This window comes from Equus asinus, chromosome 9 (genome assembly GCF_041296235.1).
Source record: "Equus asinus isolate D_3611 breed Donkey chromosome 9, EquAss-T2T_v2, whole genome shotgun sequence".
NCBI lineage: Eukaryota > Metazoa > Chordata > Mammalia > Perissodactyla > Equidae > Equus > Equus asinus.
Genome location: NC_091798.1, coordinates 28,389,558 through 28,533,736, shown reverse-complemented (window position 1 = coordinate 28,533,736; position 144,179 = coordinate 28,389,558). Strand labels below are relative to the sequence as shown.

Genomic DNA, 144,179 nt, shown 5'->3' with positions numbered 1-144,179 from the left:
TATTTCCTGTGGGAACAATCTGTACCCTAAAGAAAGATGGAGAGATCAATCTTGTCGAGGAACCCTTCTACCGGCGCACAGGAGAGTAGGGTTTACAGTTCTTGCCAACTTCTAGTTACAGATGGTGATGGGAGGGCGATCTCAAAGTGATATGAAGGACACAGCTCATTCCACAAGGTCAGAGACATACCGAATTTCATGGATATTAAAGCATTTAGTCAAATCTCCCGTTCAAGTGCTACGCTGCTCTAGGTAGTGTTTTTAATTTTACTTGCTATTTGACCTTGAGCAACTGATTTATCCTCTCTGAGCGTTTGTTTCCTCCTTTCCTCTTTTGTTCCAGAAGAATGTCCAATTCCTTAATAACATAATAAGCATTGTGAGCAAGACTGATCATTGTATCATGAAGGTTCCACTGTGCTTCATGGGCAACCTGTGCCTCAACGAGGCTACAGCAACCCTGTGCATCTTATTATTGTCCCACTTTCTAGATGAGGAAACTGAGGATGAAGAGAAGCTTTAAAGCCAGCTCTCTCTGTCTCCAGAGCCCGCACTCTTGCCCACCATTCCAGATGTCACTATTTCTCAACACACGACACAATACCCTGGGTCACTGTTGGTTGTTCATCTTTTTGTTTCATCTGCTAGACTGTGAACAACTTGGACAATCCCTGCACCTGCTCCCGGACTCCACGGGCTGTGTCATATGCATTGCACTGTTCTCAAGCCACTATGCCTTAATCTGAAGGAATAAAGAGCAAATGGTAGAATTTTACACACAGGACCAAACAGGGCAGCAGGAGGGCAAGTGAAGAGCCCAAATAAGTCAGAAATGTCAGTCTGTCCAAGCAGCAAGTGACTAAAAGCTGTTCATAGATTTATAAATTAGGATTAAGTGGAAACTGAGAAATCATTTTTTGAATGCCTTGGATTTTGAAGTAAGAAGGCACAGAGAGGTTAAGTACTTCTTTATACTCACACAGTGTGTGGGTAGCAAACCAGGGTTGAGACTGGGCTCTGGTTCCCAGTCTAGTTTCCTGCCATTATCAGTGGGATGCTGTGTAGGGTGATGGATCAGAATGCAGCTTCGGGAGACACGTCACCTGGGCTGTGAACTGAGATCAGAGCAAAGATGCTTCACCTCTGTGACACTCCTTTTCCTTATCTGCAAATGGGAATCACAATACTTCTTGTCTCAAGAGGTTATTGTGACGATTAAATGAGATAAAGTGCAAAAAGCCCATAGCACCATGCCTGTCACATAGTAAGCACTCAATAAATGTTAGCAATTATTATTATCTTTAAAGACTTTTAAGACATTTCTAGTTTTGATGCAAAATAGCCAATAACCATTCTATAGGTCAGAGAGATGAGGTGAGTTTTACTTGAGCCAGGGTGAGGATTATAACCTGGGAAGGCAGTTTGCGCAAAGAAAGAAAGCGTTTGGGAGAAGCGTGGCTTTCAATACAGTCTTATACCTTTTTAGAACAAAAAACATATATTAGACATACCCTGGATACATAGTCATCAAAGTTTCAACGAGGTGTTCAGTTGCAAATTAGCAGGTCAACATGACCCTGATGTTGATAAAAGGACTAACACAGGCATTGCTCAATAGGGCGTTACCCATAGGGCATAGGAGGGGAAGTATGCATTCTTATCTTAAGAGAGTGCATTCCTTAATGGGTAAGCAGATGTACACTGTATGTTTGATAGGCCCCTAAGTCAGGCTTCTTTAGTTCAAGCTGAATCAGTTTTGAACCCGAATAGTTACCCCATATACCTCAATATGTGAAAATCTCTTGTCACTAGCCATATGCTTTTGTGGTTTTTCTTAGAATGCAACATATATTTACCTTTAAAATCTATACACGGGGCCGGCCCAGTGGCGTAGCAGTTAAGTTCACACATTCTGCTTCGGTGGCATGGGCTTCGCTGGTTTGGATCCTGGGTGTGGACCTATGCACCGCTTGTCAAGCCATGCTGTGGCAGGTGTCCCACATATAAAATAGAGGAAGATGGGCATGGATGTTAGCTCAGGGCCAGTCTTCCTCAGCAAAAAGAGGAGGACTGGCAGCAGATGTTAGCTCAGGGCTAATCTTCCTCAAAAAAAAAAATAAAATATACACACAATAAATTTTACTCTCTTTTACATATAGTTCCTTGAGTTTTGGCAAATTCATACAGTTGTGCAACCACCATCACAATAAAGACACAAAACAGTTCCATCACACCAAGAAATTCCTAACTTTTTCCATTTCTAGTCAACCCCTGCACCTACTCCCAGACCTGGCAACCACTGATCTGTTCTCTATTCCTATAATTTTGTCTTTTTTAGAATGTCATTTAAACAGAGCCAAATAGTATGTAGTCTTTGAGGCTATCTTCTTTCTCTTAGCATAATTCATGAGATTCATCCATGTTGTGTTTCATACATATATGTGTATACACACACACACACACACACACACACACACACACTAGTGTTTCTTTTCCTTTTGTTGCCAGATGGTATTCCATTGTATAGATATACCACAGTTTGTTTAAGCATTCACCAGCTGAAGGACATTTGTGTTGTTTGCACTGTGTGTGGAGTAATTACGAATGAAGATGCTATAAATGTTTGTGTACAAGAATTCAGGTAAATATAAGTTATCATTTCTTTTGGGTAAATACCTAGGAGTGTGATTGCTGGGTCATATGATAAGTGTATGTTTATAAGAGACTGTCAAACTGTTTTCCAAAGTGACTACAACGTTTCCCATTCCTATCTGCAATACATGAGGATTGCAGTTTCTCCACGTCCTCCCCAGTGCTTGGTGTGGTCAGTCTTTTAAATTTTAGCAGTTTAAATATCTGTGTTATGTTACCTCGTTGTAGTTTTCATTTGAATTTCCCCAACGACTGATGTTTAGCATCTTTTCCTGTGCTTATTTGCCATTGGTTATCTTTGATAGAGTATCTTTCAAATATTTTGCTTATTTTTATTTATTGTGCAATTTATTTACTGAGTACCAAGTTTTGAGAATTCTTTATCTATTTGGAATAAAGTCCTTTGTCAGATACGTGTTTTGCTAATATTTTCTCCCAGTCATGGTTTATCTTTTCATTCTCTGAACAGAGTCTTTCATAAAGTAGAAGTTTTCATTTTCATGATGTCTAACTCATCAATTATTTTTTATAGATCAAGCTGTAGGTGTTGTGTCTAAGAAGTCTTTGCCTCACTTAAAATCACAGAGATTTTCTCCTATGTTTTCTTCCGGAAGTTTTATAGTTTTAAATTTAACATTTAGGTCTGTGATCCATTTTGAGTATATTTTTATATGAAACGTAAGGTATGAGTTGAAAGGGTTTTTTTGTATTGAGTATCTATTAATTTCATCATGCTAGTCACATGTAAACAGTGGATGTTGCTGCTGTGGCTGATATATCGCTCATCAGTATCCTAGGAATATTGATAAGTTCTACTACCATGATTATGGTTATAATTATGATTATCCATCTGTTTGGCCATAGTCCTTCCTTCAGCCAATGAGTATCTGCTATGAAACAGTCACTGTACTAGATAAAGAATTGTCAGCATTATTGACCATGATCTCAAACAACCCACGTTCATTAAGAAGGGCAATTATGGAGTTGCACAAATTTATAATGATGATAAACCAGAAGGAATGTCTATTTGTCAGTCTGATGAGGAGTTAACTTCTTGGGTCTGAGAAGGAAGGAAATGTGAAACCTGACAAAGTCAATTCTCCTAACTTCATAGCTCACTTCAGATCCTAGGGACAAAATACCGAGGTTTTAATTGAGACAAAACCAGCTTGCAGGGACTTTGAAAATGTCTTGTAAACGTTTTTACTAGTGGACCAAGTGCCCAGAGGCAGAGAGTTCTAGGAAGAAATTCTTTGCCCATCTCGCTTTTTCTTCCTTATTAGCAATGCACTGTCTTGTCTGTTTGAATATCTATAAACAGAACTTTCCCACACGTAATTTAGAAAGTGTACTTGAAATCTTCAGGCCTGTGTCACATCAATTTCTTTCCGTGTATGGAATAGCAGAAAGCACATGGGAATGCATCCATGGTCCATCTCTCAGTAGACAAAAGATATCATGCATGATTTTATTTCTCTTTACCACAATTCTCTTATCTGTAAAAATAAAATATTGTGCTAACCTTTCAGGGTTTACTGCCTTTCAAGGTTATCGTCATTGGACAGTGAAGAAATTAAGATGATGACGACTCTTTCTAAAGTATAATGTTGCAAATATGGTGGGTGGGATACTTCCCAAGGCGTTACTTCATGCAACAGCACGGCATATGCAGTGATTAATTTCTATATGCCAGGCACTCTACTAGGCTTTAGAGATACAGTGGTGAGTTCAAAACAAATATAATCCTTGCCCATATGGAGCTTGTGGTTTAGTGGGGAGAATGAAACTAAAGCAGTTAATCACAAATATAAATGTACAGTTCAAACAATAAGTATTAAGTCCTAGGAAGTTGTATGATAAATTGTCTATGCTGAAATGAGGCCCCGATCATCTGACATATCCCCAATAAATTTTATGGGTTGTCACTTTTCTAAATAATTCTGTGTTCTCTAGGAAAGGGTTATTTCTCAACCAGGAATGAAGAAGGCTCTCATCTAGTCTCAAAAGAGTGGGGAAATACAATAAAGTAGCCTCTGTGGACAGTCTTGGGTATAACATGAAAAGTCAGTGATGTTTTATTACCCAAATCATTAATTTAATATTGTAGAAATCAAACATAATTTTTGTTTTCATTGCCATATTGACTTAAAGAGCAGGAGTTACTTTGTGTTAAAAAAATTGCTCGTTCTCTCTTTAGAATTGATTCTCAAGCAGTGGCGACTCAGAGTCATCATCATGAGCGTTAATCTTTGCTCTGTGGGACTCATTCGGTGGGAGGGACGGCATGCCTCTACTCGGAATGTCCCCTGGCTGTAATTTTCTGATTCTTATATCTGCTTTTCTAATCTTTCTATTTTTTCCATTGTCGTTGGCTGTCAACCTTCCTGTTCTCAGGATGTTTGTTTACAGTGGTTCCTCCAGCCCATTTCATTTGTATTTCTAATTTGCTATGGTTTGGGGAACACAATAACCCTGTTCATTAGAACTGTTGTGAAATAAGCACGGGATCTGTGGAAGATCACAAATCCCCTTCCTTCAGCAGAGTGCGTCATCTGCACTCTGCTAAAGCATCAGCTTTATGCATGAAGGATTTCGTAGGTCTGAACGTCAGTTTTGGGAAGTATTAATAGTTCAGTTCACTGCAAAAGTGTCTTTAAATAAATGAAATGATCAAACCAGAGTTAATAGTAGGCAATTCAAATCTTTTATATTTGCACGGAGCTTTTCGCTTTTTAAAGTGCTTTGTTTTACCTTCCAGCTTGCTTCATTCTCGCTAAACCAGAGTGGGGAGAGATAAGGCGGATATTTTAAGGAAACATGCACAGAGATATGAAATAATTTATCTCAAGTCACTCAGCGAATTGTTGACATAATTGTGACCAGAACACAGGTCACTTGACTCTCAGGCTGAAAATTTTAGAAGGACAGAAAAAGGAAAGAGAATAGAGGTCAAGAAGCAGACATTTTACATTAAGCCATACTGGTGAATTTTACTGGAGGAGATCTCAAGTGTTTGCAGGATAAACTTAAGTTCATTTTGGGAAAATATGAGTTTCTAGACATGCTTGAATCCCCCATAAATGCACAGTGCTGGCTGTCTGGGCTCCTTGGATATTTTAAAGTCTTATTCCCTGTCAGAGCCAATTTATCAGTGACTACCACGTGGGGAAGTTGGTAAAATGTCAAAGAGAGGATGATGCGTATGAAAATGGGAGCTTCAAAATTAGGTTGCCATATCTGATAAAGAGAAATGCAACATGTCATGGTTTTGGCATGAATTTTTTTCCTTTCATTTATTTTTTATTTCTTCAACAGATTCTTATTTGATGACAGGTACTATGCTACGCCCTGAAGGTCTAAAGACCAACAAAACATGCCACCTCCCTAAGGTGATTACATGCTAGGAAGAAGGGTGATAGAATGTTCTAAAGTTAGATTATGGGGATTGTTCCATGACTCTGTAAAAATACTAAAATTCATTAAATTGTAAACTTAGAATGGGTGAATTTTATATTCTATAAATTATATCTCAATAAAGCTGTTTATAAAGAACTACTTAAAGCACAGGGTGATCAGTGCCCTGACAGGGATAAATTCAGGTTGTTACGGAAACTCTTAGGAGGCACCCAAATTCAGAGAGACGGGAAAGTCCTCTAGAAGAAGTGCTGTCTAGCAGAGACCTAAAGAATGAATAAGGGACATTTGGGAAAGGAGTGGAAAAAGATTGAAATGAGTTACAAAAAGAACACGAGCAAACATCTGAAGGTGAGTGAGAGCGTGCATGGTCTATACACTGTAAGAGGTAGCGTGGTTTAGCTTTGCTAGAGCTCCGCTTATGAGGGAGAATCACAAGGATTAAGGGTGGAGAGGTAAGCAGGAATTAAGCATTATGACCTTCTCTATCATGAAGAGGAATTTGGAATTTATTCTAAAGGCAATATGGAGTCATTACAAGTTTCAAGGCAAGGGAATGTTGTGAAGAAATTTCTCCTTTGGAAGATCAGTCTGGCTGTAGCGAGGACACCTGTTTAGGAGGAGAGAGCTGAGAGGTAAGGAGACCAGCAATCAGCTGATTCTATAAACTCAGTGAATGGATTTGAGCTAAGTAGGTGAATTTAAGAATAAGGTAGAATGAGAAGGACTTCATGACAAATTAAAGGTAGGAGGTGAGGAAGTTGAAGCTGTCGAGGAAGATTCTAGTTTGCATTTGGGTGACTACCTAGTTGAAAGTGCTGTTCACCAAGGAACGAACGCTGGATGCAGATCAAACTTAGAAAAAGGAGAAGGTAGTGAATTCAGCTTTGAACATTTTTAAATTTAGATGTTTGTAGGACATTTAAAAGATAAATAGATCAGGAGCGAGCAAACGAGAGATATCCAGGCTGGGGGTACAGATTTTGGTGGTCAGCAACACATACGTGATAATCGAAGTCAAGTGATTGGAGAAGTTTCTTAGAAAGAGGAGAGAATATGTAGCAAGAAGAGATGAAGCCAAGGGTAAAATCCTAATGGACATAAAAATTCACTTTGTGGGCAGAGGAAGAGGAGACTTGGAGGAGATTTAGGAGAAATAGCTGGATGGATGTGAGGAAAACAAGCGGATTATAGTGCCACAGAACTAAAAAGAAAAGCCATTTCAAGGATGATCAAGTGTTCAGTGTTGCACAGATATTAAGGACTGATCTTTGAAATGGACTGAAACTTGACCCTGGGATTTAGTGATAAAGGCCGTTGGTGCCCTTGGCAAGAGTAATTTTGATGAAGTATTAGGGAGAAAACCATATTACACTAGGATGAAGAGTGGATGGGAGAATGGGAGGTGAAACAGTAGAAATATCTAGTGTAGAAACATCCTTCAGGGAGCTCGGCTCTGAAGGAGAAGGAGAAGTAAGATGTTGCCTGGTATGTGAGGGTAGGATTTTTATTTGTTTTAAAATAGGATTGGAGAGACTTTTATATGTCTAAACGCTGCTGGAATGGATTCAGGAGACAGGCAGGGATTGATAATCCTGGAGAAAGAAGGGTTAATCAATAGGAGTGCAGAAGAGGAAGGAATCCAGGGGTTTGCATCGTCTCTGTGATAGGTGATACAGTTATCTACTTTGAGTGAGAGTCAGAAGTGATAGAGTAGGTGGTTTGGGAGGTCAAGGAAGGTTCAGAACATCCCCTCTGTTAAATGGGAGAGAACACTGACCAGGGAACCATAGGAGAATTTCCAGGCAGCACTAGAGACAGTGGCTTTGCAGTGATGCTCAACTCAAATTTCTCCTGAAAGGCAGAGCTGCCCTGATATAGGAGTAAAGAAGGCCAACTGTTAGATTAACTCAGGGTTGAGGCTTTGGACGAGCAAAGATAATTCAGAAGCTTGACTAAAAATCAAGGTTTAAGTGATGAATCATCAAGTCTCAGTTAAATATATATGGAAGAGTATAGGAAGAGACTGACAAAGGGGATTCTAGGGGCCAGGCGTTTCAAGGTGGAAGAACAGGTATTGCTGGAACCATGGGGAACTAAAAGGATGAAGGGATCTAGGCAGTGAGGGTTGTTTGAATTTAATATCACAAGTGAAGTAGTTATAGGGGATGGTGGTGGCAAGGCCAGGAGTACACGACTGAAGGCGTGGAGATGAAAGTTACTGGAGTTGAGGAGGTAAACACATTAAGAGGCCAGGGTTTGGGATTACAGTCCAAGCTCTTCCCTTTTCTAGCCATGTTATCTAAATCAAGGCAGTCAATCAACAAACATGTCTTGTTTTGTCTACTCTGTGCCAGCACTGTGGACACAGCAGTGAACAGGATAGTCAGAGACTTGTCTTCAAAGAGCTTATGTGCCAGTGAGAAGAGATTTAAAAATGTAAACAAATGAATAAGATACTTTACGTACCATTATGTGCTTCAAAGAAAATAAATCAGTAAATAATATGGAGAGGGGCTGCTTTATCTAAGATGGTCAGGGATGGCCTAACGGAAGATGATGTTGAGCCTGAATGATGGGAAGGTGGCAGTCAAGCAAAGAACTGGGAGAAAGTGTGGCAAGCAGAAGAGCAGCAAGTGTGAAAGACCTCAGGGGTGAGCTCAGTGCAGTTAAGAGATACAAAGAAGATCATGGTTGAACTGCAGTAAATGGCAGGGAGAGTGTTGGGAATTGATGTCAGAGACGGGCAGATTGGATCATTTAGGGCCTTAAACTACCATTCAAGAGACTTTAAAGTTTGTTCTAAGCGTGATAGAAAGCCACAGGCAGGTTCTAATGGGGGATATGTGAACTGATTTATGCTGCTATGTGAAGGTAAACTATGAGGGGCAGGGAGTGGAGAGCTCGACACCACTAAGGAGGCACTTGCAATTTCCAAGGCAAGAGACGATGGTGACTTGGGCCAGGTTGTTAGCAGGGGAGACGGTAAGAAATGTTGGGATTCAAGATATACATATTCTGGAGGTACAGCTGATGAAACTTGCTAATGGATAGGATCAGGTGAATGAAAATGAGAGAGGAATGAAGGATGACTCCTAGGTTATTGACCTGAGAAATGCGTGGATAGTAATATGGGGGGCAAAATCCACAGTTCTATTTTAGCCATGTTAAATTTGAGATGTCTGTGACTTCTTCATGTGAATTTACAGTAGGTTGTTAGAGATTTAAGTCTGGATCACAAGGGAATAGTCAAACTAGCTTCTTAGATTTGGGCATGTCGGAATATCAGATAGTGCTTCAAGTCATGGTACTGAATGAGATCACGTCACGAGTGGGAATAGGGAGAAATGAAAAGAGGCCTGAGGACTGAATCCTGGAGCACTGCAACATTTAGAAACGTGGAAGAGAAGGAAGATTCAGCAGAGGAGACTTAGAAAGAACGGCAAATGAGTCTGGAAGAAAACAGAGAGCATGTGGTATTCTAGACGCCAAGGGAAGATGTTTCGAGACTACAAATCAGATTAACTGTTTCTCCTCCCTGGCTGGGACTAGAGACACAGCTTGAACAGAGAGTCAGGGAGAGGGGATTTGGGCTTTCTCCCTTATATCCTTCCTCTTTTCCTTCTCTGTGAACCTATTGAGCTTAATAGCCAACGCTGTTAAGACTAAGCCACCTCTGTGGCCCTTATCTTTGAGGAAGGAGATCAACATAGCTCAAGAGAGTCTTGTATAGACAGAAACAGAAAGAATTCAAAATAAAAAATAATGTTTCATTAAGAGCTTCAGACAAAGCGTCTTGAGGATTTTCACATTGTCTTTCTGATAGGGAAATTAGGGAAGTCTTCATGGAGGAGGTTATGCTCATGTTAAAGTACACACACTCACACACACACACTCACACTCACACTCACGCAAAAGCAGGGACTTGAGCATATGGAAATAGGCAGGACGGGTATCTTAACCAGAGGCTCTAGCTTAAGCAGGGCACAGAGGAAGAAACGTGCAGCCTGTGTGTGGAGGACTCCAGTCAGTTCACTATGGCTCACAAATGGGTTGGTTGATTGATTCCGTTCTCCAACATGAGCACACGCAAGAGACACTCAGTGCACTGGTTCTTTGCCACAGATGAAAACGTAGGTAGAGCCAGAGACTCAAAAGATTAGCTTTGGGTTTCTAGATGCCTCCACTGGCATTGTTGCCTCTCCAACCTTTAATCCAAGTTTGTGAAAATCCTTGAAACTTCCCTGGTCTCCAAAAAGGAAGGGTAGCAACGAGATTCTATTGAAGTCCTAAATCCCCAATGGCCCAGCTTAATCGAATGGACATATTTCATTAAACAAATGCCTTTGCCATCTGCTAGACTCCAATTAGGAATGCATGAGGAACATGTTTCTCAATTATGTTGGAGAAGATGTCTGGGCTCAGAGGCCCTGGCGAACAGCCTTTCCTCAGGCAGTGCTCAACGGGGAGACTGCCGCCAGCTTGTGGTGGCCCTCATGTTTTTTCATGTCTTCTCTCAACTCCACCATTAACTTTGTATTACTGCCGTTTCCCTCTGAGTTAGAACTGATCTGATCCAGCACTCCAAACAAATGCTACACGCTGCTTTGAAATCATTGTACTTATTATTGTAACTAACATTTATTGAAATCTTGGTTATGGCCAGGTGCTTTGCTAAGCATTTTGTGTGGAATATTTTATCTGAACCTTAAAGCTTCTCTATTAAGTAAGTAGGATCCCCATTCTGTGGATGAGGAAACTGAGGCTTAACTCTCTTAAATAATTTAGCTGAGGTCCCACAGATTGTGAATGATGGAGCTGGGGTTTGAACATAAGCAGCCAGGCACTACAGTGCATGTTCTTACCCGCTGTGCATTACTAGAAGTATCATATACTGACAATGTGCAGAGGGTGATATGGGTGCCATCTGACTTCCAGGGACCTTGCAGTCTGGTGTGGAAGAGACAAGGAAATTAATCAGGATGGGTGGAGCAAAGAAGTACTGAGCATACATTGGAAATGAAAGATTTACCCCCCAGGATTCCAAGTCAAAACATTGATAGAGTGTACTTGGAGTGTAGTATCCTATCCTAGAAATGTGGACTGCAGAACAACCTACTACATGTCTACCCATCTATGGCCTCAACTCCTAAACCTCTTTGTTATTCAACCAGTCAGCTGTGCCAACCCTTAGGCCTGGCTCACAGCATTGTGATTTTCTAATTCGACAAATTTATGGGCACCCATCTCAGATGCCTACCTCACACTGTGCAATGATCCTTCTACCTGTCCCTAGTCTCTCATTGCTCAGGAAAGTTTTTACCAATCTTCCTCACTGTCTCCAAGCCTCCAATCTCACCAGCTGGTCTTCCCTGTTGAAAGGTAGCTTTGCCATCTACTTCACAGGGAAAATAGAGGCCATCAGATGGTGGCTCCTCTCGCTACCTGCTCGTCTCACTAGTTTCTACCCCTGACTCATTCCGTGCCATTGCAGGAGAATAGTAACAAAACTGCCTACTGACATTTATTTAGCACATTTCATAAACCAGACACTGCTAAATGTCTGCCTGTATTAACTCACTCAATCCTCACAACCAGCTTATGAGAGGAAAACTGTTTTTAATCCTTATTTTACAGATATGAAAAATGAGGTTAAGAAAGGTTACACAGTTCTTCCTCAGGACTATGAAGACTTTTGCCTTCTCGTTATATATATATTGTCCCTATGAAGCTGCATCTTCTATGATGTCACTCACCATCTATACACTCATGGCCAAATCTATATTTCCAGCTAGAATTCTCCTTAAACTCCTGTTTATTCAGGTGCCCAATAGATTTCCACTGGCATCTCAAAATTAAACTTAGCCTCTATGCCCATCATCACCATCCCCAGAATTAGCCATTTTGCTACATTTCCTATCTCTATGGAGGGCACCAGTATTAGAAGTCATGGTGAGATTAAGATAATGATGTGATGGTGTTTGGTTAAGTGGGAAAAGAAGAATCTTGTCCTCAGCTGGCCACTAGTCCCTACAGGATCCTTAAGGGAGATTTGTACAAAGCAGAGGGAATAATCTGATTGTTAGCTGTGGTTTTGGACCCCACACCTGATATAGAACTGGAAGTGAATCAAGCTGGACTTGTGGGGGATTCATTTCTTTATTCCTGGCTGAATTTGAGTATTCTTGAAACAAGGCAGATTGAAAGATCTGTTCTCTTTCCAACCAATGCCCAAACTGGAATCCTCGCTCTCATATGACAAGCCATAGACAGGGGAGCACAGAGAGACAGTGTGTGTAAAAATTTGTAGTCCCTTGCCCTAGGCTTTTACAGGCTAGAAAATAGATGCCCTAGAGACAGAGAAAGAGAAAAGCATGGCTGGACTTTTTTCCAGAAGAACAGTCTGTATTAGACATTCCTTTCTGGAGGCTCCTGGGAAAGAGGATTAGTTAGATTCTGGGTGTGGAATGAGATAGAAGGGTAAAGAGCCCATTTGTTTATATTGCAGCCTATCCTTTTGAAAGCTCCACTCACTGACACTGGAGCACCATACAAGGTCCTGGAATTTAGCTGTACACATCAGCATTCCTCCTCTTTGGTGCTGGCATATCTTGTCCTTGATCTCAACCCTAGGGAGGAGAAAGGAAGAGGCTTATGTGAGGAATAGTGAGAGACTTTGAATTCCTTCTTTTACAAGTCCTTCTTTTATTAGCTGTGTGGCCTTTTTGTTTTTTAACCTCTCCAAGCCTCAGTTTATTCATCTGTACAATGGAGATAATGACTCTACCAGGTACATAATAAGCCATCAGTAACACGCTGTGTGGTGGGTGGAGGAGCGGGATTGAGAAGGTTGAGGCACTGGTAGCAGAGTGTCAGGTGTGGTCACGGTGTTGGTAGAGGAGGTGGAAGTGGTCATAGTGGTGACAGTGGTGGTCCTTGTGGTGGGTAATAATCACCTACTGTTCATCAGAATAGAGAACTCTCTGATTTTTACTCCTCCTTCTTGCTGAACACATTTATTTCATCAACAGCTATCGATTTTATTTCATTAATTCATTTCAGGTCTCATATCACCATCCTTGTTAGAACCCGTGTCATCATTTCTTTTGGCCCAAGAGATGACATGACTTTCCAAGGAGTACACAATGAAGATCCAGTGCTGGTCTAGGTCCTCTTATTTCATGTGCTTTTCCCTCTACCTGGGGTACTAAGGCAGACTAGCTAAGAGCCAGGATGCCTGGGTTCAGTCGTGGCTCCCATACGTACTAACTCTACCTGGGCAAGTTACTCACCCTCTTTTACCCACCAACAAAGTGGGCAGTAATAGTAATACCTACCACATGGCTTATTATGAGGATTAAATATGGTAATGGGTTTAAAGTAAATATTAGTTTCCTAGGGCTACTGTAACAAAGTGCTGCAAACTAGGTGTCTTAAAACAACAGAAATTTATTGTCTCACATTTCTGGAGGCTGGAAGTCCAAAATCAGGGTGTTGGCAGGGCCATGCTCCTTCTGACGACTGTAGGGGAGAATGTTTTCTTGCCTCTTCCAGCTTCTGGTGTTGCCAGCAGTCCTTGGTGTTCCTTGGCTTGTAGATGCATCGCTCCAGTCACATAGCTGTCTTCCCGTTGTCTTCCCTTTGTGTGTGTCTGACTCTGTGTCTGAATTCCCATTTTTAAGAGGACACCAGTTATACTGTATTAGGGCTCACCCTAATTATGTTGTTATAACTTGATTACCTCTGTAAAGACCCTATTTCCAAATAAGGTCACATTGTGAGATACTGGGAGTTAGGACTTCAATATATCTTTTTTTGGGGTGGACACAATTCAACCTGTACCAAAGTGCTTTGCCCAGTCTTGGATATAGAGTAAATGTCAATAAATATTCTCCTTCTTACCAAGGAGCTTCTTCTATCAGAGGAGGGCTCGGCAACGAGGAACAAGACTGACAGCTTTGGCTTAGCAATTGCTCACGTTACACAATTACACATTCAGCTCTGGAGGCAGGCGGCCTCTGTGTTCTCAGGGAACATCATCAATGTTGTGACTCTCGGACATGTGTCAGCCACAGGGCTCTCCAGGGCTCCTTCTCTGGGGATTCTTGTGAAGGTGGAAAATTAGCCTCCAATCCTGGGCAGTCTGAGTGATGGCTTTCCCAGAGGCAGGAGGGTGAGAGGATCAGAGTGTCAGAGCTGTCAGAGACCTCAGATTCCAGCTCACCCAATTCCCTCATCTTAGAGATGAGGAAACTGAAGCCAGCGAGGGAGAGCCACTTTCCTCAGCTCACCCAGGAAGTGTGAGGTGGAGACAAGGTCAGAGTCCTTGCTTCTTAGTTCCTACTCAATGCTGCTTCAGCCTCATCCATCTCCCACTGCCAGGATTGTTATTGTTTTTGTTTTCTTGTTTACTTTGTACAAAGATTCTCTCTTTGAATTTCTCCACCTGTACAGTGGTAGAGTTGCTCTAGGCCAGCACTGTCTAATAGAAATATGTAAGCCTCACAGGTAATTTTAAATTTTCTTTCTTTTCCTTAAATAAACTGGTGAAATTAATTTTTAATACTTTGTTTAACCTAGTATATCCAAAATATTATTTCAACATGCAATCGCTGTATGATTGTTAATGAGATATTTCATGTCGTTTCTTATTGAATCTTTGTGATCTCATGTGTATTTTACAGCACATCTTAATTTCAGCTCACCACAGTCCGAGTGCTCAACAGCCACACGTGACCAGAGGCTGCAGTGTTGGACAGCGGAGCTCTCGGGCAATGGTTTCCAGTGCAAGTCTGCCAGCCTATGATGAAAAGGTGGGTGTAAATGGATAGTTTCTACTTTCTGAGAAAAGACTACCCTTCATTCAAGTTTATGTCCTTTCTCTCCTGAAATTTTTGGTCAAATGTCTCCGTCTCCTTAAATTAAATGATGGTGATGCATAGTTGGAAATTTTTCTGATTTTGTTTTTAAAATGTTTTTATTTGACAAAATAAGGAGCTGGGAACACTAGACCAGTTCTGCATTAAGAAAAAAAAATATACATATATGTATATGTGTGTTTGTATGTATATGTATAAATGTTTGCATGTATATATGTATATACGTATGTGTAAAATGCTGGTAAGCCCTGAGGGGGAAGACACTCACTTGCTCAAAGCTATTTGCCTGGTACCTAACACTATACTTGATTCAATAGACACTCAGTAAATAGAGGTTGAACAACAACAGGAATGTTCTGCATGCCTACAACATTTCATTTCGGGTAGTTTTTTCACATACCAGGCAAAGAACAAGTCAAGTTTATTTGATCCTTTTTTACCTGGACGTTGGCTCCCACTGGGGCAATACTGGGTTCTGTGGCATGTGAGTCTTTTGGTATTTGTAAGCTCTGGAAGATTCTGTGCACTTTCTTCTGGGCATACCTAGCAAAGAAGCTGTCAGGTGAGTCTGCCATTGGCGTTGCACTGGGAACCACGAGGTGCATCCTGGTCATATCCCCTCTGCTCATTAGCTAAGCGATCTTGGGAAAGCCACTTACTTTTTTTTTCTTTTCATTTATTTGTTTATTTTCGGATGTACATCATAATGTATTTCGAATTCTGTGTAGATTACACCATGTTCACCACCTGAAAACTAGTTACAGTCCATCCCCTCACAGGTGAGCTTAATCTCCCCTTCTGCCCCCCCCTCCTCCCCCCTCCCCCATGGTAACCACCAGTCCAATCTGCAGTGCTATGTGTTTGTTTGTCGTCGTTTTTATCGCCACTTACATTTTAACTCAGTAGACTTATTAGTCCTAGGTTGAATTTCCAGTTGGTGGCTTCAGACTGAAATAGGTTTGTCAAAACTGTCAAATGCTAGCCGGGCTGGGTCCATGATCTCTGGAGGGCTCGTACAGCCTTTGGGCAATGGGGAAATCTTGTCAGAAACTGTGTTGCTTGTGACTCTGGATTCTGAGAAATATAAACTTGTTAGAGGAATAAAGGTTACCTTGTTTTTGTCCAAGGTCACCAGTGAGTCACTGGCTGTGCCTAGAATAGAAATTGGCTCAGGAAAACAACGATGACTGTTTTTGAACATCACCCAGATATTTGTTAGACAATGAATATTTTTTAATGGATATGGTCTATGGGTCCCGAGGAAACAGACCCAAATAATTATGGAAGAAGAGTCCAAACAAATTGAGGCCTTGCCCCAGGAGCAAACACCTGGGTCTCTGGTCCCTCAGCCTGGGGGAAATGTTCTGGAAGGGAGGGAGCACCAGACTGGGAGCCAGTAGCCAATGTATGATGAGAGCTCTCCAGGCTCAGTCATTCCCTGTGAAGAGCAAGTCATTCACCTCCGGGGGCTCAACTTTCCTATCTGTGAAATGGGACAAGCAAGTCTGTCTCTACAGGCTCAGCGAGTTGCTGTGAAGATGAAATAAGCAAAGTGATGTCAAAAAGCTGAAAGGTGTCAAACTTTTCTCCCCTTGCTTTGTCTTCCTTCTTTCCTTCTAGCTCTCCTTCTCTTATATCATCTTTACTGGGCATCTGCTATGTTTCAGGTATGGTATTAGCTATGAAGGACACATATGTAAGACACTTGGCCCATGTCATGCTTTCAAGGGATATTAGAATTTACTTGGAGAGATAGCCATAGAAATACATGAATGTAATCCAATGCTTTCTAACAACATTCCTTCAACACTTGCTGTGTGCACAGCACTATTCTGAGCACTTACATTAACTCATTTAATCCTTATACTAACGTGAGAGTACCAAGGGTATTAGTATTTCCTCTAGTTTTGAAGAGGAGGAAACCAAAGCCCAGAGAAGTTAGGTAACTTGCCCAAGGGTACAGAGCGATTGATTCTGGGTGGTCTGGCTCTGGAGCCAGTTTCCTTAGCCATCCAGCACCACGTGTATACAGTATAGTAGAAGCAAGAAAGAAGGGGGTCATTAGTTGTCCCCAGACGCCCCAGGCTGCTCTTGCTTTGGGCCTTTTGTGTTTGTTCTTCCTTCTCCCAGGACTCTTTCCCCAGTTCTCTGCATGGCTGCTTCCCTGACTCAGATGTCACCTCCACAGAGGCCTCCCCTGGCAACCCCATCAATTATAATTGCCTCCCCTCCCTCGGCTGGTAACTCACTCTTCTACTTCCCATACTTTTTCTCCTAACATGGAGCACCACCTGAAATGATATATTTATTAGTTCACTTTATTTTTGCCTGCCTTTCCTGACTTGATTATGATGTCTACGAGGGCGGGAATCTTGTCTGTCTTGTTCACTGCGGTGTCTTCAGCCCTTAGAACAGCGCCTGGCATGAGGTGACAGCTCAGAGAGTATACTTGCAGAATAAATAAGGGTGGGGTGGGAGGGGGCGCTGGTGAGATGAGGCTGTTCCAGTGGGGAGGACCCTGTAATGAAGATCTTGAAAGGACTGTAGGCCATTCTTATAACCACCTTCCTAACAGGGTTCTCCGCTGGGGCAATACCGCCCCTCCCCTAGGGGGCACCTGGAATCGACAGGGCCGTTTGGTTGGTCACAGTGGAGAGTGGCACTGTTGCCATTTAGTGGACAGGAGGTTAGGGATGCCATTTTTCCTGTGATATATAGAACAGCCCAAAAAAGGCCCCATCCAAAATGACAATATCACTCCCAAATCCCCTTAAGCAGCACATGAGTGTTTAATAAGAATGGCCTTCAGGGGACTGGGCCAGAGCGCTACTCCACTCTTAGCCTTTTAGCAAAAAGAAGGACTTAAAATGGAGTTTGGGTTTATTCACCTGTAAAGTATAGGTCTTTGCACTGGGTTACCTGTGCTAATGGAGGAGAAAAGCCTGCAACTGCAGGGTGCTTTGCTTTTTAGTTAGGGTCTCATATTAGGCACCTCTTCCCACATGTAAAACTTATTATTATTGCTATTTTCATGAAAAACATCTTAGCCATGATTTCATTTGCCTCTGATAATTCCCCCTGTGAAGTAATGGGGCAATAAACTAAAAAAATATTATGTATCTATCTGTCTGTCTCCTTTCCTTCTTTTCCTTCCTTTTTCCCTCCCTCCCTCCCTTCTTTCCTCCCTAACTTAGCTGTGAATTTGAAGATAGGGACAGAATCTCTGTATTCCTGAGCCTCAGCTCAGTTCTGTCTATAGGAGGTCCTCAGTGTGCCTATTTGGTGAATGAATGAATGAGTGATCAAAGGAGTGAGCCAGCACGTACGTCTCCGTTGGTGTCAGTTGCTTGTGTTGAAAAGGAGCAGATATGCCCAGCTCCCTGAAGCCAGCTGGTGTGCCCCAGTCCTACAACAGCTCCACCCCCCAACCAAGACCAAGTGTGCGTCTCTGTGACCTGCCTTGTCCCAGGGTAGGCAGAGGTAAATTCTGCCGAGGGTTAAAGCTGGATTAACAGCCCATGAACATTTTATTTCTCTCCTGGCTGAGCACAGTAAATATCGATGGTAATATAATGTTCTTTCTCACTGAGGAGAGAGTGAGGGAAACAAGAGAGGAGGAATTGACCTTTTAGCTTTGAAAGAAAAGAATATTGAAGAGACAGTGTCCCGTGAAAATACACACATGTACACACTTACACATATGTGCATACACACGCACATGCAGGTGGTAACATTTCTGGGATGATCTTCTCTTGGTACAGCAGATATTTTTAACCCTTTCTAGATTATGAGATCCTTAGAAGAATCTAGGTGAGAACTCTGGACCTCTCCCCAGGAAAACACATATGTGCACATGCGTGTTAAGTTTGTCATATGATGTCATGGAACTCAGAGACCCACTGAGGAGTGTCTCTGGACTCAGTAAGGAAGAGATGCAGTCATTCACATTTTGAATTTTATCTGCAGGTATATCTTTCTTGGCTTAAGGGTGATTTAAAATTTTATTAAATTAGTTGCCAAGAACTAAAATCAGAGAGTTCCACAGGCATTCCAGGGATCAAAATGTCTGGCACTCTTGGGCTCGCATGGCGGCCATCAGATGGGTTGAATTGTGCTGTTTTTTTTTAAACATAGAAAAGGCTCCTTATTTGTTGACAACCCTTCCTTCCTCTACCCCTCGCTATTAGGCCTTGAGTTTTGTCCCCAAACCTAGGAGGGGTTAAGGTCAAGAACCCATGCCCCTTAATGTTTCTTCTGTTGGGTTCCAGAAAGAGAGGTCTCCAGGAAACCGTGAGGTCAAGTATCCTTGGAATCTGCTCTTGAAGCAAATCCCACATGGAGCCCAGTATATAACACTGATAAAGGAGAAGGTGCTCTGTTTAAATGGGGGGCAGTGGGCCCAATATCCCTGCCAGTTAGTTTGGCCTGCCCTAGCCCTGCTTTAGCGGCCCCTAAGCCCCACTGGGGAACCTCCAGGACTCTACAGGGCAGGTTCGAAAACTTCTGTGTATCATTCAGAGTGCTTCAGTTGCACATGACGGAAACCCGACTTGAACTAACTTTAGCTGAAAAGATAATTTATGGGTTTAGGTGATTCTGGGTATGTGTCCTCAGAGAGGGCTGGATCCAAGAGCACAGAGGATGTTATTGGGAATCTCCATTGCTCTTTGCTTTCCTCCAAGTTGCTTTCATTCTCAGGAAGCCTCTTCCTAGGTGGGAGACAGATGACCCCCAGCAAGGCTCTAGGTGTGTATCATCTCTACAGCTAGCAATCCTGTTGGGAAAATAGCTTCTCCTTCCTAATAGTTCCAACAGAACCTGGGATATGGTTTCCTTGGACCGTTTTGGGTGAGTGCCCATGCCTGAGTCAATCACTATGACCAGGAAAATGGAACCAGCATTGGCCAGGCCTAGATCATCTGTTCCAGGGATCCTGGAGCTCCTGGGAATGGGGTCAGCACCACATGAACCTCATGGATGAGGACTAGGATGGGGCTGGTTCCCCAGAGGAGTGCTGAGGAGTCATTACAGAAAAAGGAGGCATGGATACCAGAGAAGCATAAATAGCAAAGGTCTGCTGTACATCAACTTAGCCCAACTTTTCTTTTTACTGGTGAAGATGTGGAGACTCAGAAAGGGGAAGGAACTTGCCTGAGGCTACAAACCTAGGGAGTGGCAAAGCTGAAGGACAAACCTACAACCTGTGCTTCTAATCCTAGCGTTCCTTCCATTTAGGCACTGGTCCTTCTTTATCATCTGTTTTTCTGTGATCTTGACTGATATGTTGGAGGGTGACAGTAATCATCTATGACAATAAGTCAATCCCTGAACCATAGAATTTTAGTAATAAAAGGGGCCTAAGTGGGTTTATCATTTAAATGAGAAAACAGGCCAGGAGAGGCTGACTTGTAAGGTCAACTGAGAATTTATATAAGACTATCAAAGTGCCCTCACATCTCTTATCTCATTTGACAGTAAGAATAATCCTATGACACATGGAACTTGGGTGATTTTTTTTGAAGCGTTTTCACATCAATGAGGTCATTTTAACCCCACAACTCTATAAAATAGGAGAGGATAATAATTATTCACCTGGGTTTATAGATGAAGGCGCAGGGTCAGAGAGGGTAAGATACTTGCCTAAGGTCCCACAGCATCTAAGGGGCAGAACCAGTTCTAGAATGTATCTGCCTGGCTCTGGGTACTTTTTCTGTGTCATACTTGAGTCAAATAGTGAATTTATACTCAAGGACCTTCTACTTAAGTAATAATCTAAAGCAATTTGATAGACTGATCACTATTAAGGTTTTCAAATCTTCCCATTGTAAGTTACATGTTATATTTGTCCTATACCAAGGATGAATACAGGGCCAACAGAACTTTAATTCGCAGGAATACAATTTAAATGATAGAATTTTGGGAAAATAATTTAAACAAATAAGACGAGATTAAATTTAGAGAATTTTAGATCTGGAAGTTATTTTAAAATAAAAGGAAAAATAATACTCTTCTTAATGAGTAAGGAAATTGAGGTTCAGAAGGTTGATATAATTTGCCTCAGATCCTATAGCTGGTTGGTGGTAGAGACCAAAACAAGAATATGGGTCTCTCAACTTTTGTCACTCTAAGGACTTTCATCACGGTGATTGAGAGGCAATGTTCCATGGGGTAAGACACTGGATGACCTTTGAAGAGATTCTGTAGTCCTTCTGAGAGTGTGAGGAACAGCAGCCATTGGTGATACTCAAGGGGAATTTTGGTATCACCCAACATGGAATTAGATAACATTGATTCAAGCTCTGAGAAAGTAATTCTCTTTGATTTTTTTTCCAATTCTTTTGATTGCCTTACAGGGACAGTCTCTGTTGGATTCTAATCTGACACTGACACCTCTCTAGCACTTGCTATTTCCTTTTTTTGGAGAGCAAATAGGCCTCAGCTGAGAGCATTTGGTAGGTAAGAGTGCCTGGCTGGAATATGATGACTTTGTTCTTTTTCATTGTATATATTTTGCACGTATGATAAACGATAGTCATTTTCAACTCATGAAATAATTTAAGATTTCTTTAAAACTTTACTCAGTTCTATTCAAAATTTATTTAAATAAAAATCAGTTGATTTATAAAAGCATCTTATGCACACAATCGTGAAGATTATGGTAATAGTACATAGATATGGCAAAAATCAAGATGCCGATGAATAAATGAAGTTGGAGAATTACTGCCACAAGAACTAGGTCCAAGGCTGTTGTCTGGGGCACGTTGAAGAGTGCACCGTTTTGACCCCAGAGGAATACAGGTTTGACTCCTAGTCCCACCACCAAAATTAGCTGTGTGACCCTGGGCTAGATACTTCATGTCTCTGAGTCTGAGAGAGTCAAAAGTAAATAATAATACCTCCTTTGCAAGGCTGGTATGAGGATTCAGAAATACATATGACAAGTACAAAGCACATTGCCCAGCTCTTAGTAGGTGCCAAAGAAAGGGTGGGTCTGAGGAGAGCTGAGCTTTAGATAGTTATGACTGAAAGCAATGAAAGGAGGGGGGAGAGCAATAGAGCACCCAGTGCAGCCTTGATTCCAATCTCCCGTCTCCTCTTTTCTTTCTCCTGAACTGGCCAGGTGAGATCACAGCGGGCTAAGTACATCTGTGCTCCAGGACGTCCGTTTGTCACTTTCTGAAAAGGCAAACTAGAATCCTTGAAGCTGCTTTGTCGTTAGAAGCCTGACTGCAGGCTTGCTTGATGGAAAAGCAGCCTTTAGGGCGTGCTGGCAGGTGCATTCATTTGTTATTCGTGCGTAGGAGGACTTAGCTTCTGGGTTGTTAAAGAACAAACAAAAATATCCCTTAAAAAAATAGGCAAGGGTTTGGTGAAGCTTGAAATGTAATCCTCTGGTTCAGCCCTAAGAGAAAATCTTCATGAAGCTTGTTGAGTTTGCTTGGTAGGCTGCAGTTTGTCCTGTGGGCTGTAGTTTGTTGATCTGATTTCTTAAAGTAGTGCATTAAAATAGTATTTATCTTGATTACTGAATTTTTTGGCTCCTCCCTAAATTTTGCACCTGAGGGAACTGCCTCACCTCCTCACCCTGGTCCTGGCCATGTTCCCTGTTCCACCGTGACCAGTGGCAGCCCTGCCGTGGGGAGGAGGAATTGTAATTGCACTGGAGGTCCTCTCGTAGGCCTAAAGGTAAACGTTAGAGAAAGGGATTTTTTGCTCCACATAAGCTGGCCAACAGTGAAATTGTTTGCCTTTGAGATGATGGTTGTCCTGATATTGTGAGAGTACAACCCAGATTAGGTGACTTCATACCAGGAGGCTGAGGGGGTGGGGATTGATGCATCGAGTGGGAGGTTCGGATGGAAGACCTTCACTTATGATTTGGACATTGCATGAATTGAATCCATTCATTCAACAAATATCATTTTCAGTATCAGCACTATGCTAGACACTGATTGTGAATACAAATGTACAGAGATCATGTGGCTGTCCTCACCAGTTCACATTTCTCAGTTCTAAGTGTGGCAGGGGTGGACTTAACTGACTCCAGTAAAGGAGGTAGCATAAATTGAATGCTAACTATGTCCAAGGCACTGTGGCTGGGTGCTCGACGTGCATTATTATATATTTGTTATTGAAATAAAATGTACCTAGAGGGAAATCTCCAAATCTTATGTGTACAATTTGATGTTTTAATAAATGCATGTATATATATATATACATGTAATCATACTTCCAATCAAGATATAGATAGAGAACATTTCCATTGCCCGTGTAAGTTCCTGTGTGCCCCATACCAGCCAGTCTCCATTCCCTCAGAGGCAACCTCTGCCTTGCTCTCTAAAACTGTATATTAGTTTTGCACGTTCAAAAATGAAATATATGTGAAATCATACAGTGTGTTAGAATTTGAGTCTGGCTTCCTTAACTCAGCATAGCGTGTTTTTAAAATTCATCCATATTATCGTTGGTTTTATTAGCTTGTTTCTTATTGCCGAGTAGTGTTCCGTTGTATGAATATACCACAACTTTTTATCCATTCACCTGCTGTAGATAACTGTTTCCTGTTTGGAGATCTTACAAATGAAGTTGGTTTGAACATTTTTTGTATAAGTATTTTGGTTGATATGGGTTTTCTTTTCTGCTGGGTCACGACGTAGGTCTATATTAACCATTTTAAGAAACTGCCAAATAGTTTTCCAAAGTGGTTGGAGCATTTTATATTCCCACCAACAATACATGAGCTTTCCAGTTGGTCCACATCCTGGCCAATATTTGGTGGTGGTGGTTTTTTTAATTTAAGCCATTCTAGTGGGTGTGTGGTGGTAGCTAAATGCGTTTTTTCTTTTCTTTAAATTTTTTAAAATTTATGCATAGTAAAGTTGGCTTTTTACTGGTGTATATATAGTTCTATGTGTTTTAACTATGTATAGATTTGTGTAACGTCTCCCGCCCCCACAATGAGGATACGGAACAGTTCCATCAGCTGAAAAAACCTCCTTGTGCTGTGCTATCATAGCCAAACCCTCCTCTCACTTGAACCCTGGCAGCCACTGATGTGTTCTCTTTCCTTATAGTTTTGCTTTTTCCAGAATGTCATATAAATGGAATTATATATTTAACTTTTGAGACTACCTTCCCTCACTTAGCATAATAGCTTTGAGACTCATCCATGTTGTTGCCTTTATCAAGAGTTTATCTTGTAACGAATGAAGCTACTATAAGCATTTTTGTAGAGGCTTTGTGTGTACATAAATTTTCATTTCTCTTGGATAAATATCTAAGAGTGGGATTGCTAGAAACATATGGTAAGTGTATGTGTATGGTAAATGTATGTTTAACTTTATAAGAAAGTGCCAAATTCTGCTGCAAAATGGTTGTACCACTTTGCATTCCTAATGGTACTCCATGAGAGTCGTAGTTGTTCTGTGTTGTGGATTTCATTGTGTCTCCCCAAAATATAAGTTGACATCCTAACCCTGGTGTTCTTGAATGTGACCCTATTTGGAAAGAGGGTCTTTGCAGATATAATCAAGTTAGGATGAGGTCATACTGGTATAGAGTGGGCCCTAAATCCAACGACTGGTGTCCTTGTAAAGAGAGAGAGATTTGAAGAAATACAAATAGAGGAAGACAGCCATGTGAAGATGGAGGTAGAAATTGCAGTGATGCAACTACAAGCCAAGGAACGTTAAGAATTGCCAGCAATGACCAGAAATTAGGAAGAGGCAGGGAAGGATTCTTCCTGTGAGACTTCAAAGGGGTCATGTCCCTCCTGACACCTTGATTTTGACATCTCAGCCTCCAGGCTGTGAGAGAACAGATTTCTGTGTTTTAAAACACTGAGTTTGTGGTAATTTGTTAGGCAATCCCAGGAAACTACTACACTCCACATCCTCTCCAGCACCTGTGTCTTTTTCTTTTTCCATTTTTTTGGGAGGAAGGATTTCATTCTAATAGATGTGTAGTAGAATCTTATTTTAGTATTAATTTGGATTTTCCTAATGGCTAATGATGTGTTGAACCTCTTTTCCTATGCTTACTTGCCATCCATATGTCTTCTTTTTTCAAAATGTCTTTTCAAATCTTTTGCTCAATTAAAGAAAATTGGCTCCTTTACTTTTATTGCGGTGTGAAAGTTCTTCATATGTTCTGGATAAAAGTCCTCTGCCAGATATGTGTTTTGCAAATATTTCCCACAGTGTATGGTTTGTCTTTTCCTTCTCTTAACAGTGTCTTTTGCAGAGCAGAAGTTTTGAATTTTGATGAAGTCCAATTTATCAACTTTTTTTTTTTATAAATTGTACTTTTCATGTGGTTTTGTTGTTGTTGTTGTTGTTTTGGTGAGGAAGATTGACCCTGAGCTAATATCTGTACAAATCTTCCTCTATTTTGTATGTGGGATGCCACCACAGCATGGCTTGATGGGCAGTGTCTAGGTCCATGCCTGTGATCCAAACTCATGAACACCAGGCTGCCAAAGTGGAGAATGTGAATTTAACCACTACACCACTGAGCCAGCTCCTAAATTGTACTTTTCACGTTGTATCTAAGAAACTTTTGCCTAGCTCAAGTCACAAAGATTTTTTCCTAAATTGTAGTTTAAAATTTAAATCTATGATTCATTTATTATCTTTTAGAGACATGAGAAGAAGATAAAAATCTAGCTTTCAGTTTTTTCTTTTTAAGGAAGATTAGCCCTGAGCTAACATCTGCTGCCAATCCTTATTTTTGCTGAGGAAGACTGGCCCTGAGCTAAGATCTGTGCCCATATTCCTCTGCTTTATATGTGGGATGCCGCCACAGCATGGCTTGCCAAGCAGTGCCATGTCTGCACCTGGGATCCGAACCTGCGAACCCAGGCCGGTGAAGCGGAACATGCGAATTTAACCACTGCGCCACCGGGCCGGCCCCCTAGCTTTCATTTTGACCCACATATTTACCATTTCTGGTGTTCAGTATTTTTATAAATCTAAGATTTCATTCAGTGTCATCTGTCTTCAGCCTGAAAAACTTCCTTTGCCACTTGCATGTGCAGGTCTGCTGGCAATTAATTCTCCTAACTTTTATTTGTCTGAATAATGTTTTTTATTTTACCTTTAATTTTGAAAAAAATATTTTCACTGGCTATAGTTTATAGATTGACAATTTTATTTTCCTCATAACTTTAAAGATATCATTCCATAGGCTTCTGGTGCATCTATTCTCTCTGATGAGAAATCAGCCATCATAATATTTTTATCCTCTGTATGTAATGCACCTTTTGTCTCTAGGTTTTAAGATTTTTCTCTTTCTCTTTCACTTTCAACAGTTTGACTCTAATATGTGGTTTTCTTTATATTGATCCTGCTTGGAGTTTGCTGTGATTTTTTATCTCTAATTTGATCTATTTTACGATTTTGGGGGAATTTTTTGGCCCTTATATCTTCATATGTTTTATTCATTTTTCTTTCTCATCTCCTCGTAAGACTGATTACATACATCTTAGACTGCTTGATGTTTTTCTATAGGTCTTTGAGGCTCTGTTCATATTTTTCCCAATACTTTTTTCTCTATTCTTCAAACTGGATAAATTCTATTGATCTCCTTTCCAGTTTGCTCACTCCTTTGCCTGTAATTTCCGTTCTGTTAGTCCCATTCAATGAATAGTTCATACCTAATCTTGCATGTGTCCGTGCTGGAATTATCTCTTGGTTCTTTTCTATAACTTAAATTTCTCCTTTGACACTCCTCCCTCTTCATTCATTATGACTACTTTTTTCCTTTGAGTTTTTGAACACATTTCTAATATTTGCATTAAAGTCCTTGTCTGATAATTACATCTGGTACATTCTGGGGATCTGTTTCTATTACTTGCCTTTTCTCTTGACTGTGGGTTGCATTTTTCTTTTTCTTCTCAGATAAAGTAATATTGGATATTGTGGATACTCTATATATTAAAATTTTTCTTCTATCAGGATTTGTTCTAGCAGGCAATTAAGTTACTGAATGATCATGTTGAACTTGTGAAGGATTGGTTTTATATGTTTTTAGGGTATGTATGTTTGTTTTGTTTTTAGTCCTAGGGAGAATATCTTAATCTTGAGAAATAGTCTTTACCATATGTTATAGCCTTTCTGGAGCACTAGTGGAAAGCCCAAGGCATTTATCAAGCATTTCTAACTAGGCGTGGTTAAACCCCCAAGCACCACCTCCTCTGAAGTGGGCAGTAGCTGAAATCTCACTTCAGGCCCATTGCCTTCACTGTTGATTTCTCCTGGTTCCTTCAGTCTTCTCCCACATGCCCTATTCTGGAGTTGGCCAAAGATTTGAGAGGTGTTTACACTCAGATTTTGGTGCTTCCCCCTCTACAGCTTCCCTCTTTTCTAGATTTTCTCCATCAATTTTCAGCTACTCTGGTAGCATCGAAATACTCTTACACCTTTAGCCAATAAGACTGCAGCTTTCTGCTTGACTACTACTCAATCTGCACCATGTGGACTGGAGGATGCCCTCAGGGCAAAAGCTAAATAAACATGGCTCTTACCCCATGTAATTTCCTTCTTTCATGGATAGAGTACACTCCAATTTCTACCTGCTTTTGTTTATGCTTAGTACCTTAAAATAGTTATATTTTTAAAAAATATTTCAGGGGCCAGCCCCGTGGCTGAGTGGTTAAGTTTGCACACTCCGCTCTGGAGACCCAGGGTTTCGCTGGTTCAGATCTTGGGTGCAGATATGGCACCGCTCATCAGGCCATGCTGAGGCAGCGTCTCACGTAGCACAACCAGGAGGACGACAACTAGAATACACAACTATGTACTGAGGGGCTTTGGGGAGAAGAGGAAACAAAAAAAGAGACCACTGAAGATTGGCAACAGATGTTAGCTCAGGTGCCAATCTTTAGAAACAAACAAACAAACAAAAATTTCATTCATGGTTTGTTATTATCATCTATAGCTGAGTTGGTCCAATATAAACTACTCTATTATTACTATAATTAGAACTTCTCTCTATTCTATGAATTATTATATTTTTCCTAGTAATAGAAGAATAATTAACAGTTATTGTTACCACTGTTTTCCTGATGAGCAAAATAAGGGTAAGAGAGATTAATTTACTTCCTCAAAATTATCCAGCTTGCAAGTGGTACAGAGTCTGAGTTTGAGCCCTGTGACTTAAGCTACCAATCGACAGTATTGGGCATTACAGTACTTCAGGGTAGAGAATGGAAAAATCACATAACCTCAGGGGAAAACTCAGAATGTTGGTGGTAGGCACATCCTGTGTTTATTTAGTCTGTACAATAGCCAAAGAGGGAAGTTATTACAATGACCAGGTATTTCACTCATGTTGGTGATGATAAAACATATGCACAGCTTGCGGGCCTGGTGTCTTCCTGACTTCACCTGCTGGGCTATGTTAAGTCATTGGTCCTTCTATCAGAGTTAGGACTGCTTACTAGGCAGATGAAGCAGCATTAGGTGACCCATAGGTGTAGTCATCTAACAGAAAAATAAGTTCTGGAAGAAAGGAAAAGACCTTGAAGATAGTCTAGTTAATATATTAGTCAGCATGAGCTGCCATAACAAAATGCCATAGACTGGTTGGCTTATACAAGAGAAATTTATTTTCTCACAGTTCTGGAGACTAGAAGTCCAGGATCAAGGTTCTGGCCAACTTGGTTTCTGATGAGATCTTGCTTCCTGGCTTGCAGATGATTGCCATCTTGCTATGTCCTCATCTGGCCTTTCCTTAGTGCACATTGAGAGAGGGCTCCCGTGTCTCTTGCTCTTTTATAAGGTCACCAATCTCAGAGGACCAGGGTCCCACCCTCATGACCTCGTCTAACGCTAATTTACTTTCAAAGTCCCCAACCTTAAAAACCATCACATTGGGGGTTAGGGCTTCAACATGTGAGTTTTAGGGAAGACGCAATTCAGTCCATAACAGCTAACACTTGTCTCCCTGTAATATCTGAAATGCCTGAAGTCACACGATGAGAGGCGGATCTGAGAGTTTCTCAGGCATGCTACCTTGTCCAGTGTTTTCCACTGGAGGGTAGTCCTTTGGCTGAGTCTGCCAAGGAGGGCTCTTCTTTTCTTTACCTGTTAGGTAGTTGGCAGACTTGCGTAAGAATTGTCCTTGCTTATGAGCAAATCAAGCAATTTCCAACTCAAAATAATTTGTCATGCCCAAAATACCCTGAAATATCCCTGACTGTGTTGTCTGAATCTTCTACCATGAAAGAAATTCCACTGGATAAATGCATGGCCTTTAATAGCATAGATAGCTTAATTAGAAGTAAGTCATTTAACATTTTAGTGTGAATTAGTTGATATAATGCTTTCTGATAGGAAAGCGTCTATGGATAAACACCAATGGGAAACCTCTCACCATATGTGTTCCCTTCATCAAGTCATTAACTTGAATCTCAGTTTTCTCATCTGTCAAATGGGGATAGTGATAGCATGAATTTCTTAGTTGCTATAAAGATAAATTGGGAGGGTATATCTAAAGTTCTTACTTTATATACATTGTAAGCTCACAATAAGAGACAGCAGCTGATAATTAATCATGATGACGCTGATGATCATGAAAGAGAATAGTATCTGAACTATGGGGCACTGATGGCATTAGGAAGACTATTTGGGGCCTCTTGGGTATTCAGGGGCCAACATGAATACATTGAAAACATGGGATCTGTGAGGGGGACAAGAGAGCATATAGAAAGAAGAGGAAGATAGGAGTAGCAAAAAATAGATTGGAAAGACAACCAACGGAAGGAGAGGAATTCTTTGCAAGTCATGTATCTGATAAAGGGTTAACATTAAGAATATATAAAGAACTCCTACAACTCAACAACAAAAAAATTACTCAATTAAAAAGTTGGACAAAGGATTTAAATAGACATTTCTCCAAAGAAGATATACAAATGGCCAGCAAGCACAGGAAAAGATGCTCAACATCACTAATTATTAGGGAAATAAAAATCAAAACCACAATGAGATAGCACCTCACACCCATTAGGATGTCTGTTATCAAAAAAAACAAAATAAAAACCCAGAAACTAACACGTGTTGGAGAGGATGTGGAGAAATTAGAACCCTCGTGCATTGCTGGTGAGAATGTAAAATGGTTCAGCTGCTGTGGAAAGCAGTTTAGAGGTTCCTCAAAAGTTAAACATAGAATTGTCATATGATCCAGCCATTTCACTCCTATGCGTATACCCAGAAGGATGAAAATCAAGGACTTGAACATATTGTTGTACATCCGTGTTCATTGCAGCATGATTCACAATAGCCAAAAAGGAGAAACAACCCAAATCTCCATCAACAGATAGATGGATCAACAAAATGTGGTACATACATGCAATGGAATATTATTCAGCAGTGAAAAGGAATGAAATTCTGACACATGCCACAACATGGAGTTTCAATTCCCCAAACTCATGAACCTTGAAAACATTATGCTAAGTGAAATAGTCTGATACAAAGAACCGATATTTTAAGATTCTACTTATTTGACGTACCTAGAATAGCGAAATTCATAGAGAAAGAAAATAGATTTGAAGTTATCAGGGCCTGGGGGGAGAGGAGAACGAGGAGTTATTGTTTAATGGGTGCAAAGTTTCTGTTTGGGATCATGAAATATTCTGGAATTGAATAGTGGTGATGCTTGCATAACATTGTGTGTATATTTAATGCCACTGAACTGTGCACTTAAAGATGATTAAGATGAGGGGCTGGCCCTGTGGCTGAGTGGTAAAGTTCGTGCACTCTGCTTCGGCAGCCCAGGTTTGAATCCTGTGTGTGGACCTAGCTGCCACTCATCAAGCCATGCTGATGTGGCATCCCACATAGCAGTGCCAGAAGGAGCCACACCTAGAACATACAGCTATGTACTGGGGGGCTTTGGAGAGAAGAAGAAGAAGAAGAAGAAGAAAAAAAAGATTGGCAACAGATGTTAGCTCAGGTGCCAATCTTTAGGAAAAAAAAAAAAGATGATTAAGATGGTAAATTTTGTCTTATATACATTTACCAGAATCACAAATGTTTAAGAACATAGGTTGGAAATATTAGAGTTGAATTTCTCCGAGTTTATCCTAGGAGTGGTATAGAATTATTCAAAATTTGGATTCCTATTTACAAGATGAAATTATAAGAGGTCCCAGATAGCAATGCAGAATATCAGGGTAACCTCACAGAAAAGGGGGAGGCCAGTACTCAAAGTCCGTGTCATTACTATATACATTGAGTCTTGGTATCTAAGAGGTTGGTGTTATCCATAAACCAATAAAGCAGATATCTTTTGACCTTCTACTCTGTCCAGCTCTGTCCTAAGTACTTCTGGGGATTCTCTGCAGAAATCTCAAACACAGTTCCTAATCTCAAGGATTTTACAATCTGGTTAGGAACAACAGTTTAATCACACATAAAACGGCTTTTGAGAAATGCAAGATTAAAAATGTAAGAGCTGGTTTGTGTGCTTTAAAACTATGTAGTAGGTGAGATTCAGCAAGGGCCAGTGATGTCTGGGAAGGCTCTGGCTTTGAGCGAGGTCTTGGTTTGGGCTAACGTGTTGATAAGCCTGACAAGCGCCAGATCTGCTGCATTATTGATGAATCTCCTCATGAATGCTGAGCTCTTCAGGGACCTGTGGTTCTAGCAAGAGGCTAAAGGATTTATCAAAGCTCCGCATGAAAGCTGTGCTAACTGGATTAGCTGCTAACGTGGTTGGAGGCTTTGAGTGGGATTAACCCCAATTGTAGTGAATTAGTTTCTCTTCTTATCCTCTTCCTTCCTTTTCCTGTAACTTGACTCTTTGGCAGAGCCAGGTGGGACAGTGGGTACGATACTCAGGTTTAGTTTCTTGGACTTAAAAGGATCTGGGGGAAAAGTTTATTAAGTGACCTTTCCCTGGTTTTTATACCCTGTGGGATTCAATTCAGTGATAAGGAAACCTTACCGCTCAAGGTTTTGTCATGAGTTTCTCTAACCTCTAACCTCCTAGTCTCAACTATTGCTTTAGTACCCTTGAATACTTAGGAGGGACTGGAGGCCAAAAAAAAAACAACTCCGGATAGTCCCAATGTGGAGGCTACAGAATTGCTCTTTATGAGGCTAGTTCAAGGTCGTTTAATCAATGAGATCCATTTCTAGAGAGTTTTCCAAGTTCTTGATGGTACAATCCCGGCTTCATTGTTGGAGAATTGTCAGTGGAACCTTCTGATCTTCTCTTGCCTTTTTCTCTTCGTTTACTCTCTCTTGTTCTTGTCCCTTCCATGTTAGTTGGGTATTGCTAAAAGATTAAAGCTGAGTCCTGGGTATACAAGAATGAATAAAAAGCTCATAGCTGAATCTTAATAAATGTTTTCCAAACTGAACTGAATATATAAACATATTCTCTTGCTGTTGGGCGCCCCTGCCTGGCATTTAAGTCTGGCCATAAAATGACCCCACTTACTCTTCCATACTATATCTGCCCCTACCCTATCCTCCTAAGGTGTCCATCTCATCTCTTAAACACAGCACGAGCATTCCACACTCCAGGTTTAACACACTGATCTCTCTATGTGGAATCCATTTTCTCTGTCCCTATTTCTTAACCCTTCAAATTCCGTCACCTTCCCAGAAAGTTTTTCAAGTATTACTCTAGAACCTTTAGTTCTTTCCACCCTCTGCCTCCATCTCGTCCTCTGTACTTTGTTAGTGATTAATGTGCACACAGCAGACTTTATCCCCCACTCCTGGCCATTGCTACTAAACTAGAGTGTGTTTCCATGTGTGTTTGTCTCTTTGTTTCAGTATCACAGGGGAGCTTTATTGGCTTTTCTCCACATCACCACACATGGAATGATTGCTTTTGCAGCTTGTCAGGCCTCCATAGGGCACCAAATCCCAGTATTGCCTGAAGTGGTTTTTTTTTTTTTTTTTTTTTTTTTTTTTTTTTTTTAAAGATTTTATTTTTTCCTTTTTCTCCCCAAAGCCCCCCGGTACATAGTTGTGTATTCTTCGTTGTGGGTTCCTCTAGTTGTGGCATGTGGGACGCTGCCTCAGCGTGGTCTGACGAGCAGTCCCATGTCCGCGCCCAGGATTCGAACCGACGAAACACTGGGCCGCCTGCAGCGGAGCGCGCGAACTTAACCACTCGGCCACGGGGCCAGCCCCTTGCCTGAAGTGGTTTTAAAGAAGCTCTTCCTATAATTCCTCCAAATTTTCAGTTGGTGTAGATACTCAGTCTCTGCTCTGGCTCAGTCTGTGTCTGGGAGTTATGAGTCAATCTCTGACTGAGGTCTGGAGTCAATTTATGTTGGAGTTAAATCATCACAGTAAATACAAACTTGTAATTAATTGACTTTTTGTCTGTGTTTGTCTTGCATGGATATTTTGTTAACTACCATATCCCTATTGCCAACAGAGAGACTGGCACATAGTAGGCACTTTAATTGTTGTTGAATAAGAATTAATGAATACCTTCCCTCTGTGGTCAGGATTAGGGCCCAGATTGGCTGGGGTTAGGGCTAGTTCTGTGCCCAGGCTTAGAAGGCAGTCTGTGGCTAGTTTCCGGAGTAAGTTTGGTAGTTTGTAGCTGAGGTCAGGTCTTATTCGTTGAGTGGGAGCAGGGCACAGTTTTTGGTCATGCTCAGGGCCGAGTCGGAGGCGAAGGTTGGGAGTCAGTGCCTGATCAAAGGACGCAGGAGGCAAACTGGTCTAAATGGGGTCAAATGCTTGAGGTCAGACTCATTGTGACTGAGTGCTGAGCCCCAGCATTGGCTATCCACTGGAATGGGAAGTTTAACACAGGGAAGATCTCCCAGAACACATACTTGATTTCAATCAAGAGCAGTAGGTGGACTCTATGACATTTATCCCACCTACTGCATGGACTTCAAAGGTAGCTTTCATTGAATTTTAGATAGGGAGATTCCAACTTCATCATCTATTGAAGACTTCACTTCACAGTTTTGAAATGAATGGCCTAATTTCAAGTCCTAGAATTGGGATTATCCTGCAGTGATGGTTGGGCAGCAAAGAAGTTGATGAATTATGATTTTAAATTGTTCAGTAGTCCCACATGCTCACTTGCTTTCTGTCCTATTTAAATGCTGGTCTCTGGCACCACTACTGGGTTGCCTCTCTGACTCTGCTGCTGTGTCCATCTTGAGTTCCTCTGGCTGTCTGTCTCATTGCCCATCTCCAGTTTTATTTTGTCCTCTCCTGGTTTTTAGCAGTCACCTTGCTGGGTTCTTGCTGAGGCAGCACTGCTCCCAAATGATTAATAACTTGGAAAATGGCTGTGAGTCTGGTGATGGATTAATCCCAGTGGAGAAGGAATAACTGGGAGGCCAGATGCCTTGGAAAGGAAATGACCACTGGAAGCTCTTTACTCAGATCTGGACAAATTTTATCTCCCATCTAGCTCACTGCTTGGCTATATGGAACCTCTTCTCTCACTGCTGCACCTTCCTCTAGCATCTCAGCTTCCAGAGTCCCGTCACTATTTCATGATCAACACTTGCCACTGTAGGGCCCTATACTCTAATCTCTCCTTTGAGCCAAAAGAGCCAGGTTTTGATCTTGGATTTGTCATAGATCAGCTGTTACACTTTGCACAAGCCATTTAATCTCTCTAGACCTCAATTTCCTTATCTGTATCACAGGAACAATAGTGTCTGTACAGATTAGAGGAGGTGATAAATTTGTCAGTGCTTTGTAAACTCAAATGTTCTGTGCAAAGGTAAGAATGAGTTTTATGGATCCTCGTGTATATATTATTTTCATCTTAGAAGAGGGATTTCCAAATGATATCTTGGAGTCATGAATAATATGGGCATTGTGGGTAAAAGGACAGGTCAGGGGGATACATATTTGGCTGGGATGATGGGCATTTTTCAGAAATTTTTATTGGAAATTGATTTTTGTCTACATGTGTAGATATTCCCTCTCTTGGTTGAACGCAAACACACACTTATTCACACACATATATATGTGTATATATACATGCATGCAAACACAATGCAAATTTATACATGACAAAAGGAGTAATTTGAGAATATAATTTTTTATCTTTCCTTGTAAATTACCATGATCATCAATGAGTCACTTTTTTTGCTAGAAATTAGTATTATCATCATTAATAATATGTTATTTAGTAGATGGAAATATAGACATATTTGATTCTGCTCTGTCATTATTCTCCTTGAACCTATTATGAACAAGATGGTTTGCCCATACTTATTGATCCACCACCTTGAATGAGGAGCCCGTGCCACATAGGAAGGCTTCATGCTTGTCACCCATTATCTTGCATAAGGGATCTTTCTTAGAGACCTCATTCAGCTAATAGTTTTGGAGCACCTACAGTATTACCATTGGGGATCAGCTAGAACAAGATGGACATACTCTCTGTCCTTATGAAGCTTAATTTTGCCATTCTGACTATTTGCTAGGTGCTGTTCTAGTGCTGTGAATGGAGCCGTAAGCCAGATCAAAAAAGTCCCTGCTCTCATAGAGACAGACAAAGACAAATAATAAAAAATAATTAGGTAAGTTCCATAAAGAGGATCAAATAGAGTGATGAAGTAGAAAGTCCCTAGAGGGCGACCACGGATGGCATGGTCCAGAAAGGCCACTTCTGAGGATGTAACATTTAAGCTGAAGCTTGAATGACAAGAAGGAACAAGACTAGCAAAGATTTAGGACAATGAAAAACCAAAAGAGGTTTAGTGTAGCTGGAGCCTAATGGGCAGGTGGAAGGGTAGGAGAAGACAAGATTGATAAGGTCAAAATAGTCTAGGAGGCTGTTTGATCCTAAGGGCATCAGGAGTCCACTCATTTTAAGCAGTAAAGTGGTATGTTTTAATATATGTTTTTAAAAGATCGGTAGCTTATTCTGCATATTTGTGGACAGTGGATTATAGGATTGAAATGTCAGCAAACTCAGGGAGACATCCTAGGAGGTATTTCAGTAGTCTAGACAAGAGATGATGGAGGTTTGGACTGGGGTAGTAGTAGTGGAGATGGAGGGAAGTAGAAGAGTTCAAGGGATATGTCAGATTTAGTGGAAAATTGGATGTCGGGGTTAAAGGAAAAAAGGAGGAATTGCTGTCGTTGTATTTCAGTATGTTTACTCATCTATCTCTATTTATAGACTGTAAGCTTCTTGAGGTCAGAACCTGGGTCTTTAAATATCCCTTACCCTCAGCACAATGTTTGGTATAATGAGTACATATTGAATGAATGAGTAAATGCATGTATATAAGAATGTAAATAGGTGCAAATTATCTTGAAGAAAGTCATCCTTTTCCTACTTAAATTTAAAAAGTCCTATTTTTGTATTTGATATGCATTTTTTTGCTTATTTTTTCCTCTTTGCAACTGAGTTTTACTAACATCAGAGCAGCGAGATGATAATTATATTAAAAGCCAACTATCCCATGACTGATCAGTAGTGATTTAAAAGCCTCAAACACCAAGGAAGATCCTATGAACTTCATCTTCCATTTGCCTTTTACCCTGTTAAAGCCTGTTTCTTCCAGCAGCTTAGCTTCTGGGCACAGGCCAGTTGTCAATGATGAAAACTGATTTCTCCTTGAGAAATGAGGGCTAAGTAATCAAGACTGGAGATTTGAGCTACAAATTCCATCAAGTCAGACTTCCTGCAAAGACTCCTCAGCCTGGGGAGCTAGACTCATTGGACAGGAACTGGTATGGTTGGAGGAACATTTAAATTAGAACTGCTTTTCCATGGGCTTTGGAAAGCTGCTGATTCATCTTCTGAACTAGTCCAGATCAAAAACAAAGCTGAAGGAACTTTCTCAGGCATTTGCTCCAGGAGAGGAATGAGAGTCTAGCCTTCTACGTGGAAATAAAGTGGGTTGTAGGTTGTGTCATCTCAGGGGACCACCAAGACCCTACTGATTGCCTGTGGCCCTGCCAGGAAACTTGAAGTGCCCGTTTCTTCCTTGATTTAAAGCATCAAAGATTCCCTTGGAGATACTGATGTTATGATGAAGTTGGAATAGAGGATGTCCTGTCCAAGTCAATGCTGCTATTTCAGGATATTACAATTCTTATTCTCTGAATAGAAGTCTATGGAATTGTAGGCCCTTCTTCAAGTTAAAGCCAAGCCCAAGCTAATAAATCCATTCCAAATTTTTCCAATCCCAGCCATGGTTCTTCCACTGTCATGGTCCTGAAACAATTGCTCCAGCCAGAGGAAGAAACCTGGTCTTCCTAAGATGTTGGAGCTGATAGCACACATTGGTCAGCTAAGTTTATTCTTTATGTGTCCATTCATTCCAGTATTCAATCCCAAAGCATTTATCAAACGTCTCAACTGTTCATATGGCAGCATCTGGGCCTAGAGAAAGGAAAGAGACTTGCCTGAAGTTGGCCATTTGGTGGCAGGTCCGAGATGAGATAGAAATTGGATATCTTAATTCTGTTCCACTTTACCAATGCTTACACTAAGCAAAAAATGCCCCTTTGTTTAATTCACAGTTTCATCATGATGTAACTATCCTCCTAATCACAGAACAAGAAGGTGCCAGGACTACATTAATGAAACAGAAGCCGTTTTCTAGTCCCCTGTCATTGGCTGCATGGGAGCTTGGAGAATTAGAAATAATTCACCTTTATTTACATCTGGTAAGTTCGGGAACATCAGAGTAAGACGTGGTCAACATTCGTGAATCTGGAGCTGGCTAATTCAAACTGAAATGCATTCCATGGAACTGGGAAGAAAAAGTTTGCTAAGGCAGTCAACATCATCTATCTAATCTCAGGACTCTCCATTTTCTAAAGCTTTTTAGAGCAATTTCATACTAAATGAGAAGACTAGCCCAAATTAGGAAATACAGAGACTTGTGGTTTTCTATTACCTATGAAAACCAGTCTAAGTAAGTGTTGCCTAGTGGATATCCTTAGTTAATTTCATTGAAGTAACAGATGGGAATAATATGAAATTAACATATAATTAAAAATATAAGTGCCTGCTTCTAATTTGTATAAGAATGTTTGAAAAATAATTTTCTCTGAGGCTTCTTAAACATTGCCTCTGAATATGTTAAAATACTAATTTGTTTAATAATCTTTGCTTTTATACAGGAGGCATTTTAGCTTATGACTTAAGCTAAATTGAAGTCAGAATGATCCTGTTGCAACAATTACCAGCAATATAGCCCTAGGAAATTTTACGAATATTGTGGAGCCTCAGTTTTCTCAATAGTAAAGTGGGCATAATAATACCAACTTTGTAGGATTGTTGTAAGATTTTAATCAGGTGATACATGTTAAGTGTTTAGAGCAGTGCCTGTTACATAGCTGTGGAATAGTGCTCAGTAAATGTTAGTATGACTATTATATTTATTAATACCAATGTCAGATATTTCAGGTATTGGCTTCCCCACTTTCAAACTATTGCAAATTTTGTATTAGCAAAAGATGACAAAAGCTAAGTAAGCAAAGGATACCATCACGGTGAATATTGATAATGGCGAGCCTTGTTGACCTTAGCAGATGCAAATCTGACTCTTTAAGGGAGAGTCTGGATTCTCATTCCCAGCAAAGCGTCCATGAATTTTAAATTATTTAAAACCACCCACTTGAAAGGACACGAGTCCCTCATTGACATCTTAGGCCATTATTTTGATATATGGTCCCTTCCAAAGCTCTATGTCAGTATAACCTGTGTTCCAGCCAGGCTGCAGGCTAGTCACTCTCTCGCTCTATTGACTTGCCAAGGAGAATTATTTATTTGGCACCAATAATATGCTCTGTAGTGTATGGTACTTGGTGATAATAATAGCCTGGGTTTATTTGGTACCTTTCCTCCAAGGAGTTGAGAGGACATTCAGATACACAGGGAAGGATAAGTTGCATATTGCTTCTCCTAACTTATAACACTTGACCTCTTATAAATCACTTTGGGATGATGATAATGTTGACATGTATGTCGGAAAAAATGACAGTGGGAATGGAGATAAAAAAGAACAGAGGAAGAGAAAGGAAGGGGAAAACTGAGAAGAGGAGTGGGGACAAGACAATAATGAAAGAATCCTAATTTCATTGTTGTAGGGAGGCAAGAAGCATCTTTGAGTCATGTTAATGGGGAACTTGCGGAGTAAAAGGTACATCAGAAATACGTCACCCATATATCCCCTTGGAGCTAAATCCTCATCCTGGTATTCAAGAAGAGCCATAGCTAGGTTTATTCAACCTAAATAACTTTTTCTCTTTTGTCCCCAATCTCCTCTGAGTTAGACCACCAACTCTCACTTCCTAGAGTTTCCATCTTACAAGGAAAGCTTGAATTAAAATGAACTCCAAAATAACTCATCATAATCTCTGATGATAAAGTCTCAGCATTGGAAGGGATAGGAAGGGATAAGAGTGGGCGGCACCAGTCTTGTCACCTCTGCAAATGGTAATCCCTTCTCAAATAGGTGATTCTCAAACAACCTTGGTTATGGAAAGCTCAATACCTCTCAAGATAAACCACCCCAGAGCTGAGAAGCTCTGGCTGTAAGAAAGGTCTTCTTTATGTTTTCTTGAAATCTGTTTTTTTCCTCCCCTAATGGCTAGTATTATGGAGGGCTGTGTGCTTTACATACATAATTTCCAAGTCTCCCAATAATTTGGAAAGACAGATATTATTGCCCTCATTTCTTTAAAGAGGAGAAAATAGGAGTCAGAAAGGTTAAATGGCCTGTCTGAGCTCATACAGCTTGTAAGTGCTGGAGCTGTATTCAAAGCCAAGTCAGTTTTATTCTATAACCTATTCTCTTTCCACTTCTCAACTGATGGCATTCTCTTCTTTTTCAGCTATCAAAACCCCACTTGCTTTTAAGGTTACCTTAAATTGCAATTCTTCTATGAAACTTCTTTTTTTTTTTTCTTTGCTTGAGGAAGATTAGCCCTGAGCTCACATCTGTGCCAATCTTCCTCCACTTTATATGTGGGTTGCTGCCACAGCATGGCTGATGAGTTGTGCAGGTCCATACCTAGGATCTGAACCTGTGAACCTGGGCCATTCAAGCAGAGTGTGCTGAACTTAACCATTATGCCACAGGTCCACCTCCTGAAACCTTTTTTGACTACACCATCCTGGGGTTTTCAACTTTCTATTAGGAGCCATTATAGCAATTTAGTTCTATAAAATTCTTATAGCAGTTACTCCATAAGATCATGAGCTCTCTTCTACTGTAAACTTAAACTCTATTTGAATATTGTTTGATTATGTAGAATTATGGAATGCCAGACTGGGAAGGAACATAAGGAGTAATAAAAATGACAATAGTTGGCAGTTACACAAGTATTTACTATGGGCCATTATTCTAAGTGATTTACTTGCATTAATTCATTTAATTCAAACAATTATTCCCATTTTACCAATGAGGAACTGGAAATACAAAGAAATTGGTTAATTTTCCCATGATTAACAGCTACAGGTCCAGTCAGTTAAATCTAAAAGGCTTTGAGACGGAAAGGTTTTTTAAAAAGTTATTTGTCTGCACAACCTGGTCAGACTTGTATGGATTTTATGGCAAAGCTGATCTGACCTGAGATCAGACCATTTATAATTATTCATCTCACTTGATGTTAATCTTCATATGTTTTGCTGCAGAAATATTTGTGTTTCATTATTGAGTGCTGCTCCAGACTTGCTAGGGAGAGGGATGTGATGTATAATATTTATATATTACTTTCCTAACCCTGCCCTTCCCCCCAATCCTATATTTAGAAACACATCTGGCCCTAAAGGCTTTTGCAGAAAGGATTTAAATCTGCAGTTAGTGGTAAAAGAGCCACATTTCAAATCAGGCTTTTAGATACCAGAGCCTGGATTCATAACAACTACACGAACTTTTCTAACACTTCCATGCAAAATATAAAACCAAAAGTCAGGAAAGAGCAGTGACTCGACTTATATTGTACACGTGGTAAAATATATGTTTTTCATATCTTAGCAACCTTTCGCATGGGATACTTTTTCTGTGCTTGTGTCTTGTCTCCCAACTGAACTCTTAGCTCTTTGGGGACAGAGGCAGTTCCTGAGACACAGGCATTTCCCTCCTGGCCCACCATGCCACAGAGGTGAAGAGAGCTGGAGCTTTGTGGTCACAGGGACCTGTGCTTGAATTGCATCTCCATCACTTACTGGCCACTCTGTGGCTGGGGCCATTACCCTAAGCATAAAACACAGCGAAGACAACACCATGGGGACTGAAGGAAAGGATGGATACAGAATGTGATACAGAGCAAAGACTAAACAAATGGAAGTTTTCCTTCTTAATGAAGTTTTGATGGTTTGAATTTAACCTAACCAGCTTTGGTATTCCTTTTCTTTGTACGCTCATAGTGTTAGCCGAAATAACCTCTGGGGCTTCTCCTTTTCACTATAATGGGAAGGGCAAGCCCTTCTGAATTCTTTGTTTTGTTGCCAGCCAGCCACTCCTGCCCCTAATTCAGTAAGGCAAATGTGGGAGTGGAAATGTTTAATCTTCCCTTCCAAAAAGCATAAGTTTGGAGCTTGACTTGAGAAGCATCCTTTTTGGCTGTACAGATAGAGAAAATCCTCACAGTAAAAGCATTCAAAGTTATTTCACAGAGAGTGAATATTCAGCCACTGAAGAATTCTGTCACTATCCAGTTATTTTCAAAAACAGCTTGATATTCACATGAGATAATCCTCTATCCTTTTAGGTAGGCTGTATCCAGATTGATTTGCAATGAATGTCTGTTAGACTAATGTGACTTTTATTTTCGATGTGATAGAATATACTAGATATATAAGGATTTGGGTTAACAAAATGGTGAACACCAGTTGGAAAACTGCCTGCATTAGAATCACAAGGAAGCTTTTAAGAATATAGATTCTTGGCCCCACCCCCAGAGATTCTGTATTCAGTAGTTCTACTGGGACCCAGGCATTTGTCTTTTATGTTCTCAAGTAAAATGACCAGATTCCAAACAACTTCTTTAAGCAAAATATTGGTCTAGGAATGGAAGTGCAATTATATTTAACTTTTTTTTAGTTTTTCTAATAATTAATGTGTTATAGGGCTTCCTTCAAGTCTTTTGTCAGCTTTGGTTCCCACGTTTCCCATTTGTAAAATGGGAGGTTAGTTAGCTTATCTCTAAGTTTTTTTCTAGTGCTGGCGTTTTATGATTTTATTTCTGAAAGTATGGCAATTGCAATATATGGCTCCAGGCTGCTTAGAAGGATAATTGTTGTTTTTTGCCAAGATAGGCATTGTGCTTTAACACAAGACCTAACAAACTGTGGGTAATTAATCTCAACAGTTAGACTAGCAGTGGAGAGAGCCCTGTTTATTATGATGAAGATGATAAAGAACATGTAATATGAGATCTACCCTCTTAACAAATTTTAGAGTTAACAGTATTGTTAACTACAAGCACAGTGTTGTACATAGATCTCTATGACTTTACCATCTTGCATGACTAACACTTTATATCCATTGAACAACAATCCTCCCTTTCTTCCTCCTCCCAGCCCCCGGCAGCCACCATTCTACTATCCTGCTTCGATGAGTTTGACTACTTTACATACGTCATATAAGTAGAATCATGCAGAATCTGTCCTGTGACTGGCTTATTTCACTTAGCATAATGGCCTCAAAGTTCATCTACATCGTAGCACATAACAAGATTTCCCCCCTTTTATGGCAGAATAGCATTGCATTGTGTGTATATACCACATTTTCTCTATGCATTCGTCTGTTGATGGACATCTGAGTTGTTTCTACCTCTTGCTATTGTGAATAACGCTGCAATAAACATGGGAATGCAAATACCTCTTCAAGATTCTGTTTTCAGTTCTTTTGGATAAATACCCAGATGTGAGATTGTTGGATGTTATGGTAGATCTATTTTTAATATTTGCGAAATCTCCATACTGTTTTCCATAGATGCTGCACCATTTTCTATTCCTACCAACAGTACATAAGGATTCCTTTTTCCCCACATCCTCACCAACATTGGTTATTTTCTGTTTCTGTTTCTGTTTTTTTAATAATGATCATCCTAACATGTATGAAGTGATACCTTTTATTTTTTTGCCTTGCCTTTCCCTGCTGATTAGTGATGTTGACATTTTTTCATATAGCTTTTGGCCATTTGTATGTCTTCTTTGGAGAAACGTCTATTGAAGTCCTTTACCTATTTCTTAAGTGAGTTATTTGTTGTTTGCACTATTGAATTGTAGGAGTTCTGTATATATTTTGGATTTAACCCCTTATTAGATAGACGATTTGCAAATATTTTCTCCCATTCCATAGGTTGCCTTTGAGGGAGCTCTGGTTTTGAAGCAAGAACACATATTATTTTCTTCCTTCTTTCTCTAAAACCCTGTGGATAGTAGTCAAGCCCTTAACCTGTGTTGACTCAGTCTCTTTATCTGCCAAAAGGGATAATGATACTAGTCTTAACTAATTCTTTATCTTGTGAGCACCCATGACCTAATATTTATTAAAGTGCTCTGCATCATTCACTTAAATGATTCCCTTTTTACATACCATTATCACAATTCAACTTATGTGTAATATCGGTTTATAGAGAGCTAGTTTCTCTTAGATTTCTCTATAACAAGTCATAGAGAAGATCTTTTTGCAATCTCTATTAGATAGTGGGGAATGTGCTTGTATGTGACTTTTGAAATGCCTCAGTATTCATCTATGCATCCGACCACCCCATTAAGAATATTTAACTTATCATAATTATTATAATCATAATGACATTTACAATGATTATAATTGTAATAATACCTTGCCTGTACTTGGTGCTTTACAGTTTACAAATCACTTTGGTAGGTATTATCATAGTGGTCCCCAGAGATGACGGTTTGTCACCATTATATAGCTGTTTACTGATGGTGGCCCACTTAGCCAAAATTTTAGCTGTATCCTTACCAATGAGAAGCAGAGATGGCTGTCTTAAATAAGTCTTTACCTCTTTAACACATTTGTCATGTAACTTGTATCCTCATATTCATATCATCAAACTAGTTAGAGGAAGTGGTTAATTACTTAGGAGGTACCCAAGCCCCAGAGAAAGTCCATGACTTGAATAAAATTAAATAAAATTTCGCAAGGTTAAATCACAAGTCTGAGTTTCCTGATTCAGTCCCTCTCTCCAGACTCTGCACCCCTGTACTTCTGATGAACCCCAGTATCCTCATTCACATAAACATCTCTGTTTGCCTCAGCCTAGAGAGTTCCCATCACTGGCTCCTTGCCACCTCCTCCTCTGCAGTGTCTTGGATGAAAAAAACCATGTCACTCTTCTCCACGTCCTAACCCCATTCTGTCACTCCTGACTGTATGCTGGGGAAATATGCTTTTGGCTGGGGGAAGAAAATTTGCAAGCCACCAACCCAGAGATGGTCCTGATGGGGCTGGAGTGATGCATTTGACCGGGTTCCAGGGGGAAAAACTCTTCTCTGGGGAGGGCCGTCTCCTCCGTGGTGTCTGTGCTGAGAAAGGTCGTCCTGTTTTCTGAGCCAGTTTTCCTAATCCTTGTTATAATGGGCTATATATAAACACACATTATTTATATATACTCACAGGTACAAGAATCATAGTGTAGTAACCGTACAAGAATGATAATGTAATGAAAAGACATTTAAGGTCATGAGCACAGCCTTACCATTTTACAAAAAGGCAAACCGAGGCCTAGTAAGTCTGAAGGAACTCGCCCAGTAGAATTATTATACATGTGATGCAGTGGCAGAGCCCGCTCAGATCTCAGGGAAGCCTTGCCTGACTCAGCATAGAAAAGGAACAAGCACCAAATATTTTTGTAGCAACTCACATGTCTCCCCCATAGCACTTATAAAAATTGAGACTACATAACTATTTATTCACATTTTATTTATTGTCTTTCCCTTCCACTGGACTGGGAGCTCCTTGTGGGGAGGAACTGTGTTGATCTTGTTCGCTATACTGTCCTCAGTGTTTAGCATGATGCCGAGCATGCAGAGAGTTTTTAATAAATATTTGTTGACTAAATGAATAAATAGATGAATGTAGTAATGATAAATTAATGAACAAGGACTCGAGCTAGGAACAGAGCCTGAGTTTTAAGATTCCAGAGTAGTAGTCGTCCTCCTTTGGAGCAAACCGTCCCTCCGTATTTTGTATCTTGTAACATTTTATATTTAATGATGGCACGAATGCATTTTTTATTCACTTTGTGTGCAAAGGCAAAAGGTCTCCTTGCTTTTAGGATGATAAATATAAAGTGATTTAAAATTATATAGTATATTCAGGACTGGAACAAGACCAAGGTTTGGTTCAAAACTGGTGACAGGATCTGATAGCACAGCTGAGTGACCTGGGGAGGCTGGTTGTTCCCGAGGATTTTTTTCCTGTACTCTTTTAAAGACTCCATCCCAACACTGTCCTATCTTCTGTCCTGCATCCCTTAGTGCTCTCCTCTTCCCACTCCTCCCCCACCCAATTAGACAGACCCTTGGCCAATTTTCCACATAAACAGCAGGGGGTACTGATTCCCGGAGCTGGGCTACACTCTGCCACTGGGAGTTGCCTGGATGTTAGAGCTAATGTTTGGGCAGCTGCTTGAGTCAGCTGAACCTGTTTTAGGACACACAGTCAAGTCTCTCCCCTTCCTTCTGACCTCATCCCCAGATGTCTGTGATAGAATGCAGCCACATGGCCTGGTGACACTATTCCCCTGTTGTGGCCACTCCTAGGTCACCAGGTTGAGCACAGGGGCATCATCCTGCTGCATTATTTTGTCTAGGTGGGCTTCCTGGAGTAACAGGCCTTAAAGGTATTCAGATAACTTGTGAGGGACTTTCTGACCACTGGCCAAATTTTGTCTTAGCATCTTCTTGCATAGATCACGGGCCAATACGTTCCTCTGTCTGGGTTTGATTCTTGCCTCTGAACTATGTGCAGCACTAGCCCTCACCTCAAAGGGTACTGCCTTAATTCAAGATTTGAATTAAGAGATTTGAAAGTTGGTTAATGTCAGTCTGACACGATGACCTGTTTCTGACCTAAATCTGCATCCTGTTAGAGAAGTAATAGACCAAGAAAGGAACTTAGGCTTCACCTTCCTTGCTACACTGAAGAGCAAACTGAGGTCAAGGAGAGAAAAATAGCTTTTCCAAGTCCCCACAGCAAGTTCCTCTCTCATTATTCTAATTTGTGATTTTCTTTTCTTTTTTTTTGGTGAGGAAGAGTGGCCTTGAGCTAACATCAGTTGCCAATCCTCCTCTTTTTGCTTGAGGAAGATTGTTGTTGAGCTAACATCTGTGCCAATCTTCCTCTATTTTGTATGTGAGATGCTGCCACAGCATGGCTTGATAGGTGGTGCGTTGGTCTGCACCTGAGATCCAAACCCATGAACTCGGGGCCACCGAAGTGAAACGTGCAAACAGCAGGCTGGCCCCTCTAATTTGTGATTTTCAAGCCAGTCATGAAAGTAACAAATTGTTTGTAGCAGAGAGGCATTTGGGAAGGTGGATAAGAATCACCTAGGAAGTCTGTTAATGTATTCTCTTTCAGTTGGTCTGTGGTAGGGCCTGGGAATATACACTGTAAACTCCCTCCCCTGATTCTGTTGTCTGAGGCCCCCACTTGCACTAGTGTGGACCGTGAGGGCACCCTGATTGGTAAAGTAGGTACAGCCAGACAGAAAAATGACTACTGAGATTGCCCTAGGTGATTAAAGACAAGAGAGACAAAGAGAGGACAAGGAAAGTGGCGGCGGTAGGGGAGGTGGAGAGGATGTGTTAGCGGTGCATCTTCAACAGCGTCCTTAATAGCGAGCAATGGAAACCAGCTCAGGCTGCCTGCATCAGTCTGCTCGGGCTGCCCCAACAAAATGCCACAGACTGCGTGGCTTCAACGACAAGTTTATTTGTCATAGTTCTGGCGGCTGAAAGTCCAAGATCAAGGTGTCAGCACAGTTGATTTCACTCTACGGCCTCTCTCCTTGGCTTGCAGATCGCCTCCTTCTTGCTGTGTCCTCACGTGGTCTTTCCTCTGTGTGCACACATCCCTGGCGTCTTGTTGTGTGTCCAAATTTCCTCTTGTTAAACGGACACTTAGTCGTGTTGGATTAGGGCCCACCCTAGTGGCCTCATTTTAACTTAATCATCTCTTTAAAGACCTTATCTCCAAATATAATTACATTCCGAGGGACTGGGGGTTTGAACTTCAACCTGTGAATTTTGAGGGGCCATGATTCAGCCCATAACACTGCCCTGGGCTCAGGAGTAGATAGGGGGCTGAAAGACCAGGCTCTGTCACAGGTGAAATCCAAGCGGTAGAAGCGGAGAGGATGACGAGGGTGGTCCTAGGGATGGGAGAGCAATTGAGCCTGGTGAATTTAAGGTTTTTATACTCTTCATTTCGCCTTTCTGGAGTGACAGGCATTCTTTCAGTCCTGCTGTGTTTCCTCGAAATGGGCTAGAATTAAATGTAAGGCTTTTATCCAAGTTCAAAAAAATCAAATGCACAAACACATGTTAAAGAAATGATTTAGCAATAGTGAATGGAAGCTCATTATTGTTATTTAACTTTCTCTGAGGCAGCCATGAAGAGAATATAGGGGTAGATAGTGAGAAATCTACATTTCAGTCCCTGCCTCCGCTTTTTCATAGAGATGCAGATAAATAAAATACCTACAGAAGAAAGCAACCAAAAATTTGAACCTGGTCATACAATAATAGACACTTAAACGTGCCAACCACATGTCAGGCGATGTTCTAAGGACTTTGCATATACTAGCTATTTAATCTCTACAGCGGCCCTGTGAGGTAAGCACTGTTATTATGTTCATTGTCCAGATGAGGAGTTTGGTACAAAGAGGTTAAAGTAACTTTCCCAGGATCACCCAGCTAGTAAGCAGCAGAGCTGGGAGTTGAACCCGGGCAGTCTGACTCTAGAGTCTCCCAATGAAGAGTTCAGAAAATGGGAGACTTTTCTAGAACGATCAGTTTTCAGATATGCTTTAAATTATGACATGGAAACATGTTGTGTTTATTCTGGATGGGGCAACAGAGTAGATCTAGAATCAATGTCTGGGCAGATATATTGTTAAGCAGTTTCCAACTCAATAGTATAAAGAACTTTGAAATAACTTAAAAAGGGATTGGACTACTGTAGCCGATAGAGCTGATTGCTTATACCTAATAGCCATTTTCCATTTTTCTTTGCTTATAAAACTATTCTTTGTTTAGAGGGCAGTGGGTCTAACTCCAAGGCATGATTCACAATCGGTCAAAGCCACTTGTGGCAATCCTATACCTCTCTGCCAATGATTGGTTTAGGGATAGACTTGCAATCCTATTCTGATCAAGTCTTCTGGGGCCTGGGGAAGAATTTCCATCTTAACTAAAAGGGAGAGACACATGAGGAGAAAGCCTGTGGTGTGCACCACTTTTCTTCTTGCTTTGATAGTATCAGATGAGAAAAAGATAATTGAGCCAATGAGGAAAATCATCACTGATTTCCCATAAGCCGAAAAGAGCCTTGACCCTTGAAAACTCTCCTGAGCCACTAACCAATCCTGGTGCCACTTCCCTTCAGAGTTCTTGTTGAGTGAGAGGTTAAAAGTTTGTATTGCCTAAATATGCTGTTACTTGTGGCTCAAATCATTCCGATACAGCTGCCTTACAAGGTGGTGAATTCAATGTCCTTGAAGATATGCAAGCAGAACTTGGAGGCCCACTTATCAGGAATATTGTAGCAGGGACGGAGACTTCAGATGTGGCTTTTACTAGAGGACATTTAAGGTCACTTCTAGTCCTAATAGTCTGTGGTTGTCTGCATACCCCTCCCCAACTCCGGCACAAGTCACTGTGTGCCTCCCCAAGTCTGTGTGTGTTGAGCCAGGCTGGCAGCCACGGTCGACATTCTCTATGAGTCACTTGTAGTGTCAGGCCTTTGTAAAGAGGCAGAGGCTGTGATGTCACAGTTTCTCCAATGACACAGCATCAGGGGACAGCCAGAAATAGACATGTGGAAGCCCTTGCCACTGGCGCTCTCTTGTACTCTGACACAATCACATTTCTCTTAGCTCAGACACCAGGCTGCTGGAGAATTGGAGAACCAAAATAGCCTGGATGTCTAGTCACCCTCCTAGAATTCCCCATCTGCTCTGACAAAGTTCTGGGGACACCCAAGGTGAAACTTGCCCAGCGGAACATTGAGAAAGTGATAAGAGATTTAGCTGGGCTTTTGGTCCCTAGGTGCAGTGGGCCACTCACAAAAGAAGGCCCTGAGAAAATGAGTCAGCTTTGTCCTCAGTGCATTCCTCAGATCTGAGAGTGGGAAGTGTTGGAAACTACAGTCTGTTTCATCTCTGGCCTTGTGGTGTTGCAGGTTACTGATTGCTGCTGAATGTGGCAGCCAAACCCTGTAGAGCCTTGCCAGCCATCTGATGGAATGCAAAGAAGCTGGAGACCTCTGGCACTTTTGCTTGGAAACCATTTTTACTTAATATTGATAATCATGGCAGCCGCTCATATTTGTTGGGAATTTAGTGGATCCATAGATAGTACCTACCTTCTTCCATAAGAGTAAACCAGTTAAGAAGTAGATATAAGAGTCAGAAAAATGGGTATCAAAATGTCAGGCCTATTACTGATGAAAGTTAGGTTGGAGGATTTGGCTTAGGGATGGGACAAGAATGAATGTCTTAATACTGCATCCTAGAAAAGAACATTTTTAGACCAGGTGGGGTTGTGTCATCACAAACCTCCTCTTACATAGTGGGAATCTCCTTTATTGAGCCTAATGTATGGCTGAGAGCAGACCCCAAAGTACCCTTCCAAACGCATGCTGTGATAAATCTCTCCTCTCCCTTGGGGAGTGAGTCAGAGGGGGAGGAGAGTGGGGAGGGTGGGAACGTTAGTCTAGCCAAAGTCCCTGCCTGTGGAAACATGATGAGTCAGGAGTGTCTCTCCCAACCATGTTGGCTGCATCCTTAATATGTGCGAGGTACTGTGCCAAGTATCTGCGTAGACTAGATGGTTGAATTTTTCTTTTCAACCTTATGAAGAAAGTACTAGTGTTAGCTTCATATTTTTTTTAAAGATTGGCACCTGAGCTAACATCTATTGCCAATCTTCTTTTTGTTCCTTTTTCCTTCTTCTTCTCCCCGAAGCCCCCCAGTACATAGGTGTATATTCTAGTTGTGGGTCCTTCTAGTTGCGGCATGTGGGATGCCACTTCAGCATGGCTTGATGAGCAGGGCCATGTCTGTACCCAGGGTCTGAACAAGTGAAACTGGGCCGCCAAAGAGGAGTGTGCAAAGTTAACCTCTCGGTCATAGGGCTGGCCCCTTATCTTCATCTTAAAGATGAGGAAACTGAAGCCCGGAAAGATCAGAACTTTCCTGAGATGACAGCCTGGTGAGATGGAATCCAGACTGAGGTCTGTATGAGGCCAGCACCTACCCGGTAAGCACCAGATGGCTTTTCTGAGAAGCTTAGAAGTCCTTATGAGGGTCAAGTGAGGTCACGGGCCATTAAAATATTTTGTAACTGGCTGGCCCAAGCACAGTTGTACCTCTGGGAGTAGAGGAGCCCTGAGTTGCACTCCTGCCTCCCATAATAACTTCCTCAATGATATGGTCCAACCTCTTGACTTCCAGTAGCTCAGCTTTGCCACCTGTAAAATGAGAGCACTATCCTTGACTTACTAACCTCTCAGAGGGGTTGTGATGCTTTAGGGGGATAAGGTTAAGAAAACACTTTTTGGGGCTGGCCCTGTGGCCAAGTGGTTAAATTCACGTGCTTGGGTTCGGCGGCCCAGGGTTTCGCTGGTTTGGATCCCAGGCACGGACATGGCACTGCTCATCAGGCCACCTTAAGAAGGCATCCCACATGCCACAACTAGAAGGACCCACAACTAAAATATACTACTATGTAACGGGGGGATTTGGGGAGAAAAAGCAGAAAAAAAAGAAGATTGGCAGTAGTTGTTAGTTCAGGTGCCAATCTTTAAAAAAAAAAGAAAATGCTTTTCTTTGTGTAAGAAAGATATGCAGAAAGATGATGATGACTGTTTTTTTTGTGAGATATGGTGTTGGAGACAGTGATTATTTCTGTGATAGAATTGTTTCTTAGACTCTCATAGACTCATTTATCTGAGGAATTTAAACGGTAAATTTAGCTTTGCATCTCAGCAATTTTATTATTTAAAATAAAATACTAAAATAAAAATCTTCAGCTAATCCAACTCAGAAACATAAAGAAGTATGAGGTTTGTACTCAGCCTTATGTAATAAGGGGAATAAAATAAAAATGTCAAATGCCTATAGCACTTACCGTGTTTAGTACTGTTCTAAATGTTTTTAATATGTTAATTTATTTAATGTTCACAACAAACCTGTGAGTAGGCATATTATCATCTCCATTTCTTAGGTGCAGGGTGGTTGGAACAGACGTTTAGAGAGGTGAAGTGATGTGCCCAGGATTTCACAGCTCCTAAGCAGCAGAACCAGGCTTTGAATGTAAGCAGTCGAGCTTCACAATTTATTGTCTTAACCACTAGAATAGGACTTTAGAAGCATAGTCCCTGCCTTCAAGCAGCTTGCAGAATAGCTTACAGACTGGTTGAGAGGCAAGAGTTGCACAGATGATAGATAAATTAGAAAGCAGTATAAGGACTATGTGTCAAATGCTGCTGTCTGGACTACAGGTTAAAAAGGATTCAGTGTAGGGCAAGGTCATGTAAGTGATACAGGAGAGGTGATATCTGACCTGGGCCCTTGAGGGCAGTAGGACTTGAATAGGTAGGAAAAATGATAGGACGATTGGTGTTGTACTCAGTCCGGCCTAATGGGACTCATTACTCGAGAAAGCATTGGCTAAAAATACCACTAAACAAAGAAAAGAAATGTATTATACAAAGAACATAGGAATAAACAGAGGACAATATCCAGACCTCTTACTGATCACATGAGCATTTGTGCTTTAGTGTCTTCCTTTGTAAAATGCAGAGAGTTTTTCCCATTTTGTCTTCCTTACAAAGTAAAACTCGTTTTGAAAATCGTAAAGTACTATATACATATGCAATAGGGTAATATCTTTAAAAAATGATTTATACTTTTACCTTTTGTCTTCCCAATTACATGGGCTTTGCCCTAGTTGGTTGGAGGAGTCTTTTTACCTAGAGAAAGGGAGGACGAGATTAGGGATGCCAGAGGAGGGATAGAGACCAAAGGGAACATCAACAAAGATTCGGGCTCTGTAGTCTTGAGAGGGGATTGCCAGTTCCTTTAGCTGCCTGTTTAGCATATCAAGGGCATGTTTTATCTAAGGGATGTCTCCACCTGAAGGCCAAGTGGAAGAGCCTGCCGATATCTGGCTTCAAAGGTAGTGGGAGGGTTGGGAGAGCCTAGCAGAATCAGGGTCCTAATTTTCTCATCCCTGTGCTGGCTTTGGCACAGGAAGCAGGAGGCTCCTTAGATAAATTGGGGCAATGTGGAGAGTAGATTTGCTTCTACAGCAGCCTAGGGCACAAGATGGACCTGCTTGTCCCTCATGGTGTGGGTTGGTCCCAGAAGTAGCTGGGAGTGTGTTTGGGGATCTTGGGGTTCTGGTGGTTGCAGCCAGTTGGCTCTGATGTAAAAACTGTAGGTAGACTCATCAGATGAGGAGAGTGGAGTTCCAGTCAAACCTTAGAGAAATCTATGCTGCTAGCAAGAGGTTAGGTGAGGCCCCTCAGACTGTGTTCTGGTTCAGGCAAGAAAGCAAATGAGACTAGATATCATGCTAGATTCCATTTCTTCCATGCAGACCAGATGGGCCAGCAGATACCAAGTGGACAAGGGATGTGATCCTGGGACCAGGAGGCCACCCCTCAATCCTACATATCACCATGAATGCTTGTCAAGCACACATCCTTCTCTCTCCATGTTTTCCTTATACCAGAATTCATCTGGGGAGAGGAGCAGGCAGACATTATTTGAGTGATTAAAAAATTTTTATTCTAGGGAGAGTGATACTACCTAAAGTGACCATTTAGATAACAAGAACAGACAGAATCTCAACTAGATTGATCACTTAGTTAATTTTTCTCCTAACTGTCAGATGGGGGTTATAGACAAATGAAATTTAGTTACAAGCAAAATAAATTCATTTTCCATCTTCACCGAGGTTGAAATGTGAACACAATTGCATGATGCAATTACAGGTAATGTTATTGTTGTTAAACATTTCTGACTGAGAGTGACATCTAAATATTGAATTTTTAAATATTTAAGTGATATAACCTTTGACTGAAACAAGATAATATATGTAAAAGTTCCTGGCACATATTAAATGCTAGGTGAATATTAATTATTTTAATGTTGTTTGGGGTCAATGTCAGAAAACATAACAACTATGTTCTTTGGATCGCAGCTCTTGGCGCTGCATTTGGGGCCTGGATGCTGGGCGAGATGGACCCAGAGTAGCATCACTGCTTTACCTCTGTGTGATGACATAAGGAAGTGTGGGCCAGAGCAGAGATTCCCAAACCTAGTCCTTCAACAGAATCATCTGGACAGTGTATTTAAAATTATAGATTATTTCTCCTCTGTTTCCCCTTGTGATTATGATTCAGTATTTCTGGGGAAGTGCCAGGCGTCTTTTGAAAACCATTAAAACTCTGTTCAGATGGCCTTGTAAATACCTAGGGGCACTTAGTACATCTTCAATTATTTCTTTCCTTCTTTGATTGTTGTTGACTCTTACAGACACATGTATGGGCAGACTAGAGAAAGTCAGGTTTGATTGTTTTTTAGTTTTCGTCTGTACAAAGTTCTGTGTCTAACCAGCTCAGCTTCTATCAATTCCCTAAATTCCAAAACAAAACAAAAGTAAGGCATGATGAGTTTGAGTTTTTTGTTGGGCTAGGTAAAAAGAAACGACATCTCCCCTTGACTTCAGCAGAACACAGGGTCTCCATGCCAAGGGAAAATGAGGTGCGAGGGGAAATCCTCAATCTGCACAGAACCATTTTCTTCTTTTTTTCACCTTTTTATCCCTGTTTTCAGGTCCCAGAGGCACATTGCTCCTATCAACTCTCAAACAGAAGATTTTTACTGCAGCGCAATACCCACTGCAAAGCAGGCAAGATGTCTGCTAGAAATCCTATAAGAAAATTTTCTTTCTTTGGGGGGTCCTGGCACTTTTATCCCACCACTGCCACCCCTTTTAGGGTACTGCTGCCTTAACATGGCCTCCTAGCACTTTCTGAGTCATCATTTTCTGTTGGCCACTGACCAAACGATGCCCTGGCTGAAGCTGGCAAACGGCCATTGTGCTGAACATAATCGTTCCAGTAAAACATGGCTGATTAGCATAGAAATCACCATAAGCCTTTCTATTCTAATTTTGTGGTTAGAATTCTGGCCCCTCTCAGAGGTCATGCTAACCTAGTTAAGGCTCTTGGAGAAAATACTGTCGTTCCAGCTCATTGCATTTGCATTAAAATATATTGTCCTTCAGCTGACATGCTAACTAGCAACCCATCATCTGCAGCTTCGTGCAGAACCTGAACTACAGGGCATCAACTGCTATTTAAGTTGGAATCCGGGAAGCTCAAGGAAAATATATGGTGGGCACCAGGACATTAAAGTCCTTAAGTTCTAGCTGTGTGCACTTCATTCGAGATAAAATGAAAAGATTTGGATGAAAAGCAGGTTACTGTAAAGTAAAGAATGCTAACTGCTGGGGTCCTTCCAGCATTGCATCCCATAGAGACATGATGGTGTTGTAAAGGCATGAATGGGGCCTGCCCGGTGGCGCAGCGATGAAGTGCACACATTCTGCTTCGGCGGCCCAGGGTTTGCCAGTTCGGATCCCGGGTGCGGACATGGCACTGCTTGGCACGCCGTGCTGTGGTAGGCATCCCACATATAAAGTAGAGGAAGATGGACATGGATATTAGCTCAGGGCCAGTCTTCCTCAGCAAAAGGAGAAGGATTGGCAGCAGATGTTAGCTCAGGGCTAATTTTCCTCAAAAAAAAAAAAAAAAAAAAGGCATGAACGCCAGAGTCAGACTGCCTGATCGAAATCCCTGCTTTACTATGTATAAAGTTTGGGAATTTGGGTAGGTTACTTAACCTTTCTGTGGCACAGTGTGTGTTTCTATAAACAGGGGTGATAATAAAATAGTACATATCTCGTTGGGTTACCATGAGGTTTAGATGAGATCATCTCTGTAGAGTAGTGTGTTACATCTGCTCAATCAATGTTAGCTATTATTGTTATTAATTAACTATTGATATTATGTATACTCAATCAATGTTAACTACTTTTATTAATAACAATAACAAGCCTACAGAATGGTTAATTGTTCATGTGGCTTATTGATATGATTTTTTTGGGGGGGTATGATTCTTAAAAAAGCTATTTGAGGAAAGGTATCCAGGTGCTGGGACTGCGACAGTAAATGAGAAGGGATGATGTCTCCCTCCGCAAAGATTACATTCCAGAGGGATAGCCTAGAAGTTGACGTTACCCATCACTACAGGTCCAAGAGGAGGGTGAGAGATCACTTTTCAAGAATGCTATAGATTTGTTTTTATTGGTTGGGAGGTTGTAAACTGCTTAGAACAATACCTGGCACCACATAGTAAGTATGTAATGGTTTTATTCATATATTATTGCTGTTAATATTGTTTCCACTTGTACTTGTACTACTTTGCATAAACCTCATGACAACCTTGTGAGAGGCACTATGATTATCCCATGTTACTGATGAGGAAGTCAAGGCTCAGAGAGGTTAAGTAACTTCTCCCATGTCGCATAGCTTATATATGACAGAACCATAATTTAAACCAACCACATTGGCTCTTTCAGAATTCTTGTTTGCTTAACTCGACTTGTCATAGCCTTTGTCTCTTAAAGCAGTTACAGAGCAATGAAAAGTTTATTTTCCTTCTTTTGACTTGTACATTCCAAATCATTTTCTTGTTTTAACAAAGAATGGAACTTTCCAAATGTTTAGTGATGAGCAGTGAGGTTTTGAAGGTCCTTAACTCTAACATGTTGCAATGGACTGAATGTTCATGTCCCCCCAGAATTTCTATGTTGCAATCCTAACCCCCAGTGTGTTGGTATTTGGAGGGAGAGACTTTGGGAGGTGATTAGTTCATGGAGGTGGAGCCCTCATCAATAGGATTAGTGTCTTTATAAAAGAGACCCTGGAGAGCACCCTTGACCTTCTGCAATGTGAAGGAGGGAAGTCCGCCATCTTTGAACCAGGAAGTGGGCTCTCACCAGACATGAAATCTGCTGGTCCCTTGATCTTGGACTTCCAAGCCTACAGAACAGTGAGAAATGAATGTTTGTTGCTTAAGCCACCCAGTCTATGGTATTTTTGTTATAGCAGCCCAAATGCACTGAGACACATATCCTTGTAAGGAAGGGGGTCACAGACTTTGGTCCCTAGTGATTCTCTGTGGGTTGAGCTAATTTATTATGACATGACCACGAGAGGTTATCTACCTCACTCTCAGGCTTCAGGCAAGACTGTATGTAATACTTCCTTAAGAAAATATCTAATTTTAAAATATTCTTACAGAAAAAGGGGAATCTATACTCTCCCTTTACAACCTACTTTTTTTTTGTTTTTTGGCAGGGCAAGATTCACCCTGAACTAACATCTGTTGCCAATCTTCTTCTTCCCCATGCCCCAAAGCCCCAGTGCATGGTTGTTTATCCTAGTTGTAAATCCTTCCAGTTCTTCTATGTGAGCAGATGCCACAGCATAACTGACAGACAGGTGGCATGGTTCTACAATCAGGAAATGAACGCAGGCCGCTGAAGCTGTGAGTGCCGAACTTTAACCACTAGGCCATCAGGGCTGGCTCCTTTTATGTCTTTTAGATAAAATTAGACTGAAAAGAAATTAGAGTTGGAAGAAACTGTAAAGATCACTTAAACCAACTTGTCAATTTTGTATTTGAGGCAGAGACCAAGGGAAGGAATGGGGATTGCCAAGTTTTCTTGGGTAACTACTGTATAACATGGCGGCTAAGAGTGTGCACTCTGGAGCCAGATGGCCTGGGTGTGATTTCCTGTTCTGCTTCTTCCTAGCCGTGTAACCTCTTTGTGCCTCAGTTACCTCACCTGTAAAATGGTGGTAATAGTTTTATTTCTTAGGGCTGTTGTGAGGATCAAATGAGTTACTATATGTAACGCACTTGCAGCAGAGGCTGGCTCATAGTACACTACATGTTTACTGTTCTTGTTGTTGACAGCACCAGGATTTGAGTCCAGATTGCTTAACTCCCTGTCTAGTGTTCTTTTCATTTCCCTAAATTCTCTTCCATCAAGAACTGCTTTGTATTTAGCTGAGGTTCATTCTGCTTTAGTTTGACTCATTCTTAAACCAAAGTCCGCTTGTTCTCTTCTCGGTCTGGATATACATGTAGTCCTTCTGGATATTACCTTCACACATTATGACCATGGGACTCTGAGGTCATATAGACCTGGAATTGAATTGTGACTTTACCATGTCAGCTCCTTAGCCTCTTTGTGCCTCTATTTCTTTATTTGTAAACTGGGGTTAAAAAGGAATGCCCTATTCTGGCCCCGTGGCCGAGTGGTTAAGTTCACGCGCTCTGTTGCAGGCGGCCCAGTGTTTCGTTGGTTTGAATCCTGGGCGCGGACATGGCACTGCTCATCAAACCACGCTGAGGCAGCGTCCCACATGCCACAACTAGAAGGACCCACAATGAAGAATATACAACTATGTACTGGGGGGCTTCTGGGATAAAAAGGAAAAAATAAAATCTTAAAAAAAAAAAAAAAGGAATGCTCTACTGGGGGCCGGCCCCATGGCTGGGTGGTTAGGTTTGCGTTTTCTGCTTTGGCTGCCAGGGTTCGCCAGTTCAGATCCTTGATGTGGACCTACACACTACTCATCAAGCCATACTGTGGCAGCATCCCACATAGAAGAGCTAGAATGATCTGCAACTAGGGTGTACAGCTATGTACTGGGGCTTTGGGGAGAAAAAAAAAGGAATGCCTACCAATGCTTCTGCACAGCAAAAGAAACAATCAACAAAATAAAATGCAACCTACAGAATAGGGCAACAGATTTTTGAACCATACATCTGATAAAGAGTTGTTATACAAAATATATAAGGAACTCCTACAACTCAACAGCAAAAAAACCAAGTAACCCAATTTAGAAATTGGCAGAGGCACTGAATAGACATTTTTCCAAAGGAGATATACAAATGGCCAACATGTGTATGAAAATATCCCCACATCACCAATCATCAGGGAAATGCAATCAAAACCACAATGAGATATCACCTCACGCCTGTTAAGATGAGCATTATTAAAAAAAAAAAGATGAGTTGGTGAGGATGTAGAAAAAAAAAGGAAGACTTGTACATTGTTTGTGAGAATGTAAATTGATGCAGACACAATTTACAACAAATTTGGAAAACAGTAGATTCCTCAAAAAATTGAATATAGTACTACCATATAATCCAAAAATTCCTCTTTTGGGTATATATTCAAAGAAAATGAAATCAGTACCTCACAGAGATATGTGTTTCTAAATTCATTGCAACATTGTTCACAATAGCCAAGATGTGAAAGCAACCTAAATGTCCACCAACAGGCGAATGGATTTAAAAAAACACAGGGGACTGGCCCGGTGGCGTAGTGATTAAGTTCGCGTGATCCACTTCAAGGGCCTGGGGTTCACCGGTTTGGATCCCGGGCACGGACCTACACACCGCTTATCAAGTCATGCTATGGCAGGTGTCCCACATATAAAATAGAGAAAGATGGGTGCAGATGTTAGCTCAGGGCTAATCTTCCTCAGCAAAAAGAGAAGGATTGGCAGCAGATGTTAGCTCAGGGCTAATCTTCCTCAAAAAAAAAAGATACAGTCTATACACACAATGGAATATTGTTCAGCCTTAAAACAGATGGAAATCTTGCCATTTGTGACAAAATGGATGAAACTTGAGGACATAATGCTAAGTGAAATGAGCCAGTCATGGAAGGACAAATACTATATGATACTACTCATATGATGAAGCTAAAATAGTCAAACTCATAGCAGCAAAGAGTAGAATGGTGGTTGCCAGGGGCTAGGGGGTGGGAGGGGACTGGGGAGGTATTAGTCAAATGGAACCAAGTTTTAGTTATATACGATGAATAAGTCCTACAGGTCTGCTATACAGCATACTTCCTGTCTTAGTCTGTTCAAGCTGCTATAACAAAATACCAGACTGGGTGGCTTATAAGTAGCAGAAATTTATTGCTCATAGTTCTGGAGGCCAGAAGTCCAAGATCAGGGTGCCAGCATCGTCAGGTGAGGGCTGTCTTCTGGGTTGCCGACTTTTTGTTGTGTCTTCACATGGCAGAAGGGACTAGCAATCTCTGTGGTATTTATTTTATAAGAGCTCTAATCCTATTCACAAGGGCTTTACCCTTATGACCAAACCACCACTCAAAGGTCCCACCTACTAACACCATCATTTTTGAGGGTTAGCATTTGAACATCTGAGTTTTGGGAGGACACGGACATTTAGACCATAGCAGTTCCTATAATTAACAGTGCTGTATACTTAAAAATCTGCTGGGAGGGTAGATCATATGTTAAGTGTTCTTATCACAAAATAAAGAAATAAATAAAGAGGGCAGGAGGAAACTTTTGGAGGTGGTGGATGTGGTGATGGTTTCACAATTGTATACTTAACTCCAAACTCATTAAGTTTTATCTATTAAACATGTACAACTTTTTGTATGTCAGTTATACCTCAGCAAAGTGGTTTAAAAACCTCTTATTAGGGTTGTTGATAGGATTAAATAAACAACTATTCATAAAAGCACTTAGAATGTTTGACAGTTGTTAAGTTCTTAACACATGGCTGTGCATTATTGTTATTATTGTTACAGCTCCTTGTGGAATTTTCCTCTTGCAGATTATCTGAATAGGCTGAGCCATCAGTGGAAAGAGAGGCTGAGCATCTCAAAAACAGAACAGCTGGGAGTATGGAGCCAATGTGACACTCAGGTGGAGTTAGACTTACAGTTTCCAAGCATCAGTCCTTGGACCAGATGTTTCATAATCCCCTGGGGAGCTGGTTAAATATGGATTACTGGGTCCCATCCTATATTTGTTCGATCAGAATATCCTAAGAAAGCAGGTCTCAGGAAAATACAGTATGTTTTAAAGCTCCCTATATATACTTTATGGGCTGTCAGATTTGGGCACTGTGGGATTAGGCAGCCACCTAAATGGAATGACATAAAGAAAGCCAAAAGATTTTCTTATGACATGATTTGTTTCCCTCATGACCTTCCATTCACAGATCCATTCATCCATCTGTCCAGCCATCCATCAACCAAACATGTTAGTGTCCAGTGTTCACCTCCTGACCTGCAACTGCTGTGGCTGGTACAAAGATGAATGATCAATGCTCTTAAACAGTTGATAGTCTGAGAGAATGGACAACTTAAATATAAATAATATATGATGAGCTATGAAGTGTTTTGGGAGTTTAGAAAAATGAACACTTGTTCCGGGTCATGGTGGAAGAGTTGGGAGAGGTTTCGCTGTATCCAAGGGCATCACCTCCCCTTGGAATCTTTCTGAATTTAAGCATCTCATGCTCCTGACTGTTTGCATAGATACCAATCCTATGGGTTTCTATAGCTTTCTGACTTCTCACATATTAGATTAATGTGGTTGCTTACGTGGTTTACTTATGAGCTGACAGCTTGATGCGGTGGAGACTGCGTCTTAATCATGCCCCCTGGCCGCCACCTCCTAGCTAGTTACCTAACTCTGGCTGAGCAGCTGCAGTAAGTGCTCAGTAAATACTCAGTAAATAAAAGAAATTGGGTTGTTGTGTTGGTTATACAGTGGGGGAGCAGTGGGAGCAAGCCTGGAGAGGCAGGGCTGGGGCCAGATCATGGAGCACTTGGAATTTGAATCAAGGTTGGGCTTTAGATTTTAGGCAATGAGCCCAAGACTATTTTGGAAGCCATATCCTTTGTCTACAAAAAAGATAGAAAGGTAAAGAACCAGGGCAATGTGTCTCCAAGTGTGGGAAGGGTACAGAGATATTATTAGGTATAAACTATGATAAATTACATTGAATTACGAAGTGAAACAATTGTTCCATTTTCAGTTCCATTTCAATCCATCTGATTACTCCAAGGAGACATTCTCACTTGAGTGCTAGTATTTTCACACCTCTCTAACACTTTCTAATCCACCTTTTTAACAGAGAAAACAGGCCTCAGGCTCAGAGCCTTGGCAAGTATATTAGTTATCTATTGCCACATTAATGTATGTAGCAAACATTCAAAACAACCTCTGTGCCTTTCAACAATAAAGCTTTATTTAGCTTGGGTGTCTGCAGGTCAGCCGTTAGGCCTGTGGTTCCTTTGGTCTTGGACTGGATTTGCTCTGACGTTTTGTGGTTAGATTCTCAGCTGACTCTTGGCTGGGGTAACCTGGCTCTGCTGCATGTATTTCTCACACCCTTCCATCAGGCTCGCCTGGGTACATTCTCGTTACAGAGGAATAATCCCTGCCATACAAGAGCTTTTCATGCCTCTATATGTGTCAAATTTACTAACACAACATTGGTTAGAGCAAGTCCTATGGCTGAATTCAGAATCAAGGGTTGGAGAAATGGACTCTGCCTATTTCGTGAAAGGAACTCAAAGTCATGTGGCAAAGAGGCATGGATGCAGGAAAAGATGACAGATTCATTAATGGTCTCAATGTATCTATGATAACAGGCAAGATTGCTTAATTAAATTAAAAATTAAATTTGAATTTAGCATTGGTTTATACTATATAAATTTCAGGTGTACATCGTTATATTTTGATTCCTATGTAGATTACATCATGTTCATCACCACACACATGTACCTAATTACCCCTTTTGCCCTCCTCCCTCCCTACTTCCCCTCTGGTAACCCTAATCCAATCTCTGTCTCTATGTAATTGTTTGTCATTGTTTTTATGTTCTACTTATGAGTGAGATCATACGGCATTTGACTTTCTCCCTCTGACTTATTTAGCTTAGCATAATACCCTCAAGGTCCATCCGTGTTGTCACAAATGGCCAGATTTCATTGTCTCTTATGGCTGAGTAGTATTCCATTGGGTATATATACCACATCTTCTTTATCCATTGATCCCTTGATAGGCACCTAGGTTGCTTCCAAGACTTAGCTATTGTGAATAATGCTGCAGTGAATATAGGGCTGCATGTATCTTTATGCATTTGTGTTACCATGTTCTTTGGATAAATACCCAGCAGTGGAATAGCTGGATCACGTGGTAGTCTATTCTTAATTTTTTGAGGAATCTCCATACTGTTTTCCATAGTGGCTGTTCCAGTTTGCACTCCCACCAGCAGTGTATGAGGGTTCCCTTCTCTCCTCATCCTCTCCAAGACTTCTTGTTTCCTGTCTTGTTAATTATAGCCATTCTGATGGGTGTGAGGTGATATCTCATTGTAGTTTTGATTTGCATTTCCCTGATAATTAATGATGTTGAATATCCTTTCAAGTCCCTGTTGGCCACCTGTATATCTTCTTTGGAGAAACGTCTGTTCAGTCCATTTTTTAATTGGGTTGTTAGTTTTTTGGTTGTTGAGATGTACGAGTTCTTTTTTTTTTTTAAAGATTTTATTTTTTCCTTTTTCTCCCCAAAGCCCCCCGGTACATAGTTGTGTATTCTTCGTTGTGGGTTCTTCTAGTTGTGGCATGTGGGACGCTGCCTCAGCGTGGTCTGACGAGCAGTGCCATGTCTGCGCCCAGGATTCGAACCAACGAAACACTGGGCCGCGTGCAGCGGAGCGCGCGAACTTAACCACTCGGCCACGGGGCCAGCCCAGATGTACGAGTTCTTTATATATTTTCGATATTAACCCCTTATCAGATAAATGGTTTGCAAATCTCTTCTTCCAATTGTTAGGTTGTCTTTTCATTTTGTTGATGGTTTCCTTTGCTGTGCAGAAGGTTTTTAGTTTGACGTAGTCCCATTTGTTCATTTTTTCTATTGTTTCATTTTCCCAGTCAGACATGGTACTTGAAAATATGCTGCTAAGACCCATGTCGAAGAGCATACTGACTATGTTTTCTTCTAGAAGTTTCTTGGTTTCAGGTTTTACATTCAAGTTTTTAATCCATTTTGAGTTGATTTTTGCATACGGTGTAAGATAATGGTCTACTTTCATTCTTTTACATATGGCTGTCCAGTTTTCCCAATGCTATTTATTGAAGAGACTCTCCTTTCTCTGTTGTATGCTCTTGGCTACCTTGTCGAATATTAGCTGTCCATAAATGTGTGGGTTTATCTTTGGGCTCTCGATTCTTTTCCATTGATGTGTGTGTCTGTTTTTGTTCTAGCACCATGCTGTTTTGGTTACTGTGGCTTTGTCATATATTTTGAAATCAGGGAGTGTGATACCTCCAGCTTTGTTCTTTTTTTCTCAGGATTCCTTTGGCTATTCGGGGTCTCTTGTTCTGTATAAATTTTAGGATTCTTTGTTCTATTTCTGTGAAAAATGTTGGAACTTTGATAGGGATTGAGTTGAATCTGTAGATTGCTTTTAACTATGTTAATTCTTCCAATCCAAGAGCATGGACTCTCTTTCCATTTCTTTGTGTCTTCTTCAATTTCTTTTAACAATGTTGTATAGTTTTCAGCGTACGGATCTTTCACCTCTTTTGTTAAGTTTATTCCTTGGCAAGAGTGTGTAGCTAGAATTTAATAGGATGTTTTTCTTTGTATTTTTTAAAACTTTTTGTGGCAAGTGATATAAGTTTCTGATTATGGTAGTGATATAACATTTTCTTTTAAAACAACTTTATTTGAGACAAATATATGTGGACGTAAAGAAAAAGTCTTTTTTAAAAAGTCATTTGGAAAACTCTGATCAGTATAATTGCAACTGGAACTGCAAGCAGGGGATGGATGTGAGAGATGTTGCAGACTCGGCAAAACAAGCTTAATAACCTCCTGAGTTCAGTTAAATCAGCTCATCTCCAGTGTCCACAACCTGCCTGACACAGTGGCAGGAGTCAGGGACGCGAATATGACGAACTTGAAGTCGTGGTCCTAAAGCAGTTCCTGATCTAGTGGGTGAGAGACACATAACAGAGAACTTTGACACACGAGGCTGCATTGTACATTTAGACGATGTGCCGGGCACCCACAGACAGGGCATTAAGCTGGGCTGAGGAGTGGGCATCTGGGATGAGCTCCCAACAAGCTCCCTGGAGGAGGCTCTGGAGGAATGACTAGACGTTGCCCCGGTAAGAGGGGTGGGCAAAGGCGTGGAGAGTGAGAAATTCTCTTTGGGAAAGCTGCTTCTTATTAAAACTCGATATTTGAGATAGGAGATGAGACGGAGGGGTCGGGGGCAGTCAGGTTGTGGAGAGCTCTGTTTGCAAAGCTGGACAGCTTAGAATTTACCCTGTTATTGACAACAGTGAAAAGCTGAAAAACAGTGAAAATTCTCAAGTGGGAAAAAGATATATGTAGATATACATATATACATGTATCTATATTTATAAGATATATACACATATACACACACATTGTTTTCTTCTCTACAAAGATCCCTGCTAGGTGGTTTTGTAGCTTCTGTTTGCAAACCTCCAGTGACAGGGGGCTCATTATTCTATGGTTGAGCCTGTTATAGTCCTGTTTGTAACCAGATAAAGAAGAGAGACTTGGGGGACACAAAACTGGAAATGGGGGTTGTGCAGTAACCCAAGTGAGGGCCACAGAGGCCCTGAAATGAGGAAGGAGAGTCCAGATGTAAAGATAGAGAAGAGAACTTCTTTAGTTAATGCTAAGTGCTGTAAACGTGCAAGCCGTGGTTGTGCTCACTTTGGAGCCCAAAGTTACTGCATAAACAACTCCCAAACCACACAAACATTTATCTTTCCTTATAATTGGACAAAGCAATGCTGACACCCAGTGGCTGGTTCAGATTACCCACAGCTCCCAGAGAGGATCCCGAGGGAGATGGAAGTCGGCTTGTCCAACCCAGGCTGACAGAGCATCCCAGGATCCTTAGCTGAAAGGGCAAGGCTAAATTCAGCTAGAAAAATGGCCAGCCATGTGATGTGTTTGGCACCACACAAAGGATAGTTCCCCATGAGTTTAAGGCAGACAAAAGAGCTAAATTAAATCTGCCGATGGGAACAGCATTGCATCAAAGTCAGCCCCTTCTAAAGCAGAGGCAAAAGCAATTAGCCCGAGTTCCCAGGAGAGCTCATATCCAAAGCACCAATAAGCAAATGGAATGTTTAAAGGTCAGTTTCTCAGTCAAATCAATACTCTGTTTGTATGGCTGTGTCCCAGACTCTCTGCTTTGAATGGAAGCTGCACAGGCCCCGTTCTGACAGAGTCAGGACCTGTTAGAGCAGCAAGGAACTTGACAGATCAGAAGGGAAACCAGGTCTTGGGAGGGGAGATGAGTTTCTCAAGGTCTCAGAGCAAACTAATGGCAGACAAGAAGCACTGTGCTTCTTGTCTGGCCAGACTTAATGGCTGGAGCTCCTGCAGCCACCTTGGACCATGTGACAAGTGCTGAATTCTAAGGATAGTGGAGCAGAAAGATGGAAGGAGTCTGGGTCATGGACAAATCCGGGGAGCTGCTATACTACCTTGAACTGCAGACCTCCAAACTTTTATGAATTCTCATCTATTTTTGTTAGACCATTTGGGCTGCTATAAGAAAAATACCATAGACTGGGTGGCTTAAGCAACGGACATTTATTTCTCACAGTTCTGGAGGCTGGAAGTCCAAGATCAAGGTGCTGGTGGAGTCAGTGTCTGGTGAGGGCCCACTTCCTGGTTCACAGGTGGACATTTTTTCACTGTGTCCTCACATGGTAGAAAAGGTGAGGGAGCTCTCTGTGGTCTCTTTGATAAGGGCACTAGTCCCATTCATGGGGGCTTCACCCTCATGACCTAATCACCTCCCAAAGGCCCCACCTCCTTATATTAATCCTCTTCTTAAAGTCCCCCCCTCCATTGCTCCACCCTTTCCTGCTTCATTTTTTTACTATAGAGCCATCACCATCTCACACATATTTTACTTTTTATTGTCTCTTTCTTCCCTACCAGAATGTCAGCTTCCATGTCTGCCCTAATTTATGTCGCCCTGCCCCTTTCTCAAAGATACTCTGTTATATTATACTCTATTATTTTCTTCATAGCTCTTATCAGCACCTGAAATTATATTTATTTATTTATGAGAATAGGAACCTCGTCTGCCTCACCCATGTTTGTGGACTATTTTAGCAAGAAAAGAGCAGGGATTTTATCTTTTGGTTCACTACTGTATCCTCAGTGCTAAGACCAGTGCTTAGGACAAAGTAGGTGCTCAGTAAATGCTTGTGGAATGAGTGAACATGCACATATGTATGCATTGCACATACTTATAGTTCTTGCGTAGTGGCAGTATCTGGAGAGGATGCATGGGGTTAGCAACTGCCTGGTTATTGCCTGAAACTCGACTGCCTGTGCCTTGTAATTTTTGTAGTTTATAACTGTGAAAGCAAATGTTGCTCTCTGACAAAGACTCAAAAGGCAGTCTGGTCTGTTGGAGAAAAAAATTTATATATTTTAAACGTGGCTTCTGAAGAGGGAGGTAGGAAACCCGCAGGATGTTGTCTCCAGCTAGCCTCCTCGGCTACTTTGATTTTCTGCTACTTTCCTTTACAGCCAGCTCCTGCAAGGAAGATGGTTGGTTAGTGGGTCATGTTATAGTTTAGCTGGTCCTTGACTGAGTCCACTTATTTACTTTAAACAAGTTACCTTCTCTATCCCAGGCTCCATGAGGGAAATAGACAGAAGGTCTCCTGCTTCCGCTGTAGTGTTTCTGACCCCACATTTGCATGCTTCATGGAGCAGCAGGAATGCTCTTTCCTCTCCCCGTCTCCCTCCTTCCCTCTCCCTCATTGGCTTAATGCATAAAGTTTATTTTTACTCGGTAACAACCCACCATCAGTGTTCCTGGTTAACGGGAGGGTGTCTGTAAGATAACCCAGGGACCCAGACACCTTCTATCTTATAACGTCAGCTCTGTTAGGTCCTTGGGGATCTCTGCAAATGGGGAAAGAATGGGAAGGATCATGCACAGAAGTTTTTATAAGTCAAGTGCACAATCTCTTTAAAATGTCCATTGTACAGAGTCCTGCCTAAACCTTCTGTATCTTCCCACTTGGCATAGAATGAATTCCAAACTCCTCACTGTGGCCTACAAGCCCTACATGATTGGACCCTGCCTCCATCTTTGATCTCATTTCCGATCGTTTCTCCCTCCTCCCTCCCTCTGCTCCAAGACACGCAGGCCTTTTTTACCCTTGTTTCTTAACATAGTACTAAGCTTTGATCTGCCTCAAGGCCTCTGTGACTGTTATCCCCTCTGCCTGGATGCCCCAGCTCAGCATGGCTGGCTTCTTCTCTTGATTCAGTAGAACTCAGTCCAGAGAGACCTCTCTGCCTACCCTAGTTAATATCCCCTTACCCTTTCCTCAAAGATACTCTGTTTTATTGCAGTCTCTTATTTTCTTCATAGCTCTTATCAGCACCTGAAATTATATGTATTTGTTTATGCACGAGAGTATGGCTCTATCTGTATTATATATGATTGTTCCTGTAGCTCAGAAGAGGGTCTGGTACTGGAGAGGTGGCTTAGTACATGTCTACTGAGTACTTACACTCCTTTAAGCACTGCACAGGCGTTAATTCATTTAATTCTCACACAACTCTGTAAGGTCATTGCTGTTATGATCCTTATAGAAGAAACTGAGGTCCAGAGAGGTTAAGTAACTTGCATAGGATTACACAGATCGTAAGTTTAGAAGCTCAAATTCTGTTTCTATGACCTTGACCGCTATATTCTACCATCCCCAAACAGAATCCCACTTTGGGAACAGAATTTGGAGTCATCTGATCATCTTACTACCAATCATCAGATGCATAGATGTGCTCTGTGACATTCCTTTGAGGTTTCCTAGCTTTTCTTGAGCATTCTGGGAGCAGAGTGCCCATTTTGTCTTGAATGAACCCACTCCATTATGGAATGTTAATTTCCGCCTCCTACTGCGATACAGTCTCCCTTTCTGTAGTTTCTCCCCAAAAGTTCAGTTTCTAGCTGCTCAGCTCTTTGCCCCGGGGAAGCCCATCAGCAGTGACAGGGTCTTCCTCCTGACCCTTCTCTCCTCCCAGGGGAGTAGTGCTAGATTCTCCATGGGCATGGTGTGTCTTCCTTGCCTTGCAAGGGTGTGAAAACTTCTGCCCAAGCCATGTGTGAGTGAAGCCATTCTTTGCTCCTGTCCCTCTTCTGGGAAGCTGTGGCCAGCCATGACTTAGTGGTTTTCTAAACCGTCACGTCTAACTTCTCTGAATCTCGTCTTACAGCCGGGACGATAACAAAAAAACCCATATGGCACAAAGGCAATTCCTCTCTGGGACTGTGGGAGCTGTTATCTGCTGCTCCTTGGATGATGCTATTAGCATTACTCACAGCTCCTGTTCCTCCTTCACAGCCTGAAATCACAAGCGTGGGAGAGGCAGATAAAGAAACTGGCTTATATATGCCTTTCCTTTCATTGCTGATATGCTTGTCCCTTGTGGGTTTCTTCCAGAATAATGGAATTGTAAAGTGAGGAGAAAAGTTATCATTGAGTTAGGGAGTGTGGAGATCCATTGTGATGGATTGTCTAGGGGTTAGCAATTCAGGCACTGGAGGTGGGCAATCTTTACCGACAGAATAAAACATTTGCCAAAAAAGAAAAAAAAAGGCAACACGTGATATAGGGGAGACTGGCTGAGCTGTGTACAAATACGAACTCTATTTATTTGTTGTGTGACTTAAGCAAGTTACGTTACCTCTCTGAGCCTCTTTAAAATAGGGAAACAATGCCTAGCTGACACAGGTCTTATGAGGCTTAATGACACTTTTGTGTTTTGCATGCCATAGGTCCTCAATACGCATTAGTTCAGATCAGCCGGACTCAACTGCGGTGTCTTTTATTTGTCAAAAGTCTGTGTTTATGGGATTGAAATCTCTATTCCAGGCATCTCACTGAATCTGCTTGTTGAATAGGGTGGCACTATAGAGGGGTAGAAGAATTTCTAGTAAGAACAATTGAATATGTCGAGTGCTTTATAGTTTTGCAAAATGCTTCCCCATGTGCTATTTCGTTTAATTCCTGTGACGATCCTATGGAATAAAGATAACAATTGTACATTTTTCAGATGAGAAAACTAGGACACAGGGAGGTTATTTAACTCGCCCAACATCACAGGCTTGGTCAGTGATTGGTCACTATTACAGCCCAGAAGACCTTGACCAGGACCTCCCTTTGAACTCAGGTCTTCTGATCTCAAACTTCTATTCCGGCTTTCCTTCCTGGAGCATAGAGTCCTTGGTGGGGCTTATAGAAAGTAACCGTGTGGTACTCATCTCTGTATCTTCCAGGTTAGCGCCTGGCACACAAAAGGCACCAAATAGGTATTTATAGAATTTTAAAAGTTTTAAGCTACTATGGATAATGAATAAATTTTACAGGAATGGAGCTTAGTGGGCTCAGTGTACTAAGTAAGACTACTTATCAATGAGCCGCCCCACCTCCCACGCCAGAGCTGGCAAAGGTTATTTCTGCTCTCATTTCTTAGCTTATTTGTGTCTTGGACCAGAGCACTGGAAACTTCTACCATGAGAACAATTGTGGGGGAAAAAAGTGGCTAGTCCAGAGAATCTGTGTTTTTATAAATAAAGGAAGAGAAATACTGTGAGTATCAGGCATTGCCTAGGAGAGCAGCGTGTAGTAGTGTCAAGGGAGTAGGTTTGGGGTGCAATTTCTGATCCAAGCAATATGGATCTTTATGATTAGATATCTGTGTGCATTTATTCATGACGCTAAGGCAATGAACCCACCCCTGACACTGTGTGGCTAGCACTAGTGACAACAGACTTCTAGTCGTCCCTGTTAAATAACAGAAATTCAACAGAGTAAATTTTCAAGATCTAATTGGCTTTATTGAATGATTCATGAATCGGGCAACATCCCCTCTAGCAGGTAGAGAGGAGCTCTGAAGGGCTACAGGAAGGGAAAGGATTTTAAAGGCAAGATAAGGAAGTCATAAACAAAAAAATGATGACCTTAGGCTTAGGTAACCTATCTCTGGGAGGTGGAAGGGGTCCATGTGGCAGATTACCTCATCCTCCTCTGGGAATGGAGAGGATTACCTATGGGTGCTGAGTAGAAAATTCACATTGACCAGTTAATACTACATTCCTGGGGAAGGTTGTAACTGCAATTAGGTTAGGTGTTAAGTCTTGGTTCGCTTAGCACAAGTGACTCCATTTTGGGCCTGTTGTTTCTTTTCAACAGCCCTTACTTTATTATTTTTCGTGGCCTGTCTCTTCTTGACCATTCTAGCCCTTTGCGTCCTTATCTATTTCTAGCCTCCACAGCTCCTGACCCTTTGCCTCAGCTCCTGTTCACGGCCTCCTCCTTGGGCCTGACCCTTGTCCTTACTTTTCTGGTTGTGACTTCTGGCTTCCCTCGTTGACTAGGATGAATTCTGTCTTTTTTCTGGCTGCCCTGAGAGGGTAATTCCCTTTAATTAGCCCTATTTCTTCAAGTAAAAACTGACCCTATGGAATCCTTTATTTCTAATGTGTAATGATTGTATTCATTCATTCCTGTATTCATTCATTTCATCTTAGTCTGTTTGGGCTGTTATAACAAAGTACCAGAGACTGAGTGGCTTATAAACAACAGAAACATTTCTTACAGTTCTGGAGGCTGGAAGTCCAAGATCAGAAAGTCAGCAGGGTGGCATTTTGGAGCGGACCCTCTCCTGGGTGGCAGACTGCCGTCTCCTTGCTGTAACTTCACATATGATGGAAGGGGACAAGGGAACTGTCTTAGGCCTCTTTTATAAAGGCACTAATCCCGTCCAAAAGGCCCTGCCCTCCTAATACCATCACCTTGGGGGTTAAGATTTCAACATATACATTTGGGGGGGACGAACACTCAGTCGCTGGCACTTTCATTCAATCAGCCAATACATATTGACTATCACCTGCTTGCTGGGCACACCAATACTGGAATAGCATGTGACTAGGACACAATCCTTGCCCCATGGAACCCAGCATGTAGAAGGAGATGTGATGTGGCCTGGTGGTTAAAGAACATATGGTGGACCTGGTTTCTAAACACAGCTCTGTCACTTGGTGCATGCATCACCTGTGTCACCTTGGTCAAGATACTTAACTTCTCTGACCCTATTTCTCTATTTGTAAAATGGGACTATTACCTTGTAGAATTATTGTGCTATTAAGTGAAATAATCTGTGTTAGATACTTAGTGCAGTGCCTAATACACATTAAACCCTCTACTGATGTTGGCTAATGCTTTTATTACTGAGGAACAGATAAGTGAAAAGATAATTTGAATATAGTGTGATCAGTGCTATGATAGGGAATGTAAAGGAAGTCCTTATCCAGGTTTCAGAAGGCTTTCTGGAGGAAGTGACGTCTTAGCTAATACCTTACGAGTGAGCATGAGTTAGTCATGTGAAGCAAATATGGAGCATTCTGGGGAAAAGGAAGAGCATGTGCAAAACCCTGGAAGAGAGGAACAGCATGCAACCTACATGTAGTTTAGCATGGTGAGAGAAAAACTTTGAGAATGAGTGGTGAGAGATGAGGCCAGTGTCCTGCTTCCTTCCTCGCTCTTGACTCTCCTCTTCTTCCTGCCCCTTCCATCTCTTTATCCTACTTTTTCTCTTTGCACAGCTGTGATTTGCCAGGGGCAAAGGATGCCTGGGAGCAAGTTGCTTCCCCTTAGTGACTTACTTACAGAATTGCTGATGCAGGTACCCCATGGAAAACTTGGAGCCATGTTCTATTTAGAGACATTTCAGCCTTACACAGCAGATCCAGCTCCTGCGGTTTGCCTCATTACCCATTAGTGGGACATTTGCATGGTAATAAATGATTTCTTCACCTTGTTCCCCAGGAGGATTTGTCTTGCAGTGGGCAGGTTGGGGAAGTGAGAGAGAGGTCACTGAGATGTGAAGTGGCCTCTGGTAGGAACACAGAATGTCTAGCTGGGGGACACTTTGTGGATTATTTCCACTTTCCTGTGACACAGAAAACTTTGGAAATTCCAATCCTAGACCCCATGACTGATAGGGTGTAGGAATAGGCGGGACTGGTAAGAAAAGAGTGATAGTGATGTTACAGTGGGAGAATAGTTGCAAAGCTTTTAAAACTTGCCTCTCTGATCTACCATCAATGGCAAATATATGGCATTTCCGCCTCTACTCCTCCTTTACGCACCCATGGCAGGCATTACTAGTTGATGGCAGTACTTTTCTTTTGAGCCCAGATAGGTCCTCAGAATCCTTCTAAACATAGTACTTTAGAGATCCACCATTGAGCGTGTGGAGTTGGCACTTGTAGTGAAACACACTAACTACTCTCCTTTGCCTCTCTTGACGTACGGGGAAAGAGAATAGGCTAGGACTTTATTTGAAAGGTGGGCAGTGCTGGTAATTGCTGACTGTAAACATTTGAAGAGCTAATATATGTAAAAATGAATATTTTTTTTCCTGTACATCCCAGAGAATAAAGCCAGGATCAGTGGAAATTGCAAGAGGCAGCTCTTAGTTCAATTTAAGTTGTCCCCAAATGGGATTCAGTCTTGTGTGGCAGGAAGCTCCCTGACACTGGAGAAGTGGAAGCAGAAGTCACAGAGTTTGTGGTGGGCGTTCAAACATTAGGAAGGTGTTTGTACCAGGTTCTCTCCAATAGCTGTGTTGACTTTCTATCTAATAATGATTTGTTATAGGGATCATTATTCTGTTTTACGGGCTGAAAGGCATTTTCGTGTAAATTATCTGACTTGAACTGCACAAAGAAAAGATGTGTGCTATCCTCATTTTACAGATGAGCAAACAGACCTCACGAGTCCGGTCATCCCTGGCCAAGCTGGAGCGATGACACATGGCTCATGACCCCACAAACAGTACTCTTCCTACAGGGTTTGAACATGCTGGGTGATTCATCTCAGAAATCTGAAATGATAGCACAGTAGTTGACAGCTCCTCTGTGCCCTCTATATCCCTGGTTTTTCTTTTTTAGGAGAGTCACGATGGTACCAGCTCTGGTTTTCTATTCCCATGCCTATAGGGCTCTTGCTGCTTTTTTACTTTTCCTTTCCACATTTGAAATGTATATGTATATGCACATGTGTTTGCGTATTTCCTCTCTACGAGTTTCCAGGCACATTAACTGGTTGGTCTAGGAGGTAGTTCCTAAGGGGAGAGAAGTTGTGAATTATTCACACGATACCTGGAGAATTTCGTCTTTTGTTTCTTTCCATGCTGTTACTCCAGTATCTTCTTTATGCGATTTTAGTTCATCCTTCAAGGTCCAGCCTAAATCTCACCTTTCCTAGAATCCTTCTGGAACCTTCTCAGGTCATGAGGTTTTCTGTCTTATTTGACTACCTGTAGCATTTATTGTATATTCTGTTCATTTTGACTCATGTGAATTCTATTTTAAAGTTGCTTTATGGGGCTGGCCCAGTGGCATAGCAATTAAGTTTGCATGTTCTGCTTCAGTGGCCTGGGGTTTGCCAGTTCGGATCCCAGGTGCGGACATACACACCACTCATCAAATCATGCTGTGGCAGGCGTCCCACATATAAAGTAGAGGAAGATGGGCATGAATGTTAGCTCAGGGCCAGTCTTCTTCAGCATTAAAAAAAAAGGAGGAGGATTGGCGACAGATGTGAGCTCAGGGCTAATCTTCCTCAAAAAAAAAAAAAAGTTGCTTTACATTTATAAGTTACTTGTTCATGCTTGGAGCCTGAAATCCTCAGTTGTATGTTTTCTCTTCTTTTGTTTAGCCCAACTCTCTTGCCATACCGTTGGGCTCCCAGGAATGTTGGATAACTACCTGATGACTTTGAATTCACCTCTGTGGGCTTCAGGCTTCTCATTGATAACATGTTATAACGTCTTTCCCTTTGACCTAAAAATGCAGAAGCAGCATATAGCTTTGGCTCTGTATCCCAATGACCTTGAATTTGAATCTTGGCTGTACTGCTTTCTAGAAATATGACCTTGGGAAGGTTTCTTCACTCCTCCAAGCCTTATCTGTAAAGTGGGGACCACAATAGTCCCAGGCTTCAAGGGACATGGAGAAGGTTAAATCAAGGAATGAGTGAAGTTTTTGCTCACAGTACCCAGCACATTGCTAATACACGAGGAATGTTAGCAGTCATTGTAAGTATTGCTGTTGTTCTTAGCGCAGGATCTGTCAGATGAAATGACCTGGATTTGTTTAAATGATTTGGTGCTCTGACTCTAGGGGTATATATACTAGTAAATCCACAGCCCTATTTTAGCCCTATTTGGCCCTATGTATGTATACATTTGTACGCTCGCACTTATATATTCATACCTAGCCTTGTCCTAAAAACGGATTTAAGGCAGCTTCTTACCATGCATAGTATAGAGCAAAATAAGTAAATTTTAAAATAAGAAAAGTGATGCAAAAGGAAAACCAGGGAAGAGAATAACAAAACTTAGAAATGAGGATAGCGTATAAAATACATGCCACTGTCAAGAGAGTTTCACATATTGAGGGATATGGGGTAACTATTTGGGTTCAAAACTGATTCAGCTTAAACTAAAAAGCCTAACTCATGGCCTATCAAACATTTATTGCACATCTACTTTAACCAGGAAAGTGAGGAATACCCGCTCTTAAGATAAGCATCAAGACTTCCCCTCCTACATCCTGTTGGTAACACCAGTATTAGTCCCTTTCCTGACATCTGAGTCATGTTGACCTGCTAATTTGCAACCAAATACCTCTTTGAATCTTTGAAAATGTGTCCTGGGTGTGTTTACTGCATGTTCTTTGTTCTAAAAAGATTTAAGACTATTCTGAAAACTATGCTTTTCCGGAATGCTTTCTTCCTTTCTGGAAAAGGCCTTCCCAGGTTATCATCCTCACCCTGGCTCAAGTAAAACTCACCTGTCTCTCTTATCTATAGAATGATTGTTGGTTATTTTGTGTCGACACCACGAAATATCTTATCCCTGATCGAGGTAGGCTACAAATCTGATTTCAGGTTTCTGTGGAGCGGAGAGTAAAACCAGATCAGTTACCCAGTTTCCAGTGCACAGAAGTTCAAAACAGTCAAGCTGCTTATGACAAGTGTTAGGATTTTTTTCTAGTGAGATTGGAGAAGGTTCTTCTATGACTCAGAGAGGAAGCTCTATAACCTAATGAATCACGTCTTTGTGGTGGTTTTAAAATACGTCTACAAGTTTTTTGAGACTCCTCTCTTCCAAAAGGGGGCCTTAATTCTCCTCTTCTTAAGAGTGAGACTTCTGACATTAGGACATAAAAGGCATCGTGACCTTCTCCTTGCTCTCTCTCTTTGGGATCTCTCACTATAGGGGAAGCCAGCTGCCATGTTGTGAGGATACTCAAGCAGCCCTGTGGAGATGTCTTTGTAGCGAGGAACTGAGGCCTCCTGCCAACAGCCATGGGAGTGAGCCATCTTGGAAGCAGATCCCTCAGCTCCAGTGAGAGCTTCATGTGTCGGCAGCTCTTCCTGAAGACTACATGTCTATAACTTGACTACAATCTTGTGAGAGACCCTGAGCCACAGCCACCCAGCTAGGCTGCTTCCAGAGTCCCTACCTTCAGAAACTGGTGAGAAAATACATGTTTGTTGTTTTAAGCTGCTAAGTTTTGGGATATTGTGTTACACAGCAATAGATAACTAATACAATTTTTGACTCCTCCTCACAGTGAGCACAGTGAGGAATTTCAAAAGGATGCTTCTCATGTTGACCTTCAGTTTATGATGAATGCGAGTTGTGTGCAAAGTGATCAGGGCTCAGGCAGACATGAAAAAGACTTTGGGAGCTTACAATTTCACTGGAGACAGACACACAGACCATCAATGGTAATGTGAGGAGGAATGGATAAGGCTAAATGAAGGTATATGTAATGAGCTCTGGGCACTGAGGAAGAAGCACTTAATGTTGTCGCAGGTTCTATGGAAGACGTGGCATTTGGATTGGTCTTGTTGGATTGCATATTATTTAGGACTCCTTTTGGTTACAAATGTAGAAACCCCTCTGTCTTAGATAAAGTTCCCTAGGAAACAAACTCTGAGATGAGGATGTCATGCAGGGAATTTACTGGGGACTGTCCTGGGGGATAGCACCCGTGAGACAGTGATACAACGAAGATCAGGCCCAGGGAGGTGTTAAACTGCAGCTTAGTTGCAACAGAGGCCCCTGTCAATCTCATGGGGGAAATGGATCTGCAACAGCTTTTCAGAATGATCTGGAATTGGGAAAAGCGGTCTGGGCCTGTGTACCCCTGCACTGACCAGTCACCAGATGTGAGCTGCTTCTGGGGAGGGAACATGACCTTGGCAGAGAAAGGTTCATTCAGCTAAGGGCAATTGCTGGACCATCAGTAGGCAGCAGTCATGGCCACTGACAGAGTGAGTGCCTCAGTCCTAAAGGGGGATCAGCATGGGGCACCACAGCATTCATTTGACCAGCTCACGCTAACTTAGGCAATCATCATCATCGTCGTCATCATCATCATCATCACCATCATTTATTGGCTCACAGATCTGAAAAGCCAGTGGCTGGATTCAGAATGTCAAACAATATTATCAATAATATCTCTTCTTCTCTGGGCTTTATTTTCTTTTCTGTTGGCTTCATTCACACTCTCGAGTTGTGGCAGAGAAAGCTACTGTGTGTCTAGGCTTATATCCTGCCACCCTCGCATCTCAGTGGAAAGTGCTGTCTTTCTCATAATTTCTAGCAAAAGTGCTGGGCTGACTGTAATTGGTCTTCTTGAGTCACTGGCATATCCCTGAACCAATCATGGTGGCTAGGTGACTATACACTTTGCCTGGTCAAGGCTGGAGTATGTATCTATCCCAGAGTTAGAGGATGGGGTCATTCCCACAGAAACCAATGACCTTAATCACATGAGAACGTGGATTCTCAAAGGAAAATTGACATTTTGTTACCAAAGGCTGACAAATAGAAGTCTCCCATAGGTGAGTTGGATGTCAATAGGAAGTAAAGGGAGAGTAGGTCCTTGTAAGCCAAGGGACTGGCTTGAACAGTGACATGGAAGCGTTAAAGCATACGGCTTGTTCAGTGACTGGCAATAGCATATATTTATGCAGAGACACATTTGATATGTAAAAATCTTTCTGTCTCCCCCCTTACAGATATAGGCCCATGCCCCTTTAGTCAAGGGAAGAAGAATACATCGGGAGTGATAAATTATGCAGATAATATTTCCACCTGCACACAGAGTCTAACCACAAGAGACACCGTGCTCCCGTGGGAAGCCTGTCGGAAAGACGACGGGCCGGGAGAAGGAAGAGGGCAGGAAGAGAGGAGTAGAATGAGGTCTGGCAGGTTTTGCTTGCACCTGGAGCAAGGCTGAATGAGCCAACGATTTTCCCTGAGGCTGTTCCATCATGACCAAAGTGGCGTGGATTGGCTGTGGCAGCCCGGGCAGTCAGCTCTGAGACACATGATAACAGAGTGCGGACCTGATAGGAATTTGTGTCACTCTCTGAAGGGTGGCAGCTTTGGTGATTACCAAGGCAGCTGTGAGTGCGGAGTTGTTTAGCACAATCAAAAGATCGTGGTGCCTAGGAGAGAGAACTGGGCAGGGAATAGGAGACTTGTGTGGGGCCACTCACATCTTGTAGCCATGTGGGCCAGTTATTTGCAAAAAGCCAGTGATGCACTTTCGGAAGGACCCATCCTAATTCTGTGTCTGGATGTGAGACTCCTAAGAAGGTGTGTATTGATAGGTATGGGGGTGGCAAACCTGTCAGGGCAGTGAATGGAGGCCCCAAGGGGAAGACGTGGGTGTACAACAGGGAGGTCAGAGTTCAGTCAAGTCACTGACCTATCAGATGGCTTCTGACCTTGCTATGAGAGATCAAAGAGACTTTAACCTTGACGTTGACTATACAGACGTAGAGCTGGAAGGAGCGAGAATCTGGCTATGCCACATCATTTGGAAAATGAAAAGAAAAATTAAGCCTCAGTTGGGTTATATTTTTTTATGATTATATAAAAAGATATGAACAAAGCTGGGGTTTATACTCAATCTTATAACTGCCTTCCCTGATTTGAAAATAACTTTCCCCACTAGGGAGTTAGACAGGTGGAAGGTGGAGCATATCTGTGCCAGGAAGGTGCAGCTAATTCATCCAACTAATGAGAGGCAGTGATCCAGGGAAAGGACGCGGTCAGACACCACGTTCCCAGAGTGTTTTGCCTGAAACACAAGTCCTAAAATCTTCCCTAGTCATTTGGGAAATATGTTTATCTCACTCTGGAAGATTCCCAGGGAACCTTGGCTTATTAAAGGCTCTGAGAAGTCCTGCAGCAAACAAAATTACTTAACTTTTTAATCAAGTGTTTCTTAAATACATTCGAATCCCTATTCACTTTTTAATTTTTGTGCATAATACCTGTTAACATCCTATAGGAAGTACTTTGAAAAGTGCTGCGATAGATAGATTGTAGGACTTTGAGAATTTCTCTCTTAACCACAGTGTCTCTCTGTAAAATTACACAATTAGATTAAATGTGTTCTCTAGTTCCCTCTGAGCTCCTTTGATCCTAATTGTTACACATTAGTGGTGGGATTAAAATTAGAAGCAAGGAGTCAGGGTGAGCCTCTCCAAGCTACCGTCCTCTCTTGCCTGGACCACTGCGATCACCTCCTTCCTGGTCTGCCACTTCCCAAATTGTCCCTCTCCAAACCACTCCCTACCCTGCAGCCAGAGACATCTCCTAAAATGCAGATACGATCGTGTCACATCTCTGCCCCCAAACCTTCAATGTTTCCTCCAAGCTCTTAATCAGAACCCCTGAGACTTTGCATTATACCAGAAAGCCTTTGCTAAATATCTGACTAGCCACCAATACGCAGTGAAATCAAATATTTTTTAGGTCAAAAAATACTTACTGTTTAATAGAAATGGAGAACATCAGGAAGAAAAGTTTCTTAGACAGACTGGACGCCCAAAGTGCAGTCTGCAGATCACGGGGGAGCTGGTTAGAAATGCAGGGCTCAGGCCTCAACCTTCTGAATCAGAATTTGCATTTTAACAAGATGCTTTGTGTGAACAATGCAGCTTGAGCGGCACTGTCTTAGAGACGAAGTTGCTGTGCAAACTGCTAGGGAGGCCTTAGGGGTGGGGACTAAGGCACAGACTGTAGAATCAGGCCTGGGTTTGAGTTCAAACTGTGTTGTGAACTTGGACAAGCTGCTCAGCACCTCTGAGCATCAGTTTCCTCATCTGTGAAATGGGAGATAAAAATATTAGACCAGGGAGCTGAGGGCATACAACGGAGAAAAGAAAGTCCTTTCAACAAATGGTGCTGGGAAAACTGGAAAGCCACATGTAAAAGAATGAAAATTGACCATTCTTTTTCACCATTCACCAAAATAAACTCGAAATGGATCAAAGACCTAAAGGTGAAACCTGAAACCATAAGGCTTCTAGAAGAAAACGTAGGCAGTACACTCTTTGACATCAGTATTAAAAGGATCTTTTCGGACACCATGTCTTCTCAGAGAAGGGAAACAATAGAAAGAATAAACAAATGGGACTTCATCAGACTAAAGAGCTTCTTCAAGGATTGAAACAAAAAAACAACCCACTAACTGGGAAAAAATAGTTGCAAGTCATACATCTGACAAAGGCTTAATATCTATAATATATAAAGAACTCTCACAACTCAACAACAAAAAATCAAACAACCCGATCAAAAAATGGGCTGAAGACATGAACAGACATTTCTCCAAAGAAGATATATGGATGGGCAATAGGCACATGAAAAGATGTTCATCATCGCTGATCATCAGGGAAATGCAAATCAAAACTACACTAAGATATCACCTTACACCCGTTAGAATGACAAAAATATCTAAAACTAATAGTAACAAATGTTGGAGAGGTTGTGGAGAAAAAGGAACCCTCATACACTGCTGGTGGGAATGCAAACTGGTGCAGCCACTATGGAAAACAGTATGGAGATTCCTCAAAAAATTAAAAATAGAACTAGCATACGATCCAGCCATTCCACTACTGGGTATCTATCCAAAGAGCTTGAAGTCAGCAATCCCAAAAGTCCTATGCACCCCAATGTTTATTGCAGCACTGTTTACAATAGCCAAGACATGGCAGCAACCTAAGTGCCCATCAACAGATGAATGGATAAAGAAGATGTGGTACATATATACAATGGAATACTACTCAGCTGCAAAACAGAACAAAATCACTCCATTTGCAATAACATGGATGGACCTTGAGGGAATTATATTAAGTGAAATAAGGCAGTTAGAGAAAGATAATCTCTGTATGACTCCACTCATATAAGGAATTTAAAAATGTGGACAAAGAGAACAGATTAGTGGCTACCAGGGGAAAGGTGGGGTGGGGTGGGCACAAAGGGTGAAGTGGTGCACCTACAACACTATTGACGAACATTAATGTACAACTGAAATTTCACAAGATTGTAACCTATCATTAACTCAATAAAAAAAAATATTAGACCATGGCCAGCCTGGTGGCGCAGTGGTTAAGTGCACACGTTCCACTTTGGGGGCCCTGGGTTCGCCTGTTTGGATCCCGGGTGTGGACATGGCACTGCTTGTCAAGCTATGCTATGGTAGGTGTCCCACACAAAATAGAGGAAGATGGGCACAGATATTAGCTCAGGGCCAGTCTTCCTCAGAAAAAAGAGGAGGATTCGTGGCAGATGTTAGCTCAGGGCTAATCTTCCTCAAAAAAGAAATATATATTAGACCATAGCTCAAAAATATATTATAGGAATAAATGATATAATATTAGAGACAGCCCTTATCAATGTGTTGGCATACAACCCTTAGTAAAAGTTAGATTGGGGCCGGCACTGTGGCCAAGTTTGCACGTTCCACTTCAGCAGCCCAGGGTTTTGCCAGTTCAGATCCTGGGCATGGACATGGCACTGCTCGCCAGGTCATGCTGAGGTGGCATCCCACATGCCACAACTAGAAGGACCCACAACTAAAAAAAATATACAACTATGTCCTGGCGGGATATGGGGAGAAAAAGCAGAAAAAAAAATGATTGGCAACAGTTGTTAGCTCAGGTGCCAATCTTAAAAAAAATAAATTAGATTAATACATTGGGAAACTAATATTACTCCTGGAGGGCCTCCAGCAGGCAGCGTCATGGTCTAAGAGTCAGAACATAGTAGGGGTGAGATAAGAACAGGAAATTGGGGTGCGATTCATAAACTCCTTCTCCAAGGAGGTCCCGAGCACCCATGATGGGCTGGGCCCCTGGAAGGAGCTGGGTTACCGTGGCAAGCAGGGCACAGTGCTTGCCCTTACGAAGCACGCAGCCCGGTGTGTCAGAGACATCAGCGGGGAGCATAAGTGCCGCTGAAAATAGACTTGGCCATGCTCTGTCCTTGTTTGGCACAGATCTCGCTGCGGTAGAGCTTGGATTCCAGCTGATGTTTCTCGCTGGCTCCTAATTCTCCCAAGAATTTCTCCTTGGGGAGTGAAAAACAGGCCCATTTCCCCCTCTTCCTCAAGGTGTTATTTTGTCATTTTGGAAGGGGAAAAACACCATCAGCTGTTTTAGATGGAAAATATCTTTTTCTTTTTCCTACGTAAAACCATGTTTTTTTCAGGGCTTTTTGGGTCACGGAAACCTCAGTGTGTGTCTATTTATCTCAGACTCTTGGGTGACCCTTCATTTGTAGAGCAATCTTTGCTGTTCACACGGGGCTTGGCAGCCTCCAGGATGATTTTTCTAACAAAGCCATCTCTCTTTCCTAGCCTGGTGGGCTGGAGGCCCTCCCCGGATAAGGCTTGAAGAGAAGGGGGACTGAGGCAAATGTGGGAATGATCTAATTGTCAGATCTCCCCCACCCCCAGCTGCCCTCCAAATTACCCACATGTTGGGGAAAGTTGTAGGAGTGCTCAGAAGGCAATTTTGATACAAGAAAACACAATACTGGTGTGAGAAAGGCTCAAAGAAACTGCTGGCTGGTTTCTATAATTTTGATGAACTTTAAGCAGTAATATTTGTATAAGAAAGCTTTCTTGGAATTTTCTAGCAAATAGTTTTGGAAGAATAGGGACTTGTCAGTTGAAAATACTGTCTTGAGTGCCATTTGACTCTGGAGGTGGCAAGAAACAGCTTTCTGAGAAAGCCAGGAGGAATAAAACCATTTGTCTGAGAGAAGGGCCATGTCCAGGCCAGAGGAATGGAATTCTGTTTTAAGTGAAGCCATCTCTTAAATTATCTATCTGAGGAAATCATGTGGAGGACTGGGGATCAACTAACACCAGCAGGACATTTTTTTTTTCTGACAAAACAAAACAAAAACAGGGAAGATTGATCCCAGAGGCTGACCAATTACCAGAGACATGGTGGCCTCTCAGAAATGGGGAGTCAGTGATGGTTCATTTCATGGAGAGAGGAAACACACAGGATGTGAGTGTCCTGCAGGGTCTGCCCAAATATGTTTCTTTTCTCTTCTTCTTCCCTTCTAATCATTTTCCTTAATTTCTTTAGATCTCTGGTTTGTCTTTTGTTTATAAATGCTAAAGATATGAAATAAGAAATTTGTATGATTTTAGCCTTGAGGTTTGAGAACAAATGCCTAATCTTTTAAACCTTGGTTTCTCCATCTGTAAAATGATTGGTTTGGATCAGGTTATTTCTAAAGATTCTTCCAACCTAAAAATCCAATTCCCAAGGAGGCTACATTATTTGACGACTGCTTGCAACAGGTTGGCAATTAGCAATTAGCTGGCAGCTAAAATAAAATGCATAGTAGAAAATATCTTAGTTGAGATCTTAAAAATGTCTGTTATCTTTTAAAACAGTGTGAGCCATGCTGCACTTTTGTCTGGGGTATAAGAGTGTATGTGTGCGTAACGGTAGACACTAGTGAAAGGTCTGCTGATAATTAGTAGATATTATAAACATCAAATAATACAAGCAAGAGTAATTCAAAGTAGTTGTAAAGTAAAATTACCAACTATACTGAAGATGATGATCTCATGAAGCTGGTGAAAGTTATGTTGGAAAAATGCTTGAGTTTTTAAGCAAATAAGGATCTGAGTTTTCACAGTTAGTTGAAGAAGATTCACTGACGATTAAGCATGATAAACTCTTTCAAGGAAAATGTTTCATCAAAGGATTATGAGAGGCCTTTGGGAAAATTTTTATTATTCTTAAACATTTTTGAAAACATGACCCTGTTAATGATCATCTGTGAACATCAAACACAGAGAAATGAAGATTGCATCTTGCTTTGTAAGATTTTTGAAAAAGTATGCTCAAAACCCGAGCATGCTTGATTTATTCTTTGTTGCTTCTTAGAATTAGCATAGAGTTACAGCAATACCTTAAATATGAGGTAGAAATAACTTATTTCAAAGATTTTGGTCTTATTTTTAAATTGAAGTCCCAATGGTATCTCTTCTACTGTTTAGTGTAACATGTTAGGATTTGTTTCAAGTGGATTCACTTTAAACTGGCTGATTTTCATTACCAGTGAAATTCCCCTGAAGAGGCAAGTTAAGTTTGGAAGGATGAAGGAACTTACTCAAGGTCGCATGGCTAGAAGGTGACAGCGAGTAGGCAATGCTTTTTCTGTGCTTCCCTAAGGAGATCAAAGTCAGATTGAAACAATCCTCTAGCACATTCATGGCTTGAACCACATGGGAAATCAGGGCTTCCAGACTGTTAATCGGAAAACCAGCACAGTGAAATTTTTTTTGAAAGACAGTATTTTTTTCCTTTTAATAAAATTTTATTGGCACCTAGAAAAAATTTAGTGTTGGACATGATTCTGATTTAGAAGACATTTCCTATAGCTTATGGCGGTCTTCAAGGAAACAATGTTCTCTTAGGAGGCCTGGGGAAGAGGATGAAATGTGCTTCTATATCTGCAGAATATTACAGTTGTACTCAGAAAACATCTCCTCTTAGTGTCTAAGTGTAAGAACTCTAATTTTGATTGGGAAATAGAGGATATACTGCATTACATAATAGACAAGCAACTTTAGGAGTCATATTTTTCCTTTCACTCCTGGGGGCTCTTAGAGAAGAAATAGATGCTTTCTTGAGATTCTAGTCTATTTCCTTTGCAAACAGCTTGCATTTCTTCATTTGACCTGTAGCTTGAGATCTCTGTTGTTTTGAGAAGTGCTTGGGGGTTTTTGAATTTGTTTTTCTTAAGGCCACATAAGGACATACTTTTACTTGCTCTTCACTTCTAAATATAGATTTATAGATGAATAAATAGGATTGAGTTTTCATGAATACCTAAACATTTATGGAACTGAATGTGGGATCATCTCATTTCCCTTGTTCATATTACACTGAGGTTGTATGGGAAGGAAAATCAATGTACCTGGGTCACATAGGAAGGCAGTGACAGAGCTCACACCAGAATAAATATTTTCTGAATTATGGTTGGGTGCTCTGGTTCACTCCAGTATGAATGTCATTGCTATATGCATTTATGCATGAGTAGCCAGTGTATCCTGTATTTAAGATGTCTGCTAGACCTAACTTTTTCTTCACTAATCCCAGTGCCCAAAGAAGAGCATGCTATATTCTGTGATTGCACTCAGAAAATTCATCACATAGGTTATGGTGAAGAGTATGTCATAAAAACCTATACAGAAATAACTGCCTTGACGCTTCCTAAGTAGCTGTGTGACTTTGGGTAAGTCTTTAAAGTTCCTCTCTACTTCAATTTCTTAACTTGCTAAATCAAGTTATTAATACTTCCTTCTCATACTTGTTTTGAGGACTAACTGAGATAATTGATATAAAGCAATTAAGTACTTGAAAATACTTACAATCAAGCAGGCTAGAACTCAATAAATGTTAGCCATCACTGTGGTCATCATCCTCATGAGCCACAGTGGCAGCAGCATTTTCATCCTCAGCATTATTAATATCTTCATCATCATTTTTGTTATTATTGTTGGCAAGTTGAAATCAAACCATTGAATTGTCCTTTGAGCATATTCAGTATTCAGTCCAACCTTTGTCTGATGATTTAATCTTCTCTCTAATGTCCCTGCCATGTGACCAGCTGGAGTTACCTTGAATACCTCCAGTGCCAGGGAACTCATTTCTTCCTAGAGTAGCCCATTCTAGTTCAAGATAGGATTTTAAATACAATGAAACTGGGCTTTAAAAGTCTCTAATACTTAAAATAAATTGCCTGTCCTGCTATCATTATTCATATCTGAAATGATTTATATACTAATTATGTAAGAGATTTGTTTCTACTGTTTCTCATAAAGATTATAGATTAGTTAAGTCCTTGTTTTTTCCTTGTCTAAGCATGACGATTTCAGAACAAAACATGGAAACCAGATGACCAGAGAAGGAGGCAGGATGCCCCAGCAGTCTTCATTTCCAACCTGACCTTTGTCACCAGTTGTCATTTTGGGCTGGGGAGCTCCCGCTGTTCTACCAGGCTACGCCTCCCTGAGCCTGTCACTCCTCTTCATTCATCGGACTGACTGATTGCTTGTGGATATTTGGAAGCACCTAATATGTCCCCAGATACTGTTTTTGATCCTAAGGATACGAAGATGAACAAGATAGATAGACACATTATATGGGCTCATAAAATTTACAATCTTACGGGGAAAACATGGCAAACAAGTGAATAAAGGATGATGATAATTTCAGGGAGTGGTAAGTGCTATACAAATTTAAACCCGGGCAGTATGACAGAATGCTCTGTGGGGGTTGGGGAGACATTTAGATTTGCAGTCAGGGAAGGAGGTGACATTCGAGTGGAGGTCTTCATAATAAAGAGGAGACCGCCATATGAAGAGCTAAGAGCACAGTGCTCCAGGGAGAGGGGGCAACAGGCAGGAATGAGCTCAGGCGAGTTTGATGAGCAGAGCGTCTAGACCAGAGGGAGCTTTCAGGGTCTGAGGTGGGACAGGTAAGCAGGCCTGCAGGCCATGGAGAGGAGGGTAGAGTCCATTCTAATTGCGCTGGGAATCTATTGAGGGTTTTAAGAAGTGGAGTGATACTATGTGACTCATATTTTTAAAATATCTCTTTGGCTGGTAGATGAATTATAAGGGGAAAGAGTGGAAGCAGGAGGTCAGGTAGACTGTGGCAGCCGTCCAGGTTGGACAATGGTGGCTTGGACTGGGATCTTAGCAAGGGACAGATTCAGGGAATACTTTGGAGGCAGAGCTGATAGGAGTTGCAGGGAGTGAGACAAAGTAAGAAACCAATGAGGCCTCCAGACATTGGGCTTGAGCGACTGGGTGCCTGGTGGTACTGTTTACCGAGCTGGGGAAGGTTGGGAATAAGCATATTTGGAGGTGAAAATCAAGAGTTCTGTTATGGACATTTTGCTTTCTAGATGGGCATTGGACATCTAAGAGGATAGAGGATGCTATAGCTCAGCATACAAGTCAGGGGTAAAAGTACAAACAGACTTGTCAGCCTAGGATGGTATTTAACTCCATGGGGCTAGAGAGAGTGTTGACAGCATGCTGTGGCTGAATCCACTCACAAATGTCAGCTGCCAGCAGCCATTGGATTAGCAAATGTGCCATTCAGATTTTCCTACCTTGTCTTCCACCAACTGAGAAAACATACCCAGAGGGCCATGAGGGTACAAGATGCTAGTTGGGATCAATTACAGAGATGCGATCTTCCTTCAGCTCAGTGAGCTTGCAATCATCAGATGAAAGAGAAATACACAAGTGACTAATTATAAAACAGAGCAGGTTGAAATGGGCATGAAGTGTAAGTATCAGCATGCCCTGGGCCGGAGCAGAAGGAGGAGCAGTTACTTCCTTGCAAATCAGGGAAAACTTCACAGGGAAGCTGCAATCTGTAGAGGAAGCTGAATGATAAAAGACACTTTAGAAGTTAAAGAAAAAAGGGCAAAAGGCATTCCAGAAAGAGGGAGACTGGGTGGAGAATGGATTCACAGGCGTGAGGGGTAGCAAAAAGGAGCGCATAGTAGGCTCACATAGTAGGATTTCAAACAGATGTGTGGAATGAATGAACGGTATCCCGCTGATACTGCATCTGGGGCTGGCCACTTCTGCTCTGCCTGGTGCCAGCCCTTCAAATGGATTTGTCCCTGTGTTCTGAGATGTAGCTCTCACATAGCCCTGGGAAAGTAGCAGGAGCCTTTCACCTTGTGCTGAGAATCGAAGGGCAGGGAAGAAACAAACTTCTCCCACGAGGCCAATAATGATGACACTCAAGATTGTGGATGGCGAGCTAATTCCAAAGGTACCATTGGGTATCCAGGCTGCCTTGCAGTAAATCACGCTGCCCCAGGCCTCAGCACATTACCAGCTGGCTTGGCGCGTTCTCTCTGGGGGAGCAAGGACAGTAGATCCAGAAAGTGAAATACAGGTCTACAGGGAACACCAGAGCCAGGTAGGCACCTTGTGGTGTTCATGTGAGTTCCTCCTCACTCCCGAGAGGGAAGCTGAGGCTCTAAGAGAGCCATCACCCACCCAGCGGACGTAACAAATTAGTAGCAGTGTAGGCATCAGAACATGATTCCTCTGATTCATTTCCTTGAATGAATTTTCTACTCTACCTCCCACTTGTTCCCTTTCTTTGAGGTTGGAAGTGTTTTGTAGCCTCACCTTGTGCTCATCTCTGGCTCCAAGAGAGCTGCTATCATCTGCCATTGTGGTGCCCTCTTGCCCTGCACTTCCCTCCACCTCCCTTGCTCTTAGGAGAAGGCCAAGTTGAATGCTGGATAGAAACTGAATCAGTTTCTCTCCTTGAGGAATCATGGCATCTTTACAACAAAGATCGTCAGTACAGGGGATGGGCCCTTCAGCTGGGGTCATTGTTGAGCTGTCTTCCAAGTCCCCATCACTGTGCATGTCTTCCCTAAGCCAAGTTGACTGAAAGGGATTGGAGCTATCCTTGGAACTTGATTGACTTATTTTATGCCTCCCCAGAAACCAAAGCCTCCTTTTCTTCCCTCTAAGCTCCTGTCTGAATTGCTCCCCCAGTGACTCAGGGACAGATGGTGGCTTTGGCTCCTGCTGTCACCCTGCATCTCCCAGGAATCTTTTTGTCTTGTGGCTGGGGTGGTTCTTTCTCTTGGAGATGGAAAAGGAAGATGCTGGCAGATCACAGAGAAGCTGAGGGTGGGGGCCTGTGTAGGAGAAATGAAACGGGTGTGGGGTGAAAGCATGTGGATAGGACCACAGAGACAATGGTGGTGGGAAGCTGAGTAAATCAAGTACGAGACAGTTCGGCTGATGTATGACTGTCGTAAATCCACAAGCAGCTCCTACATGCCTGGCAGACTAGTTTGTCTGGTGTAAATGCTTTTTTTTATGAGCCTGGAATAGTGATCCGATAGCATATGACAGCAGGCCCTTTGTTTTCAGGTGAGTAAGGTACTGAAGATGAGAAAGAAGGAGGAAAGGGTTGTTATTTCTGGGAGGTTCCAGCTCTAGGAGAACTGGGATCCAACCCATCCTGCTTACTGCTCTCTCCTCACTAACACACTGCCTGGCACATAGTAGGTGCCCACTAAGAATTTGTCGAGTGAACAAATGATCCCTTAGAAGAGAATTGGTCCCTAAAAGCACCCCACTCTCAGGCTTATCAACGCAGAAATTTTTAGCTATCAGGAGCTTCAGCATATTATTATATTCACAATAAGCAACCCAATGAGCATTTATATTCACACAGCATTTAACAAGGTTTTCACATTCATCTATCCTTCTTGTGCTCCTCCCTCAGTTATCTTGTCCATTTCCTCTCTGATCCCTGTACCCCCCAAGACACTAGATTGTAGATTGACATTCATTCAGAACCCATCAGGTGCCAGGTACTATGCCAGGTGCTGCGATAATGGTGAGCTGATGTGGACATTAGATACATAAAAAAACCTACCAAATAAATTGTGACCAGTGCTAGGAAGGAAAAGAGCAGTTCTGAGAGAGAGGATAGCTATGGACCTAATTTAGATTGAGATGGGGTCGGAGAAGTTCTCTTGGATCTCTGAAATTTCACTTACCTGACATTTATATCCCATATCATCTTCTCATTCTCCTATATTGAGAAGGTACAGCTGAAAGGTGTTCAGAAATTGAATGAAACTCCCTAACTGGCTGCCCGGCTGGTTGACTGGGAATAGACCAATGAGCAAAACGGACATCGTTCCCACTATGTGAAGCTTATGGTCTCATAGAGAGAGGCATATTAATCAAATAATCCCCAAATGTCTGATTATGGACAGTGGAAGGTGCTATGAAGGCAGATTCGTAGTTCAATGGGTGTGTTTAACATTGAGGCTCAATTCCATGTGAGCACTCCAGGAGGGCCTCACCGAGGAGGTGACACAGACTGAACTCTGAGGGGATTGATCATACACGAGACCACTACCAGGAAAGGGTGGAGAGCACTGCGGTCACTTGTAGGTCAGGCCCCGGAATCATGGGTGGGGAATCAGTGACCTTTATGTCAGCCCCATAAAGTGGGCAGGGCTGACTCCGGTACGGTAATATATTTTTATGGATGAGAAAGAACTGTATCTTGAGGAAGGTCAGTGAGTCGCTCAATCCCCTTGAGGCAGGACAGAATTGGGACTTGAGTCCAGATATGCAGCCTAGGAGTCTCTCTAGCATTTTCCACACCCTCCTGTGCCGTAGTCATCTGGCTATAGTTAAGTATCTGATGCTCGGCTGGTTAATCATCACCAGGCAGGCTTCAGGCACATGAAACACACACTAAATCATAGTTAGGAATGTCACCTTCAGGCTCCATTACCTTTTTTCCAAATGAAGAAAGAAATAGTAGTAGTCATGGAAACACCAGAGCTGGGGACCCAGCTGCTGCCTGTTTGCTTTTCAAGTCTTTGCATCTAACCCCTATCCTAAGGGTCGTGTCCAAGGTCAAACCTACAATGGCACAGTTGAGAGTCTGGGCTCTCGAAAAGAATACTTCTTTCACCTGTTCTTGTGCCTAAAATATTTGGGCAAAAGATGGAGGCCTACTTAGCATCCCTGACTCAATTTCCATAAAGTCGTAATAATTATCTTGGGCAAGAGAAAGCCCAGATTAAACAAGAGTATCTTATCTAATTCCTTCTCTTCCGTGCTCTCACTCTCTCTGTCAGTTTTGTAAAAAGCATCATTATCTCCTAAGGGCTAATACATCATTGGGGATAAACTACATTTTCATAATAATACCTTCTGATCATACGGAATTTAAATTTCTCCCCAATCACCCCGTATGTTGGTTTCCATGAGGACACGTGTTCAGGCTGGGAAATGCGGTAGGAGTGAGGGCTTTGAAGTCAGGCACATGACTCACAACTCGCCAGCTCTGTGACCACAGGCCAGTCACTTAGCCATTCTGAGCTTCATTCTTCTCTGTGAAGATGAAATAAATAGTGAGGAAGGATGGGATGGGATCAATGGAGGAAACTGGTGCAAAACACCTAGCTGAGGCCAGCCCGGAACACAGTTGGTTCCCATTAAACTTTAGTTAGCATATCATAATTGTCCCCTTTCACAAATGAAGATATGTGGGGCCCAGAGAGAAAAGGGGACTTGCCTGGGGTCGACAGCTTGTTAGATCCTGAGTGTGGACCCAAATCCACATCTCTACATACCAGATGCCCTGCCCCCTGCATCTCCACCCAACCACATGCTCTTCAGGCAGAAAACAAATCCAAGATGTCATTGGGAAAACTGCAGTCATCCTGTTGCCTACTTGTTACTTGAATTCCTGGAATCTCACATTATTATTCTTGCCTCCCCTGCCCCTCCCTACTGCCCCAGGAGTTTTCTGGCTTGCTCAGCACACAGAGGTATTACTAGGGAGAACAGGCTTGTCACGTTTTGACTCTTTCTCCTCTCCTCTGGGGCAGCCTGTTTTCTGAAAATGTGATGAGGAGGATGAGGAGTATCGGTATGAGCTTTATCATCATTTATCTGGAGCAAACTTGAATTGGTTTCTTTGGGAGAAAACTTTCGTTGAAGACTGACGAGGAAGCAGAAGATAGACAGCCTCTCAGGTGGCCCCAGGGAGGCAAGAGATAATAAGAGTCCCTACACTCCTGCCGGCTTTAAAGCTCTCAAAGCTTTTCATTTCTATCACCTAATTTCATCCTCTCAGCAGTCCTGTGAGGCAGGCGGGATAGGAAGTCGGTCTTATTCTTAGCTAGGTAAATTGAGTCACGGGGGAATTTTGTGGGTCACATAATAACAAAGCCATTTTGCATTCATTCATTCAGCAAATACTTATTGAGTAGCTGCTATGTGCTGAGGCTACCTTAGGCATGGGGAGATATAACAGACATTGGCCTCAAGGAATGTTCATTAGCAGGGAAGACCAGCATAGACACATAAATAGGAAATTATAATATAGTATGGTTAGTACAAGAATTTAGATATGCTAGGAAATTAAAGGAAGGGCAAGAAGAATACCCGGTGAGCCTGAGGAGGAGATGTAAGCAGGGAGGGCTTCCTGGAGGAGGTGATGCCTGAAGATTGAAGGCTGAAGGGGTGTAACCCAGGTGAAGGGGTTGAGGAGATGGCACAAGCAAAGGCCTGGCCTGGAGAAATGTCTTCAGAACAAAAAACCAGGAATAGGTAGTCCAGGAGATGATAGAATCGGGCTCTTGAAGTAGTCTGCATGCCTTGCTAAGGACCTTGATTTATCCTGCAGTCCGTGCAGGTCGGGGCGGAGGCACTGAAGGGATTTAGGGAAGGGTATATACACACTTGGTTTTATTTGGACTCAGACTGAGATCTTTGATTTTCTGGTACAACACTCTGGTACCCCAGCGTCATCTCTTCACCACGAGGGCCACTTGTTTGGTCCTCATCACTAGGCTAAATCTTCCTCAGGGCCCTGGAACCCACCAACCCCCCATCAGAGAACCCAGGGTTGGCTGAGGCAGGTGACAAAGTCTCTAAGGCTGCGTGTCCTTCCTCTGATCTTGAGCCTTGCTCTGCTTATCAGGCTGCTGCCTTCTAGGAGCCAAACCTCACCTGCTGCCAGTGCTCAACAGAGCCATGCTGCATATCCAGCCCTCTCCATCCATCCTGCTTTACGTACCCGCTACCACCTGCCCGCCATGGAATGGCCCCTGCGGCTGTGAAGTTCTGCTCAGACACCACTCCTTCCTTTGGCCCCAGGGCCCCAGCCTGGACTCTGTATTTTTGCAGATTCCCACTTATCTAACTTTCTAGTTTATACACGAGTTGCCCTCCTCTGAGATCCCTACTTTTGAGATATGTTGTCTGTGCTCTACTGTAAAGAATGTGAGCTGCTCAGCTGAGTCCTAATGATTGCTAATCGTATGGCCTTATGAAACCTCTACAAGCCTCATTTCCTGGGCTGTAAATTGGGGATAATATGAATACCTGCATCAGATTGCTGTGAGGTTTAAATGAGTTAATGCGTGTAAAGTACTTAACATGGAAAACACTTGATAAATCATTGTTGTTGGGTTTTTGTTTCATTATTATTGTACTGACTTTATAGGGCATCTAGTTGAGACAGAGGGGAAAATGGAGCAGTATAATTAGGCTTTCTTTTCTCTTTTTATTTTGAGGAAGATTAGCCCTGAGCTAACATCTGCCACCAATCCACCTCTTTTTGCTGAGGAAGACTGGCTCTGAGCTAACATCCATGACCATCTTCCTCTACTTTATACATGGGGCGCCTACCACAGAATGGCTTGTCAAGTGGTGCCATGTCTGTACCCGAGATCCAAACCGGCGAACCCCTGGCTGCCGAAGAGGAATGTACGCACTTCACCGCTGTGCCGCTGGGCCGGCCCCATAGACTTTCTGCAGAAAATGCAAACACTCACCACTTAATTCATCCAAAGGGGATTTCAGGGAGGTGGAAGGGAAGGTGGGGAAGCTTCAGTGACAGGGGCTTGGAGGTTAGTTGTTGCGTAACCCAGGTTCTGGTCCACCTCTGCCACTAACTTCTCTGTGACCTGTGACAGGCAAAGCTCTTTCTCTTCCCTGCTGTCATTTCTTTCACTTACTAATGGACGGAGTGTTGATGCATTCTGAGCACTCTCAGCTCGCCTATTCTATGATTCCACCACTGGAGTCTACACTAAGTCCCTACTTAGCTGCTGCAAAGTCTGAAGGCATCCAGGGCTGTGACGTCTGACCAGACCTGGAGTCTGGGCCAGAGACTGGCCTGGGATCTGCAGTGTCAACCTGCCGCTGCCTGGGGAAAGGATGGCTCTATGGCCCATCAGACAGAAGTCAGCCCTCCCATCCCCATGCTGGCAACTGCTCGCTGCCACTGGAGGCTGGTGCTTGGAGTCTGGCTCTGTGGTCCTTTTTGCAGTCCCAGATTTTTCTTGAGCTCCACAACAATCTGGGACATTTGCCATAAGTTTAGCCGGAGTCAACACTCTTGTTCCATGCTTTAGCTCCTCTGAGGGATTTTGTGCCTGGTCAGCCGGTAATTGGCGGGGGCAAAAGTCAGGCCAGGATACCGGCCAGAAGAAGAGATTAGACAAGAAGTCAGCAGAGGCTGAGAAATTGGTGCTGAATAAGTTCTGGATGGATGAATGGTGGGGTGAACCAGGTGTGACTGCACAGAGGGATGAGGAATGGGTGGGAGAGAAAAGTGAGAGGGAGGCAGTGGGGAAGACCAGTACTCATGCCTGTCACTGGGAAGGCACTGAATAAATATTTGCCAAGTCAGTGTTGAAGAAAGGTAGAAGAGAGAAAACGAGATGGCAGAATATAAAGAGAAAATAGAATTGGGGCAGGGGAGGAAAAGAGATTGCAGAGAAAGAAATACAAAGAAAGGAAGGAAGGAGTGGACAGAGAAAAAAGTAAGTTAATAGCAAGGAAGGAAAGGAGAGAGGGACAGAGGGAGCAATGGAAGGAGGAGGAAATAATAAATGGTGGATGTTGTAGACAATAGAACGAGAGAAATAGATGAAATTTGAGAAATGTCTTGACTATGGTTTCTTCCAGACTTAGAGTTTCTTGAAGTTCCAACATTGGAATTAGAAACTCTGTGTGTGTATGTATGTGTGCATGTGTGTGGTGTGTGTGTGTGTGTGTGTGTTAAGGCGCTGTCCTCTATCAAAATCTAGAATTTCCTGCGCTGGGAAAAGACAGGAAGCTGCTATCAGGCCACTCCTTCTCAGAGCCAACTTTGCACCAGGGTTTGGATTGAGATGCCCATGAAAAGATAAGTAAGAAGGCCTAGGCCAGGACTCTGGGCTGCATTGTGAGGGCAGTGGTGGCAAAGGTGCACACAGCAGAGAACTAGGCCCTGCAACAGGGGGTGGAAGGCTCCAGAAGACTCTCTTATGTGTGAGGTCCCCTGACTTCCACCTCACTTGCCCTCTGTGTGTTCCTAAGAGCCGTAGTGAGTTGGAGCTGGGAGCCCCTAGAGATCATTTGGCCCGGGGTCCCCATCATGGGGTACATATACCACTGGTGGTAGCAAGACGATTTTTTATGGAACTCAGGTGAACCTTTTTTAATTTTAATAATTACATAGATGCTGCTGTAGTTATCCTCAAATAATGTAAGGAATACTGGTTTTCCATTGAGAACAGTGATAAAGGTTTTTGTTGAAACTTCAGTAAAGAGAGTTGACGTAAAGAAAGAGTATTAAATAAAAGATGAGGCAGCTGGCTTGCAGTTATTGAAGAGTGACAAGGTGGCAGAGCTAAAGTTGGGGAAATGCATTTTTAGTTCAAACTCCTCATTTTACAGATAGAGTGCCTGGGGCCCAGGGAAGGTAAATGACTGGCTCAGTGGATCAGAACCAGGGGTGGAACTGGGCTAGAACCCAGGGCTCCCCTACCCTGGTCAGTGAGCTTTCTGCCTGCCTGTGCTGCCTCCGTAATCCTCCTCTGATAATCCTTCTTAAAGCCCCAGGCAACTGATCTGTTAATTAGGGGTCTGCTTGACAAATCTAAACCTCCTATTGCTTCCATTCAAGGATGAAAATAGTCCGTTTGCCTCATGATTACTTTTCATGGTAGCTACCCTGGGACTGTATGAGCATTAGACACGGTGTGATTATTGTGGGTTGTCCTTGATTTATAGAATGAACAAATGTTGAGAAAAATGGCATACAAATCAAATTTGTACACATCAAATTCCATTTTTTCATTGATTTACTTTATCTCAGAGGTGTTTTATCTTAATTTTTGAATTCTTTTCAGTTGGTAATTGCTCTAAGACTTTTTTTCTCTGTAAAGATAAGAACACTAGACTGAAGGCCTAAAAAGTAGGCACCAGGTCCAACTCTTCCACAAACTCACAAGGTGATCTTAAGAAATCTTGAAATTCTTTGCTCCTCAGCTTCCCTCAATGAAATGAAAAGTGGCAGGGGTCGAGGGAGAGGATCCCTACGAGCCTTTCCTATGTCTCTCATAGCGTAGGCTTCTCTGATTTTATGTCCTTGGTCCCAACTGGCTTCCTCTCCTCTTTAGCCTCTTCAAGGTCAAGAACATGTAAAGGTTAAAACACCAATAGGAACAATTTCGAATCAAACGCATGTCAGGATTAGAACGATGAAAATAAGGGGATATGAAGGGGCCAAGGGATGGCGTGAGATGATGCAGTGGGTGGCTTTGGAACTGTCTGTTCAGCAAGAAATTACCCCTTGCCCCAACCAAAATCATTGCAGAAGGATTAATTAACGATATTCTACTATGACCTCACCCCTAAGACACAGCCAAGTGACTCAGGGACAGGCACCTGACCAAACTTGGGCTAATCAGAGTGTCTCATGGGCAGTTTGTTTCTAGTCTTGAGAAGGAGAACCTAGACTCTCTTTGGGTGTCTACGCTGATAAGATCTACAGCTTGAAAGCTGTTAGTGGTCATTTTTGTTTCTAGCTATGAATGCTATGACACTTCAAGAAAGAAGCAGCATGGAACAGAAGTGGCACCGAAGGAGAAAAAGAGAAAAGGAAAAAAATACGGCTTCTGATTACACTTGAGACTTCAGTTCCATTATTTCCGAGGCTCCACGGCATTTTACCCTTACTCTCAATGAGACATGTCAATGTCCTTATAAATTATTCCCCCAACACAATTTTATCATTGCTAAGCCTGATCTGAGTTGAGTTCTGTCCCTTGAAACCAAGGAGATTCTAATAAATTACCGGGGTCTCATCCCAGACTCACAGAATCAGAATCTGTGATGCTGGGTTCCAGACACTGATATTTAAAATAAAACCTCCTTCCATGATTTTCACGTGCAGTCAGGCTTGAGAAGCTTGCTTAAAGGTACAATGAAGAAAAAGCAGATAGCCGAATAGAGTTCAGTGTGTAAGGAGTCTTACTTGATTCATCTTTATGTGCCTTGAGCACAAGTCCGTACCCTGTCCTCAGTTTCCTCACCTGTTAAACAGAGGCGATTATCTTTATCCCACTCTTTCGAGAGCTGTTGTGCTGTCAAATAAACAGACTTGTGGCTGGCTGTGTTCCTCAGGAAGCAGAGTCGGAGGTGGAGGTTAGCAGGCAGGGAGTTCATTAGGGAGAGGCAGGGAGCTTGGGTAGGGAAGACGGAGGCCCCCCCAGGGAGCTCCGCCCACGAGAAGACCCTTCCGAGTGGTTCTGAGTTGGCCTAACTGAGGTAGCCTTTATTCCCATCCGTCACTGGATGTAGGCAACGCCCATTTCTCCAGTGGAGGCAGTCCGCTCAAAGGCCTTCATTCCTAGAGGGGGATCTGAGTGGCACATCTCACTGTTAGTCAACCCCAACATGAAATAGCTTTGATTTGATAAAGGAAACTGCTCCTCCTCCCTCTGAAAGCTTGTCCACCTCTAGTGTTTCCTGTTAGAGTGAAGGGCCCCACTAGACTTGGACACCCAGCGAGAAACCTCCTGTCAACCTCTCCCTCGATGTCAACCCAATCAATCTCCACATCTTTCGGATTTACCTTTAAATATTTTTATTATACTTTTTTTTCCCTCTGTGTCTTTGCTACCACTGCCTTAGTTCAGTTTGCCGTCATCTTATCTGAATTATTTCCACAGCTTCCTAATTGGTCTCCGGGCTTCGGGATTTCTCTTTCTTAAATTCATCCTACATGTAACTGCCAGAAGGATCTTTTTAAAATGCAGAGCAGAGCGTTTCACTCCACTGCTTAAAACCATCAGTGGTTCCCCACTGCCCACAGGGTACAGGCTGAACCGTAGTATGGCCCAAGGAGTCTGTCCTCATTGGGCTCTGCTCGCCCACCTCTCACGGCCTCTCACCAACCTGCTTACAGTTTCTATCATGCTGTTCACTGCTCCGAGCCTTCCTGCCTTTGCTGTTCACTCCTCTTAGAATGACCTTGCCCTCTCCACCTGGCTAATTCATCGTCATTCTGTAAGACATCACTTCCTCCAGAAAACAATCCTGGACTCTTGGCCATTAGAGCGTTTGCCCAAAAGAACTCATCTTCATATGTTATTGTGTTTGTTTCTTCTTATTAAAAATTACAATTTTAAAACCTAACATTTATTGACTGCTGACTTGGTACACTGTGCTATATACTTTATATAGTTTGTCTAACTTACTCCTCAAAGTGACCTCATGAAGTTAGTACCAGTATCATCTCTACTACCTGGCTGAGCAGGTTGAGCCTTGGCGAGGTAACTTGTTTGAAGTCATGAGGTTAGTGTAGCTGAGATTTGAAATCAAGGCTGCTTGATTACACTATTCGTGTTTTATTAATTTGTTAAACTCCAAACCCAGAATAGTGGCTGGCACATAGATAATACATTTTGAATTAAACCTGGCACAGTGACTAGTTCATGGTTTACTTTCAATAAATGATTTCCTCCACGTATAAAATATGATGAAGTAGGTTGAAAGTTATTATAATAGCAGTACTAATGTTTGATATAATTTTCACCAGTATAAAGGAAAGCAAATAGAAGGCTTAAATTTGATAAAAAATGCCCTGGCCCATAGGGCCCTGGGTTCTGAGCCTGGACCAGTGACCCAGAGAGGAATGAAATTAAGACATGACCTAAAATTTAGTAAATTTATTTTTCATCTCAATAGAGGCAACATAATGCCTGTTTATTTTTCCACATGGTAAAGATAGGTTCTCATTTCTCTTAATTTTCAGATCATGTCTAGTAGCTATAACTTCTTCCTGAGTTGGCAGGGATCTAAGAATTGAAGTAACATCAAATATGGGTTAAGGGCCTCATTTAATCCCCCTTTAACTTTCCCTTCACCGCAGCAGGGTAGGCTTTCCCATCTTGATTTTACACTTTTGGAAACAGGCTCAGGGAGGTGGAGTGAAGTGATCAAGGTCACATGGCTAATATGTGGAGAAGCCGGGATTCAAATTCAGGTCTGTCCAACTCCCAACTCTGCTTGTTCCTCTGTGTCACCCTGCTGTCCTGGCCACCTCTGTTCCTGGAAAGCCTGACTCGTCCCCAGAGATCTAGACAGCTTCTAACGGGCGTTAATGTTCTTAGGCATCCTCAGTTGCTGGTGCACCAGCTCCCTGGGGGTGGGTGGGGGGTGGGTGGGGGACAGGAGGAGCTGTTTACCAGCCCCTGTGTCCTTCAGTTAGGTGCTTAGCAGGTAGCTCCCTGGGGAGCTGGGGGAAAATGCTCTGGCAGAAACTTGAGCAGAAAGGGAGCTGATGTGTAAGAGGGAACTGAGAGAGTTTACATAAATCCGTAGAGACAGAAAGGAGATTAGTGGTTACCAGGGGCTGGCGGCTGGGGTGAGGGTGGGGTTGGTGTGATGCTGTGGTGTGACTGCTTAATGGTTACTACTGGGTCTCCTTGTGAGGTGATGAAAACGTCCTAGAAATAGGTAATGGTGATAGTCGCACAGCACTGTGAGTGTATGAAACGTGCCAGAATTCTACCTCTTAAAATGGATACAATGGTAAATTTTGTGTCATGAGTATTTTACAACTGTAAACAAAAAGTTTCCATAAACATATGAGCCAGATTTGTGGATCATTTGCAAACAGGTGCAGTGCTCCCACCTCTCTGCATCTAGGACGATTTCTTACAGCCCCTTTGGTAGGAAATTACAGCAATGAATGGCCAGCTGCAGTGCCTGCAGCCTGAGTGTTGGTGTGGCTTGCTTTTACTCCGCACTCCTGCCCAGATCCTTCTTCCATTAATCCAGGGAGACACCACGGCGTGGGAGAAAAAAGCTTGGGCTTTGGAGTCGGGTAGACCTGCATCTGAATCCCAGCTTGCTATTTACCTCCTGCGCTGCATGAGTGAGTTACTCAACCTACCTCTGAGCCTTAGTTTCCTCATCTGTAAAACGGGAATGATAATAGCACTTCCCTCATAGAAGTTGGTGAAGATTGAAGTTACTGTCTACAGTCTGGCGTGTGGAAGCTGATCAGTAAATGGGAGCCGCTGCTTCTCTCCTCCTCCTCCCCCTCCCTCCCCACCTCCTCTTCCTCCTCCCTCACCTCTCCCTCCTTCTTCTTTTCCTCTCCCTCCTTCTTCTTCTAATTCCTTCTCGTCCTCCTCCTCCTTCTCATTATTATTACTAAACAAAGAAGAAATGCTAGGGCTAGGACAAGAGGGAAGAGGACAAAGGAAAGGGTTTGGAAGCAGAATATTCTGTAAATCGTAAAGCTGATAGAAACAGCAACAGTATTAATTGTTCTGATGTATACGGACAGTACTTTGAGCTCTTCCAATCCTCCTTCCACACTATTGTTCTAGTAACATTCAGAATAGACTTCCTACCTCCATTCGAGAGATGAGGACACTGAGACTGAGGCAGGTCAAATGAAATCACAGGAGAAACGGCAGAGCCAGAAGCAAAACAAGAGCAAGTGCTTGTTCCCCTCCAGCTTGCGGCTTTCTGTGGCCAAAGCTGTTGTCAGAACGGTTGAAAGTGTTCATAACGTCTCTTACAAAAAAAGAGTTACTGAGTTTTATCATGTCAGGAGCCTGTCTTCACGGGGTGCTAAGGGATTCTGTGGTAGCATTGTACACTGTCCCGATTCTCTTCCTCAGGCGGCATAATCTGAGTAAAGATTCTCAGTGTTGTCATCAGGAGTCCTGTGTTATAGTCCTGGCTTGGCTGTTAAGCCAGTCTTTTCCTTAAGTCTCCAAGAAGACAGCTTAAGTCATGATAATTTCATATGATTTCATTCATTAATGAACAGATGTTCTGCTAGGTGCCAGGAACAAACACAACAATGAGCAAGCCAGATGTGGTGCTTTTTCTTCCCTCATGGAGCTCTTATACTAGGAGAAGGAGACAAATGAAAAAGAAAACAAACCAATACATGAATGAAATAGTTACAACTGATATTAAATGTTAGAAAGGAAAGAAAAAGGGGCCCAGATGGGACATAACGGAGAAAGATCTGACTTCGGTAGGGTGATCAGAGGAAAGAGAGAGACGAACACTTTAACTGAGACCTGAAGACCCAGAAGGAGGCAGCCAAGTGGAAGAAGGATGGGGAGGGGGCAGCATTTCAGGCAGGAAACATCATGGACAGGAGTGCTGGGGCTGGAGAGGAGTCAGAAGGTTCTAGGAACCTAAAGAAACAGAGTGGCCACTGGAGTTGGTGAGCAAGTGGAGAGTGGCCTGTGCTCAGGTTGGAGAGGGAGAGAGCCCAGAGCATTCAGAGCCTGTAGGCCTGAGGAAGGAGTTTGAATTTTATTTTAAATGCAATAGGAACCCTTTGAAATCTTTTCTAAGCAATAGAGCTATGTGATCTGATTTGCATTTTAAGAATGTAAATCAAGCTGCTCTGTGGAGAATGGAACAGAGAGGAAAGCTAGGAGCCCAGTTAAGAGACTGTAACAATGACTCAAGGAAGAGCTGAGTGGTTTTGAATAGGAGTGATGACAATGAGGATGGCAAGATGCAGACAGAGTGATGATGTACTTTAGACATAGAATCTAAGGGACTTGCTGATGGGTTGGCTGTAGAAAAGGAGGGGTGCAAAGAAATCAAGGATGCCCACTACAATTTTGTGTAAGGCCCCTGGAAGTTGCGGAAGACTGGGGTGGGAGTGGAGGAATAGATATTTCCATTTTGGAAATGTTAGGTCCCAAAGAAAGGACAGAGAGATGATGAGGGACAGCAAAATCAATAGAGGGACATGGGTTTGAGGACTACTACTAATTGATTAAGTAGCTCTGAGCAAGTTCTTTTCTCTCAGTCCCAGTTTCTCCATCCATAACATACAGGGGCTGGATGACATGATAACTGTGCTTGTCGTAGCTTTGACGTTCCGTGAGTCTGATAACACGTCCACTTGTCACTCATGGGTCTGTCTAAAGTCATGTAAATCTGTTTATATTTGAAGTCTCTTCTACCACTTATAAGTCAGTAAATTCTTGCTGTAAGTACCACTTCCTTTAATTTGTCCTAAGAGATTTTTTGAAGTCTTCACATGGGAGCCCTTCATTCGACTTTGGCAGAATTGGGTGCACCCTCCACAGAGTTATAAGCCAGAACTTTGGCTCTGGTCCCCCTCTACTCATTTGTTACTTCTGTGCTTCCGGCACCATCTTTGTTCTCAGTTCCTTGGTTGTTGGCTCAATGGTTCCCAACCTTGACTGCACTTTGGAATCACCTGAGGATATTTTAAAACTACTGATGCCTGGTTCTTACCTACAGCCATTTTGGTTTAATTGGGACGTGACCTGGGCATTGAGAATTCTGAAAGCTCCCCCCATGATTGTAACATGAAGCCAAGTTTGAGAACCACTGTTACTGATACTTAATATACTGTGTTACCTGATAATTAAGGTGTGAGCTGATAAATGGCAAGCTAATGATACTGAACCTCTCAATCTCAAGTTCATGTGCTGGATGCGCAGAAAGCCAAGCACTGAGACATGGGTACTTGGAGATGGAGACAGGCCCCATTTGAGTTAACCAAGACAGAAGGTGGGAGCATGGGTACACTCAACTCCCCTTAACCAGAGCAAAAAGCAGGGTGTTTTATAGAGCTAAGGGACTTAGCAAGAGGACCTTCAGAGAAACAAAGGGGTCACCTCCAATAAGCCCCTGGGCAAGCTGTAAGGCTGCTGGGGGTTGGCTGTCCAGTGATGTCCACCTACCCGAAGGCATTCTCTTTCTTATGAAAAACAAATTCACAAATCCCTGAGAGATCTGAGTCACCTCTCAAGTTAAACAAGAAAACAGCAAATTGACAAGATTCATCTATGACTGTGTTGGGAACAAGGTCAAAAGGCAATCTTGTTCTTCTTTTTTTTTTTTTTTGATGAAGATTAGCCCTGAGCTAACATCTTCTGCTAATCCTCCTCTTTTTGCTGAGGAAGATTGGCCCTGAGCTAACATCCATGCCCATCTTCCACTACTTTATATGTGGGATGCCTACCACAGCATGGTTTGATTAATGGTGTGTAGGTCCACACCTGGGATCCAAACCAGCAAACCCCAGGCCCCAAAGGGGAGCACGTGAACTTAACCACTACACCACCGGGCCGGCCACAATCATGTTCTTTATTGAATATCTACAGTATCCCTCAGGTACCCAGCTTCACTAACAGGGAAAGAACTTAAGCAGCCGCTCCTCTCTCAGGACATTAGAAGTTCCTCAAAGCCCTAAGGATTCAAGGGTAAGGACAAGAATGGTGGAGTAGGAGAGCAAGGAGGTTGTTACATAGAGAAGGGAGCCAGTCCTATGCCTTGTCTGGTAACAATCAACTATGCAGTAAATCTACTTTTCTGCTCCAGGAGGGGCTTAGGCCTTATTACTGTAACCTGCAGTGTATGTGGAAGCATGTTTTCCAAATGAGCCTGTGCAAGAGAATACCCACCTCTCCCTTTTGAATATTCATTCTCCATCAGAAATGAAAGGTCCCTGCTTCCCTTTGTTCGGGGACACCATGACTCCAGAAATGATTCCTCATGGTCTCCTATTTGCCTCAAATATACTTTACTTTGTGAGACAAATACTTCTGGTGTAGAATCTGACCTAACTTGCCAGGAGGGAACCCACTTCGGTTTCAGTAACAAAACCACCTTTCAAAGGAAGAAATATAACATCTGGCTTTTTGAGATGGGGTTTAGATTATTTTTTTCTTATTCAATTCAGTTCCTTTATGGAACATAAGTAAGCCAGAAGGAGTGAAAGCATTGGAGAAGATTGAAATATGACTCCCTCCCCAGCTTGGAAGTTTAAAAATCATATTTGCTTTCTTCTTTTTATTTATCAAAAGCTATGAACTTACAAAGCTTGGTATCAGTAACCAGAGGTAAGAACTGCACGTAGGAAAGGGTGAGGTTTCGACACCCCCACTACTCTCTGACGTTCCCTCTCTATCTCCAGGCTCTCTTCTGTGGAGGGCATGCTGCTGCCTGGGAAAGACCAACCCAAAGATTGTCCTCCCAAGCCCTCGGGATTCTGGGCATTGCCACATCAGAGCCTGGAAAGCATCCTTGCTCCTTTCATCTGTCAGCACCGAGGGCATCGAATAGGGTCAGACTTTCGAGTCTAACACATGAGGGTTCAAATCCCAGCTTTGCTCGTGACTCAGTCTGTGGCCTTCGACAGCTCGCTCGGCTCCTTTGAACCCTGGTTTGCACCTGTACAGAAGGGGTTCATAATGCCTGTCTCTCAGAAGTTTGAAAGTCAAGGGCCAAACAGAGGGCCTGGCTCGGGTTAAAAGCTCTATTTGCAGAAACTACACAGGCAAATCTGCTCATACCATGAGACCTGACTATTTCAAGCTTGACAGCACAAACCCTAATCCTTTTCCTTTTCCGTTAAGTGACAGACAAAACCCCACAAAGACCATGCCTTCTTGGTGGAAGGTGAATTTCCCCAGGGGACATCAGGCTGCATAGGAACTCCCCTTTGTCTACGCCTGGAGAACTGCCCTCCTCTCACTCCATGTGGCTTTGGTGGGGTTGCAATCACAGGACCCTTGAACCTTTACCACAATCTTGATGGAAACATGTAAGAGAGGCAAGATGCTGGAGCCAAGTCATCCTAAGGCTGTGTAAGAAAAGCAACATCTACAAATTCCATCTATGGAAGACTCTAGACCCTCCTTCTGTCCTGACTTCACAAAGCCATGACATTTATGATATTCACTCATCTTCCTTTAATTCCGAGCACTACTCTGTGCTGTTCCATCTAACTTCCTTTTTCTATGCAAGAGTTAGAGTAGCATCTGTTGCTGGTAAAGAATCTAACTGATATTGACAGAAATGTCCCAACATGGACCGAGGTCTCTCTTTTCAATATAATATGATTATGCTTACTAAATAACTTACTTTGAAGAGCAAGGGTTAACAACTTTCATACAAGTATTAGATCCACTAGTGTAGACACACAATCTTTGGGCCAAAAGGGGCCTCAGAGGGCCTCCAATCTAATGTCCTCATTTAATACTCAAGAAATCTGAGGCCAAGTGATGGAGTGTGACTTGGACATTGTCCCAGAGTCATTTGGTGGCAGATCTGAGTGTAGAATTCAGACTCCCTGACACTGAGCCTGACTGCCATCCTTAGCGATGCTTGTGGACTTCATACTTTGAGCTCAGCCCCTACGAGGCCAGAATAATGCTTGTCATCCTCATAAAAGTTAATGAGCTTTCCTTGTGTCATAGTCCACAGTTGTGTCTCAGGTCTCTGGCATTGCAGATTTTTAGTTAAGAAGAGGGGATAGGGGCTGGCGTGAGAAAGTGGGTTTGAATCCATGCAGCCCAGACCCACTCCAGAAGAAACAGACCCCAAGCCCCACCAAAGCTCTCTCTGTACAAGAGAATGCACTTCAGTTTTCTTCCTTGCCACGGATAGTCTGACCCTAAAGAATAACTTATCTTCTCTACCCTACAACGATGAAAGAGTCCCATTTCTGAAATAGCAAAAACTGAGGGAGAAGTCCATTAAACACTAAGAGAAATAGAGAAAACAGTTTGTTTTTCCCTTTAAAGATTTCAGAGAATCCTGAAACAAAACAAAACCAAGATACAAGGGCAAACACTAGTCCCTCTTTGTAAGCAGCAGGAAAGAGGGAGGAAAACAGCTTGGGTGGTCCTGTTCTTAGGAAGTGAGATGGGGTTCTTAGTGTGGTTCCTTTAACCAAGGGAAAAGAAGAAAAACACTGGCTAGTGTATACTGACCACTTCCTGTGGGCTGAGCACTGGATTCCATGTTAAGCCCCACAGCCACCTTGGAAGGAAGTATTCTCATTGTATAGATGAGGAAACTGAGAGTCAGAAAGGTGAGTCCATTTGTCCAAGTTCACACAGCTAGTAAGTAATGAAGCCGTGCTTTCAATCAGGGTGATTTTCACCCCAGCCCCTCATTCAGTATGCTTTGCAGCCTCCTACCCGCAAAAGGAGTGAGTCCCTAACATATTTTTGAAGTCTGCAAAACAAGCCAGACAGTCCCTTCTTTCTGTGTATACAAATTGGGCTAGAAAGTCGACTTTGCAAATTTAATCATTCTTTTTTCCTCCTCCCCTGAACCAACCTTTACCAAGTGCTTAGAAAGGGCTACTTAAATCCATAGCCCAAGAAAAATGTATCTTTGTGATTAATATGTGTTAAAATGAGGAGTGACATGGTAATAAAATGGGAAAGGTTTGGGGGCCTTTAGGGAAATTCATCTGACTGCAGGCTGTGGTTTCAGTAATGAGGCTGCTATTTTGCGGTCGTGGAGGTAATGTTTTCTGATGCAGGTAGAATGATTAACAAGGTGAATATTTCTGCCTGGAGGAAGGAGGGGTGGCGAGGAAGTGCCTGTGGGAAAATGGCTCTGACGGGAGGCTGCGTACATGTCTTTCCTTCTTCAATTTCAGGAGCTATGAGAATTTCAGGGGAACTAAGATTCCAGGAGTGGTTTGTTCTCTCTCCTCTCTTTTGCTCTCAGTCTAATTAATTCAATTGTAGGGGTGGATGCGGTGGGGTAAGAGAGTCGAGGAGGAAGGGGCAGGAAGCACACAAGAAGAGAGGCAAGAAGAAAGAGAGGGATACATGTCCTTTTCCATTTTCTCCGTTGCTAGCGGTTTGGGTCAGGTGACTCTTCCTCTATCTACCTGTAGGGCTGGCTTGCATGCTTAACACCTGTAGATAGCAGGGAGAAAGGAGCAGAAAGAGAGAGAGATGGAAAGATGGCATCTTGCTCCCATTAGCTCCTTGAGCTATTCCAGGCTTAATAAAGCTAAGACCTGGCTACCATGCCAGAGGAAGAGAAAACAGAGAGAGGTACAGATAGCTGGGGAGAGATCCCTCAAAAAGTGGTATGAAGGCTGTGTGTTTCTCTGAGAGCACCATGCCTACAAAAAGCAGCCCAATCAGTTTTCTACCCAACCAAAATCATGACTTTTCTTTGTGTATCTGTGCTGGTGGGATGGGGGTGGAGGTGGTGGTAGGATTCGTGCCCTCCATCCCAATTCATCCTTGGGAGTGAGACAGCAGCTTTGGAAGTATACAAAAGACTGAAAAGAAAAAAGTACTCCTTGTGTTCAGTCTTCTGCCCCAGTACGTCTTTCTGGATGAATGCAGAGGTCTCACTCATCACTCTATTCTATATCTGCCGTCAGAATGATTTTCCTGAAGCACAGCCCTCACCATGTCCCTAAATGCTCAAAAACATTCTATGGCTCTCACCGTAGAGAAGCAGTAGGTAGTCTGGCCCACCCTCTGTTTTTTAATAAGTTTTTCTGGAAGAGCCACACTCATCTATTTACATATTATCTATGGCTTCTTTCATGCTACAATGTCAGAGTTGAGTGGTTTCGACAGAGAGCTTGTGGACTATGAAACCTAAAATACTTACCATGTGGCCCTTTGTTTAAGGAGTTTACCACATCCCCCCAGACCTCTAATCCTGGCATTTGGAGTCATTGTCAATATGGTCCCAACTAATTCTTCTTGTTGTATCTACCTCTACTACTGTTCAGGCACCTCATGTCCCAGCCAAGAAGGTATTCCCTACTTCAAGCTTTTGTACTTGCTTTTGAACTTTTTATTGAATTATGACATTCATATAGAAAAATACCAACAGTCTAAGTGTATAGCTTGATGACTTTTACAACGTCAACATACCCTTATAACTACACCCAAATCAAGAAACATAACATGAACTACCAACACCCCAGAAGCACTCCCCGTGCTCTTTTCTATCCCGATTTCTCACATTATAGATTAGTTTCAGTTTTTTTTTTGAGTTTAATATAAGTACAAAAGTAAGCATTCGGCTCCAATTACGTTTGTGAAATTCAACTCTGACATTGCAGATAGTCATAGTTTGTTTCTTCTTCCTGCTGAATCCCATTTTGTGTATTGTACCACAATACACAACTCTGTTGACGGGAATTTGGGATTTCCAGGCTGGAGCTCTTATGCATAATGCTGCTACGAACATCCTTATACATGTTTGTTGGTTAACATATGTACCCATTTCTGTTGAGGTAACACCCAAGTATGACATTGTGGGGTCATATGGTACATGCTGCCTAATCATTTTCCAGCGTATTTATACGAATAGATACTCCTATCAGGAGTGTTTGAGAATTCCAATTGCTGCTGAATATCCTCATCAATACTTGGATTGTTGTCGATGCTGATTTTTTTTTCTTCTTAGTACTTTTGGTGGGTGTATGGTGGAATCTCATTATAGTTTAAAAGCATTTCCTTAATGACTAAGAGAGAGAGCCCTGTTTCTTAAATTTAGTTGCCACTCAGAAATCCTCTTTTGTAATGGGCTTGTTTTAGTCTTTTGCCTTTTTTCCTGTTGGATTATCTGTCTGTTTTTATTTATTTGTACAAGTGCTTTATGTGTCCTGGGTATGAGTCTTTCATCAGATATGTGTCTTCCGAGTACCATCTCTTACTCCATGGATTGCCTTTTCCCTTAAGGGTTTTTGTTTGATGAACAGAGATTTCTAAACTTAATATATTCCAATTTATTAGTTTTCCTTCATGGTTAGTACTTTATGAATCCTGTTTAGAAATTTTTGCCATCTTCAAAATTATAAAGATGTTTTTATAAATTTTTTTCTCTAAGCTTTTTTGTTCCTTTTTTCCTACTTTTAGATCTTAAATCTATCTAGAAATGATTGTGTGTGTGAGTATGGTATGTATAAGTGGGGATCAAGGTTTGCTTTTTCCCTATATGAATGTCTAATTGACCTACCTTTTATTTTTTAATTAAAAAAATCCTTTACCCACTAAACTTCAGTGTCATCATTATCATCTATGTTTGCTATTTTCTTGCATAAATATTGTGCACAGAAATCATTATGTATATATTAAAAGAGTATATTATTTATGACAGCATCAAAACACATCAAATTTCTAGGACTAAATGTAACAAAAGATGCATAAGCCACTACACTAAAAACTATAAAACAAAAGATAGAACAGAAACAAAATTATAGTATATATGAGCGTATGTGTGTGTGTGCATAGCTTTATAATAGACCTTTAAATGTATAAATTTTATTAGTATATATATCTCTTTATAATAGATCTCAAAATATGGTAGTGTACCTGCAGCTTTGTTCTTCTTCAAGATTTCCTTGGCTGGTTTTGGCACTTTAAATTCCCACATAAATTTTAAAATTAGCCAGTCAATTAGTATTAAAAAATCTGATGATATTTTGAATGGTGTTACTTAGAATTTGTAGGTCAATTTGGGAAGAAGTGACATATTTACAACATGCCAATGTGTCTAATCCGTGGACATATTTCTCTATTTAGGTCTTCTTTTGTTTTTCTCAATAATGCTTTGTAGCTCTTAGTATAGAGGTTTATACATCTTTTATAACATTTATTCCTAGAAATTTGGTGATTTTTGATGACATTGTAAATTATATACTATTTTAAATTATATACTCTTTTAAATTTTATTTTTCTAAGTTCCAATGTTTCCAATAAATGAAAATATAGCTAATTTTTGTAGATTGACCTTGTATTTAGTGCCCTTGCTTAATTTACTTATTAATTCAAAGTTTATCTGTAGTTTTTGGATTTTTTACATATATTTTTCCTATTTTTATGCCTTTTCTTTGTTTGTTTTATTACAATAACCAGGGCCAATACGATGTTGTATAGAAGTAGTCACAGCGTGCAATTTCTCTCCAGCTTGGGGCATGTGTCACTCAAACTAACATGACTTACTTCATTGATTTGTCTCCAGAAACCACCTTACTGAAAGGAATTAATGAGCTGCTAACTATTTGCAAGAGTCCCTTATGTCAGGGCAGAATTATTTGTTCTTTCCTCTTGCCTTACTCTATTTTGGAACTATTCTTCAACTCTATATGGCAACCCAAAATTTGCTTATTCAATTTTCTGGGTTAAGTGAGTATAAAGCTCTTTTATTGGTATACAAAACAAAGATATAATCATAACCATTAAGCATGGAACATTTATTAAGCGTTGATGGCTTTGTTTGCATTAGGTTATTTGGTGTTACCAATAGTCCTCTGAGGTGGCCATCATTATTTCTTTTGTATAGACAAGTAGTTTGGGGATTAGAAATTACAAATTTGACCCAAATCTCATTCTTGGAAGTAGTGGATCTGGGTATTGAACCTAGGCAGTTTGATTCCAGAGTCCTAAGCCACTGTGCAGTCATGATTTGCTTGTACCAACTTGAAATTTGCTTCCTAATAATTCCTTTGTGGCCAACAGGACAGGTGTGCCTTCTCTTTCCCATGAATACCCTTCAGTTACTTGAAGATAACTTTTACCAGCCTTGTGTGTATTCTCCAGATTCAACAGTCACGGTTTCTGTCATTCCTTGCATGACAATTCCTAAAAATCTCCTTTGCTCTTCCAGTTAGCAATTTCCTTCTCAAAACTCCTCTTGAAGCATGGTGCTCAGAGGCGAGTTCGTAGCTTTGTTTGAGTGAGTTGAACTGTGAAGAGAGCAGTGGCACTTTACTCTTCTTTATTGTGAGCTCTATAACCCTTCTAATGCATCTTGAGATTGAAGCAACTCGGTATAGATTTTGGAGTTCAAAGATTCCATCCCAGTCATGGCAAAGCCATTTAGCAGCTGTGTAATGTTGGGCAAGTCACTAGATCTCCCCAAGCCTCAGTTTTCTTATCTATAAAATCCGGGACTATAACTGCTACCCTGGTTACCCCCTAGAGAATGGGAGGAGACTCATTTGAGATAATGGATGGAAATGTTGTTTGTAAACTAGGAAGAGCTCTATCAATGTCAGTTATTTTTAGCAGGCACATCATGCTGTTGATATATACTGAGTATTTGTACAGAGTGGAGCTGAATTCAGCCATAAAGAGAATGAACAAAAGGGAATGTGGTGGCATTCAGCCAACATAAGGAAACGCTAGTTGGGCTGTGTAGGAGAGAGTAGGGGGGAGGGTGGAGTTAGCCTGAGAAAAGGAGGACAGACACAGACAAGAATGTTCAGCTGAGATTTTGGAGAAGCTGCCATGGTCCACAGGGTCAGTGGGCGCCAGGAAATCATAATGAGGTCTGGTGACCTGAGATGCTGAATTGTGTTTTTCCTTGCAGTGAAATATTGAGGCAGAGCCATTCCCTACCTCCCTTCCCCCATCCCAAGGCTAATTATTATAAAAATTCTCTGTCATTGCTTTGCAACGGTCCACAGCCTAACTAATTTAAAAATGCAAATGAATGCTAAATTACAGTCAGGTTTGGAGCTTGTTTCCTGCCTATGCACCTAGAGATGGTAGGCATCATTTCTACAGCTGGAAATCAATCTTGGGCACCCTGGGTGATTTGATAATGGCCAATGGCGTCGCTGCTGATGTCACAAGATGCTCAGTTGATGGTGAGTTTCAGCAGCATTGTGGACTATCCATCTTCGACCTGTCTCTGCCTCCACAGTGGCATACAGCAGCACCATGTTATTTCCTCTGAAAACCAAGGGGCCCTCCCTCTGCCATCTGTCAGCCCCACGATAGGCCAAGTCATGAGGCTGATTCTGGTGGTTGGACAGCTCTGCCTTACCACCCTATCTCCTAGCTGTGAGCCTTGGTCTGAAAGCCTGTTTGATGATTATGATGATGATGAGAAATGGAGTCCTGGCTGTCAGCTAATCCTTAGATTAGTGTGTCTCACAGTGTACTCCTAGGACCTGGGGTGCTGTAAAATGCAGATTCCTTGGCCTCATCTCAAACCTGCTGAATTGGCATCTCTACAGATGGACCCCTCATAAATGTATTTTTAAAACAGGTTTCCCAGGTGATTCTTATGCATATTTAAGTTTGAGAACTACTGTCTTACGTTGTAAAATTAAGGCATATTGTGGCGGAAAGAAGCCCTCAAGACTTCTTAGCCCAGTTCTTTTCAAACTTGGCTGCCGCAATTCTAATAATTATAATTATCTGGGGAGATTTTAAAACTCCCAGTGCTGGAGGGCCTACCAGACACAAATGTCATCAGAGTCTCTGGGATGGGGGCCAGGCCATCAGCGTTTTTTTATTTGGTGGGGAAGATTGTTCCTGAGCTAACATCTGTGCCAATCTTCCTCTATTTTGTATGTGGGATGCTGCCACAGCATGGCTTGATGAACAGGGTGATAGATTTGCTCCCAGGATCTGAACCTGCGAACCCCAGACTTGCCAAAGTGGAGCATGCTAACTTAACCACTATGCCACCAGGCTGGCCCTGCCGTCAGTGTTTTTTCTATAGTTCCCCAGGTGATTCCAACATGCAAACAAGGTTGAGAATCACTGATGCAGTCTAACCGATTGGGTTCACAGTTGGAGACACCAGGGCCCACAGAAGTGCTGTCTCAGAGAGGTAGTAGAGACCCAAGAAAGGCAGGGCCCAGACATAGAAATGCAAATTCCCTGACTCCTAATTGGTCCTACTTCTACCATGTCACACTACTTCTCTTTGTTGAACCAATGGCAACCCTATTCCCTGGTGTTCTATTTTATCTGGTAAAAAGTAAGGTAACACCTAATAATTTGCTTTCCTTATAAACCAGAGAGTGTTGCTGTCCTCGCAAGGTGAATCTCTGGCTCCAGTAGCATGATCCCTGATTCAGGCTATGGCCTAAAGCCCAACCCCAGTTGGAGATTCACCTTCATGCCACCCTAAATCTCCGGAGGCCTCTCTGTCAAGTGGAGAGGGCCTGCTGGGAAAGCAGCCTTCTACTTCTGGCATTTGCCCTGTACATGTGACTTTTGAGCAAGCAACTAAGCCTCTTTGGGCTCTCATTTCCTTGCTTTATACAGAGTCCCGTAACCACACCAAAGTGCTTTGCTGAGAAAGGGATTGCTTTTCAATAACACAGCCTAGTGCTAGGCACAGAGCGGACATCCAGCAAATACTTGATGTATTAAGCAATTAATTCAGCACTGCAAGTATAAACATTGCACAATCATTTCCCCCAGCTTATCTTCTCCTTAAATGATTTACGTATTAAGTCTTATTTCAAAAGATTATGTTGTAATGAAAATTTCTGTAGAGTGCATCTATTTCCAGCCAGGATGAATGGCTTAATGAGACCTAATATATATCTTCCACAACAAAATTTTGGTGAATAAAATAATGTGAACTATCCCTTAGAATTTGATATAGTGGAATTTCCTTTAAATGTATAGTAATCATATCTTTACTCACTGTAAGTCCTTTTGATATTGTGTAAGAAGAGTGAGGAAGAAATTTAAAGGATGAGAAATATGGCAAACCCATGAAAACATCTCTCGTGTTTTGTCAATACATGAGTTGAAGTTCCAATTTTTTAATCTAATAATAATGTGTTGTTTTTCACTTAGGAAGATGAATCAATATCAGGAGGACCTACGCCTTGAATTATTCTTTCATCGTTTCTTACCTTTCGCTGTAATTGTCCAACACGCTGATTTGATAGTGTTGAACTGTGTAAGGTTCCAATTCGTGGCCAGGGTTAAAGGCCCGTGGCTGTGATTAGGATATGGTCCAGACATTCCTTGACAAATGTTTATTAACATGAGCCAGGTACTCCTCTGGACACTGGGGTTTATTGTCCTGAAATAGATACACTCCCTGCCCTCCTGGAACATACAGTCTGGCAGCGGAGACAAACATTAAACAAATGAGCACAAAAGTGGCTAGATGATAACGGATGTAGATAAGGGTTGTGATGGAGAAGAGATATTGTTCTGTAGGAGTGTTTACTAATGCAATCTGACCCAGACCAGAAGGTCAGGAAAGCATCCACTGGAAATGATGACCAAACTGATACTTATGTGAAAAGGGGCAGGGATATGGTTCAGGTAGAAGGCACAGCAAATGCAAAGGCGCTGTGGGAGGAACAAGCTTGAGTTTTAGGAGCTGAAAGAAGGGTTTTTGGCTGGATGGGGTCACAGAAGCACATAGGATGGCGAAGAGTCAGCCTCTGACTGGAATCAGGTGGTCAGTGTATAATAACCTCACTTGGAGGGTCAGTCTAAAGCTGAGATTTAGATGAAGTACGTGATCTGGATTAGGGTTTAGTCAGTGCTGTGATAAGGGTCAGACTATGGCCAACAATAGGATAAAGTTTGAGACCATTCACTCATTCATTTCCTGAACAAACATTTACTGAGTGTCTACTGTGTTCCTGGTAGGTTAGAGGTGGGAGGAGTAAAAGTCAGTTTACAATCATGGTTAGACATGTCAGCTATGGGCAGAAAACCCTGAGACTGCATTGGGACAACAAAATGTGAGAATTTGCTCATGTCATTTAATTTCTGTTTGTAGTTTCTCATCTATCAGATGGAAGATAATAACAGCCTTTTCAAAGGATTGCCATGAGAATCAAATGAGTTAGTGTGTAAAAAATACCATAGTGCCAGGCATGTCACAGATATCTAACAATATTAGCTATATGCAAACCAGCTGGAGAAAACAAGAAAAAAAATCCATCTTTCTTTGTAAGTCTAGGCTTTAGACACTGAGAAAACTCCTGGAACATCTCAGGGGACAGTTTGGGGGATGAGGGGAGATTTCCTGCCAGCTGCATGATCCACCCAAGAGACTCAGCTGGCACTTCTCTTGTCCCTTTAGACAGCAGCTTGCCACTGGCTGGGATGGTGGCAGTGGGCCAGTCATTGAGTTTAAATAGAATTTTCTTTGCAAATTGACAGAGCAATGAAATTACCAAACTGCTGTGTTTATCTTTCCAAATAAAAGACAGATTTTAAGTACATTATACCAATGTAATTGAAAATCAGAAGCAATTGAGGGAGGTGTGCTGTAACTTCTGTGCTAATGTGAGATTCCACGCTTCAGACCCCCATTAGGGGTGGGGGAAGGACTGGTAGAGAAGAATCTATGCTGGCAGTATCCCTGTGCTCAGAACTGTTGAGATGAGCTGGATTCTTAGAGCGATAGCAGCTCACCATTTGGGAAATTTGAAGGCTCCAGGTTCTCTCTAGGGATGCAAATATAGCAACTTGGATTTCCATCAAGATTCTGCTATCCCCATGGGAGAGCACTCTTAATCCTTCAGAGGTGCTGCCTGGGTAATCAAACCTTGCACTGCAGGCTCAGGTGGTTTTGTTTAACCCAAGCTTTACTGCCAAAGCTCTTGAGACAAGCTCACCTGCTTGGAATCCACATGTCCCCTCCTGTTGTCCGCCCGTGGGGAATTGCAGTGCCTGCAGATGGTGCAGGAGGCTGGCTGAAAAGTCCAGAGCGGAGACCCTTCAAGGCAAATCCCAGGACTGACTGGCCACCTGGCTCCATTTTTTCCCTCTTTTTCCTTGTCTGAATTGTCAGTCCATGACAACGGCCATGAGGGAGGCGGAGGTGGGCTTCCCTCTCTTAGAACTCCATCAGCCCCCACTCAAATCATGCCAAATGGAAATAGTAATATTTTTATGTGGATAATTAAAGGTTTTTCCTCGACCTTAAAAATGTGAAAGAAAGCAGCATCTTTTTAAAAACTTTGCTTTTAAAAAAAGATGAGTCATGCACAATCTAGGTGAGAGGAATATAGTTTAAGACACGTGCCTGGGTGGGTTACCACCCTAAGCCTCTCCTGCATCAAGTCTCCCCCGCTGACACCTGTTCATCCTTCTTTGCTTATTCGACAGTGTTTTGTGACTAACTCCCATGCATGGGGATGCAAGTTTGTCTGGAGATAGTGATTAGCCTCACATCCAGGCAGAAAAAGCCAGAAAAATGAGGGTCCATGACAGAAGGTTGGTAACACTGTACTGTCTTAAGAGAGTGGGTGATAGAATTTTGCTTGAAGAATTTTGGCAATTGAGTAGTTTTTGCAGAACACTCACAGGTGAGTGATGTTACAGCAGCTTTCGTGATAAGGGTGTTTGTAGAGTTCTTATCTTTTGGCTTTCAGCGTGGAACTTGCGCGTGAGTGAATTCTTAGGTCAACACCATTGATGGGCAGGCAAGAGTCGCCGACGTAAGTGCATTTGGATTTCCCTGTCATTTCCACCTCCAGTTGAAATTCTCCTCCTAGATGTTGTCGTTTAATGAGGACCTCAGGGTGACCTAGAGAATCAAGCTTGTCTGTTTTTATTGGGGAATATTTAGCAATAAGGTAATAGTCAACATGAGACCAGTTCTCACTGCAAAATGCTTGTGGTATTCAAAGAAGAAGTCAAATGATGTGGATGGTGTTGTCTGTGACATGGGCTGGATGCCCTCGCCCAGCACAGAAATGCGGGAGATAACACTTCCATTTGACATTATGAAAAACATTAGTAATAAAAATCTGGGTCTAGTCCTTGTTCCAAGTACCCTTGAGCTGGTGAGTGTCCCTCATTGTGCCCCAGTTTGCTCAACTATAAATGAAGTGTTGGACCAAATGAGCTCGAAGATTCAAATGCAGTAAAGAGGGGCTTGGAGTCATGAGGCCTGGGCTTGAGTCCCACACTTAACACCTACTGGGCAGGTCCTTCCTCTTCTCTGGGCCTCAACTTCGTGTAAGATAGGGATTTGGATAGGATGTCTAAGGTCTCTCTTAATTCTGAAGAGTAGATGGATCACCACTGTAGCAGGAAGGCAAGGGTCAGATACTGGTCCCTGAAACACAGCTGCATCATGTTGAGAATCTAGCAGAACAGAGTTATAACAGAGGACGGTTCATCCTGTACCCAAGTAGGCACTTCTTCCTCCATTTCCTTGGACCACTTCGGGCATCCTCAGAGGCTCAGGCCATGCTCACTGCTCAGCATGGGAGAGAAAATCCAGATAAATGGGACAGTGTTGGGAATGCTATTTCTGCCTGCACTGAAAGATGTTTTGAAGTTACCATATGCTGCAGGAGATAAAGGGAATGTGCATGGAGGGGAGATGTGACAAAGGCAACTTAGTTTGAAAGCAGTTCAACTGAAAAAGTTTTGGGGTGGGGTAGCAGGTTCATACAAATGCATTATGACAATAGTTAATGGGGTCTCAGCCAGATTCACTGATATCAACAAGGGGAGAGCTGGTTACAGCTCCTTGTAGGAAGAAGGGGGTGCTTAACTCCAAACAGATGTCCCTGGAGATGGGATGGGGTTCAGTTTTGTTTGGAAGGAGGTATTAACATAGTAGGGTACTTCTAGGAAGAGAGACAAGAAAGGAGATAGGCTAAAAACACACGGGCTATAAAGAATCATTGAAGATCCTGGGGGTGGGGGGATGATAAGCTGAAAGTGATGGGGGAAGAACCCATGATGAGGAGAGGGCATGTGACTGTTAAAGGGAGAAAGCAGAAGAATTATATCCTTCCAGATAAAACAGTAATCAGTTGTGAGGAGGCAAAAACTGGTTTAGGATAAAGAAAAACTTTGAGAATTTTACAGCAGTGCAAGGGGCTTTTGCACTAAGCAGGGAGCTCCTTATCCCTGGGGGAGGCTCAAGCAGAGGCTGGCGGTCTATCTTCCGAGATGCTGCGTTAGATAAAGGGTCTAGCAAAGAAACTTCCAATTCTGCTATTTTGTAGTGGATACTTAGTTATGATGAAACCTTGAAGTTCCAGTTGTGGTTCTTCTACTAACTTGTTATGTGACTTGACCAGGTCATTGAACCTTTCTGGACCTCAGTTTACTCATCTGCAAAATGGAGATAATAACATCTGTCCAACAATAATGTCACTGAAGCCTTGTGAGGATGGAATAATGCAGGTGAAAGTGCTTTGAAGAACAGGACACACCATGTATAAATGATACATTAACGAGGCCACAATTCATCATGCTCCAGCCATTGTCTTGTCTAGCAGTACATCAGGGATGTTAAGGGTGGCAACTTAAGGCTTAGACTGCCTGGGTTGAAACCCCTGCTCTGCCTCTTGCTGGATATATGATCTTTGGCAAGTTATTGAACTTGTTGAGTGTCAGTTTCCTGGTCTAAATAATGGGGTTGGTAAGGATAGCATTGATTTCAGAGGACCATCGTGAGGATTAGAGACATAATACATGTGAAGTGGTTGTCACAGAGCCTGGCACAGAGTCTGCCCTCCACAAACCTTTGTTCTTCTCACCATTACTATTGATCTCAGGAAGTACTTATGTCTCTTGCAGTGGATCATGACACCAGCTGGCTGAGTTGTTGGTATGTGTTCCAGACACCTCTTGGAGGGACTTTTGCCCATCTCTGAATGTCCAAGGCAGCAGCGAAGGCCCACATAGATCCCTCAAGGGAGATCTAAGCACAGCTACCAAAGTTTGTCAATTTGGCTACCCCAAATGTTTTCTTCTATTTGGAAACTCATAATATTCCATCATAAATGTTTCATAATTGCCTCATGAATTATTCACCTGCAACTTAATAACCTTAAATTTTATGAGATTATGGTTTTATGGGAGAAAAACAGTATCAACCTGGGACCCAGCTGTGAAGAAAAAGTGCTGACGTTACCAATTTATTTTCACTATGCAGTAGAAGGGGTTTTTTTTGTAACTATGACATACAGAATATTAATAATAGAGCAAATAAAAAACTAAAAGAAGAGGAAAAAATCCTTACGTTGCTGTTTCTGAAAAATTTAATCTCAAAGCCGTGTTTGCAATATTTTTTCCTTTTGCCAAGGAGCTGATCCACTTCCATTAGAGTTGGTGTCATTTTCTTTGGTGAAGCCAAAGAAAAATCACTCTTTGTTTCCCTTCCTCACTTATCTGGCCTTTGGCCTTCCTGTGTTTGCATCCATTACTCAATTATTGTTTTAGTCTGAATTCATTAGTAATCTTTAAAGTAGTATCGCCCTTTCATCATCTTAGGTTGTTAGAATGTTAGTTTTGGAACATTCTTGGTGTTGTCTGAGCAGGGTGTCGTAATTTAGCAGAAAGAGTAGTGGTTGGAAGACTGGAGTCTGAGTCTAGACTATCACTTTATTGATGCACAATCTTAGCAATTCAATTCAATTTTCTCATCATTGGTTTCCTTATAATAAAATGGGGATAATATCCATTCTACCTACCTCACAGAAATTTTGAGAAAGTCATGTAAGATAATGGAAGGGGAAGCCTTTATAACAATGCACTACACCATCGTAAGGAACTGGTCCAGCAAAACAGGTGAGGGCAGGCTGGGCTGTTGCTATCTCTGAACCCAGTGGAAAGATGAGCAGGAAGATGCAGAGAAAGCTACTTCATATCAGCTGACAAGGAAGCCAACTCCTTTATTCAGGTTTGAATTTTCACTGGGAGCAGAAAAGAACAAAGCAAGACGATCCTGTCTTGTAATGCCAGGTAGGGGTGCAGCTGTTATTAAAACTCTTTTATTGCAAATCATGGGGTATGTGTGCACTTTTTAGAACCAAGAATACTAGAAAACCAATAGAGATAATGAAAAATCTATTCCAATGTCCCCATTTTACAGATGAGAAAACTGAGACTTAGTGAGGAGGGTAGATTTTGGGCAAGCTTCCGTGTTGGGTTAGTGGCAGAAACTGGAACCAAAAGCCTGGTTCTTTGATTTCTGTCTGCAATAGAAAGTGCCACAAATGTGCTATAATTTGGGGCCTCTGGAATGGAGTGCAAGGGGTTCCTAATAAAAGTGGGGTGAGGGCTGAAGGAGAAGAGCTAAGAAATGTGATTCTGCTGTGAGCAAATGAGGCCAGCAAGCAAAGCTCAGGAATCAGTGGGGCATTGTTTTTGGACTGGCTAGACCTGAGTCATCCAATTAAAACAGGAACAGGTGCCCCAGAGGCTGCACCTCCTCTTCTTCCCACAGTTTGCGCTGACTTCTAATAACATTTTATTAAAATTCTCTGGGTCCTGATTAATTTTCCTGGCTGCTTTCTTTCTTATTGCTCTCCTGGCCACAAGATAAGAACAGCGAGTGCTCTAGCAAATGGAGTGAACAGTTGGGCTCAACTCATTTGGTCTAAATGGCTCTCTGTCCTTGGCCTAATGAAGCTTTGGGTATTTCTCCCCCTGCATTTTGGGTGGATGATGGGAGACGACACCTGCTGGTGTCTGAGAAGACAGGCATTACCGAGAACTCACCGTCTGGAGCATGACCTGTAAAAAGATTATTGATTTGGTTACAGGAGGGTCTATCTGTCAGCAAAGGGGGGAAGAGAACTCACATTTGCTCAGTAGCTACTGTATGCTAAGCATTTTTCTAAGTGTCCCTTCTCTGGGTTCCTAGAGCATCATGTGTATTCTTTTAATGCAGAGTTGCTGACATCTATTTCCCCCAAAGCACTGTGAGCAAGTTGAGGGCAAGCGCTATGTCTGCCTCACAGTTGAATTCTCGGTTTCTCCATGATGGACAACTCATAGCAAGTTCTCCATATGACTGTTGAAGTGATGAATGACTCCTAGGGGATAAACATAGGCTCCCTGATTTAGTCCTCACCACCACCCTCACTCCCATTCTTATTTCCATTTTACAGATGAGTAAGGCGAGGCAGAGGGGCTTAAGAGTGTGCCTAAGGTCACACATATAATGTGTAGAGTTGTGCATGACATGAAAAAGGCCACAGTGTTTCTGCTCATTAAATATGCTGTCCACTACTAAAGACAGTGCCTTGTCTCTGGGGACCTGCTGAATTTCAGCCTAGATCTCAGTGAAGTGTTGCCTTTGGAAGATATATATTACGGACTTATTCTCATGACAGATGGGATGCTACAGTATTAAGATTGCCCTGTACCGAAGTATTATCATGAACTGAGGGGTGACTTCAGAAATGGCAAAAGTGGATATAGTATTGTGTAATTGGAGTTGGAGAAATTGTGGTTGTTAGACAGGAAGATATTTCAGGATTTTCTCTGTACAATATTACAATTCTCTCCAGCCCTGTCAATGTACACTTGAAAGTAGGGACCCAATTATTTTGATTCTTAGTGGTTATGGGGATTTCTATTGGATGAAGCGCTATGTTAGTTACTAAGGGATTGGAGGCAGGCAAGAAGAGGAGGCTGAAAAACACTTGCAGATAGAAAGAATCAGAGAAAATGGGGGGGGGAAATAGAAATGGAGCAGGAAGAGGCAAGGTTCTGGGAGCCAAATCAAGGATAGACAAACTTAGATGGGAGGCAGAGAATTTTAGTCTGGTGGGCGTGGCTACGATGGGCTTCAGGGGGTCAAGTACTCCCCTGAAAATATATGTAAAATAGGCACATGTATATTTCACTGGAAAGAGGCTGTCACTTTCCAAATGGATCCGTATTTTTTCAAAAGATTAGGAACCACTGGTTTTTGAAAATTAAAGCAAGTCAAGGAGTCCTAGGACCAGAGATCTAGAATGGGAAGAGGGGGTCCAATAAGTTCCTAAAAATTGCATTTGGAAGATGGATCTATGGGCAGGCTATAGTAGTTAACATTTCTGGAGTGTATAATATGTTTATAATATTACTTTAAGCCCCCTCTAAGGCCCTTTTTCAATATTATTTTATTGAATCTTCACAGCAATGCTTTGAAGGAGACCCTGTATCATCTCCATTTTTCAGATGAAGAAACTGAAGCACATAGATTTTATGTAAACTGCCCAAAGTCACATCATTAACAAATGGCAGAGCCATGATTGGAACTGAACAATCTAATTCCTGAAACTATCATCCTAAGTGTACCCTGTATGGCTTCTCTAGAGGAATAAAAAGAGAATGCCCATCAGGGATGGTGGAAGGCTTAGCATTTTTGCATGTCTTCTTAGGTCACGTGACTGTATGACTCCATGGGCACAGTCTCCCTAAATGGCCTCAAGTTGGGTGCTTGAACTTACTCTGTGGGAAGGACCCTAGTGGATAAGGGCGGGGATATCGGTAGTCCCAGGGAAGCACCATTGGAGAAACCCCATTGTAGCAGCAGCAGCAGGTCCCAGAGATTTGGGGGAGCCTTCTGTTCCTGGAGCAGCTTGAAGGATGCATTATGGAGGGGCTTTCTGGAGCAGCTGCTGGAAAGATTGTGAAAGTTGGGGCTCTACTTTAGAATTTACCCAAAGACAGTTTCACAGATGCCCCTTTCCACCCTTACGTAGACCCCAGTGGCCTTCCCTAGATGTTTCTCTGTTGCTGAAGCAACAGCACAGAGAAGTGGGAAGAGTGTGGACTTTAGAGTTGCACAGACCTGGGCTCCACTCTCCGCTCCTGCGCATTCTGCCTTACCTCTTTGGGCTGATGTTTAACGTCTCAGACCCCCGTTTCCCTTCTTGGCGAACCTGGGGCAAGTACCACTTGGTACCACCTGGCTCAAAGGGCTGTTGTGAGGATTAAATGAAGGAATGAAGGCAATCAACTTGCATGTAACCAGCACTCCATATATGAGAGCTGCTGACTCCCTTTTAGCCCAAGCAAGAGCATGCCCACCATTTGTAGAAACACTCCTTGACCCAAACAGATTCCATTCTCTTGCCAGCCTCTCTTAAACTCCCTTTCTCTAACCTATCTTCTGCGTCAGAATATGCACTTTGCTTCTCTCAATTCTACATGAACTCCACTCCTTCAAGGAACCAGGGAGACATCTGTTGGCCATCTCCATTCAGCACTTAATGAGAAAGAGAGTGACAGAGACACAGAGAGAAGGAGGGAGAAAACTTTAATAAAGTGATGTGCTGGAGCTGGCTTATATCATCTCATGAAAGCTGACGGTTAAATTTTTAGGAATATTGTGAGCTGGTTGACTTTACTTTGGCAGCTTGAAATTAGCCAAGGTGGGAATATTTATACCCCAGAAGTTGTCAAATACTACAGTTAGAGCTTTATTTGTTTCCTTCAAGAGCTGGTTTTAAGACATTTACGAGCACGCCACTGAATAGACAACAGTTATAAAGTATATTATTTGTCATATGCTGTTCTAAGAGCTTTACATATGCTAACTAATCTAATCCTCACAACAACCAATGAGGTTATTGTCCCCATTTTTCAAACTGGGGAACTGAAAAAGTGAGTTACCAAAAGTCGTGTAGCTAGCCAGTGACAGAATTGGGATATAAGCTAAGGCAGGCTGGCTCCAAAGCCTGAGTTCACGGTCAGTTGTACTGCCCCTTGAGGGTTCTTCTGAGGATTCGATGACTTACGTAAAGGGCTTAGCCCAGTGCTTGGTACTTAGTAATTGCTTGATAAATATTGGCTGGTATTATTTGTATCAGGGATTCTTAAGTGTTTTGTGGTCATGAGAATCTGAGGAAAGTTATGGATTCTTTTTCTCTAAAAGATGCACAATATGTACAGTGCACACACACACACATACACACACACTGTGAGGATACAATATTAGGGCATTCATGGACTCTTTAAAACCCCCTGCTCCTAGGTTTACCTTCTTGGTCCACATATCATAAATCAGCCAGCTGCTCCTAGTTCCCCAGACAGTCTCTGAGTGTTCCAAAGATAGAGGTCAAATTCCCTTTGTGTTTCTCTTTTTCTAGCGGATTATCCCATATTTATTCCACTCCTTTCCAGGGACTCTTCAGCCACTCACTCCTCTGTGGATGTGCACAGATTTGCTTGGTGTTTCTCACAGGGTGGGGTCCTGAATTGGGAAGTCTTATAATCTTCCTCATTTTTCCTGATCTCTCCAACTAATATTGTTTTCAATCTCATTTTGCCTTCAGTGTCCTGCCTCCAGGGGACTTCGCAAGTTTTCTGGCATCTGGGATATAAAGGTGAGCTATAGCTTTAACACCGCAAACTTCACACATACACCCCATTGCACACCCTGCAAACACACAACAGGAAAAGAATTCTGAATATATGAACATGCATCTTGAGGTTTCTTGCTTTGTCTGGACTTCCATGAGCTGGAGACATCTACTTTGGCTTCCTTCTGCCTTTTATTTTATTTTATTTTATTTTTCTGAGGAAGATTCGCCTTGAGCTAACATCTATTGCCAATATTCCTCTTTTTGCTTAAGGAAGATTGTCCAATCTTCCTCTCTTTTGTATGTGGGTTGCCGCCACAGCATGGCTGTGAGCAAGTGGTATAGGTCTGTCCCTGGGAAATGAACCTGGGCTGCCAAAGCAAAGCGTGCTGAACTTAACCACTAGGCCATGGGGCCAGCCCCCTTCCTTCTGCCTTTTAAACTTTCCTTGTACCCCTGTTCCTCTTCCTAAACCCCTAACTCCTGCCAGCATATCTGCTCTCCAGGCCTTGAGATCAGCTCTTACTTTGACCTGACAAAAGAATAACAACTAATAAAAATTACCTAGTCTTTTTGTATGTTTGAAACTTTGTATACATTATCTCCTTTAACTAACCCACACAACAATCCTACAATGTAGGGGTTTCAAGGGAAACTGGAGCTCAGAGAGGTTCAGTAACTTGCCCAAAGCTTTACAGCTAATAACTGGTAAGCTAGAATTCAAACCCTCATCTGGGAACTCCAGGTGTGCACGCTTTTCCTTGTGCACTGATTCCTTTTCTGCATAACAGCATCTAATAGTGGCCTGACATGCGGCCCCTTCCCTGGGTATCTGCATTCATCAGTGGGCTTTAGAAGGTGACTGTGTTTATAAGACTTAAAGGGATTTCAGTCGCTGGGCCTCGGGGAAGTTCTTGCAGATGGAAGATCTCCCCGGATTTCATAAATGTTTCCTCCCCCACCAGCCTGGTGACTTACTGATGAGGTAGGGCAGGCTACAGCCCATCTTCCCTTCCCTCCAGCCTCAGGGGGAGTGGGGCTGACACACGTGCAGAAAATAAAGCCAACCGTCCTTGCGAGGGTCCCTGAGCTGGATTTCTGATCGTCCAGAAAGCCCTTTAATTAGGAAACGCAGTGTTGAAAACCTGACAGGTCGGCGTCCTTCCAGCTCTCTGTGGCTTACCGACGGCCCCTAGTGGCCAGTGGCTTCAAGCTCCCTGAGCTGTGAGCCTTGGCTTCTTCTGTGGTACCCTCTGGCTGTGTGCCCTATAGCGTTTTAAAACACTGCATTAATTCCTGATCAACATGTTTTGCGGGACACGTTGTATTGGAACAGAAAAAAATGGTGGAGACTAAACCTCCAGGCAAAGAAGGTATTATAATGGATGATCTAATGTATAGAATCAGGAGCCAGGCTGTCACTAAAGCGTCTTCTTAATGTGCCAGACCACAAACTTAGGAGGGAGACAATGCTACTAGTTCTGTGTAACTGCTAGGTAAACTGGGGTTAAGTAACTAGGCCCCATACTGGTTAGCAGGAAAGAACACCGAGGTTTGTGTGGTCTTAGGCCTGGGAGGCCTAAGGCACGTATGTGTCATTTATTGGCATGGCAGTGGTCTGGTCTTGGGAATGATAATGATAGCTAGCATTTAAGAATTTATTCTGTGCGGGGAATGTGCTGAATGCTCTTCTGTGGAATACCCCATTCACTCTTCCTGGCCAACATGTAAGATAAACATCTCCAATTTACAAATTTGAACGTGGATTCTTAGCAAGGTCTAAACTGCAAGAGGTTATAGAACTTAGAGGAGGAGCTGGGACTTAAGACCCAGGTTGTTCAAATCCAAAACAATTGCTTCAATTTACCTTAATGTATTGCATGTGTGTTCTCCTTGTAGCAAATCCAGGTTGTCTGTCCTTAGTTCTCACTCACCTGAAACATTCCCCCCTCCCTCCTGACTGGCTCTGTGCCACTGAGAGATTTGGCTGATAAGGGCTCAGGGAACCGTGGGAGTCATTGTTCAGTGTCCCTCAGAACATAGACTTTGCAGTTGGGAGAAAGTCCACTCTTTGTGTGTCTGATGCTCTCAGATATCCTCTCTGACTGCTAGTGGGTGGTGGATGGGGTGGCGCTCAGTCATTTCCTGGAGTCTTGGAGGGTTTTGGTTAGGGAAACACATGGAGATAGTATAGCATAGCGGTCACAAGGCAGGGTTTGGAATCAGGAGACATCGCCATAGTTACTAGACCATTCAAGACTCAGTTTCCTCATCCACTAAATGGAACAATAGCTGCAGGAATTAAGTAAGACAAATGCATATGACGTTCTTAATACAGCACCTGTCACAGGGTGAGTCTGGCTACTGTGTTCAAGAGTAAGGGAACATACAGTGACTTGATATGTTTCCTTAGGATGAGTGCCAACAACAGCACTAACCATTGAAAGCCCTGGCCCCTTGATAGGTGTTGTCAGGTGAGATTAGGTTGTTTCCCTTGCACCATAAAGCAGTTGACTTAGGGGCTGAAGGAAGAACAATGAGCTGATGGAAGATGAAGTTCCCCTCCCATAGGGATAAAATGGGTGGGAGGAGATGGAGACAAAGACTTCATCGGGAGCTGTGCCAACCAAAGCCCTGGCCAGGAGAGTATTGAATCTTGGGAGCAACAGGGGACAGAGCCATGAAAGAATTAATCTGCCTCAAAAGGAATCACTGGGACTCAATGGCTTTATTGAATCCACGGTTTTTAGCCCATTGATTCGCGTTAACTTTAACTCAGGGCTATGCAGGAGCTGCCCCATTACTTTGCCTGGTTGTATCAATTTGCCAATATCCCTCCTCCTCTGGCCCAGCATTCGTCCTTCTTCTCATATGTCACTGTTCCTTTCTTGTCCCTGCTTTCTGTCCTCATTCCCACCCCAGGGACTGGGCTGGGCACCCACACATGGTCCAGGCAAAGCCTCTGAATTCCTTCCTATGTGGAAATAATGGCTTCAGGCAGCTCAGTGATGCCACCTCGCTTTAGGACTCTTTGTGCTGCTTATAGCCATCCTTTTGCTTTAGGATTTGGCTTCTCAAAATCCACCTTTGAAAAAAAAAAGCTTTTAATTTTTGGATTCTTTGGGATGATTGTCCTGTTTAGCCATACTGGGGAGTTTTTGTAGGAACATTTTTCACACTTTATTGTGCACCAGAACCACATGGGAAACTGGATAAAAGGACATTTCTGGGTCCAAATATTTTGACTCAGTGGGTTGTTACCCCCAACACCATTTTTTAATTTAGGTGAACTTCACACGACATAAAATTAACCATCTTAAAGTGAACAATCCAGTGGCATTTAGTACATTCACAATATTGTGCAACCGTCATGTCTATCTAGTTCCAAAACATTTTCATTACCCCTAAAGGAGACCATGTATCCATTTGGCAGTCACTTCCCATTCCCCATTCATCCCAGTCCTTGGTGATCACTAATCTACTTTCTGTCACTGTGGATCTATCTGTCCTGGATATTTCATATAGATGAAATCATCTAGTATTTGTCCTTTTACATCTGGCTTATTTCACCTTGCATAACGTTTTGAAGTTTGCCTGTGTTGTAGCATGTCTCAGTACTTCATTTCCTTACATGGCTGGATAATATTTAATCATATGCACAAACCACATTTTGCTTATTCATTTAAACCAGGACCTCCCCTGGCTCTCTAGCAGGTGATGTTTAGTCCATACTTTGGGAATCACTGGCAGTGAAGATCATCGAGTTTGTCCCCGGGCAGCCTGATACTTTGGTGGAGTAGATTTGGGAGAGTGCCGGGGCCTAGATGTCTACCGGGTATGACCACCTTTGGAGATGGATCTGGTAGTGGATGACCAGAGGATGTCCAGCCAGGCAGGACACAGCATTGTATCAGGGCGTAGACAGAGACCAGGTAAACAGTACAGTGAAATGCAGCTAAGGGAGATTTGTATTTGCATCCCAGCTCAGCTGTCGGACAGCAGGCAAGTTAAAAACTCTCTGATCCTCCTGTTCCTCATTTGTAAAATGGAATAACATCACTCTTATAACATTGTTGTTTATATTAAATGAAATAATTTATATTAAGTGCCTGACATAGGGCCTGGCACAGAATGAATAAAGTGAAGAACAAAGTGGCCGTGACTTTTATTACTTTCCCAGCAAAGGAGTAGTGACCAGCCTGGAGTCTGGCATGAATAACTTGCACAGACGGGGAAATGCTCTGGGCAGGACTGGCTGCTGTTCCAGATCCTGTAGCGTCTCCAGGAGAACTCAGGAGAGCAAGACATGGCCCCTGGTGTAGGAAAATCAGCAGACCCAGTTTCCAGTACAGGATGCTTAGTCCCCTTGTTTTTAAAATGAAACATACTGTCAGAAAGGCTAAACTGCTCAGTATTGTCATTGCTGGTCTGATTTATCTGCTAGACTGTGAGTACAGGGAGGGCAGGGGTTATATTGGTCTCTTTTACCACTTTGTTCCTAGCACATGGGTAGAGTATGCAGTCAATAAAAATCTGTTGCGTGCATGGCTGGCTGGAGGCTGTGTCACCTGTCTATTAGCTTAGGACTCCTTAAATTCTTTGGAATCAGCCTCATGCACTGTTGGGAGAATATACTCTGACCGAGGTACTGTTCTATAAGACTATTTGGAAATCTCCAAAATTCTTAAAACTGTGAACATCTTGTGATCCAGCAGTTCCACTTCTGAGTATTTATCCTAAGGAAATCCCTAGAGGCTCAGAAAGATTATGGCTCAAGAATGTTAATTGTGATATTCTTTGAAGTAGCAAAAACAGTGGAAACGACTTGCTATCCAACAAAAGGAGGATTGATTAACTATATTATGATACTTCTATTCAATAGAGGATTTCACAGCCATAAAAATAAAGAAGATTGTTTAATAACATGGCTAATGTCCGTATTATGTAGTTAGTGAAAAAAGCAAGTAGCACAACAATATTTTGATGTAATACCACTCTGTGTGTATGTTTTATGTGTGTGAGCGTAACACCGGAAGGATATATACTAAAATATTATCTATTACTCTGAGCAGTTAAATTAGAGATAATTTGATTTTTGAGCTTTTCTCTAATTTCCAGTGTGTTTACATTGGACATATAATCCAATATAATAACAATGAATATTATTAGAGATTATTTCTGAAAAGAACTTGGGCCTTAGATCTCTCGGGTGTATCTGAATCTTCACGGGGTACTGAATGGCTTCAGCAATGGAGACTAGAAGGCTGTGGGAGGGGGCTGGGCACAGCGAAGCATCAGGTAAGGCTTCCGCACCATTCCAAGAGTAGGACACGCTACTTGTTTTGCTGGAAGAGAAGATCCTCTGTACCCCCTTTCATGTCATGTACCCTATCCTCTCCTCCATATTAGTGTCAACCTAAATAAAGAGGTAAACTGAAGTAAGTTCAAAAGGCCAGAAGTGGAGTTCATTTGGGAATAGCAGAGGAATTGCAATTTGGGAAATGCATGCTGTGGCAAGCTACAGGTGAGTCTGTTGAGGATTTGAGGCGGGCTGTATTTATGGGCAAAAAGTACAAGGAAGAGGAAGTCCAGCCAGGGTCCAAGCAGTAGGTTCGTTGACTTGAGGACGGGGAAAGATTCTTGACAGATGATCAGAGTTAAGTCAGGAGGTAAGTCTTAGTCTTCTGTAAATCAGGTACTCATGAAATTAGTCTCTCAGTTCTTAACTTGTGTTCCTCGCAGGGCGCATGCGTGAGATTCTCTATTTCATATCCTCTGGTTCCATTTTAGACTGAAATTCTCTCACAGCAGCACTAAATCCCCCCAGACTGTAGTAGCTCTTTGGTCTACATGGAGACTGGAGCCCTGTTGTGGGCTCCTAACTACTGAGATAATCAGCCACATACTGGTTTCAAGAAGATAAACTTAAAACTTGCATGGGCTGAGCTGGCCATTCAGATTAAGTCTGTCTTGTGTTCTAGCAAAATAAAAGAAGAAAGTCTGGTCTGAGAAAGCACAAATGGAATAAGTACTTCTCCTGAAAGGGAAGCAAGATGACAACTCTTGAGCACTGGCGTCTTAGATTTGCAGCTAACTGATTACAAGGACCCTCGTATCCAGGCCTGAGGCTTTGTTCCTGGACCAGGCAGGTCTGCCTGACTTCATCTTCTTTGAGATTAACTTCTCCCCAGAGGCCCTTGGGCTCTTGACTCCTCGGGTTGCTCCTTCAGAATTCTTCAAGATGTTGGCCTCCTAGATGAGGACATGACTTGGACTCATGCTGGGACCTCTACAGAACTGCACACCACCAGTGGTGATATATCGTGGAGCATGCTTTAAAGGAGCAGGAAAGGTGCGATGGGGGACACGCAGGGAGGAGCACCTATGGTGACCTGAGATGCAGCTTGACAGGTGAATAGGGTTCTTTAGGAGTAAAAGAGAACACAGCTTCTGAGGCAGGGGGTGCAGTCTCTGAAAGCCCACCGAGGCGGGAGGGAGCTCAATGTGTCATAGGAAAAGACCATATCAACAGAGAGGGCAAAGATGTTGCAGGGACCAGATAATGAAGGAGCCTGTGTTCCATACTCAGGAGTCGGGCGTTTTCTCCCATGGCTCACAGGCTGCCACTGAAGGGTATTAAGTAGTGAATAGCATTTTGTAATAGACACACTCTATCTTTCCTATTAATCTGTGAATTCCCTGAAGGCAAATGTTTGATTTTGAGTCATCTCAGTGGTTGGCTCCTCCAGTGCCCAGTATAGTCCCTGATTTATAATAGTAGCTAATTTTTCATCAAGAGCTTATTATGAGTCTGACACTGTGCTAAATGCTTTATGTGGTATATTAGTCAGGCTTCTCCAGAGAAACAGAACCAATAGGAAGTGCGTGCGTGTATGGAGGCTGAGAAGTCCCAAGATCTGTGGTCGGCAAGCTGGAGACCCAGGAGCGCCTATGTGTCGCTCCAGCCCTGGTCTGAAAGTCCGAGGACCAGGTGAGCTAATGGTGCAAGCTCCAGGCTGAAAGCTGGCAGGCTTAAAAACCAACAATGTTTCAGTCGAAGTCTGAAGGCCAGAAAAGGACCATGTCCCAGCTCAAGTAGCTTTTGTTTTTTGTTTTCTTTTTTTGCCAAGGGAGGTTAGCCCTAAGCTAACATCCATGCCAGTCTTTATCTACTTTTGTGTATGGGTTGCTGCCGTAGCATGGCCGACAAGTGGTGTAGGTCCATGCCCAGGATCTGAACCCATGAACCCAGGCTACTGAAGTGGAGCGTGCCGAACTCAACGACTAGGCCATGGGGCCAGCCCCGTAAGTAGATGTTTGCACTCAGGCAGGAGGAATTGCCAGAGGGTCAGCCTTTTTTCTATCAGACCTTCAACTGATTAGCTGAGGGCTGCTTGCATTAGGGAGGGCAATCCACTTAATTCAGTCTACTGATTCAACTGTTAATCTCATCCAAAAACACCCCCATAAACACACCCAGAAAAATGTTTGGTCAAATATCTGGGTACCCCTCTGCCCCTCATCATCATGGCCCAGTCAAGTTCACATGTAAAATTAACCATCACATATGGATTATATAGTTTAAATTACACAATGATCTTGCAAGGTCATTTCTATTTTCATTCTTGTTGTTTTTTTTTTTTTAAAGATTTTATTTTTCCTTTTTCTCCCCAAAGCCCTCCGGTACATAGTTGTGCATTTTTAGTTGTGGGTCTTTCTAGTTGTCGTACATGTGACACCGCCTCAACATGGCTTGATGAACAGTGCCATGTCCCCACCCAGGATTCGAACTGGCGAAACCCTGGGCCACTGAAGTGGAGCGAGCAAACTTAACCATTTGGTCATGGGGCCGGCCCCCATTCCTGTTTTTTTTTTAAAAGATTTTATTTTTTCCTTTTTCTCCCCAAAGCCCCCTGGTACATAGTTGTGTATTCTTCGTTGTGAGTCCTCCTAGTTGTGGCATGTGGGACGCTGCCTCAGTGTGGTTTGATGAGCAGTGCCATGTCCGCGCCCGGGATTCGAACCAATGAAACACTGGGCCGCCTGCAGCGGAGCACGCGAACCTAACCACTCATCCATGGGGCCAGCCCTGCCCCATTCCTGTTTTAAAGATGAGGAAGCTCAACCTGAGAAGGTTTATGTCATGTCCATGAATAGCAACAGATGGTAAGTGAAAAGGCCAGGACAGGTGACTGACTCCTGGGGCCACATCCTTAACCACTATGCTATAATAAATGTTTTAAAACTGATTATTTCTAGAACTCTCATATGGAAATTTAACACAAATATAATCACTAATAATAGGTTAATTATATTAGACATCCATTAATTCCTATAGAATGAGTCAATAAATGTACTGTTAACATCTGTCTTCCAACAAATTGATGTTTTAAAATTTTTTCCTGATTCTGGAGAAGAAAGCCAAGATATAGTGAGGAGAGTGTTGCCAGCAAACATTGGTGAATCTGGTAGAGAATTCAGTTTCCCTTTTCCAATGAGTGTCCTAGGTCATATCAGTCGCAATTTCAGGAAAAAAGAAATCAGTGCATTAAGATGTGGAGGCAGCCAGGACTCTCAGCATTGTCATATCTGTGTTGTGTAAAGAGGAGACAAATGTAACCAGCTCACAGTTAAGACTTGATTCTTGGAAAGAATGATGCTGTGAAATCCTCTTCTGAGGATTGTCTGGTTTTCTCTTTTCAAAGATTTTTTATTTTTCCTTTTTCTCCCAAAGCCCCCTGGTACGTAGTTGTGTATTTTTAGTTGTGGGTCCTTTTAGTTGTGGCATGTGGGATGCCACCTCAGCATGGCTTGATGAGCAGTGCCATGTCCGAGTCCAGGATTCGAACCAGTGAAACCCTGGGCTGCCGAAGCAGAGTGTGCGAACTTAACCACTCAGCCATGGAGCCAGCCCAGAGGATTGTCTTGAGTGTGTTTGAATGAGGTCAGAGTCAGCTAAACTCACCCCAGCATCTCAGGAGTCATAGGTTCTGTGGGTTGACTGTCACTAATAAGTGGCATGTCTTGAAAACATACAATACAAATCAAATCCTACTTTCCTATTGATTTGCATGATTCACTAAGATATCCTTCAATGGGCATTACTGTGTTTTCTCCCTTCCCCACTCAGTTTTTCTGGATAACTTTTTATCTTTGAAATAGATGCCTGCATGGAGGACGGTGCTCTGAATTTGAAGAGTTGCCTTGGAAAAGCAAATTTACCCTCATCATTTATTACAAGTTGTGATAGTTCTCATTATACATTTCCTTAAGTCAGGCCACATCTGGATTTATAAGAAAGCACAGGGGAAACTTATTAATTAAGGTGCTAGGATGCACTTTAATATCCTATTTACCCGACTACTTAATACTTTGTCAACTAGGTATCAATTGATTGTTTTAATACTTTTTTAAAAGTGTCAAAAGAATAAGAAAGCTATTTCAACTTAGGAGTAGGGGAAAGTAAAAATAAACAAACTATCTTGTTAAAATATTGGCATTCTTAGTATTTGGGAGGATGTCACCAACATGGGGACAAGGAGGCTCCTAAATTTCCCTCCTTCCATGGATGCACTGAATGTACAGCTACACATGAGTCAATTCTCTCTGAGAAAAATTCAAAAACTAGTTGAATGACTCTAGCACATTAAGCATCTGAGAAAATACTCACACCAAAATGGGTAGGAAAGGTTGAGGCACACTCTTGCCATAAACCCCATCCCCGGCACAGCACCTTACAATCAGGAGGGAACTCTCAACTCCCATTTTTCTCCCTGAGGAGCAGAGGATTTGGACCATACATTTAGCACCCTAACTTTTAAGGCTATCAGTAGAGGAAGAGGCCCGCAAATCACCTAGCTCTGAGAGCCATTGTGACTTGCATTCATAGGTCCCACAGAACTATAGGAAATGGAAATACAATTGTTAAATGGGTGCACAAACTCTCCCCACAGCTAACGCCCCTGGGCTCAATACGGAGGGAGAATGCAAATTCAATGCAATCCCTATCAAAATTCCAGTGGCATTTTTCAGAGAAATAGAAAAAAAAATCCTAAAATTTATATGGAATCACAAAAAACCCTGAACAGCCAAAGCAAACTTGGGAAGGAAGAACAAAGCTGGAGGCATTAAACTTCCTGATATCAAACTGTGAGATAATAGAAAACATATATATTGATCTCTTCCCCTAGTTCCTGGCACAGAAATCCTAAAACCCTTACAATTTCCTAAGTGATAAGAGTGCTAGGAGCATCTTTTGTGCTAATATTTGGTCTTTGATCCTGGTTCTCCACACAGAGCTCCTAAATGCCTTGAAATTTCCTGTTTGATAGGGTATGTTTTGTTCCTATGAAATGACTCTTGGTGGGCTCCTGAAGAGCTTCTGGATGGGGGGCAGCCACCAGAAAGACCAAGTCGTGATTAGAAGCTTAAAACTTTCCTCCTTACCCCCATTCTCCAGGGATGGGAAAGGGACTGGAGGTTGAGCTAATGACTGAGTATGCTTTCAGGAGGTACCCTTCATAAAAATCCCCAAAGAACAGGGTTTGGAGAAGTTTGGATTGGCGAACATGAGGAGGTTGGGGGAGAGTAGTGTCCTAGGAGAGAGCCTGGAAGCTCTGCATCCTGTCCCATATAACCTACCCTATGCATCTCTTCCATCTTGCTTCTCTTGAGTTATATCTTTTTATAATAAACCAGTAATCTAGTTAAATAAACTGTTTTCCTGAGTTCTGTGAGCCATTCTAGCAAATTAATCTAACCTGAAGAGGGGTGGTGGGAACCTCTGACTTAAAGCCTTAGGTCAGAAGCACAAGTAACAATCTGGATTTGCGATTGTCATCTGAAACCGGAGTGTAGTCTTGTGGGACTGAGCCCTTAATCTGTGGGATCTGAGTCTATCTTCAGGTAGATAATGTCAGCATTGTGTTAAACTGTAGGATGCCCAGTTTGTTGCTTAGAATTGCTTGATGTGTGGAAAATCAACACATTTGGTGTCAGAAGTGAAGTGAAATGTTGTAAGTAGTGTGAGAGTAAAGGAAGAACATAAGAGGAGTTTGTTTATACTGCTCACGAACTATACCACAGAGCTATAGTAATCAAAACAGTATGTTATTGGAATAAAACACACACGTAGATCAATGGAACAGAATAGAGAGCCCCAAAATAAACTCATGCATATGTGGACAATTAATTTTTGACAAAGGTACCAAAAATATACAATGGGGGAAGGATAGCCTCTTTAGTGTTGGGAAAACTGGATATCCACATGCAAAAGAATGAAACTGGACCACTCTCTTATACCATACACAAAAATCAACTCAAAATAGATTAAAGACTTGAACTAAGACCTGAAACCCTAAAACTCCTAGAAGAAAATATAATGAGTAAGCTCCTTGACTTTAGTCTTGACAATGGTTTTTTTGGATTTGACACCAAAAGCAAAGGCAACAAAAGCAAAAATAAATAAGTAGGAATACATCAAACTAAAAAGCTTCTGTTCAGCAAAGGAAACCGTTGACAAAATGAAAAGGCAGCCTATGAATCAGATAAAATATTTGCAAAGCACATATCTGATAAGGGGTTAATAGCCAAAATATACAAAGAACTCATGCGTCTCAAAAAATCAGTTAACCCAGTTAAAAAAAATGGACAAAGGGCCTAAATAGACTTTTCTTCCAAAGAATACATACAAATGGCCAGCGAGTACATGAAAAAGTGTTCAACATCATTAATCATCAGGGAAATGCAAGTCAAAACCACAATGAAATATCACTTCACTACTAGGATGACTTATCAAAAAGATCAGAGATTACAAGTGTTGTTGAGGATGTGGAGAAAAGGGAACCCTCGCGTGCTGTGGGTGGGAATGTAAATTGGTTCAGCCACTATGGAAAACAGTATGGAGGTTCCTGAAGAAATTAAAAATAGAACTACCATTACAATCCAGCAACATCCAAAGTAAATGAAATCACTATCTATCTTGAAGAGATATCTATATTCTCATGTTTATTATTGCATGTTTCACAATGGCTAAGACATGGAAACAACCTTAGTGTCCTTTGACGGATGAATGGATAAAGAAAATATGATATATACACACAATGGAATATTACTCAGCCTTAAAAAATAAGGCAATCCTGCCATTTGTGACAACTTGGATGAACCTGAGGGTGTTGTGCTAAGTAAAATAAGCCAGACAGAGAAAGACAAATACTGCCTGGTATCACTTATATGTGAAATATAAAAAAAAAAATTGAACTCATAGAAACAGAGAATGGAATGGTGGTTGCCAGGGCTGGGAAGAGGGGGAAATGGGGAGAGGTTGGTAAAAGGGTACAAACTTTCAGTTATGTCTGAGGATCTAATGTAAGCATAGTTGATAATACTGTATTGTATAATTGAAATTTACTGAGAGAGTAGAATGGAAGTGTTCTCATCAAAAAAAAAAAAGATAAATATGTGAGGTGATGGATGTATTAATTAGCTATATGGTGTGAATCCTTTCATAATGTTTACTTATATCAAATCATCACCTTGTACACTTTAAATATATGGCAATTTTATTTGTCAATTGTACGTCAGTAAAATGGGAAAAAGAGGTAAATAATTGCATAATTAAGATTGACTCAGCTGAGAGGAATGTTGTTGAGACTTTAGTGGTCCAGGCTGGTGGGAAAAGATGGCCAAAGTTTGGATAATAGTCTAATTTGTCATACCCAAGAGGCTGCCTCAAGCTAGAATAGGACCAGTGTTCACCACATAGAGGAATTCAACATAGGCAAATCTTTTTATTTACAAAGAGCTGAACCATTCAAGCGGGTTCAAGTAAAGGAGAGTTTTGAAAGTTTACAGGCGCATTTCACAAAAATGAGACCAATTGTATACTTGGCTTCAGAAAGGCATATACTTTGCTGAAAAGGTCCTAAGGATTGAGTTTCCTCCTCTGTCTGTTTCTCTCTCTCTCTAACTGCATTAAAAATTTTTGATTGGTTTCTCTCTGTAATACAACTTTCTAAGACAACTTGTCAGTAATAAAATTGCTGAAAATGACCATCCCATCCATGACTCCACATGACCTTTCAGTTTAGACATACACCGGTGTCTGATTATAACGTTTTCATTTTTTCTTTTCTTTGCTCAAACTCTCAAGGAAGAGCTTGAGTATTTGCTAGCTAATTAGTGGTCTGGCTTTCCTCGTGTTGTTTTTCTGTGTTAGGGTGTACAGTTGACTATGGCTTGCAGTGGATCACATGTTAAGACACATCCACATTTATTTATTTATTTATTTTCTTTTTTCTTTTTTTTTCTTTTAGGGAGATTAGCCCTGATCTGACTGCTGCCAATCCTCCTCTTTTTTTGCTGAGGAAGGCTGGCCCTGAGCTAACATCCATGCCCATCTTCTTCTACTTTATATGTGGGATGCCTACCACAGCATGGCTTTTTGCCAAGCAGTGCCATGTTCACACCCAGGATCTGAACCTGTGAACCCTGGGCCGCCAAAGTGGAATGTGCAAACTTAACCACTGTGCAACCGGGCCGGCCCCCACATCCACATTTATTACCTGGTATCAACGTTATATACCTCAGTGAGTCCCAGCAGGGCCTCTTCTTCAAGCAGTGGTATTGCCCTGAATCACAGAGGTGTTACATGTCTGTCCCCTGTCATCTATGTTAAGCAGAACTCAAGCCAGTGGCTGGGAGTTTGGATGACAGGATTCAGTTATCAGAACAAAGGGATTGGCATGTATGTGGTCAAGGTTCCAGTCCAGCAAGCTTAGGTTCAGAACAAGATCCTGATTTCGGAATGAGGTTGAGGTTCTGTTAAATGGGTCAGCTTACCTGACATGCATTATAAGAAGTCTCATGACAGAGCGATGACTACAACATCTACATGATGCATCACAATTACCTGAGGTTCTTCGTTTCAGGGCGCTCGCCCAGATCTAGTCATATATTGAGAGAATTCTTTTGCAAGATCAGGTAGTGAATCTGAGGGTCAGGTTTAGAAAACTGACTTACCAGGCCCTCCGCTGTCTGCACACCCCGGATTCTGAGCCAGCTACAGCAGCAAGAGCTTAGGTCCTCTCACTTCAAGTCTAGGACTCTTTCCTTTATATCCTCCTGCTGCCTTTATGGTTGAAGAAGGACATCACAACATTCTTTTATATGAGAGAAACGGGTTTGTCTTGGTGTGACTATTAATTTTTATGCCAGATGGTCAGTCTAGGTGGGACTTGGGTGGATATCTTGGGAGACTGAACTTTGAATCCATGTGTCCATAACAACTGGGCTCTATCAGTCAGAAAAGGTTAGATTTTAATAAAAATTTTTTTCTGTGGCATACAACAACAAAGGTTTGTTTCTTATTGATTTACATATGTATGCTGGATCTTTCATGGGCTCTGTCTACTCGGATCTTCTCCAACTCCAGGAACTAGGCTAGTTGCTGAGAGAGGGAAAGAAGAGCAGGGCAAAGCATACTTTGGCTTTGAAAGCTTCCACCCCAGAGTGACACATCAGTACAGTTCATATTTCATTGGCCGAATCCAGCCCTTACTTCATGTAGGCAGGGAAGTGTAAACCTACTATGCGCCTGAAAGAAGAGACTCATTCATAAAGCCCAGCACAGGGGCTTTGCCTTGTTTTCTACTCCACTCCCAGATTTAGAACAATGTCTGGCACATGGTAGGTGCTTAAAAATATGCATTGAATAAACAAAGGAGGGAATAAATATATGAAAGTAAAATAACAATTCACATCACCCAGGGTTAACCTTCGTTCCTGGACACAGTTCTGAAATTATCTTTGTTAGAATATTCTAGGAAATAACCCCCGAAAGCAGTATGTTTTGGAAAGTTGTCTTCAGTATAGATTATTCATGATTGGGAAGCCCTGAGCTTGACGAAGATCTGATTTGCCTGAGTCCCTGGTTGTGTTTTATATTGATAGAGGGGTTGTTATTTTTCAGGTTTCTGCGAAGGATATTTGGCAGGTCATTTTGAATAGCTGTCTGATTCTCAGGAGAGTAAAGAACGGGAGGCGGGGGGCCGGCCCCGTGGCCGAGTGGTCAAGTTCGCGCACTCCACTGCAGGCGGCCCAGTGTTTCGTCAGTTCGAATCCTGGGCGTGGACATGGCACTGCTCATCAAGCCAAGCTGAGGCGGCGCCCCACATGCCACAACTAGAAGGACCCACAACTAAGAATATACAACTATGTACCAGGGGGCTTTGGGGAGAAAAAGGAAAAAATAAAATCTTTAAAAAAAAAAGAACGGGAGGCGGGGTGGGGGACTCATTCAGAGATTTTGCAGCAGAGGCGAGAGTAAAACCATCATATTGACAGTTAACTTCGCTGAGGGATGTCATGAGGATCCTCTTTCAGCGAAAATGATGACTCCTCTTGGGGTTAACGCTGATTCTGACATAAAATGGCCAAAAGACTGCACTTAAGTGACTATCTTGGGAGACCTGGCTCCCAGATCTGTAGGCACATTAAGATTAATGGCCACTTCCATTTCCCTCCTTTGTCCTCAGTAAGCTTAGGTCCTCAGAGCCACTTTATGCCAAGAGAACAAATGTTTGCAAGTGTCCCTTACATTTCTGGGAAATCTAAAATCTGCCCATAATTTGGCTAACTTGGAGTTGATCATGGGGAAGATAATGAATAGGGAAAATTGAGGGAGCAGGGGACAGAGTTGCTAGGAGACAGATTTACTCCTCACATCCAGACAAATAAACTAAAGAAGTGGTGTTAATGAGTCCAGTTACTGACAATCTCAGTTCCAAGGAAGCACCAATACGGAAGTAGTGTTACCATGAAAAGGCTCCAGACAGAGGCAGGGGCTCTGGGGACCAGAGTGGAGCATGGTGGTTCAGCACATAATAGTACTTGGGGCAGATTTGCTGTCTAAATGAGCTGTGTGATGGCAAGGGCTTGACACAGTATCTGCTTAGAGTAGGTAGTCAGGAAATGTTAGTCAAAATGATGATTAGTAATATAAACATGTATGACATATGTTTATGAACAATAAGTTACTATTAGTTTCATCATCATCTTACAGATTCTAGTTCTACCTCTTCCACTAACTGCAAACATATCTTCCCTTACGAGTCGAACAGTTTCCGAGTCTTCATCTTCTCATTTCCCCTCTACATTGATTGATCTAAGGGTCAGTGAGGGGAGGTGTGCACAAGCAATTTATAAACCAATGAATTTTATGCCTAAAAAGGAGATACTTTGTCATCATCGTTATTGTCAACAGCCACTTCTAGAACCCAGGAGAGATTTTTCCATAGATCTTTGGGGCTCCTTCTCTCCTGCTTTCTCCTTTCTCTGCACGGCCAATCCACCCATCCTAGCAGCCGTGGACTCTGATCTTTGTTTCCTCAATCCATTAAGACTGCTGCTGTCTGCTCGACTCTATTTCTCTGCGTCACGATTTGGACAACGCCCTCCAGAAGAAGGCATGCTATGCCCTCATGTGCTGCCCTTCTCTTGAGGCTCATAGCCCTGCGTTGGTTATTGTCCAATGTCTGACCACAATTGTTTTATATATTCTGTTCAGCTTTTACAGCAGAGATTAAGTCTGATACCAGCTACTCCATCGAGGCCAGAACTAGAAGTTATCTTATCTTTCTTGATATTTTTACTTTATTCTGGTGGATGAGGCAACAAACAACAAATCCTCCAAGAGAACAGACAAATTAAGAAAACAGTTACAAATTGGGATGTGTTCTATGAAGAAAACAAACAGAGACACTGAAATGGAGATGAAAGATGAGGAGGGGAGGCAGGATTTTGGATATTGTGGTCAGAAGAGGCCACTCTGGGGAGGTTTAAGTTGAGATTTCACTGGTGAGTAGGACCCTGTGTATGTGAAGCAGAGGGAGGAGGGGAGAACAAAAGAGCATTCTAAGTAAAAGTATGGGTTCTGAATAGTCATGCTTGCCAAAATTTATGCCACACAGACAAGAGGTAGAATCTTGCATTTAGTCTGAGTGCCGTGCTTTTAAATAGATAATTCATTGTAAGTGCTACTAAGAGGGAGGGTCTGGGGACCTTGAATGGGAGGAATAAAGAAGCAAGGCTGTGGTTAGGGGTTGGCTATGGGGCAAGGGTCACACTAGCGTGAGCGCTGTCTTCAAATACCCGAAGGCTGTCAGAAAAGGATAGGCAACACGCTAAGTGCATGAGTTGAGGAACAGTAGCCCAAGGACCAAATCCAGCCACATAGCCCACAAGCCAGTAATGGATTTTTTACACTTTTAAATGATTACATTTTAAATAGTTATATTCATACGCACATAATAGTCTCCATTTTGTCGCTTGGCCTACAAAGCTTAAACTATTATCTGGCCTTTTAAAAAAAAGTTTGCTGGGCCCCTGCTCTAGATCTTTGCAGGAAGTTAATTTGCTGTAGCAAAGGAAATGAGTAGCAAATTTGGAATAAAAAATTCTCTAAGGGAAAAGTATTTTCCTGGATGGGTGCTAGAGGGACCTTCATAATAGGCCTTTTCTTTACCCCTCGTCTCACACTGGGTAGTTTTCCATCGTCTCAGCCCATGCATGAGAGGACACCATTTGGCTTCTTGAGAAAAATGTGGAGGCACTGGGCCAACTGGCCAGGAATTTGATTCTGTGAAATTGGACGATTTTCTATTTGGCAGAGACAATAGTTTGATTTGAAAACACCCAATTAGTGACTGTAACCAATACATTGTTTCACTGAATTAAATTATTTTTTCGCCCCTTCAAATGAATTTAGAGCATAGATAAAGTCCTTGAGTAACAGATTAGTATCTGACATTCATCTGTTACAGATCACCAACAACCAGGGGAAGACTAGCTCATAGTCTAATGAATAAGGCTAATTTCCCAGAAACTAGGCCATGGACGCAGGTACTTCAAGAGGAAAATACTAGTTTCGGAGCAGTCTTTCCCAGCAAAAGCCACACAGGTGATGGACCATCCTGGAATATAGTATAGACTTCATTTATTTGTTCGTTTATCCAATACGGAGCTCACAGTCTACTGGGGAGATAAATAAAAAAATAACAGAAATGTGTGGAACGTACATTTAGCTTTTGTATGTATAGTATTATGCCCAGAGTGCTATCTATAAAACATAGAACAGGCATGTAGCTTAGCTTTGAAGGAGAAGATGGCACCTGGATGAAATCTTAAAAAATAGAGGTTATTCAGATAAAGGGAGCGGGAGAAGCTACGGCAGGAATGTAGGTGGGAGGATTTAGGCAGTAAAGAGGCAGAGCCTTGAGAAAATGTAGTGTATTTAGAAAACTTTAGAGTGTTCTGTATGACTAGATTCTATATGACTGTGTGAGAAATGATCCTGAGAGTCAAAAAATGGCAGGGCTATGCTATACTAAGGAGTTTGAATTTCATCCTGAGAGCAGTAGGGGGCTACTGAAAGATATTAACAGTGACATGATTATTTCTGAATTTTAGAAAGTTTGTTCTGGTAGCATAATGGGGAGTTGAGTGGAACAGAGTGAGACCAGAGCTTGGGTGATATGTTAAGATCGTTATTGTAGTTATCCAAGTGACAACAGTGATGTAGGTAATAATAGGAATGATGGGAAGAGGAGGATGAAATACTAAGGAGGTCAAATTAACAGGCTTGGATGTGTACAGTAAGCCAGGGAAGAGAAGTCAAGAATACCATTCAGATATGTCTTGAATGAGGTGATCCTTGCAGGACAGATGCACAGAAAATTAAATGCAAAGGAAGGAGTGGTTAGCAGGATGAAACACTATGAGAAGAATGGGAGTATTGATTTGGAAATCAGTGAAGGCTTTATGGAAGAAATGGTATTTGAGATAAGTCTTGAAAGATGGGTGAGTTTTCATAAGGGAGAATTGGTTGTGCTCCTTACGAGGAGGATGACAGTGTTAGGGAATGCTTGGGAGAGAGTGGTGTGTATAAAGGAGTCATCTTCTACTTTCATAGGTAGGTAAAAGTTTGCAGTTCAATGTTTCTTGTCATCCATCTTCTCATTTGACTGTGACAATGGTCTCATGAGGAAGGCATGGTTAGTAGCATGCTCTCTTTTCAGAGGTGAAGATGCTGACACTTGGGTAAAATGATGCTTCCAAGCTCGCTACTTGGTAAGAAGAACCATGGCTTGAACCCACATAGCCCTGAGTATAAGGCAATATGAAGCTGGCTCCAATGGAAAGGTCTGTCAGTTGCTGCTCACCCATCAGGCAAGGACCTGGAGAGAAATAGCTCTCTCAAACAAGAGAGTTTTAGCATAGAAGCCAGTCAGGCTTGAACCGCACATCCTAGAGGACAACTCCTGGAACTGAGATAGCAAGCAGAGTGGGACTTTTAGAGGACTCTTCAAGGACACTGGGAGCCAGCAAACACCACTAGGGGGAGAAGTGACCTTCATTCTTTTACTTCTGGGAAGTAGTAACTTGCATATGGCCATCTGAAAGGATGTGCCATAAATCCAGGTATTATTTTGGTCTAAGCTTATGAAATAAAGCTTTAAAGTTGAAAGAACCATGCAACCACCTTGCTCAATATCTTCCAAAGAGTGTTCTACAAAACCCCAATTCTATTGGGTGTTAGTAGGTAATATGTAGATTGAAAAAAAAGAGGATTCTGTGCTCAATAGATTTGGAAAACACTGGATAAACAGATATATGCTTTAAATAAGCTTTTTATTTTATAATAGTTTAGATTTATAGAAAAATTGGAAAGATAGTACAGAGAGTTTCCAATACTACTCTGTACCCAGTTTCTCCTATTATTATCATTTTACATTAGTGTAGTACATTTGTCACAATTAATGAACTAATATTGATACATTATTATTAACTAAAGCCCATATTCTATTCAGATTTCATTAGTTTTTACCTTACGTCCTTTTTCTGTTCCGGGATTCCATCCAGAATAGCACATTACATTTGGTTGCCACGTCTCCTCAGACTCCTTTTGGCTGTGACAGTTTTCCCGGCTTTCCTTGTTTGTGATGACTTCTGCAGTTTTGAAGAGTACCGGTTAGGTCTTTTGTAGAATGTCCCTTGATTGGTATCGTCTGATGTTTTTCTCATGATTAGACTTTGGTACAGAGTTTTTGGAGAAAGAATCCAAAGGTAGAGTGTTGTTCTCAATACATCATATTAGGAGTAGACACTATTAAGATGACTTCTCATTGCTGCTGTTAACCTTGGCTCTCGGCTTTGGTGACATTTGTCAGATTTCTCTACTGTAAAGTTACTCTTGTTTCTCTTTGTAATACTGTAGTCTTTGGGAGGAAGTCATTATGGGCAGTCCAGACTTAAGGTGTAGGGAGTTATGCCCCACCTCCTTGAGGCAGAACATCTACATTCATTTATTTAATCTTTTTTTAAAAAATCAGTATAGACTCATAGGTATTTACTTTATACTTTGGATTATACTTCAATATAATTTTATTTTGTTGTTTAAATTACCATTCTAATAGGTGCATGGTAGTATCTCATTGTTGTTTTAATTTGTATTTCCTTAATGCCAAGTTATGTTAAACATCTTTTCTTGTCGTCTTACATTTTCTTTGGTGAAGCATCTATTCACATCTTTTGCTTATTTTTTAAATTAGTTTGCTTGTTTTCTTATTGTTGAGTTTAACATCTTTGTGTGTTTTTTGAATACAAGTCCTTTATTAGATATATGTTTTGCAAATATATGTTCCTAGTCTGTGACTTGTCCTGTCATTGCCTTAACAGTGGCTTTCGTGGAGCAGAAAGTTTTTAATTTTAATAAAGTCCAATGTATCAATTTTTCTCTTTTATAGATCATACTCTTGGTGTTGTATCCATAAACTTGTCACCAAACTCAAAGTCCCCCATATTTTCCCTATGTTTTCTTCTAGCAGTTTTATAGTTTTACTTTTACATGTTTATTTTCCATTTTGAGTTAATTCTTGTGTTAGGTGTAAGATCTGTGTGTAGGTTCATTTTCTTACTTGTAGGTGTCCAATTGTCCCAGCATCATTTGTTGGAAAGACTACCCTTTGGCTACTCTAGGTCTGTTGCCTTTCCATATAAACTTTAGAATTTGTGTGTTAATGTCTACAAAATGGCTTTTATAAATATGTCTTTTCTTACAGGACTTCAAAGAATCATTAGGAAACTAATGTGAATTATGCATATCTAAGAAGGACACATACTTTTGAGTAT

General features: G+C 42.0%; 1 long non-coding RNA gene across 1 annotated transcript; it reads left to right on the top strand.

Moving 5' to 3' along the window:
* Window positions 1-37,431: 37,431 nt before the first annotated feature.
* LOC123288995 (uncharacterized) lies at window positions 37,432-123,136 on the top strand. Its single transcript, XR_006532674.2, has 3 exons — window positions 37,432-37,573; window positions 75,427-75,685; window positions 122,967-123,136. It is a non-coding gene; the product is annotated as an uncharacterized lncRNA (long non-coding RNA).
* The last annotated feature ends 21,043 nt before the right edge of the window (window positions 123,137-144,179 follow it).